Source organism: Bacillus rossius, chromosome 6 (assembly GCF_032445375.1).
Source record: "Bacillus rossius redtenbacheri isolate Brsri chromosome 6, Brsri_v3, whole genome shotgun sequence".
NCBI lineage: Eukaryota > Metazoa > Arthropoda > Insecta > Phasmatodea > Bacillidae > Bacillus > Bacillus rossius.
In genome coordinates this window covers 33712635-33834530 of record NC_086334.1, presented here as the reverse complement: position 1 = coordinate 33834530, position 121896 = coordinate 33712635, and the positions used below count along the sequence as shown (strand labels likewise).

At 38.3% G+C, this 121896-nt stretch overlaps 1 protein-coding gene across 1 annotated transcript; it reads right to left on the bottom strand.

Moving 5' to 3' along the window:
• Positions 1-3101: 3101 nt before the first annotated feature.
• On the bottom strand, positions 3102-67301 carry LOC134533423 (zwei Ig domain protein zig-8-like). Its single transcript, XM_063370945.1, has 7 exons — positions 67284-67301; positions 64747-64918; positions 60118-60293; positions 27001-27211; positions 9686-9813; positions 7149-7317; positions 3102-3202 (listed from the first exon to the last, which is right to left on the bottom strand). Exons 1-7 carry the CDS (start codon positions 67299-67301, stop codon positions 3102-3104), a joined length of 975 nt encoding a protein of 324 aa, XP_063227015.1.
• Positions 67302-121896: the final 54595 nt, after the last annotated feature.

Genomic DNA, 121896 nt, shown 5'->3' with positions numbered 1-121896 from the left:
TTATTTTTTTCCGAGCCATCTTCGCTTTTATCAGAACCGTTTCATTATACAGATGAACATTTCTGACTGCAAATGGAATGCTTCGATGGTCGACGTAGCTGCTCTGGCAACGAATTCTAGTGGCGAGTGCAGGAATGTAGTTGGAAACACAATTTTCATACATATTTATCGCGTTCGGCATTATTTAAAATAAATCTAAGTTAAATTTCGATTCGTGTCTGAGGCCTGAGTTTAGTATTATTAGTGTAATTGAAACATGAGAACATTTTAGTATGGTAGTTATTGAGGTAGATGTTATTCATCTCTGGAGAGTAGGCCTACTGAAAGACTCGCTCACATGTTTTTTTTTATTAATATTATGCTTAACTACTAATATACTAAAACTTAAGTTATTAATTTTGATAACTGTATTTTACATTCATAATATAGATGCTATTTGTAAAATATAACTTTTATGTAATATATATCTGCAATGAGAATGAACAAGTGTAAGTTTGATAACTATTCAGCGTTTATTTTTTTAACAAATTTAAAAGAAGTGTAGATGCAAAATATGGTATATTCTAAATTTATTCTAAATAGGGGCTTATGTTAAAAATTTTAAATTAAGATCCCTCACCAAGGTAAAAAATATACCCGAATACACGAAAATGGGTGTTATGAAACCAGCATACATAATCTACGTTATAAGCTTACGGATTTCTACTTTCGAAATTTCAACCCTAAATGGTTTTGTAATGTATGAAATCTTATATATACCTTACATTTTATATTGCCTATTTCTTTAATAAAAATGGGGCAATATTCACATTATTTTTCTTAAAACCGTTCACTATCAGCAATATCCTTAAGTTTGCGCTAGTAAAGCCGCGTTTAATTAGTTAGTATTCATACAAAGATAAGTGAAAGTTTCTGAATTTAGACCAAATCAATTTAAAAATAACAGGTTTTTCATTTTTTTTGTGTTATTATTTCGATTTAGGTATGAGTGATTATAACAATTGTTTATGTATTCACGTAAAGTAGTTTAATTTTGACATATTTTTCTTATATGTAGGCTACACGAGGCTGTTTATCAAATCCTGAAGTTACAGAAGTAACGAAATAAGCTTGAAAAAAGTTCTGTAATTGCATTTTATAACAAAACGTCATGATTCAAGTGCTCATCAACTATAATAGTTTTTTTTTTTAAATAAAAATTAAATATAATTCACATTCAGAAAATATAAGGGGGACGAAGGCTGAATTAAAAAAATCATAATAGTACCCATTCAAGCTTTATGACATGTTGCATAAGATATTCTTTTTAGATGTAATTCATGATCCTCAAATTAAAATTTTTTTTTCATAAAAACAATACTAATGTATTATATTTTCAAGTTTCTCAAGATATTAAATTATTGCTACTAAACCTTGAGAAAGTTGACTGGTCGGATGGTTGTAACAGTTTGTAATTGGCAAATTTACTTTTGCAGTTAGTATGGTAATTTTATAAGTGAGAAAAAATGGCTAAAATTAAAATATTTATATTAATCATCATACATATTTAAATGCAATACGGTTTAAATGCTTCTCGTTCACAAGTAATGCATAGCATACAATAAAATATTACGCACTCACGAAATAGAACAAAATATTTTCTACGAAAACAATTTTATTTATAACAGACTATATATTTTTTAATTTCAATCAGTTTGACAGTTCAAATATTAAAATTTCAAACAAAAAACCATAAAAAATGCTCTAAACAAATTTAAATATTTGCACTATGAGTATATATTCAATAAGAATTATTATTTTATAGTAGAGAATAACTAATGAAGACTAAATTAATCACTTCTTAAAAGCTCAATTGTTTGTAAAAAAAATTAAAATTTACAAAATCATTTAAATTACAAGTACTCTAAAAAACTCTTACACTGAAATTAAATTAATAATGTTACAAACTGGTAGCAATATTACAAATTGAATTTTACTATAATAACATGACAAAATAACACTATTTATTTTGTTTGAATAATACATATAGGCCAAAAGTTATTGTTGCATTGAGACAGCGGTGAAAATTGAAACTAAATACACTTGTAAATAAATATTTTTTTAAAAAACAATTAACACTATTAAAATTGTACTTGTCTTTTGGCTGCAGCTCCATAATTTGAAGACACAAAAACACTGCCAAACAACACTGAAAAATACGTCTTCCACGGAACAACACAGGAACGCCAGGTTCACGCCTCGCGCGTTTTCGTAACAGCATTAAATTTTTCAAACGTCCGTCTATAATATTGGTCTCTATTTTCTCACAAGTCCTGCAGGGATAGTATAAAAAATGTTATTGTTGAGTTGCGAGAATGTCCGAGCGCGCTGTCTCTCGAAGACGGCGCGTGGTGCTCGTGAGGCTCTTGAGGCTCGTGAGGCTCGTGAGGCTCTTGAGGCTCGCGAGGCTCGTGAGGCTCTTGAGGATCGTGAGGCTCGTGAGGCTCGTGAGGCTCGTGAGGCTCGCGAGGCTCGTGAGGCTCTTGAGGCTCGCGAGGCTCGTGAGGCTCTTGAGGCTCGTGAGGCTCGTGAGGCTCTTGAGGCTCGCGAGGCTCGTGAGGCTCTTGAGGATCGTGAGGCTCGTGAGGCTCGTGAGGCTCGTGAGGCTCGTGAGGCTCGTGAGGCTCGTGAGGCTCGTGAGGCTCGTGAGGCTCGTGAGGCTCGTGAGGCTCGTGAGGCTCGTGAGGCTCGTGAGGCTCGTGAGGCTCGTGGTGCTCGTGAGGCTCGTGAGGCTCGTGAGGCTCGTGAGGCTCGTGGTGCTCGTGGTGCTCGTGAGGCTCGTGAGGCTCGTGGTGCTCGTGGTGCTCGTGAGGCTCGTGAGGCTCGTGGTGCTCGTGAGGCTCGTGAGGCTCGTGGTGCTCGTGAGGCTCGTGAGGCTCGTGAGGCTCGTGAGGCTCGTGAGGCTCGTGAGGCTCGTGGTGCTCGTGAGGCTCGTGAGGCTCGTGAGGCTCGTGAGGCTCGTGAGGCTCGTGGTGCTCGTGAGGCTCGTGAGGCTCGTGAGGCTCGTGAGGCTCGTGAGGCTCGCGAGGCTCGGGCACTGCGAGGCACGGCCCGCGAGCCCTTCAGGTGCCCAGGACGGCGACGAGGACGCTGAACACGAACACCCCGACGGGGTGCTGCAGCCTCAGCTGCCCGCCGTGCTGCATGGCGGCCGGGTGCTCTCCTGAAGCAGTCGCCCCAGGCATCAAAGCACTATGCAGCGTGAGTCAGAATTCCATCAACACACACTTCGGCTGCAAGATTCTGGGTCTGGCGGCGCTCCACAAGGCAGGGAATGCGCCTTCGCAGTTGGAGCCGAACATCTTTGAAGTAAGAGCCGAACAAATTTGAAGTTAGAGCCGAACAAAATTAAAGTTAGAACCGAAAAAATTTGAAGAGCCGAACAACTTCGAAGTTAGAGCCGAACAAATTTGAAGTTAGAGCCGAACATCTTTGAAGTTAGAGCCGAACAACTTTGAAGTTAGAGCCGAACAACTTTGAAGTAAGAGCCGAACATATTTGAAGTTAGAGCCGAACAAATTTGAAGTTAGAGCCGAACATCTTTGTAGTTATAGCCGAACGACTTTGAAGTAGGAGCCGAACAACTATGAATTTGGTGCCGAATCACTTTTAAATTTAAGCCGAACAACATTTTTTCTTATTGCAAAGAACAGAGAAAGTATTCATTATCGAACACTAAGCGTCTGGACGTTGTTCAACTAAACAAAGTTCTACAATCCCCGCAAAATATCTCTCTGTCGTATTTCATTTAAATAATTCTGGGATGTATATTTTTATATTCCAAACATTTTCCCGACCCCAATAATTTCAAATAAATAATTTTCCACTGCTACAATTTTGCAGAGGTTAAAATTATGTGTTCATATAAACATTATCCAGACACTCGGTGTTCTATCTTAAATCCTTTCTTAATTATTATTACTAAAATAATATTTTCACCTTTAAATTTAAAGGTGCCTTGAGAAGCGCATTCGACCATATATTTTCAACTTATTTTTTTCATGATGAACTTGCAGCCAATGATAGTCGCTATAATTCTCACTATTCCCGTCCAATTAACGTCATGCAACTTGTCTCAAATTTGACAGTTCTCCAAAGTAGTACAACCGGTCATAAGCATCCTCCTGCCTCTGTTGTTATGCAAGCAGGGTTTCTGTAAAGCAACCTATCGTGGTTGTCAGTGTTTCTAAACAAATATCCTGTACTGCTTTGTAAGTGACCGATTGGAGATGGGTTACAACTGGTACTGCTTTTGAGAAAAGTCAAATTTAAAGACCGTTCACATGACACACACTAACATCCTAAATAAGAAAATTTTGAACTGTTGATTTAAAATGGGTAAAAATTTTCCGTGGAAAAAAATTTATTATTATATTTTTCCGCAAATGATTCAAGCGGCCCCATGCACGTACGTGTCTTGCTCGACAGCCAAGTTCACTGAGCTGGACTTGCGAGCGAGACTCGAGTATTTTTGATCACATACGATCAGAGTGCTTACTCTAAGTTTATCGTTTCGATAAAATATGACAGTTTCTTATTCTAAGTTTTTTTTTGTGACCTCATTCTCGATGTATAAAATCGATATAAACTATAGTTTCGTAACGAGAGGGTACAAGCTATTGAAAGTCCCACATGATGCCCAAGGAAATGGGAATTTCATGCTTTTTTTCTGCTTTCGCAAATATCGCTAAAACACTATCGAGGGAACTCGATGTTGAGATGACTCGATAGAAGTAACGATATAATTACATAGAACAAGCCCCCAGGGCCGGCGAACCCATTAGACGAGTAAGGCGACCCTCTAGGGCGGCAGGATATAAGGAGCGGCAAAAAGGGAGGAGGAAAAATCCAAATGTTAGTGAAAATACAGTTAAATACAAAATTTGCCTCTTCAACATTGATTTATGTAACGATTTATAATTATCATTTTATTTCATTTGTTATTTAGCCATCATTATTAAATTACTACATTACTAGTGCAGTAAGTATAAGTAATGGATAGATATGTGATAAAACTATATTATCACCTTTATTATTTAAAATTAAATTTAAATTCTTATCAATTGTTGAAATTTGAATTTCATATTTTCACAATCTTTGGGTACACAATATATTATAGATATACGTTTTTCAATTGATACCTAAGATAGCGTTTTTTATCGAATGTATTTGTATAAGTGTGACATTTTTGTCCTATCTACAGTGTCCGGTAATTTGAATTCGCAAAGGTGGTCACCTTAGTTATGGGAGGTGCGGCAAATGTGACTTTTATCTAGGGTGGCAGAACTGGTTGCGCCGACTCTGCACACGACACGAACATACTTCGATCTTCGCTCGTATATTTCAGTATTCTAAATGATTTTATCAAAGCAAGTTGCAGTTGCAGGGGTCGTCCTGTATGAATAAACGTAACAGAAAAGCATGGTATAAGACGTAGTTGCAACAAAGACGAAGTTTCACACATTTGAAATCCATTAACTCTATCAGAGATGATAGACTTGATGACTACAGAAAAATATTTTTAATTGACTGTCGAGAATATGCAGTATTTGCTAGACAACGTAATTCCTTTTATATTAATACAGTTCCTATTCTTCTCACGGGATAAAATATATATTTATGACACAAAGTGTTAGAACGTTATTGTTTTCCCATTCAGTATGAAATTCAAACATAGACTACAAGCCTTAATACAAAAAAAGAAGATAATCGAGTGTCATACTAAAGGTATTATCGGTTAAATATTTCAAACATACTTTGTTAAAATCAGTTAAAAACTTTTCTTTTTGTGTTAGTGTAAACAGTTCTAGACACAAAAAATTATATTAGAAAAAAAAATAATTACCTTAAAAACAGCGTAATTTTAAAATTTACTAAGCTAATATAAAATCTAAAGAGAAAGGTGACTCAAGACATGAATTTTTGATACCAAAACTACTATATGAAACGTTCCTTATGTTAGTAAAAACAAACAGACTGTTACACACTTTTCACAAACATCACGGTGTTTCTTATACCTATGGCTTGCAAGCTGAACATTTTCTACAACGTAAAAATGTAACGTAAACATTTTTTCTCTAATGCCGATTTTTTGTTTTATTTTTTTGTGACTAATTTTTTTTTTGTTTGTGTTTGATGCACGTCGGAGAAAATTTAGATATAATCGGTGGACTGCCATGTCATGCACGACCGATGTTTGGAACACGAACGGGACAGAAATTACGAAGGGTAAATGGAGAACCAACTCTTCATGTTCAAAATCCTTCTGATAATAACAAGGCATAAACTGCTGGCGCATGCAAACCTCACTGCAGTCTATAGTCCCTTCACCCCCCCCCCCCCCCCAACACACACACACACACACAAACACGATCAGTCCAGCTTCCAGTTTGAACTGCTCAATCCGAAATGGCATTTTGGACTGAAGTGAAACCCTCTGCACACACGATCAGTCCAGACGTTCATTTCGGAACGAGCAGTCTGAACTGACAGTTCGGGCTGAACTGAAGCTTTCCCCACACACGATCAGTCTTGTGGTTGCTGTTGCTGTTGGATGTATCGTTTCATCGTAGAATATGGAAGAAACTTTGGATGTTTCAGTTGCAGTTACACTTTCAGTTAGAAAAAAAAAAGATGTACATAGCAAGACTTGATGTAAGCTTCTGAACATACGCCTTTGCTAAGAAATGCCCGGTATGGACCCGGTATGCATATTTCTCTGAAGCTTAGCAATGGCGTATATCCAAAAGCTTGCTTCAAGTCATGCAATCCCATTGCGCAAATCTTTCAAAGATAATACATAGCAAGGCAACCGAAGATATCTGCTACGACACTCAGCTATTGGACTGATGGACTGATGGACTGGTTGTTCGGACTGGAGAGACCCTGTTCCCACGAACGGACAGTTCGAACTGAGGAGCTATCGAGCCCACGGTCCGATATGATGGTAAGCCGTCAGTTCGTCAGCCCATCAGTTCTGACTGAACAGTCCACACACACGGCAGTTACGAACGGACAGTCCGGACTGTGATCGTGCGTGGAGGCCTTGAAAGGTGTTTTTTTTTTTTTTTTCGGGGAAACCACCAGGGGGAGGGGTGAGAGGGGCTCACCGTTGAGGACGTGGACCACCACCGTCTTGGGGTTGGCGTTCGACGGGTTGCAGGAGTACTTGCCCGAGTCGGGCGCCACGGCCCTCTGGATCAGCAGGTAGCTGGTCGTCACGTCGCCCTTCTCCGTGATGACGCTGACCCCGCCGCGCGGCGAGTCGTAGTTGATCTCCTGCTCGCAGCACACACACACACGCGCGCGCCGGAGCGCCATCGCACCTCGCGTCGTGTCGTGTTCTCGCTCCAGACTCCAAATAACACTTCACAACGTAACCTTTGTTGATTGCCGACAGAAGGTTTCTATCTGTAAACCATTGAACTAGAATGGAAGGAAGGCAGCATGGAACGGGAAATTTGTAACAACGGTGCTGCCATCTGTGGCGGATGGCGCGAACCAAGTGTTCACAAAACCAACGGGAAACTTTATAGTATTAACTGTTCAATAAATATTTTAACAAGTCTGACAGTATTTTTAATAAAATTCCTTGTCGAAAATCAGGTCGATAGCATTGGATTAGAATTTTATTCAATTATTATTTTTTTTGGAGCCGTTTCAATTATACAGTTTAACGATTCGGTAGTCGACGCAGCTGCTCCGGTAGCGAATTCTAGTGGCGTGTGCGGAATCTACGTGTGATTCGCGTCCAGAAATGTCGTTTAAAACACAATTTGCGCATATTTCTCACGCTCGGCATAATTTTAAAAGAATTCAACGAGGCCTGAGTTCCGAATAATAAGTTTATTTGCAACATGAGAACGCATGAATTCGCTCATTACCGAGGTTGGGTGTTTCACATCTTTGGCGAGCACTAAAGACTCACTCACATTCTTTTTATATATGTAACAAGTCCTTGTTGAATGGTTTTATGAACTTAAAGGCAACTTTTAATGTCATTCCTAGCATTTACTGAAAGAATGAAATTGTGTTGTAAATAGATTTTGATTAACCGTTCCTTTGTTAAATTTGTCTTGAAAATCTTCACTGCAAGTGTGAAATTCATTAAGTTGTGGGCCATGGGGCTTTCAAATAAAGAAATACAAATTACTGAAAAAGTAAAACTCGATGCTATATTCAAACTTTCATAAAGGAAAGCAAAAATGAAAGCACTAGTCGCCGTGTAAAAAATCTCAGCCTGGCCAAGATTTTTCAAAGTCTCAGATATAAGAGCTTCAGCCATATCAAAAGCAGAGTCCTTAAAAAGTTAAAACTTAAGTAGCAAAGTAAGTGAGTTGCGTACGAAAATTGATAAAAGGGAAGCAGGCGTAAACCTTCCAAAGCAAATATGAGAGCTTATCATTGGTTTCGAAAAAAAGTAAATTTAATTTTTTTATTTTTTATTAAAACTGAACGTTAAAATACTTTAGACTAAAAAAATTAATACTGAAAATTCCCATCGTGTTTAATCAGGTAACTCATTCTAATAAGTCAATATTATGCCAACAACTAAAAGTAAATAACATTAAAAAAATTGTATAAAAATGCAAAATTAAAATCTTAAAACGTTAAAGAAAAAATGTCAACAACAAAAATAATCAGAAAATTTATAAAGTAAATATTTGGCATAAAATAACATAATAAAACAGAATTAAGATGCGGCGGCAAACTCCTCAAAATCAATAAAAAATTATTTTCTCAAAACATTAAAAAAAAGTAAGCTTGCAGGTTTTTTTTGGCGTCCAGTGTTATTGACAGTGAATTAATTTTATCAAGATATATAGCCCAATAAAAAAATCACTATTTTACAACTCCGTTGCACTGTTTTCGTAAACAAGGGACAATAAAGTTTCGCTGGTATTAATACAACATATAAAAACGGGAAATTATCCTTGCTAGCAATAATATTCCACTAAATGATTTAAAAACTATCATATAAAAAACTTATAATACTACCTTCAATTACATTTTAGTGTTTTTTACTAATGTTTTTGTTGAATTAAATATATAGCATTGAAATGACAAAAATGTTTGTTAAATGTCATAACAGCAAAATGTATATTATGCATAAGAGAGAAATACGATAGTACCGTCTATTAACGGCCCTAAATTTAAAATATTAATAAGCCACAGTTGCCTACAACCGATAAATATTGTGTTTGTCGGAATTACACTTGTTTAGCCTAGTTACAAAAATAAAAAAATAATTTTTACTTTATTTTATGTATTGTTTGGTACATATTTTTTATTATTTCTTTATATAAAGTTATATTTTTGTTTATGATATTGGTTATTTGAAATGTAGCACTGTTTCTATGCTCTGCTCATGACCCATGTACTTACGTTTTCATATGTGGACGAAGCTACACGTGACAAGAAGAAACTAAGATTTTTAAAAATATGTGTTGAAATCTATAAGCGATTTTTGATTCTTGTATGGTTTTAAGAGTTCATCATCTAAGAATAAAAAAAAAGTGCTAGAAATGGGGATGATAACTTCAGGAGATTAGTTTGTTGTTTCAATTCCACCATGGGAAAACTATGCGCTTTTCCATTTTAAAGTCTGTCTGCTTGACAGAAGTGAACAAACTGAGACCACCCCTACCTCCATGTTGTGTGTCCAGTAGATGGCTGACGGCGGTTCCGGACTGTGCTTCACGATACAAGTCAGGTTGATTGTACTTCCTTTGTTTATGTACATGTCTGGCTCTCCAACGATGATCGTTATTGGTTCTGTGAACAACACAATGTATTAGACCCTTTTTTTTATTTCAAGAACTTAATTTCATGACAACTGTAGTTTGAGAAGAAAAAAATAACATTAATTCTATTGCAGTACTTAAGAAGTTTCAAATACAAATTTTGACAATACTTTGAAGTAATCAGAACGTAATATTTCTAAAGTAAATAACATATTTTACAGTATTGAAACAACATAAATAGTGGTTCCTACATTACTCATTATATTTTGATCAGATTAGATAGGTATATTTTTACTAACACATTATATAACACGTGCACATTTAATTAAAAGTAGGCCTACTCATTGACTATATATATTTAAATATTGTATTCATAAAAGTAAAATTAGAAATAAATTAAGTTAACAGCAACATTTTAAAATCAAAATCCTAAAAAAAATTATAAAAAAATGTGTAAATATTTTTGGATTAATTTTACTGGCCTATTATACTTGATTTTTCTTTTATTAATACTTTAATTATATTTTAATACTGATTTTCTTATCTTAGTACATTAATTATATTTTAATAGCAATATCTTTGTTAGTTATATCATTTAGGAGTATTCTTTATTTTTTTACTGATCTTCAAATCAATGCTCTATTCTGCAACATACAACAACGCATTTATTTTCATATTTGCCATATTTTAAACAATTGTTGTCCTCGAAAGAGTTTTAGCGCAAATTTAACAATAAATCATCATCTTGTTAACAGATCAACTCTATCTGTTTTACCAACCCAAATAAAAGTAACTGTTCACGTAAGCATGATGTGTGAGAAGAACTTCAGTTCCGTTACCAAAGAGACCTCAAAAAGTTTCCTTGCGATAGTACAAACATTAGTACTCCATGACTAATGCACTTTAGGCTTGACCTCAAATGCTTTGTTGATGGTTTTTTTTCTAATTACATTATCTTTATAAGGAAATAATTAGTGGAGGAAACAGGAGAAGTAAATTTTTAAGCTGTTCGGAGAATATTTTCTATTGGATGACCATTACTCAATTAGTCAGGCAAATATTATAAAACGAGATTTTGCCTGACTGTTTACTACTCGCTACTCGATGCAATGAGCACAATCCAGACACCCAGCTGGGAGCAGCGTCTACGTGTTTACCAAAATCCTTATTAAAATTTAAACTACACAAAAGAAAAATACATGTAGCAATTAAATGTAGCAAACTTTTGCTTGAAAAAACTGAACTCGGTGCTTACATGATAAAACAACTGTGGAGATTGTCCTGGGTAAAAAAAAAAATAACGCCATGAAAATGCAATACCACAGTATGGTGTTTGAAGCCAAGCTACGATAGAACAAGTTCACGACGTGAGAACGTGCGTTATTGTGGCCAATAGTGACTTCAGATATTTTTTTGCTTAAATTCAAATTTAAAATATATTATCAAAATACTGGTTAATCGATTAATTCTTTCTTTTAAACCATTAAAGTCTTTCTATGCTAGCGTAAAGCCAACAAACGATTTAATAATATACATTTATCATGAATTTAGATCCTTATGGGAAATGTGATTACTGTTTTTTTATTGAGGTTTATGTTGATAATTATGAAACGTAAATTGTAATTCTTCCGTTCTACTAGTGTACGAAAAAAAAAAACTAAAGTTTTATTTCGCGAAAATATCGACTTTGTAATTTTGCTGGCTCTCAAATATCAAAATTAACTTATCATCCTCTAATGACTTCGCTGCCAATTATTCACTTGATAAAGATATTCCATTCCACTTATTACTCTGCTTATTCTCGTACTAAAACCACTACTATCACTTAAAAATCACACTATAATTTGTATTTATTTTCATGACGCTATTATGTCTTTCACTGTTACCACCATCACATACAATATTTTCCTTTGTTCCTCCATTTAAGTTTGTTATCATTGGCCAACTTCCATGAAGTCATACATTTCCCTTACTTTGTTTCTAACCAATAGTAATGTTATATATTTCTTTCAAACCTGGAGGAGGGTCATGTTTATACATAGAAAATTTAACGGTACAGCGTATAGATAGAATCTGTGGTTGTGATTGTAGTAGTAACCATGAAATCGCTGCTAATCAAACATATATCTTAATAAATAAAAACTACAAATGTTATACTCATATCCAAGCAAAGTGTCAGTATGTATACCGATACCTACGGCTGAACTGGACATTACCTTTAAAATTAATATTACTGCCCGTAATATACACACTCTGGTTGAAAGAAAGCAATGAAAAGTAATTCTATGTAACCGATAGTACGTTTGTTTTTCTAGCAATTCTTTGTACCAATTAAATAATGTTTTTGCATTATGTCTACGCATTGGTATTTATAGCAATATAAATGTTCATGGAGACGTTTGCAGCAATAACACTGTCTGTAAAAAGACTTTGGCTGGATGTCCAAAGTACGTTTCTATGAACAAGAACCAACCACAGTATATCGCGTAAGTGTATAGATAGTGCTACGCTTCACGGAATATTTTTTAATGGACTTGAAGATAAGCCGGCGAAGACATGCCTAATGCTACCACTGAAGACATTAGGGATTTCATTGCGCTTCTTGCAACTCTTCTTCCAGTCGTAAAAAAAATGCTTGTCCTCTAGATGATTCCTCTTTTTTCCTTTCAGCATAGGGAGGAATTTTCTAGTGTGCTTTTCTTAGCGTATGGCTCAAAGAAGTTTCTGCGAGTAGCATTCATATCTGAATCGAGGCAGCAGAATTAGGGTTCAACGTGGGGTGAAGATCAATGATCTGAGATTGACAGTTTAAACTTTCTAATTTTCATTAAAAATTAAAAATAATATTTCAAACAAATTAGCTATATTCTATTTCGAACATAACATTTTTATTTTCCCAAGGGAAAAAAAATTAATGTTTGAAGCTGAAGCAATTTGTTACGTGGCACAGTAGGGATAAATACAGTCTCGAAGATGGCATGACCAGTAAGATCAAGAAGGACAAAAATAAAACACCGATCCACCTACTCGATACTCGAAAATTCGAATCATGCATTGGGTCGTGTTCGAACCCACCACTCTTGCCTCAGGTGCGTGACGAGTTGGCGACTACGGCCACAAGCAAACACCACTTTCAGATTAAAATAAATAACCTGTGATTCAGTAATATGTGTGTTATTTCCCAGCAGCTGCAACCTTTTCACAGTAAAAGTGGAACCAAACAAGACCTAAAAAGCCACAAACTCAAGAAATTTTAAGGTACGAATATTTTATTGGAATGCGACAGAAATGATACCTTCATCCGGAAAACTTCTAGAGCAAGCTAATCCTGTATAAAAAAGTTAAAAAAAAATTATATACATACGTACAACTAATGGTTGACATTAATTCTCAAGGTTAACATACGCCTTCGAAGTTCAAGCTGAACCTTTTTTTCCCCAAGTGATCGAGTCGGTTTTTAAGACTGAAAACTGGGCGTCTGGGTAATCTTTAATTGAACATTTATTTCACCCAACGAAAAGCAAGTCGCTGACGAAAACGATTTTTCTGAAATATTTTTGGTTAAAATCTTATTATTCCAATACATTTTTGGCATGATTTTACACTTCAAAAAAATTATTTTACGGTGCTAGATGAAACGTGTTTACATTAACCAGTGTTCCACCTTAAAAAAATTTTCTATGAAATGAAATCACACTTTTTTTTCGCTCCAACTTTAATGCCTTTTACCGGTCTTGGGAAACATCTTAGACCATGAATCGAATTTATATTTTCAAATCCTATATATTTTTGCTTGATGTACCTGCAGACGAATCCTGGCCCATCCTGTTGAATCAAAATTATTTAGGAAATTAGCCTCTTGAATAGCGCGCAGAGTGCAGAGAGAGAGAGACAGACCAGCTCATTGCAGCGTGCCGTCAGAACCTTAGCGGCCGGGCGCGCGATTCCAATACGCTTTGCATCGCCGTTATTACTGGTTTTCATTCAGCTGCGTCACGGCGTCTGTGCGCCGGGGTACCTGGGCTGGCTTTGCGGAAGAGAGAGGCAGGGCTACAGACACTGAGCAGGAGCGAGAAAGGTGTGATGAAGAGAGGGCAACAGGAAAGAATTAGAGAGAGAGGGGTGGGGGGTGAAAGCAAGGGAATATGTGTAGCCAGAGCCCGGAGGGGGGGAAATGTTTGCGGAGATATGACAAAACGGTTGGGGCAGAAATTACATTTGTGCGGGTCGCGGAACATTTTGGATATATTCCTGGAGCACCAACTAGAAGCGGGGTTGAAGTTTTTATTTTATTTCATTTTTTTGGTTAGTTCTACACAGCTGCGAATAAAAATGATTGCGCTCTCGACATCGTGTACCAACCCAGGGCCCACACACATATATATATATATAATTTTTTTTAAATTTTTACCACGTTCGTGTTTTAATAATAATTTCGAGGTCGCAGAGGAGATGTCATCCCTCTCACCAAGCAACAGAAACAACGCTGAAACGCATCACATTATTTTAAACTAACCTACCCTGACAACGTTCGTCCACAGACAATTCTAGTTGATTTAAAAAAAAAAAAAAGCAAAACTTATTATCATTGTGTACGCAAAACACTACTTCTTACCTCCAAAATATATGCTTTTCACTAGGATAAACATAAACCTTTAATAATGCTCTTTTTATTTTCCATTTTTATAAACCTTCTTAGAATAATATTTTTTTAGATTAGACTATTCTGGCATAAAAAAGTATTCGATTAAATGTATTTAAAATATAATAAAATTATGTTTCTTTATGTTATAAGTATTTCGTAATATTAACTCACATTCAAAGATTTTTTAAATGACACTCAAGATGGCGGCCGTAGTAATGGTAAAAAACAACCATTCATTGATTTTTATTTAAACGCTTATTATCTCGCGTTCATGCATGTGTGATATGTTTATGTTTTTGTAAAGGTTAAAGTAATGTTAAACGTGTTACATATATAAAGTAATCGCAAAAATCGTTGCGTAATTCCCCCTCCCCCTCCACTGGAGTGTAGGTTTTCGCACGTCTAGGTTATGGTGACAAAAATTAAAATTTGGTTAGTGACATTAAAACTACTCTAAATTCGAGTCAATTTACTAAACCTCGAAAAATTGTGTTTAATTATTACGATAGTGAAGTAGCATGAGACGAGCGGTGACCGTAAGAATTGTGTTTGTGACAGTTTCGGGTTGGGTACATCGTAGGTTTACCACGGCGTAGCTGGGTTGAGCAATGATACCAACTTCGACCTGATTAATTTTTGTATCAAAAATATTTTTGCATAAACCAAAGATAATTTTACATTGATACAAATTTTCACCTTCAATTTTGCGAATAAAGCATGTTACAAATTATTCAGGGTTTTTCGTAAAATTATGAACATTGAGTTAACTGTTTATAGTGTGAAATGAATCTCGCCCTAACTTGCTTGGATGTTTGCAGTCAATCACTTTTATAGGACTGCTTGATGGGTCTCCTGCGAGATGTAGCGCATTGGGTCCGGATTCCTGGTAATGGAGCGACGGTCTGGTGTCTTCGTTGGTCTAGCTTGTCTAGGTGCTGCGTGCTAGGAGAATCCCACATTTAGACTAAGTGGTGAGTTTGGTGTGCTTGGCTCTCCCAGGCTGTGGTCGTGGTTCTTTAGACCCAGGTGCAGATCCTCGTGCGCGGTGGGGGCCGTGCAACATAACTCCAGCGCAACACACGAAGTTTCCCGCGTCTGTCGGCATGCCGGGCCCGTATTTGCGAGCAAGTCCCGCGCCGGGCGTCTTGGATTGCCTCGGCGGCGACTCGGTCTCGGGGCCGAGTGCGTGGCGGAAGTCGGGCGACTCGGTCTCGGGGCCGAGTGCGTGGTGGAAGTCGGGCGACTCGATCTCGGGGCCGAGTGCGTGGTGGAAGTCGGGCGACTCGGTCTCGGGGCCGAGTGCGTGGTGGAAGTCGGGCGACTCGATCTCGGGGCCGAGTGCGTGGTGGAAGTCGGGCGGCTCGGTCTCGGGGCCGAGTGCGTGGTGGAAGTCGGGCGACTCGGTCTCGGGGCCGAGTGCGTGGTGGAAGTCGGGCGACTCGGTCTCGGGGCCGAGTGCGTGGTGGAAGTCGGGCGACTCGATCTCGGGGCCGAGTGCGTGGTGGAAGTCGGGCGGCTCGGTCTCGCAGCTGAGTGCGTGGTGGGAGTCGGGCGACTCGGTCTCGGATCTGAGTGCGTGGCGGCAGTCGGGCGACTCGGTCTCGGAACTGAGTGCGTGGCGGCAGTCGGGCGACTCGATCTCGGGGTCGAGTGCGTGGCGGGAGTTGGGCGACTCGGTCTCGGGGCCGAGTGCGTGGCGGGAGTCGGGCGACTCGATCTCGGGGCCGAGTGCGTGGCGGGAGTCGGGCGACTCGGTCTCGGGGCCGAGTGCGTGGCGGGAGTCGGGCGACTCGGTCTCGGGGCCGAGTATGTGGCGGGAGTCGGGCGACTCGGTCTCGGGGCCGAGTGCGTGGCGGAAGTCGGGCGACTCGATCTCGGGGCCGAGTGCGTGGCGGGAGTCGGGCGACTCGGTCTCGGGGCCGAGTGTGTGGCGGGAGTCGGGCGACTCGGTCTCGGGGCCGAGTGCGTGGCGGAAGTCGGGCGACTCGATCTCGGGGCCGAGTGCGTGGCGGAAGTCGGGCGACTCGATCTCGGGGCCGAGTGCGTGGCGGGAGTCGGGCGACTCGGTCTCGGGGCCGAGTGCGTGGCGGGAGTCGGGCGACTCGGTCTCGGGGCCGAGTGCGTGGCGGCAGTCGGGCGACTCGGTCTCGGGGCCGAGTGCGTGGCGGGAGTCGGGCGACTCGGTCTCGGGGCCGAGTGCGTGGCGGGAGTCGGGCGACTCGGTCTCGGAACTGAGTGCGTGGCGGCAGTCGGGCGACTCGGTCTCGGGGCCGAGTGCGTGGCGGAAGTCGGGCGACTCGATCTCGGGGCCGAGTGCGTGGCGGGAGTCGGGCGACTCGGTCTCGGGGCCGAGTGCGTGGCGGGAGTCGGGCGACTCGATCTCGGGGCCGAGTGCGTGGCGGCAGTCGGGCGACACGGTCTCGGAAATGAGTGCGTGGCGGCAGTCGGGCGACTCGATCTCGGGGCCGAGTGCGTGGCGGCAGTCGGGCGACTCGATCTCGGGGCCGAGTGCGTGGCGGGAGTCGGGCGACTCGGTCTCGGATCTGAGTGCGTGGCGGCAGTCGGGCGACTCGGTCTCGGGGCCGAGTGCGTGGCGGAATTCCGGCGACTCGGTCTCGGGGCCGAGTGCGTGGTGGGAGTCGGGCGACTCGGTCTCGGATCTGAGTGCGTGGCGGCAGTCGGGCGACTCGGTCTCGGGGCCGAGTGCGTGGTGGGAGTCGGGCGACTCGGTCTCGGGGCCGAGTGCGTGGTGGGAGTCGGGCGACTCGGTCTCGGATCTGAGTGCATGGTGGAAGTCGGGCGACTCGGTCTCGGGGCCGAGTGCGTGGTGGGTTTCGGGCGACTCGGTCTCGGGGCCGAGTGCGTGGTGGGAGTCGGGCGACTCGGTCTCGGGGCCGAGTGCGTGATGGGAGTCGGGCGACTCGGTCTCGGATCTGAGTGCGTGGCGGCAGTCGGGCGACTCGGTCTCGGGGCCGAGTGCGTGGTGGGAGTCGGGCGACACGGTCTTGGGGCCGAGTGCGTGGAGGGAGTCGGGCGACTCGGTCTCGGGGCCGAGTGCGTGGTGGGAGTCGGGCGACTCGGTCTCGGGGCCGAGTGCGTGGTGGGAGTCGGGCGACTCGGTCTCGGGGCCGTGTGCGTGGCGGGAGTCGGGCGACTCGGTCTCGGGGCCGAGTGCGTGGCGGGAGTCGGGCGATTCGGTCTCGGGGCCGAGTGTGTGGCGGGAGTCGGGCGACTCGGTCTCGGGCCGAGTGCGTGGTGGGAGTCGGGCGACTCGGTCTCGGGGCCGAGTGCGTGGCGGGAGTCGGGCCACTTTGTCTCGGGGCCGAGTGCGTGGTGGGAGTCGGGCGACTCGATCTCGGGGCCGAGTGTGTGGCGGAAGTCAGGCGACTCGGTCTCGGGGCCGAGTGCGTGGTGGGAGTCGGGCGACTCGGTCTCGGGGCCGAGTGTGTGGTGGGAGTCGGGCGACTCGGTCTCGGATCTGAGAGCGTGGCGGCAGTCGGGCGACTCGGTCTCGGGCCGAGTGCGTGGTGGGAGTCGGGCGACTCGGTCTCGGATCTGAGAGCGTGGCGGCAGTCGGGCGACTCGGTCTCGGGCCGAGTGCGTGGTGGGAGTCGGGCGACTCGGTCTCGGGGCCGAGTGTGTGGTGGGAGTCGGGCGACTCGGTCTCGGATCTGAGAGCGTGGCGGCAGTCGGGCGACTCGGTCTCGGGCCGAGTGCGTGGTGGGAGTCGGGCGACTCGGTCTCGGATCTGAGAGCGTGGCGGCAGTCGGGCGACTCGGTCTCGGGCCGAGTGCGTGGTGGGAGTCGGGCGACTCGGTCTCGGATCTGAGAGCGTGGCGGGAGTCGGGCGACTCGGTCTCGGGCCGAGTGTGTGGTGGGAGTCGGGCGACTCGGTCTCGGATCTGAGAGCGTGGCGGGAGTCGGGCGACTCGGTCTCGGGCCGAGTGCGTGGTGGGAGTCGGGCGACTCGGTCTCGGATCAGAGTGCGTGGCGGCAGTCGGGCGACTCGGTCTTGGGGCCGAGTGCGTTGCGGGAGTTGGGCGACTCGGTCTCGCAGCTGAGTGCGTGGTGGGAGTCGGGCGACTCGGTCTCGGGGCCGAGTGCGTGGCGGGAGTCGGGCGACTCGGTCTCGCAGCTGAGTGCGTGGTGGGAGTCGGGCGACTCGGTCTCGGGGCCGAGTGCGTGGCGGGAGTCGGGCGACTCGGTCTCGGGGCCGAGTGCGTTGCGGGAGTTGGGCGACTCGGTCTCGCAGCTGAGTGCGTGGTGGGAGTCGGGCAACTCGGTCTCGGGGCCGAGTGCGTGGTGGGAGTCGGGCGACTCGGTCTCGGGGCCGAGTGCGTGGTGGGAGTCGGGCGACTCGGTCTCGGATCTGAGAGCGTGGCGGGAGTCGGGCGACTCGGTCTCGGGCCGAGTGCGTGGTGGGAGTCGGGCGACTCGGTCTCGGATCTGTGAGCGTGGCGGGAGTCGGGCGACTCGGTCTCGGGCCGAGTGTGTGGTGGGAGTCGGGCGACTCGGTCTCGGATCTGAGAGCGTGGCGGGAGTCGGGCGACTCGGTCTCGGGCCGAGTGCGTGGTGGGAGTCGGGCGACTCGGTCTCGGGGCCGAGTGCGTGGCGGGAGTCGGGCGACTCGGTCTCGGGGCCGAGTGCGTGGCGGAAGTCAGGCGACTCGGTCTCGGGGCCGAGTGCGTGGCGGAAGTCGGGCGACTCGGTCTCGGGGCCGAGTGCGTGGTGGGAGTCGGGCGACTCGGTCTGGGATCAGAGTGCGTGGCGGCAGTCGTGCGACTCGGTCTCGGGGCCGAGTGCGTGGCGGGAGTCGGGCGACTCGGTCTCGGGGCCGAGTGTGTGGTGGGAGTCGGGCGACTCGGTCTCGGGCCCGAGTGCGTGGCGGGAGTCGGGCGACTCGGTCTCGGGGCCGAGTGTGTGGTGGGAGTCGGGCGACTCGGTCTCGGGCCCGAGTGCGTGGTGGGAGTCGGGCGACTCGGTCTCGGGCCCGAGTGCGTGGCGGGAGTCGGGCGACTCGGTCTCGGGCCCGAGTGAGTGGCGGGAGTCGGGCGACTCGGTCTCGGGCCCGAGTGCGTGGCGGGAGTCGGGCGACTCGGTCTCGGGCCCGAGTGCGTGGCGGGAGTCGGGCGACTCGGTCTCGGGCCCGAGTGCGTGGCGGGAGTCGGGCGACTCGGTCTCGGGGCCTAGTGCGTGGCGGGAGTCGGGCGACTCGGTCTCGGGGCCGAGTGAGTGGCGGGAGTCGGGCGACTCGGTCTCGGGGCCGAGTGCGTGGCGGGAGTCGGGCGACTCGTCCATGGCTCGCCGAATCTCGGGACGAGGCTGATATTCATCCGGCAAATTTTGTGCAGGAGCGAAGGCGAAACACTTCCGCAACGAAGGCTCGAACGTCGCTATGTTCGCCGTGTCACTCATCCTGCACGCAAACAACCGGATAACCGGATAACCGGATAACCGAATGGCCTGCCGGGTGCCGTCGGGGACGGGGAATGAAAATATGTGCGTGTTGTTGCTGGCTCGAGCGACAGTCAACATCATCTGTTTACTCTAGGCGCTGCTCGACTGCGACCTAGCTTGAAATTGTTTCAATGTCCTCTCGGAGCGAGTAACGATTCTCAGCCAAAGTTGAACGGACTACAAAATAGGAAAATATGTTTAATATTTCTAGTATGTAAATCTGACAGTTTTTGATGCCTGAATTTTCGTTACTCAATCACTTCTTTATTTTGGAAAAGATGTAGTCCTTATGATGAATGAATTTGTTTCGATGCCATAGAGAAAGCAATATCCTTAGCCAAAGTTTAACTATGAAAAAGGCAAATAGTTTAAATCCCTCTCTCTCTCTCTCTATCTCTCTCTCTCACACACATATATATATTTAAATATATATAATGTTTGAATGTCTGAATGTTCATTACTAAACCATGTCTTTATTTTTGGATCAATTTTGATGGCTTTTGTAATATAAGTAGCTTACATAATTGTCTATAAATATCTATAAAATAGACAAATATTTTAAACAACATTATTGTTTTAATCTACGACTTTCTATGAAAGAATTTGAGTTAATCAACCACGTCCTTATTTTTTTTAAAAAATAGATGTATTTTGTAATAGAGGTAGCCCGTATAATATATGAAATAATGTATGGTACCTACTGTTCATCCTTAATTCCGTAGATTAAGTTAGTGTGGAAATATACATTTGCAGTTTACGGCACACTTTTCCTAGTCGTTGCACTTTAAGCAACGCTGTGAGCATTAACTTTATTTTTTTTATTGCTTCGCTTCTTTTCGTTACGCTCTTATGACGTCATCACCACGATCCACCCGACCGACTGTAGAGAAACTTCAGCAGAAGGAATGCGTTTGCTATGAATCTCGATTGCCGGGGCCCGTATTGGTCGAGAGGTGCTCGCCTACGTCACGTCGTACGTCTTAAGCCGGGCGCGCAGTTGAAAAAATAACAGTAACAGTAACGGTAGGTCGTGTGCACGAGATTTTACCGCCACGTTTTAGAACCTACTGATTCCTTAAAGAGCATGGGACGGTAGTGTGCATGGGAGACATGTTGTGCGCATAGGAAGGAAAAAATGAATATATTGACACGCGGTAAAATTTTACGTGAAGGGTTTATTGAACTTGGCTTTGCGCAAGTAGTGCTTTGTGAGTCCGCTGGAGTTTCTGACGCTTGCTTGCGACACTCGGGTGTTGTGTTTTTGTCTTCCTGGCGCGGTAGATTGCTAACGCTCTCTGTTTTCCTGGGACGGTGGCGTGTTTCGCCGCCCGAGGGCCTGGCCAGCTACGCGGGCGGTTGCGACATCGCGGCCTGGAATCTCCGGGAGCGTTGGCCGCCCTGGTCGTTTTCGCTGCGTTGTTGTTCTCGCGCAGGCGCGCGCGCCTCACGTGCTGGTGTTTGTGTCGCAATCTGGCGGAAGAAATGCGAGTCTGGCACTACCGGTGGAGAGGGGATAGCGTCGGTTGGCGGCATGGCGGTTGTGTTGTGAAATCGCGGCCGGGATTTTTTGCTTTCACCTGGAGTGTTCTCGACGTGATGACGATGTGAGGTGAAATTAATAAAGGTTGAGGTGTTTGATGACTGTCGGAGCCCCTCCCTGGCGGGTAGCTGCGTGCTGCCGTTCGGAGGTGTTGTAAGTAATGGCGAACTCGTAACTCTACTTCACCTAGGTTAAAGTATGTAGGCGTATTTCCAAACTGTGTTGGAAGGATGGCTTAACGTTTTTTGTTTCTTTTCAGGAGTGCAGGCAGTTTGTAATACAGTAATTTTAAATTTCTTTCGTTAATTTTAGCCTAAGGATGGGTCGAGGTGTGTTGAGATTAAGCATGTTATTTTAAAAATTAATACTCGTGCTAAGAAGAGGAAAAATTGTTTATTTATTTCACAGAATTCTTTATTTGTTTATTATGAACAGAGTAGCTTGACATTATTTACATTATTTATTTATTTATTGATTTATTTAAGTGTTGGTCTTAGTTTACCGGAAATAAACCTGAAAATATGTGGGATGAATAATACTTTATTTTTCAGTCAACACCCTACACCCCCTGTCCCAAGGAGGTTAGACATCCTTGTACCAGCTCTAATGCTACCTCCCCCCCCCCTCCCCCCGCCCACCCGCAATGTTTTTGAAATCTTAAGTTGTTATTTTATTATTTATTTATTTTGAGTGACATTTGACAGATCTTGACGGAGACCGAGGGCCTCCGTCACAATATTTTATTTCTGTTACGGGCGCATGGCGCAACAACCAACGAGAGTAGAGTGGGAAGCCATTTTGGCGGGACCAGAGAACTGTTCATATTTATCAATGATATTTGGGCAAGAAATTGTCGAGATATTACTAACCTCACGCGTGATTCCTGATTTAAAAATTAATTAATGCTATTACTTGTAAGTTACTGCAAAAATTGTAAATAAAAAAAGTCCCGGTTAAAATTGTCAACTATAAATGTTATAAAACCCTTTTTTATTTATGTGTTGAAAAAATGTGCTCACAAATTACTAGTCAGAAGGTATTAAATATAATTACTTACCATCACAGCCAACAGATCAGATACATCGCGAAATTTCATTGGCTGAAATCATGAGTAAGATTTCAATTGTAGCCGATTTCTTACAAGTCATTTGCGCAGTCGTGCTTGGGGCCTGCTGTGCATTCGCTTATTTTTTTCAATTATAAACCCAGCCTTAGCGGCGCGCTGGTGCGAGCGTATCCGTGGAAAGTCCCCTCCCTTCCTTCCGTCAGCGCACGTGATCAATTACGTCACACTCCTCGTCCGTCTCCCCAAAACGTTATTCTCTCCCCACTCCCTCTTCCAAGCGGCGCTACTCGAAAACATTTCCGAGCCGCAGACATGTTTCATTTTTCTCTGCTTCGCACCGCACGTTAACTTATTGCATGCACTGAAACACTTTATTTTTTTTTCTCCCCTCAAAGACGAATGGTGGCTGTTAGTAAACAGGAAATATTTGGGCCTTTTAAGCTTGCTGTTAGAACGAGCCGTCGCTTGAGGAGGCTACGTTGTAAAAAATTTTCACCTTATTTTCACAAACACCGGTTAGGAATCATCGAGGGATCAGAAGAACACTGGTTACATATTACCTAGTTATCTTCGTACTTTTACGGACACGTTCATAAATTTACGAGAAAACGTTTAGTCACTTTTAAATTAATCCTCAAGTATAATCTCAGTAATTTAAACAAAAATTTAAAAAACATGCTAAGTCTACAGCAAAAAACTTCTGTTCCTTCAAAGTGTTTTATCCTGAATACAAAACAAAACTGGAAAGTTGGAATCCATCGTAGAATCTCCGAAGATCCAGTTATTTGAAATAACGAAGAACTCTTTGTTTATTTCAGATTAACTCTTCGTTGGAAAGTAATGTATAACAGTGTAAATGTACTGAGTTAAATATGTACTTCAAACATGAACTCAGAAAATCAACACGCTGTATTAATTAAACTAAAAAATACTTTTGAGTCCACAGAAGAAGAAAAACACTCTCCTTTCTTTAACGAGTATTTTTATCCAGTTTCCAAAGGAAGACAGAACTCTGAAGTCGGATCCAATTAAGTGAAACACTGAAGAAACCTTCGTGTTTCTGAAAAACGTTCTTCGTTGATAAGACTGTATAATTCTAGTCATCAAAACCGAGTGAAGTACACAACAGAAGTGAATTATATTCGTTGAGCAATTTTTGCAATGGGTAACATTGATCTTATTTGATTTCACGGACATGTGCAAATCCTGTTTCAAAATGGTAGTCATCGAATAAGGGGAGTGCTCGCCCGTCATTGGTCGCGCCAGGAGAGGGTTCAAACACTTATAAAACCCTGATTTTCATTGTCTGCAATCAGTCTGATTGTGCCTGATGACGGGAGCATATTTCAGTTTTGTTCATAAAAAACCTACTATGTTCATCCGAGCTGTCGTGTTGTCCAGCTTATCTGTCGTTGAATTCTTCTGTGTGTGTTATGTGCTGTCCAAGGTTGTTATTTTTATGTATTACGGTTCTGTTTTCGATTGTGCTGTAATTTTGTTTTCCCGACAAAATTCCTTCCACAGGATTATCTGTGCTGCCTAGGCAACAAACAAAATTTCACATCTGCCGATATTGGCTTTCCTCGGAGTTTTTATGTATCTATCTTTGATGTCCATTCCTGAGGGGTTTTTCGATGACAACCAGTGGATTATGTCCGTGAAATCGGTTCGAACATTTGAAAACGTTGGACTGGCATTCGGGAAGAAACGTGTTTGTATTGCCGTTCATCGATTATTTATTTACATTTTCCAAGTTTTCCTTGGTACTCAATGGATTTTTTTTTTATTTCTGGGCCGTTAAATATTCCTGCTTTATTTTTTTCCTTACTCAAGTGAGGCATTTTTTCCCTTATAAACGCAAAACATGATCTGTTCTTATCAAGAGCCTTTACAAACTGCTTCATAATGCCCAGCTTGATATGCATTGGAGGAAAGATGATTTTCTATCGTTCAACTAAGGATTCGTTAATAACGTTTATTTCTCCAACGATCATGTCTTCTCTCTTAGGCCACTCTTGTCCAATCCAGTGGTGTAATTTGTCTTTGCTATCCCAGAGGCACAAAAAACAAGGATATTTGGTGTAACCACTTTGCTATTCGATGAGAAAGTTCACCATTTTTAAGTTCTCACAAATCACCCATTGATGTTCACGATGCCTTATATTCTCCAAGATCAAAACTATTGTGCTATATATTGATTTCATTGTCGTTGAGTGAGCAATTGGTATTGAACCACATTTGTTCCCATTGTGTAGAAGAACACATTTCAAGCTTCGCTTATATCAAAAAGTAGAGCTGATAGAAGAAAAAAAACTAATTTCATATTTAGATTCAGCACCCCAAATATAACTAAAATCAGTTTCAAAGTCCTAGGCACAGAAAAATATTTTTGTTTGTGGCTGTGTTATGTTTTTTATGAATTAAAAAGAAATATTCTTGAATGAAACATCAATTAAAATATTAAATTATGCACTAATTTTCCTAAAAATAATAATTACTATTATCTCAAAAAAACTTATTTCATGTATGCAAAAATATCCATGGCTAGGTGTTCTACAAAGTTACAATATCTTTCTGGTAGTATAACAAAATATTTCTTGGCTACTGTTTTCCAAAGAAATCTTTTGTAAAAGTACAGATTTCTTTTTATGTGTGTTTATCATTCAAGCACATGGAATTGTCAATAATTGGGTTCAAAAATGTAGGAAAGTTTAAACAAGTTTAAACATGGTGTTTATAATGAAGACTACATCGTGGCTTTATATGGACTTAAAACTTTTCAGGACACTTTGCTTCTGATATGGAAGACGGTAACGCAAGCAGAAAAGCAAGAAGTTGAAAGTTAGCCGATACTTGCGAAGCGTTTTTGCGGGTTAAAAGCGACGTTATTGAACATTTGGGTCTTGCGTTTCATGGTTTCTCACGCAGTTTATAAACAAGGCCTCTAGTTCCGAACGTGGATAGCACCAAAAAAAAAACAGCCACATGGAGTCTTAATATAGGTTATTTTCTTCGTTAAATTAAATGTTATACTCACTATTTTTTTTAGTGAATCCACAATATAATTATGGTTACTTACTAACAAAAGGTAACATATAAGTTTAATAAGTGTGATTTGGTTTTTTTACAAAACTAAAGACAACTTTATTAATCAAAGCTGTCATGAATTATGAACGTGAAATCGTCTAGCATACAGTTTTGTATCAACCGTTTGTGTGTAAATTGATGTAGCTTATAACCATTTATTTTTAAAATATAATAAAAAAAATAAAACATTGGTTATCCTAAAAAAAATCACTCACACTTGAGTTTTTCAGGGTTTTAGAAAAACCAAATTTTTATTGATTTGTTAATGATGTACTATAAATTAAGAGTTTTACGGCAAACACTTCATACGAAAGGTTAATTTAAAATTGTGAGCCAATCGATTTCTCTCAATTTTCGCATGTATTGAAATTCAAATATCCCTTTGTGGTCTTTAACAACATAAAACCAGCACTTATTAAGTTAATATAAATAAACTGGTCTATGAAATTATTTCTCATTTAGTAACGAAAATTGCGAAAATATAAAAGCTTAATAATTTTGGAAACTACTATTAACCGGGATTGTTAGAGAAGCGTGGGTGAAGAACCGTCTGTATCGACCGCACGACGTCGCCAAAACAAATGATCGCACTTTCTTTTTTCTCCCCTGACTCGTCGCGGCTCAAAACGCTGCTCGGTCACGATCAGGTCGGTTTTTAAAAGCAACACAAATCCCGCCGTGCTCGCCGGGTCGTATTAGTGGCCCTGGCGCGTGTCCCGCGCACGCCTGGCAAACTTTGTTCGCCGACATAATGTCCCTGCTTTATTCCCGCCGAGGTGGCACTCCGTCATTCGCGGCACGCGGCGGCCACTAGTCAGGTGACGCGCCGCGCGCTCGTGCGCGCTTGCTGCTTCTTCCATTTTTACACGCAATTCTCGTTGCAAAAGAAGGGAAAAAAAATTGCGATACCAGACAAAAGTATAATCATTAGTCATTTCAACACAGCCGTTTTGAACGATTTTATAAACTCTTGCCTGGCTTGTCGCAGTTAATTATGAATTAAAATTTCATCCACTAATTAGTCATGTTGTAATATATATGTATATATTTATATATATAATCAAATTTCAAACAAATCCAAAGATAGTAAGAATTATTAAATACTTAAAATTGAAATGAAAGTCAAAACACTTCAGTGTGTGTTATTTTAAGAAAATTGTCTCCTATCTCTCTCTCTCTCTCTCTCTCTCTCTCTCTCTCTCTCTCTCTCTCTCTCTTGCCGTTTAAACCGTTTTACAATTTCCAAAGAAGTTTCACTTGTATTACGTGTACTGAATTACTAGCGATCTTGTTTTTTAGAAGTCTATCACCGTTGACTGTTCTTTCACGAAGCCCAAATTTTTAGAAATAAAACCATTAGAAAAAAATTAAAACCTGGCCAGTAAAACTTTGAGAAGCAAACACGGAGGACGCGGGAACTCACCGACCACCGACAGGCGCATGGAGATGCCGACGGGAGGCGTGGTGCTGACCTGGCACTCGTAGGTGCCCGAGTCGCGCCGCTGCGGGTAGCGGATCTGCAGCGTCCAGTCCTCGGTCTGCGGCGAGTGGATGGTCTGGAAGCGCTGGTCGCTCGTGTACGTGTACCTGCCCACCGTCAGCAGGTGGATGTCGCGGTGCCGCACCCACGACACCTGCCGGCAGGGAGACACCGGTGGACACTCTGCTGGAACCAAACACACTACCAAACAAACACGCTACCAAACACTATACCAAACACTATACCAAACACTATACAAAACACTCTGCCAAACATACTACCAAACACGCTACCAAAGACACTACCGAATACTCTACCAAACATACTACCAAACACACTACCAAACACACTACTAAACACAATACCAAATACTCTACCAAACACACTATCATACACACTACTAAACACAATACCAAATACTCTACCAAACACACTATCATACACACTACCAAACACACTACCAAACACACTACCAAACACACTACCAAACACACTACCAAACACACTACCAAACACGCTACCAAACACGCTAACAAACACGCTACCAAACACACTACCAAACACGTTACTAAATACACTACCAAACTCTCCACCAAACCTATTACAAAACACTACTAAACACACTACCAAACACTACCAAACACACCACCAAACACGCTACCAAACACACAACCAAACGAAGAATGTGCCTTAAATAAACGCATGGTTCTTCGTAGCTCCAAATAATAACTGAGCGTTCGTATAAACCACACCTTATTTCGTCCAACCGAGTTCTATTTTTCTAATGTAAACTGGCCCATGGTTGAAAGAATAGTGAGTGTTTTTCTTTGTGTACCTTTCGTGTTTGAGATCTTTATTAATACGACAGGATGATTTTTGTAACTTCATTTATAAAGTTAGCAAACTCAGCATCCGCGTATCTACGAAGACACCCGTCAATTTGAGAATACCACATAGTAAATGAAAGTAGGTAACTTTGAACAGTGCTCGGAGAAAATATTTTTAATAGAGTTATCTGGTGAAAAGTTTAATGTGTCTCATGTAACTATGTAACTTGTTTCAAATTTAACAGTTCTAAAAATTAGTTCCTGCCGCTAGTACCTACCAATTTCTCAAGTGTCACTTGCAAAGCATCATCACGTGATGATTGTTTACGAAGAGTGACAATTAAATGGAGTTGCTTACAAACACTGTGCAAAACTGTTGGGAAAGTCCCCCCCCCCCCTCCACAACCCGCTTCGAATTTCCGTGGGTCCACCCCTGCGAATCCTACAGTTTTGCGACTCTGCCTGAGGTTGTAGAGTAATTAACTGTAAGAAATAATGTTTTCCTCGTGTAAAATCATCAGAAAATAAGTATTGACTTTGTAACCACCTCTTCGCCGCTTGGCTAATCGGGGGACAGCTTTACAAGGACAAGAAAGTGGTATACAAAAAGGGACTAGAAACAAGTAAGTTAAGTTAGTCTTAAATGTTTTACTCAGCAAGGCCAACAAGGGAACACAGGACCAACAATTATCATCAAAATTTAAATAATACTTTCTGTGTACTGGGTCCAACACAACAACAGCATTTATTTCCTCTGTTTGGTAAAATTAATTGAGGCGTAGGTGGGATATAGACATCTGGTTTCTCATACAATGGTTACAGGCATACGTACTCTACCACATCACACTAAACTCAGTTACAACTTAAATTTTGAGATTGATAATATTTTAAATAAAATTATCAATTTTGTTACATACTCGGAAACACCGCCTTAAATAAAGTAACATTATCAATAATATGCGATACAAAATTGTAACTAACTAAAAAAAAACTCTCCATCGTAGTCTTTCGTAACCAGTCACGAACTACTTTTTGTCTTCGAGATTGAAATCGCATCTGTGAAGTTTCGACATGCCTGTTCCAGCCATCAACAGCGGTTGAAAACTGAAGGCTAAGGTGTTCCTGCCATGACAATGAACAGCCACCATCCGAGATATAGCTACAACCCATTTCGCAAGACGCGTTTCAACAGGTAAGAATTACAGCTGACTTACTGTAACTGACTTACATGTCGGAATAGATTCGTTTAAGAATGCTTCTGTTTTAACTTTTTTGCGTGGCCCTGATTTTTGTGTAAAAAGGGTTTTATGAGAAATTCTTTAGCATTTGAAGTATTAGTTTAGACTATTAATAAAGCCATTTAATATTACAACATTTATATTTCGTCGAAGCTATGCCAAAAAGAGTATTTTTTATTTAATATTTTAATAATTTAATATAAATATTTGAAATAATATATCTATATTTATTTAATATACAGTTGAACGCAGTAGTTGGAAATATTTTTGTATAATTAGTTTATGTATTTTCGGTTACGCAGGTTGTGTGTTACACAGTGCTCATACTACGCAGAAAAATGCATTACGCTGTTCGTTATAAGAAAACTTGTAGTCAAACATTCATTGTGCACCTCACTGAACCTTTTTTGTAGGCTATTTATCTTACAGCCAATGTGACCATGCATACAAAGTTTATTTGTTTAGTTACATAAACCTAATAATTTCTTTTCTTCTTGTATATTTTGCGGATACAGCCCGATTTTTTTTTCAAGAATTTAGGATGCTAGCTTGTAATTAATTTAAAGATATGGGTCCAATTTGCTACCTACAGGTTGTACTACCAGCAGTAAATAGACTCGCTTTATCATAGCCCGGCGTAAATCTTACAAACGCTTTATTAAGCTTTCTATATAACTAAAAGTTACCATTTATTCCACCTCACCTCGCTCTGAAAAGGTTTAGGAATTTTTTTCCCACACCTCTTCATGAGCAGCGCAGGTTTTTCTAAGCCGTTATGCCTCTTTAATGGCTTCCCGTGCCTTTCATTATGACGCATTCCACTTCATGTAGTGGCCATTATCGCAACCACGGTTTTTCTCCGGCAACAACCATTATACATCAGTATATATACATATATATTAAGTATATTCAGTATGCTTGTGTGGCTTTAACTTAGGACTTAGCCGAAATTGTTACCAAATAGAATTTTGTCATGAAAATACAAAAATGGAAAGCAACCCACTCTTAAAAAACTGTTCACTTTAAATTTAACTAAAAACACCGGTTACAAATTATACAGGTATATTCGTTAAGTCACGGATATTTTCGTAAATTTACAGTACCTACTCAAGGTTACTTAATTTGAATGTGAACTTACAAGAATCATCTAGAAGTATTTACAAACAAAAATAAATAATGTGAAGTTTACAGTAAGAAATCACTTTTCTTCCCTTCACATGTGTATTATCCTTGTTTACAAGTAAATACCTAACACAGAATCCGGAGTGTGGCTTAGTTTGTACGAAGTCCACTACCTGTTATCACGAAGAAGCTTTCGTTCATTTTAAGAGCTGTCTCCGTTGGAAAGTCCGTAAATTTACTGGTTTCCAATAGGGTGCTAATACGGATGACCCTTCACTCGAAGGCGTACTGAAATAAACATAAACGAGCAAATTCATATGTTCTCGTGTTGCAAATACACTTAAAATACTAAACTCGGGCAAATTTTTAACGTTTAATTCTTTAAAATATCTTTAAAATAATGCCGAGCGTGATAAATATGTACGCATTGTATTTTCAACTTGACGTGAATCGCACGTAGTTTCCGTACCCACAGCTAGAATTCGCTGCCGGGGCAGCTACGTCGACAATTGAACCAACCGAAATTTTAAACTACATAATGAAACGACTCCAATAAAAGCTAAATAAAAGCTAAAAAAAAAAAAAAAAGATTTGGAAAATACCAAACCCCGGCTTTGGACCCGATTTTGGACAAGGAATGTTACAAAAAATACTGCCCATTTTGTTAAAAATTCACTATACAATTAACAACGTTAAGTTTCCCTTTGGCTTTGTGAACTTTGGTTCGCGCCATCCGCCACAGATGGCAGCACACCGTGGTTGTTACCCACTTCCGTTCTTCGACCACCGTGGCATTCACGAATTTACTCCCACCAAATGGCCGTTGCACCGTGGGCAGATAATAAGTTACACACACAATGCAGACGCGGCCACCTTCTGGGTAAATGTACCCACCCACACACGCATGCGCGCGCACACACGTCATTCGTAACCACTTCCGAAGTGGATTATTCGAGAGAAGTTAGGTATGACATCAGACTGCGCGTGATTTTTTTTTTTTGTTTTTCGCACGGCCAGAGAGCGCCGCGCCCTAACACAGCTCACCGGCTAAACTGTATGTGAGCACGCCACGTGTGAGGGGCGAGGGAGACTTCCTGGCTCGGTAGGTAACTTCCAGGGCTTGCTCGGCAGTTTCAACCACGCGGTGTCTGCGGCGGAGTGTTGGTGGAGGAGGGGGGAGGACTGCCGGCTCCAGCCGCGGCAGCGCAGTGTGCGGCCGTGCTCCGTCAAGGGGACTGGAGCCGGGGCGCAGTTGAACTGAGGTGCCGGCGCGCGATTCCTGTTTAACGACTGGGCGGAGGGCGAAACCGCTTAGTGCAGCAGCAGCAGCTCTTGTGCTTCGTCGCCGAGAGTTGCGAACCAAACTGTCGTCAGTGGAAATGCGCGGCCCACTTGACGTTCGGGCCGGATAATTAAACTTCATTCATCCACTTCAAGAATCAAAAGCAGAGCAAGCAAACGTTTAATTATATTTTTTCTGGGAAGGGGGGGGGGATTTTTAAATTTTTTGAGGACAAGTAGCAATAACTTTGAAATTCAATCCAATTTTTTTTACCAATCCACTTCATTATAGCAATATCACAGTCATAATTATTTTGTATTAATTTTCCCAACAATTTTTTTTAAAGAGAAGCGTGTTTTTTTAATTTTACATACGTTAGAGTAAGTAGGAGCAGCTTCATCAGGGCGTGAAAAAAAATAATATAGTGCAATGCTCCGAGGGCAGCGAAAATGTTAACGATCAAGAGTGGGGCAATCGATGGTGAAGATGCCGGGAGGGAGTGTTCAAAAGTGGGTGTTTTGGATGGCGTGTTATTCAGAGCTCACTTGCACATTTGCGCACTTTCACACTTTTGCGCTTGTACACTCGCAAATTTTGAGAACGCGCATACTTGTACACATTCTTATGCATTCTAATGCCTATGCTATGCTTTGCTGTGGTATAGCCGTGTGCTCGATGGAAAAGTATTTGAGCCTGTTTTTGATGAATTACCGTAAACGCTGATACATTTGAGTTTATTTTACTAACAGAAATCTTAACACTAATTTCTATATTTCTAACTTAAAAAATGACAAACTTTCATACAAATTTTCATTCCGTATGTTATTCACTTGGGTAGTGAATTATCATAAATCCTTTCTATATCCTCACCCACGTTGTATAAGTAACATCTCGTGTATGAGCTCTGCAGTTGCCACGAATTAACTTGCCCTTCTGATATTGGAAGTTGAGATATTACCATTACGTCTAATACACCCGACCCCTTTGCTTGAAACCCGCATTAAGGTACTGGCAGCTGTCTTAGGTGCGGACACAGAAACTTGCATCCGTATTACAAACTTGAGTTCATACATGGCAATGGCATGCATGCGGTTCCACACATGTCTACAGCAACCACCTGAAAAAAAGGAATTATTTGCAGACTAACGTTGCCATGGTTATGAGGCTGAGAAACAGCTTGCCTTTTTAAGTGGGTAGTAACTATCCTAAATTATTTGCATTTATGGTTTTTTTTTCTAAACTGATTATAATTGAATCATTGATATAACTATTGTTGACAATTAATAAATGGTTTTATCTTTTTAATCAATTTTATTTAATGATTTTGAGAACATGCAAACCAATATATATCTTAAACCAAGCACGAAATGAGAGTATGACGTCATGTAGGTACTATATCGGCTATACTATACAGATTTTAATAACCACTTTTATGTAGCTTTTGCATTAACAGTATTTATTAAGAGAATATAATTTATAAATAAATAAAAATTCTATTTTTCAAATACCATAAATATCCAAGGTTTTTACATAATTTAGAAAACACTTTTTTAAAATTAAGATTCGTGTTATAAATTAAAAGAGTTTTGCGTCAAAATCCACATACAAACGTTTATTTTAAAACTTTATGCCACACGATTGCATACTTATTGTTCATACTATGACTGAAATACTGCGTGGTATATAATTTTATATTAACCATCTAAACCATTAAATAACGACTTACTAAACACTCATAAACAATTATTTATTGTTAAACTATCTATTTTTATTAAATCATGAGCCAAAAAATAAACTTATAGGAGCATGACAGTTAAGGATACTACCTCAGTTACTGTCAGCACCGTGAGGATTAGGACATTCAGACAACTATAACGTTAGAGATTGTTGATAGATTGATTAATATTATTTTAAAATATATATTTTACGTAACAAATAAATGGTTTAGGCGATCTCGAGCCAGGAACTTCGTCGAAGCTAAACTTTGTCATAATGTTTCCCTCGGCAGAGCCAAGAAACATTTCCGACGCGGTGTTTTGGAAGGGGTTCCTGCGGAGGGGGTTGATCCCTGGCCCGGCTAAGTGCTCGCTCGCCAGACCCTGGCTCGTATTTCTGCCCGTCGCCATGGAAATTGGACTGCCATCCCTCTGGCACGAGCCAACCGGTGTCGGTGTTTCGTGGGTACGGGGAAGGGTGGAGGGGGGAGAGAGTACCTCCTTCGCAAGACGGATGGCATGGCTACCGACTCACGCGAGGAGTCTGGGGTGAGTTGCATTATCTCTCTCTCTCGCACGCACACACGCGCGCGCCCGCAGTCTCTCTCCGTCTACGGCGCGGACTCAGCTCCTTCAAGATCCTTATCTTTTTCGGACCAATTAAGGAAGAGTTACGAGGTGCAGGATTTAGCTGAGTAATTTATTCATGGCTGCCGCGCGGGGGCGCAGTGTAAACACGCCAGAAGCTCGGTGGGCGATGCCCTCGTATATGGTCCCTCCCCTTCACCCCCACACGCAACCGTTAACTGTCCGGCAAGCTCCTGGAAGCTGAGGCGAGGACCAGAGACTTCGCTAATCACAGTGCAGAGTTACAAGGCCCGTCTACAACAGTCCGAACCTCTGTGCGCTCCGTATCCTTATCCTGATTTGAACTACGTCACATTGCCGCGAGGGATACATACTGCCCTGTCCACAATTGCGATGTCCGAATACAGTGATTTGTAAAGTATCCACCAGAGCGCAGTGAATATAGAGCGCCGAGATGGTTATTATTATTATTTTTTACTCGTGCTTTGTAAATGAGAACGCAGCTAAGTTTCAAATATTCAGTCAACTTGTGAAAGATGTGGGGGTTCGATAATATGTATTTATTCTGTAAGGCAAAGTTAAATGCTAATAAATTAATTATAAGCGCACTGCAAAAATGAATTCGTGTGTTCGGCCTTTGGACGGTGCCGGTTACAAACGGACACCACTGATATTTTGTCTCGGTCTTCTTGGCTTCCTACCGCACAGTCCGTTATTAATCTGTTCACTTTTTTTTTAAAAAGGGGAACTGGAAACAAAAAATATCACGAGTGTTCTTCTTCTGTGCTACCAAAGGACGCAGATTGGGACAAAAAGTTAAAATTTACCAATGTATTCGGACCAGGGAGATTCGAACCACTGTGTCCACACCATCCATAACGTCAGAGGGTCACGTGGACCAGTCAGAAATCAGTGTCCTTCGAACACAATTTGAGACATTGAAATTGTACACGTGCCTATGAGAAAGCATGCCCGCAAGCTCTCGCTGCGATTGCGTTGGAATTTTAGGCAATCAGCGACATCGACGAGAACTAAAAACCATAATGATTCATTGTATGTGTGTTCATTCTCTCATGTAAATTATTTAATTTGATTGTCGTTGCTATAAACTGATAGCTTTACCTGTAACTATATCACTATAACACCCGTGTATGCAATGTTTCGTCTCAAATTTGGTCAACCTTTATTTACTAAAGATTATCTATTAGAGGTGAAAAGGTTCACATAACGTTTTATAGTTATGATGACTTGCGTCATCTGTAACAGCTCTAAAATAACTTTTAGTAAATATCGGTATCGGAAAATTGCGCCCGGAAAAAATATGACCGGGAAAATTGCTCACTCGCATAGAAAGTGAAATAGCTCAATCGTATGTGAAATGTAGTATTAGCTATCATATTCAATTTAGTAGCTGGATATGTCCTTTGTCAATAATATTTTTTCTTCTTCGTGTCTTTTTTTTACTTTTTTTACATTGCTAGTGACTTCCACAAATATGTCATTCTATATTTTTGGGCGTACTGTTTCTGTATGTGTGCAACACTTTGGCAATCTGCTTCTACAGAATTATGTACAGCTGATTCCTCTTTGATTCATCCAAGCAGAGAGTGGCCCTACCATGTTTGTAACGGGTGGATTCCGCTTCTTGCTTCAGTGCCTTCAGAAGAAAGAATGTGAGTTAAGGTGAACTTATTTTCTAAGCTTATTGTTCCACTCTCTTTTATAAATTGCTTTGTATCTCCACAGTGCCAGGCATCAAAAAGAACTTTGTTAGGTTCTCTCCTTGTGGCGCCGTGCTATGGATTGGAGCCATCTGTCTCCAGTGTCCTCACGGGGTATCACTGCCAAGGCTGCACATGCGTGTGTGAGGCCTTAGTTCTCTGTCATTATTGCAGTCCTACACCAATCCCAGGTCTAGAACCTTAAAATATAATAAAACTTTATTGAAATGGTAATTGCAAGTTTTTACGGTGCCGACCGGGAAGTTTTAAACAAGCGAATAAACGCAGGCGTCTTCGAAGTAGATCACGATTCTTCCTGGATTCCATTCCAGTAAACAATCATTCATTTATAAAAAAAAATAAGTTGTTCGTTCCCCTTTTTTTTGTTGTTGTTGGGTAGCAAAGCGAACTGAAATGAAGGGATGTTCATCTGGTCCTCTGTACTGCCAAGGTCTGCCTGTGTTGTGTACAGTTGGGTGAACTTCTTGCTAAACAATTTGAAAGTCCCGTGACTCTGAAGAATTTTTCTCTGCCTATAGAGCTAGAAAAAAAAACGAGTACTCTCTGTTCGACTCCTTCATCAACTGAAAGGAAAATTTTTCTATCATCTTTAGATAAAACAATATTCTTCATTGAAACCGGGTCGCGTTAATCGTGCTTACCGTCTTATTGGAAAATCACTTAACTAATAAGTTATGACAAGAAAAAAAAACTAAAAAATCACGGCGTTTATGACCGAAGTCTAAATGTAGATTTCCGTAATTGTGTTAAGTTTACTCTCCTGTGCAACTAAACCAGATTGTCACGTGTGTTGTTTTAAGTAAAATTGTACGTTAGTTAAGTTTATTGCAATATTTTCCTCTCGAAGAAAAATTGTAGTATTAGTGACGTAGCAGATACCTTTGAAAAATTTGAAGATCTAGTGTCACAATAGAAGCATACACTCTGAGATAATGAAAATTGGGTACGCAATTGTAGTTTGGATGCCAGCATGAAAAACATTTTAACAAATAACAAAAAAGTATTATGAAACCGGAAACAAAATTAGCCGATAACTGATTTTGCTTAGATATTTTTCCTATCGATTTCCGAATGGCTCACCCAATTTGTGAATAAATATTGCGATATCATTTTTATATAATTTACATGATGTTTAAAAAATGTTTAGTTAAACTTTAACTAATTTTAGCCTAGTAGTCTAGCCTACGTACAAATGAAATAGGTTTGTCCTTCACATTTCAGTAAAAAAAAAAAAAACATAATTTACGATTGCATAAAATTAATGCATTTACTCAAATGAAACATTATGTGTTTTTATTCAATTTTGCTAATAGGCGCTTTAAAAATTAATTGGTTGAGTTTGTCAGCTGTGGAAAAGTTACATTTATCTCACTTAAATAGCTGTCCATATAAATATCACAGATCAGGCGTTTTTTTTCTGTTTGGTCGAATGTAAATAATGTCTGTTTTTTCGGAATTTAAATGTAAAAATGAAATTTTTATAAAAAATATACGTAAAACTTCCTTTATCTCATTTTGTTTGGGTGTATGCCAGAATATAAAGATTTAACCCATGATTGGTAGTTTCATTAAAAGCATATGTTTTCACCTTAGTGCCATAATTGACAAAAATATTTCAAATAATTAAACAATTCATATAAAACATCTATGTGTAATTATATGAAGTTTGACCATTAAAAACCTGTAAATTTAGTACAAAATTCGTTTAAGTTAATGTGCTTCAACTTAAAAATATACATATTTTGAATACTATGCCTAAAGCTGTGCAATGTTTCACCAAAATATTATTATTGGTAGGTAACTTACAAGGAAAGGACGTGAACTCTGACGTACCTTTGCGAGAATAAAGCAATCTACCCTGTAAAAGAGAATACCTAACTCTCATTTGTTCTCAAAAAATAGTCGATCGAAAAAAAAACAGCTTATATCTACTGAGGAAGTCAGGAAGTGATAAGCATTTTTCTTATGGATATTTCCAACATCAAAAATAAAATTTGTTTGGTAAATCTTTGTTTAATATTTGAGAGTTAAATTCATTCAACTCTTTTTATTAGGCACCAACTGTTTAAAGTTAGCCTACGCCACATAGTACAACATAAATGATTTTTTTGAATATTTTATTTTAATTTCTGTTGTATTCTGAGAGTTGATTACACTTAATTAGTTTTAAAAAAACTGCCTTAACCAAGAAGATTGAAGTTGATTTTGTCGGGAGTGCCCGCAGAAACTACCCAAGACACGGGAGGAAATGATTCAGTCGGAGTGAGGGCTACTGGAATCTCCAGAGATAGGAGACGTAACAAACTTATCCGCTTTCAGCAACTGAAATGTAAGTTATTTTCGTGTTGAATTTCGGAAGGGTGCCAACTCTCGCGAAAGGAATGACGCTGAGGGAAATCACGGTTCAGCGAGAGACATTTTCTCGGGACCGCCGTATAGGGTGGCTGTAAAAGTGTGTCCGTCGACACACACACGAGTCTGTGAAATGTAACTTGTCTCGAATTCGACAGTTCTGAAATTCCTCAGCTGTCACTTGCGAAGCATCGCTCGATGTTTGCGTACGAACACCGCCAACTACATGAAGTTCCCTACAAACAATATTGACATAACAACAAGAGCAGAGGGATACGTAGATTCTGGGCACTATTTTTGAAATCTGTCAAATTTGAGACAAGTAAAGCGACAGAGACAATATTATGTCATCGGCGAGAATTTCTGAAAATTTTGTTTTCACTTTAATCAACAATAATTGTGTGTGTGCGCGCGCGCCTGTTAACGGAACATATTTCAATTCATGAAACGTCGCAACTGTTTTGTCTTGTCAATATTAATGTTTTAGTCTTGTCTGTGATGTCGTGTTGTCCAAATACTTGTTTAATTTAATTAAATTTAATCTATCTGTAAAAAAATTTGTTTGGTTACAATGATTCGATTGGAGTAGTTTCATCTAACTTTTAGTTGAATTTCAATGATTTTAAGCAGATTTAAAACATTTATAAATACAATCGTAAATATGAAGTATTGGTCAAAATTCAGCGGGAAAACTTCAGTTGCAATTTCCTCACAAAATTTTTTTTGAATAAGTAGTATTTCCCGAGGCTGGTATACGCTTTTGAAGTTGTAAAAAAATTTTAAATAAAACATTTTAGAAAAAAAGAGGATAAGTTATTTAAAACGTAACTCTATTCATCTAAAAAAAAAGCGTTTAATTGAAAAAAATTTCACACCTACCACGAAAATATTCGCTGTGTTAAATTTGATTTGTTTAAAATAATTTGGGGTAACAACATGTGAGCAAATGTATGGAAATATATATATTTGGCACCTGCAATCATTATAATGGAATAATTATACGATAGCAACAATTTCATTAAACATCAGACGTTAAATGCTACAACTTAAAAATACTTTCTCCATTATTTACAATACACCTGTTTTTCGTTCCCAACCTCAAAGCCGTCATTCTTAGTCACCCTGTGTATAGAGAGGCTTCGCACTGACACGGGTTCGATGACCCTCAGAATAGACTTGATTGTGCTGTTACTTTTTCTCGATCCTTAGGTAATTTGGTCTTTGTTCATTAGCATCGAGAGAAGAGATTGTAATGTTAATGTGCTGGCGATTTGTGCGTGTAGTTTTCTGTTACCTCGAGGCGTTTCCAGAAAAAAAAAACCATGCAAGTTTAACATGTCGTTTAAAAAATTTGTGAAATTTTTGGTTAGATATAAAATGTTTAATTTAACAATAAATATGGCTTCACTCTGATCAGCGTGTAAACAATCACATGAGGGTTTTCACGACGTAATAATGCCGGAAAGATATTGTGACGTTCTTCAAACTTTAACTCATGCACCATCGGAATATGATGGAAAGATTCTCCAAAGGCTATCTGAAAAAAAAAAGTCAAAAGCTTATTTTATTCTTATAATTTGGTAAGTGTTGCCTTTGAATATATATACTGTATAGAAGCCGCGAGTGGATAGGATTTACTCTACGTTTTTCAGAAGCGTATGATGAGCAGCTTGGAAACTTCACCGCTGCAGTGCGCTGCCGTAACGCCCTGTATTTCTTAGTTGTTATTTAAACGTTAGAGCGCAGCACTGTCACCCGCTGTCATTCCCCGCACCCCTCATCAATCATTCACTGCAGCTCAACGTCGTTCAACGGGAGGGGGAAGGGGTGTTTGAAGAGTTCGACACTTGTCCGCTAGGGACCACCACAAGTCGATGCCCTAGAGATGGTGGCGATTGCGGCGGTGAATTAACCAACTACCTCAAAACCGTATTAGAAATTTTAACCTGGGCTGGCGACTTCTATACAGTATATATATTCAAAGGTGTTGCTTCGTTAGCTATTTGTTGGTAAGCCGACACTGCAGTAAAATGTACATTGAAGTAGCGTATGCTTATTGAATTATATTTATTGTAAAAATTAATATCTGTGGGCTAGGTATTAAATATATGTTTTTTTTTTCCTCACAGAGCAGCGTACATGAGGAAAATTATTAATTTTTTGTATTGTTTTAAAGTTGATAGCATTGGCTTGTACAAATTATGTCTCTTGCTTATTCCTGAGAAATTACATTCAATTTCGAAGGTTATTTTTTTATGAACATTCTTTAGAAAACTATTTGTATTAATGGCCAACAATAAAAAATAAATAAAAGGGTTCCAAAGTTATTTTGGTTGGATTTAAAATACATGAATGATTATTTACTTACCATTGTCGTAGGTTTTTCTTATTGTTAGAACTGGCAACAAACCTCGTATTTCTGTCACACTTCTCAATAGATGATAGAATATGCGTTAAGTATTAACATTATATTGATTTCAAGTTTACTATACCAACAATATGCAAGTAAAACATTTTTCTTTTCAAAATTTTTATTATAATACAAATATATTACAAAAATAAACCCCCAAAGTTTAAAATTTTCTAATAAAAAAAATGCTGTGGGCATATAATAATATACGCTATTTAACTATTAACCAATAAATTATTACCGTAGTGTCACGTAATGGTACTAGTTTATTTGTTGCTCTGTAGCCTCTGTTGATATCATAGAATAGCGTATTAGGTAGTAGCTTGTGTAAGTTGTTTAGCGCAGTTTCCAAGGCTTTCTCTCAGCAAAATATAAAAACGTTATTATTTAGTGTTCTCTCTAAACTGCTATACACTTGGTGGAATTTTGGAGGTTGTTCGTTATCCGGCATTCTATTTTGTTGCTTCTCCTTCTTTACGCTTCATGATGAGATTTGCCCGTATTCGTTTTTTTTTCTTTTCAGTTTTGCAATTTTAAAAAAAGCGTAGGCTGAAAGGAACGAGTTTCGGGATCATTTTGTATGTGTATGAGTTACGCAGCCTATTTCCCACGAACAGCTTCCGGGAATTTCCAAGAGTAGTCGAGATTTGCTTACGCCTGCAATATTTAGACTTGCTACTGTTTTCATGGGTGCATTTAGCAACCAAACAAAAAAAAACTGTAGGTTCTGCTATCAAATAATAATCATAGAGTATAAACATTGGTAATGCATATTTTTTGGTATTAATATATTGTAAAAAGAAATTAAGCATATTACATTATTTATATAATCGGAATATTAAATTCCTTCTTTTATTAAAAGGTACAGAATGTTAACATTACTAACGGGTGGAAATCATATTTGAAAAAAAATATAGTCTGTCCTATTTTATATTGAATACACACAAACACTACTTCGATAAGCTGTTTGATAAAGAATACATCCTACATATTAGCAAAGTAAAAATATTTCAAATTTGAACACTCTTAAATGTTTATTTGGACATGCGAAATTGTTTATTGACTTTGTTTTTCATAGACCAAACCTCAATAATGGACCAAACAGATAAAAACGCAAACACAGAGAAAACAGACAAAAATCAGCCAATGTTAGAAGTGAAATGTATATATATATATTTCTATACCGCGCAGATAGTTCCGTGTAAGGTATTGGTCAGGAAAAAAAATGTCACAGCGTAGTGGACTGACAACTACGTGAATTTTGAAAAAAGAACAGAAAATCAAGACAAAAACTGACCTCGACTAACACGAAAACAAATACACGAACCCAACGATGATACTAAACAGATAATCTGGACAACAGAGAGACAGTCGAAACCAGAAATATTTGTAAAGAAGGAAAAAAAAAACATTTTTGAATCAATCTTCCCTACTGCGAGAACCATTCATGGAAAAAGTTCGTTATGGAATTCAAAAGAGTCCGCCCACAAATCCGGAGCACATGCGTCGCGCTTATCGTCGGATTGGTGTTCACGTCCGGAAACGAAGCCCTGCATTGTGTCCGTATCACGTCCGCATCAAAAGGGCACTTGAATGCCTTCATCCACCCTGCAGTTCGCAGAGCGCTTGTGTTTCGGGAAATCACTCATCGAGTTGGGAGAATGCTGCGCCGGGATTATCGAGGCACGTGTTCAGAAATGCTGGTCATCATTCCATTGTCACAGTACGGGGATTAACCCGTAACAGCTAGGAACAGCCAGCGAAGTTTCGAAATAATGCTTCTTTTAATGGACCGGGTTTACTGATTAGCTCGTGCGCTGAAACGAAAGCCTCTAAAGTAACTGCAATAATGATAGAAAAAAATAAATATGTGATCTTACTCGGTTATTAAGAAGTCTGTGTCCTTTTCGTTATGATATTTTGATTTGTATTCATATAGTAAGATCTCAAGTGAAATGTGTCGCAGTGTTAGAAATTAATATACGTTTACTAGACGTAATGAAATATATACAGCCAATAAAACTCGTTACCTCATATTTCAATTATAACTTACTGAGGTATTTTATTAAATTTATTGTCATATTTTAATTGAGTTATTTATTTATGTGAAGTCTATCCACGGCAAACCGTTTCACGCGGATTGGATGACCTGAAATGACTAATGGATTGCGTAAGTTAAGTTTTCACAATGAAATACTGCCAACTTATTTTTTTAATATTTTGATTTAATTTTCCTGTAATCTAAAAAACAAATGTATGTGTTGCAAAATTGCAGAGCCTTTTTGATTTATAAGTAAAGTTAATTTAAGAAAAATTATTTTTTATGATTTGTTTTCCTCGATCTCGCCTTAATGTTATGAAATTAGCAATGCACGGTTTCGTGCCCACTTATTAATGACACTCGTTTGCTGTTCCTCACAATGAAGAACAATAATGCTGTTATTATCACACTCAATATTTTCTGATATCACTTTGATGGCTGTTTCCATTGAAATGGAAACATTCTGGTTCCAGCTGAATCCCAAATTTTAATTCATTCATCATTGTTTCTTTCAAATGACTGCCATTTTTTTTTTGCTAGTGTCAATTTGAATCAATGTATCTAACAGTTGACGTCCAGCCATGGTCCGAGGTATTGACTGTTGTCTCCAGAATACATGGACTTGAATAATCGATTAGGTAAGCTAAGGAGCGGTCAGTTTGCATACGCTAGTAGAAAATGAGGTATGACCACTGCACAATCGTCGCTGCTATGGTGATTATAAAGCAGCCCTTTATTTCTTGTCCAAATTAAAAATTATAGCGGAAATTTTGGAATTAACATGTTACCCTAACCCCCCCTCCTCTACCTGCGCACCTTCACGCCTCTGGCTATTATCACCTATAGCGGGCTTACAGAGGCCGCCGCGAGGAGTGGCGTGAATAAGCGTCGCTTTTCTGGGTATTTCGGGCGTCAGGTCGACCCGGGATAACACGACAAGTCACAGCCGCTCTCGTCCCTTCGAGAAAGGACGCCACGGGTACATAAACAGCGACGCCGGCCTCCGCGAGAGTTCCGAGCGAAGAGAGAAGAGCGGAGCAGCGGAGAGAGTCTCCCCCCTCGGGGAGTGATACTGGCGATACCCGTGCGATCAGCGAGAGGTGAAGAGGGCAAGTGGCCCTTTCTGAGCGAACCGGACCTATCTGGAGGCGATACCAGCAAGTGAAGGCCTGGCGAGCCAGTCGGGTGCGACGAGCGATAGTTGGGGACTGTGCTGCGGCGCGGCGTGGGTGAGTGTGCGAAGGAAGCGGACAGAGGCGGACAGAAGAGCGAGCCACTGTCGAGCCAAGCTCCAGTGGAAGGTGTTAATGTTTCAATGACCAGTGTAAAACTGACTGTTGTGGACAGAATTCTTGAGTTCATTAATTAAATTTATAGTGTAGACATTAGTAATAAAAATAACACTTCTACTTGGTGGGCTATTCCTTAAGAACCCAGTTGTTTTCCCCACATAAATCGTAACAATATATTATTTGGTGCATTCTAAGATAAAATCACAAAAGACGACAAAATTAATTTATGGACGGAAACTTATTATTTTGTCCTCTCCTTCGATCCCCCCCCCCTCCCCCCAAAAAAAATTATTAATGTCTTTTGGAAAAACTGAAAAAGAAGTTACCATTGTGAGTTAACATATTATTTTCTAGATATGTAGATTTAGATATAAGTAGTATAAATTTATTGGTATCCTGTTGTAGAGGTATTTTCTTGTAAGGGATGTTCATTAAGTAAAAATATAACAAAATTATTATTATAATAAATTTTCTACCCTGAAGAGTGCTTAAAGTATACAAAAGTCTTAATTTAGGTGTACATGAGCGTATAAATAAAAATTGACTATGTATTTGTAAGTTGAAGATGACAACAGAACAGTTACTGGACAGAGACTTATTACGCTGTGCCAGGTATTCCAAACCTTTCTTTTCGTTCATGAATATTAGAGTAAGATTTTGTACAGACGACACTAATTTTTAGACAGTTGAAATTTCTGGGCCAATGCCAACAATGTGTATGTGTAAAATTATTTTCGTTAATTAATTTTTACAAAAGTAGAAACTCTTGGAGTATAATTTTTAAACAAACGTATGTACCATCGTTTCCATCAGCTGATTTTAATAATGATTATGGCAGATAGTAAATCAATAATGAACTGATGCGCAGAACATAATAATCGGTGCACTAAATGATGTATTTGAATCAAGAATTAAAATAAAAATTAATTAAAAAGTATTTGATGGACTAGCTAATATTTTAAGGGGGAGAGAAAGTAACTCACAGGTGCCATCTTGGTTCAACAGTTTATAGGCCACAACAATTATGTTTAACGAAAAATATGGCAAATTTCCTTTCTTTAAATAGTGTATTCTGAAAGTATTGTAACAGTTGTAGTCATTCTCAAAAATAAATTCAAAGGTAAATACCAATCATTTAACAGGGGTAAAATATGTGTATAATCTAGTCACTATGGGCTTAAGGCATTCTACCAAATTATGTACTATGATTAAACTATGTCAAACATTCTAAATTAAATTTTTTAAGTACCTTAAGTCTAAAATCTGTTAAAATCAATATAAAGTATTTCCCGTCTATGCCCCTTGTTTCAATAAATACTTGACATTTTTTTATTGACTTACACGTTTCATAATAGCCTTTGTTGCTTTATGAGCATGTGAAGACGCCAAACCAATATTTATTTCACTAACGATCGCATAGACTTACGAAAACCTACCTTGCCGGAAAAAAATACACCGTTTGCGAGAATTTTATTTTTTTAATAGACCTAACGTTTGTGTTTAAAAAAGAGAGTAAAAAAACAGTCAAGATAAATAAACAGTTGGAGTCAGAGAATTTTACGTTTTTTCTCGGAAGAGTGGACTGTTTCAGCAGTTGCATTCGATGGCGTAAAATTGGCGATAATTAAAGGCGACACTTACTTACTTTACGTTTATATTGCTCTTCAAGTTGTGATTTAGTAAGTTTACCAATCAATGTATTTATTTTTAATAGTGATTTTAAATAGTGTCGATTAAACACCACCTTTTTTTTAATCTAACGATGTAAAATAATCCCTTTCGGCACAGCCTACAGGCTTACGTAGATTTCGAAGTACCTTTCTCTTCTGAAAACGTTTTAGAAACTTTTAGAAACTTTTGAAACATTTTAAGAACTTAATGTGCATAATTACCTTTATGTTCTCCAATATTACAAAATGATCGATTAAACATTTTCTCATTCCACGCAGCGAAAATGATTTTTATTCTATGAATTCAGCACTGAATAGCTAAGAACCAATTTTATATTATGCATACTAAGGTGTTTATGCATTTTGACCTTCAAACACTATTTTTATCTCTTGCAGTAATACGTGGTCGTATAAACATTTGCTTTGGACCAAGGTTTAAAAAAATATGAATAATTTTTTAAATAAATTTAAGCAAGTTTTATAGTACGGATGTTTTAATTTTTATTTTTCAACCCCAGTTTTTAAGGTAATATCTCGTCTCATCAAAAATTGTATCAGCCAAAGGTTTCAAATAATGTTAAGTATTTTTTACAATAAATAATTATGGATTGGATAGCACACTTAATAAAACGTTATGCTTTTTATTTGTTTCTCAACTCTTATTTTTCCACCCCTTGCAGTAAATGTATGTCACATACAAATTTACTTTAAGAAAACGCTTAAGAAAATATTTAGAAAGATTAAAATAAATCTGAATGATTTGATAGTGTACATGATACAAAAAGTTTACTTTTTTTTTCAAGTCACTGGTTTTTTAACTCCTTACATTAATGGTTGGTATTATTGAATATGGTTTCAGATAAAAGTTTTAGATTTTTATAGATTTACATTTAATTTTATAGTTCTTTTTGTTAACCTAATAAAGGAATTATGATTTTTTTTTCTGTAACCTCTAATTATTTCAACCTTTGCTGAAATAATAGTATCAAAAATCGTTCCAGACTAAAGTTTTACATAATATGTACCAGATTTACAAACAATTTGACGAATATTATGGTGTTCTAAGGGAATTGTGATTTTTGTTTTTGTGTTTTTACCCCTATTTATTCCGCCCTTTGAGGAAATGGTTGGTTGTATCAAAAATTGTTTGGCGACAACGTTTAACATTGTTATAATAAGGTTTACAAAGAATAAGAATGGATTTTATAGTGTGCTTACTGAAATGTTATTTAATTTTTTTCTTTCCACATTGGTTTTTTTTCACATCTTGCAGTAATTGTTGGTAGTATAAAAAATATTTCTTACGAAAGTTGTAAATAATATTTTAAGATTTTTTCAATAAATAATAACGGATTTAATATTGTACATGGTACAGAAATCATGATTTTTTTTTAATTCTACCCCTGTTTTTTTTCAATCCCTCGCAGTATTGGTTCTTATTATCCAAAATTCTTTCAGAAAAAAATTATAATATTTATAAACAATTTTAACGGATTTGCTGGTGTACCTGCTAAGGGAGATATGCAATTTTTTCCTCCAACCTCTGATTTTTCACTCCTTGCAGTTATGGTTGATCGTATCAAAAATTATTTACATGAAATATTTTGGAATTACTCCTAAGAGTAATAATACGTTCAAACTGGTGTGATATTGTTCATATGTAGGCCTATAATATGCGATTTTTCGGTTTTTCGAAAAATCTCCCCCTTGGCTACCCCTTTGGTCCGAATTTTCCCATCAAAGAACTCGACCGAGATTTTCCATTACTATATTTGATGTATCAGTTTGGAAGTGATTGGTGAAAAATGTTATCGTGTCCATAAAAATGTGATATATTTATATGTATATGTACATATGTAAGCTTTTTAGTTGGTTTTGGAGTCTATGGGTAATAAAACAAAAAAGAATGTAAAATTTTTCCAGGAGTCACACCATAGTAACGGCTACAGTAGGTAGTCTTATTTTAAATCTAACTAAAATATGGCTAACTAGACAGAGCAGACGCTAGTTATTCCAAACTGCTGGCACTGTTGACGAGTGTTCCACAAACGAGATCACAGACTGTCTCATGGCGTCACCATGTTTTTTTTTTTTTTTTTAATCTACTGGGTAGTAACTTTGGTGCTACCAGCAGGGAATAAATTCTGTTCTGGGAATTCACACGAGCAGTGTGCAGTGTGTGTGTGTGTGTGTGTGTCTGTGTGCACTCCTTTCTCCCGCGCGATGTGCGAGTGTGGGAGAGGAGGTTTTCAGCGTTGTCAGAGGGTTGGGAGGGGGAGTGTAAAGATAGGGGCTGCCGGGCCGTCGCACAACCCTTCTGAGGAATTCATGAGCCACCGACCATCCCTCCGGGTGGAAGGGGGTGGAGGAGGGGGGCACAAAAGCGCACGCCGAAATTAGCGTCCCGCGTCAGGCCCCGGATTCCTTGCCCTCCCCTTCCACGTCTGTGCCAAGACCTCGGGGCGAATGCACCCGGGCGCCTGCAGATACGCCGCTGGGGAACGTCGCAAGGCTCCATCGAAACTCGTCTAATAAATATTGTAACTGTTTCCCCAGCGCCAATTTCTACGTCCCACCGCGCTACCTAATGATTTTCCAGAGTTAAGACACAGAATTGAAGAGGCTATCGCTTCCATTACACAGGACGTGTTAACCAAAGTGTGGGAAGAACTGTACTTTAGGTTGGATGTGTGCAGTGCAGCTAAAGATTAAAATATTATACATTTGTAAGGGGAAAAAAACCAGCTAATTTTACCTTCAATTTTATATATGATTTGTTGCAAATAGTCTCAATTAAACTGTTAAAATATATATCATTGAAACTGGGAAATTCTTTTACGGAAATTATTTGCGCAAAATTTGCGGTAGCGTGAAATATTTCGATGTACTTTTATACAAATTTTTAAGGTTGGCGATGGTTCCGGGGTGTGCAGAACCACGAACCAGGGTAGAAATTTCCCGGAAGTAGCAACACGGTAGCGATATGAAATCTTTCTTCGAAATGTACCTGTAAAAAGGGAGGGAGAGCAAATGGCCGCGAATGTGCCGGAAGAGTTGGGGGGGGGGGGGGAACAAGTTTCAGTAATTTGCGAGGGTTGGCGTTTTGCGGATCATGGGGGGGGGGGGGGGTTTGGTAAAGGAGGAAAAGGGGGTTGGGTTGTTGTCCTGGTAATCCACACAGCGCCCAGGTGAGTTGCGCGAGCGTGCGTGTTCGGGTCCATTGCAGCATCTGCCCTCCCCCCTCCCCTCCTCACACAAACCAAGCGGACCCAGGACTCCCTGGGTGGATTACTGCTACCCCCCTCCTCTCCTCCACCCCAATTACAGAGCACTCGTTACGCCCAACCCCTGTGTGGTACCCACCGCCTGTGTTATTTTGTGTTGGTCGGAAAGGGCAGGGGGGGGGGGGGAAAGAGACTCGACTACCTGCGCGGCTGCCGAATTTAAATATTCACCGCGGGGGCCCCCGATCCCTCGCCCGCTACGCAGCCGTGAATATTTATACATATTGGCCTCGATGCCTCAAGGGACAGTGCGTGGCGCAGCGCTGCCGGCCAGTTCGTTTCACTTGACCGGTTACCCACTCGCTCGCCTCGCCTGTCGGAACTGAACTTCAACATACAACACCGTCGTGAATTAATTTTTTTCACGAAATTTAAAATAAAAAAAATCATTAAACTAAATTATTAAAAATAAATATGGGTGCGTGCACTTACGTACGCGCGTTTGAAATTATACCTATTCGGCTTAATGAAAAAAACTAACTTTAATTTGGCATGCAAATAATTAATAGAATAAAATAAATAAAGGATTCCAGTGATATTATAAATACGGTAGGTAAAGTTAAACAAATTAAATTAAAAGTTTAAATAAATACTCAGAATTTAATATTCATATACACACGTGTATAAAATTATTTATATAATTTATTAAAACAATATATACATTTTAATTAATAATGAGTAGGCCTAACAATATAATGCTGAATGTTTATTCTAATTTATTAATGTTGATTATTTAATAAATAATTCAATAATAATTTATAAAGCAATTAAACTTTACTTGCGGTAACATAACGTAACTTATATAAATACACTTGACAATTTTATAAACACAATTTCTATTACTGATATTCACAAAGAATAAATGTTCTTAATGATATGGACCAATTTTCAACATAAATATTTTAAAGCACATATATAATTTTGATTTATATATAGCCTTTCTTTTCATCCTGAAACAATTTCGTGGCATGGTGTGCGCGCATCGCAAAAATACACTCTCATGTCCGAAAGTTGCAATGCTGTAGTTTTCATCAAAATCGTTTAAGCTGTTTTCAAGAAAAAAAATTACATGTACAGGATTTTTTTATGTTAAAAATATTTAGCTGCTTTTGACAAACATTTATGCGCTGAACTTTGTAATTGAAAAAAATAAGCACAATCCATCGATTTACAGGTTTTTTTGTATACTGTAACCGTGTTGCTAATAATGCCATAAATACCATTATGTACACCCACATTATGCTGCACAATTAGCAATGAATCTTAGTTAACGGCATATCGATATTTATTTTTTCGCAACATAGAATAGTATCTATATGGGAAAAGTAGCAACGTTTCATTGTGCTATAATTTTTTTACATCTCTTAACACGTTGTTACCGCTGCTCTCACTTACCTATTAAAATCTGATAGGTTTGCTATTTCACAGCCCATCTCTAATCATGACCATCATTATCAGTGCGGGAATCATGCGTCAACGTAACCGAGCACGAGCAGTCAGTTAACAGAAACTACAGCACCAGATGTTACGGTTGCTGCATCTGAGTCACGTGTGGCGAGATGCGATCGATATAATCACTCTGCTAATTGAAGGGCTTAATTACTCCAGCATTAACCTATTAGCAGCCGCGACTGATCAACCGACTATCCGCCGCACCGGCAGCTGCCAGTAAGTGCAGGACGTGGCGAGGGGAAATCACGCTGTAAGAAACAACAGCAAAATACCAAACTTGCAACGAACAATGCACCTGAAATAAACAAAGTTCGTTTCTTGGTACGACACTGTAAAAGGAACAGAAATATTCATGTCAAGCTACACATATTTGTACATTTGTACATTTACATGGAAAAAAAAAACCTGTATCACTGCAAAATAGATTTCGCTGTAATACTAGACTCGAATTCTTACCAGAGAATTTATGGTTTTTTTTTTCAGTGCCTCCAATAATTAATGTTATTCGTAAATCGTTCCCTTAATATCTTTCCACTATTAACTTTGCACATAATAAGCATAATGCAACAAAATAAAGTCAAATAGTTGAATATTCAATTGTCTTTTCCATGGTTTGAAAAATTATACTTAAGTGAAACATAAACTAACTTATAAAATTATGCGCCAGGTTTCTTAAGAAATACTCAGTACTATCTCGAAAAAAGTATTTAATACATGAAAAATAACCATAGCTGTACAAAGTTACAACATCTTTCTTGTAGTATTCCAATTTATTTCTTGGCAACTGGTTTCCAAAGAGTCTGTTGTAGAAGCACAGGAAACTTGGTCTTCGTAGAAAAAAAAAAGCCAATTCCAAATTATGAGTTCTGAGCTCTGTTGTGAACAGAGTAGACATGCACGTGGAAAGGAAGAAGATCGTGTTTGCTCTGGACTCGACAAGTATCTCAGAGCTACGTTAATCCTCTGATATAAGATGTGTGAGTAATTGCTACAAGTATGTGTGAATGTAAATTCAGTATCCGTTGATTTTCGAATATATTAGTAAATGACAAAGACAAATGGATAAAAGGTGACCAGTATCTACTATTTGTAGTTTTGCTTCGAAAAACTTTAACAGAGTGGTGATACGTCAAGATAGGTGAACTTATGTTACACTTCTACACTGTAAAACGTTTTTAGTAAATTTATCATGTTAACTAATGTATGTAATTTACAATGGGTAAAGTTATTTTCCATTAATTCACGGTATATATTTTAAGGGAAAAAAATTATTTATCATATTGTTATTGACAACATTTATTACTATTGTTATATGCCTTTTTTTGCATCAGTTACAAGAATAGACTGTTTCACAGGATTTAAAACACTCAAAAAATCTAGATTATGTGTGTGAACTACTAATGACTTTATATCTAGGTGCAATATTTTAAAATAATATCTCTATTCAAAAACATAAATATATATTAATCGTTTTAAATACTAAATTTGTTAATACTATAAATGAATGTTAAGTAAAATAAAATACTAATTCTTTCACAAAATACTTCATTTCCAATTATAAGTTTATTTAATTAATATATATTTTCATGAGCTATCAGAGAAAAGCAACAAGCCGTACATAAATATTAGAATAAACCCATCTTCAGTTAAATAATCCAACAATAGATTCACAAATCATTTGCTTTTATTTTTTTTAATGTAGCACAATCATAGGAATGAATTGTGAAAGCATGACGGATTCCAAAGTGTTCCGTGTTGAGGGATAGTGCAAAGAAGGGTAGGGCAAATAGCCGTGGCTTGCCAATTGCAGCTGCGTCATGGTATCCACCGACCGCCATTTGGAAGGTCACAAATTGAAGGAAGGTGAACGCAAAACGTGTTAAGTATTCTTAAGTTAAAAACGTATACCATATCGGACTTAGCTGGGGAAGAATCCGTAATGACCAAACAATAGTAATAAATGCGCCAGCAACCCTGAAAATGGATGGTGTGCAAATAATGAAATTTATAAATATGTAAATACAGTTTTAAAAAATTCGATTTTTTTCTATTTTTTTCTATGATATAATTTTTAAATTTTTTTATAGCCAAATTGATATTATGACAAGGGAAAATTATTATCTTTCCATCACATTTATACAGGTTCCAGTTTGTAGCGGCCAGAAAGAACCACTACTATCTCGCGCGGAAGAATACAACTATAACAATAATTTCACCAGCTGACAAATATTGACTTGAAAAGGTGTCCAAAGCTATATCCTATTGATATGCAAATAAATAAAATAATTTAAAAAAAATTTTTTTTTATAGGCCCATTTAATTTATTTGATTAGTTATTATAAATGTATTGACGGTATCCGTGATTTCATCCTGTGCTTTAATAAACGATTTTAGGTTAAACATTCAGAAATTCGAACTATGCACTACAGCTAGGCTGACCCTAAACCTTCTAAAGTTACGCACTGTACAGAGACGTCCTACTGGGCTGCTAACGGTCCAAGCCAGGGTGACTGGCCCGTCTTTCTTTTCTCCTAGCAAATATGAAAGCTGTATCTCAAGGCTATTCGTACATTAAATTTTAACATATTTTCTTCAAACACCATACAAATAAAAATCCTGATTCAAGAGATCCATGTACCAATGTATAAATGTCACAAATATCAAAATCCAAACAGATCACAAAATAACTCTGCCCAAAAGCCATGAAATCTGACTGCGGGGGCGGAGCTTACGTTTTAAAGAGAGAGTGTCCTAAAAGTGAACATTAAAGGTGCACAAGATTGTAAACAGTAATGACAATTCTAACTAGTAAACAATAAAAATGGCACAAGTTTCAGTGTTTATAATTTTCTATGAAGAGTCTAATTCTGTACTAAAAATTATTTAGTTTATACAGTTATCTACTCAAATAAGAGCATATATATAATATATACATGCGGGTGGAAACTAATTTTATAGTTTCTTTTCTAACCCTGCAATTAATATTTAAAAATAATAGCCTTAGCATGACGCGCGCGAAAGAATGTTCAGTAAAGTGTCAAGTTAAAAATTAAACAAAAAGAAATAATAACAGTTATCGTATTAACCACACTACACATTTAAATACACAAGATTTTGTGTTCTCCCAAATATCAGCTTCATGGTGACATGGCTTTTTCGTATAAATTACATCACAAAATTGTAGCATGAATTCTTTTTCCAGTCTTATGCCTAATTAAGGAAATGAATTATAAAATAAAAATCTTATGTGCCTCTTAAAAGCATACTATACTAAACTAAATATGTTCGTGCTCACTCGAATTGTTCAAGAAAGATATCAATAAAACATGACCGTTCTTGTAACTAGAGACACGATTACTTAATGGATTCATTACGTATAAAAGTAGACCTGGAGCACAAAGACATCTGCTTCACGCTTATGACTTGTCCACAAAGACTTCGACCCGGCCTTTACGACCCTGGGCCAATCATGAACAAGAAGAATAAGTAGTTACCCAATCGCGTGCGACTCGACAAAAGGATGTGATAATGTCACACAACAAAGAGCGTTCTAAAAAGGGCTTGATCACACAGAATGTTCGTAAATTGCGGGACAAAAATTTCATGGGTGGCAGAGAATATCAAAGCAAGCCATTTTTGCTGAGAAAAAAAAAGATCCCGGAAACGCAACCCTGCAAAGTCACAGGCACGAACAGAAGCGCGCAAATTTGAATTTAATTCGTATCAGAGCACTACTCCGTTGGCTGAGACGACGCGCGTGTTATTCACACGCACGAGCAAACAGCAGTCTGGTTAACAGCAGCCTTCTTGGTAAGAAACTCACTTTGTCTTTGGTTTAGTCCGTATGAATGTCTCTCTGTTGTGAAAGCGCCCTTGGATAAGAGGGCATGTTCCACTTTCCGGGTCATTATTTAATAGTATATTTACGTTTAACACAGTTCATAAAAAATGTACATATATACGTACGAGTGTTATTCGCAAAGAAAACTCCATTTGACCATTAAGAAAACAAACTCTTGAGAAAAGGTTTATAATGACATTTTTAGTTTACTACATATCTAATTTACTTTTTAACATATCGCCATCCAGTTCCAAACATTTTTTTCCGTGACGCTGCGCCAGTTTCTTTAACCCCTCTGCATAGAAGTTCACCGCCTGCGAACGGAATGGACGCCTTGGCCATATGCATTATGGACTGTGACCAGTGCCACTGGTCACGCAAATAAAACAACTGTTCACGTTAATTTTTAAGTTAAGTTTTATAATAATTTATTTTATGTATTTGGCAAGATTTCATTTAATGGTATTATTGTTCTTTGAGATTATCGGGTTGGCAACATGATCGTCGTACTAACGAGAACATTCTATAGACTCGGAGATTTTAATGTATAATTTTTTAGTAAAGTTTAAGTTATTTTTTTAATGGTACCTGTTTAAAGTATTATTTTATATTTACTTTTCCATGGGCAGCATATATATACATAGTGGAGCATGCCTAAAGAAGTGTGAGAAATGAAAGACTGGAACTATTTTCTTTGGCGCACGACAGTGGCGCGCTACGGCGGACAAGCAGCGGACAGGTGGAGAGAAGTCACTCTTGGCTCGGGCGGTCGCAAAGCAAGAGATCGCATTAAAAAAAAATGTCATGCAAAATATTAACGACATGACGTGTGTAAATCGGAGTGTGCTGTACGTTTAACCGGGTGTTTATCGTAAGGATGGTGATTACTGAAAAGTGTCGCTGTGAAACTTTTAAAGACGTAAATATGTTTTTCCGCAAAATGCACCACGCGGCGATTGCGAGTGGTGTGCAAATTTACACTGAATTTGTCAGCGGGCTGCAGTTTGTAAATTTTTGCACCAAGTTCCCGATACACAGCAAGCCAGGTGTTTCTACTGCTACGAGAAAATTCTGTGTAGCAGCCAGGCAGCTCGGTGCTTGGAACCTGCAGTGGTAAAATTGCGTGTCGCAGTTTTACGCCCATACGCATCACCGGCGCGCCGGCCAGCGATTTTCCATGTAAGTAACCAGCTGACGGAACTTTAGTGACGGCGATTTCAAGAAATAATATTACGTGGAGCACGTGGTTTAACGATCACCGGTCTGTCAGTACATTCGGAAACGTGATGTCCGCGCTGCAAACTTTTATATGCAAGTTACAATTTTTTAGCTGCGTTTAGATTTGTTTGCAAGGAATAGTAGGAAAAAAGTCATACATAACTATTGTAAATATATATTTTTTTATAAAAACTTAAAATCAAAATATCTACATGTATTTGGTAAAAGTAAAAAAAAAAGTTAGAATTTTTTTATATTTCTTTGTAATTTTAATACAGGCAGGTTGAGAACTTGAATACCCATGTTCGGGCGGTATTTTCTTTTGTATGCCGAAGCGAAAAAACCGTAAAAGCACCAATATATAATACCTTTAACATTTTTATTTGCGTCATTGCAGCTGTTACTATTGCTAGGTCCTTCTTAAACTTGCTGCTGCTGTTGTTTAAGGCTCACGATCTCAAAATATGGATAGCAGTCCAGATATTTGCGGAGTTGAGTTGAAAATATTTTGTAACGAATTTCTTTTACAATGTTTGAGCCTCCACGGAAATAATAAGACTACTCCTGGTAAGACGTGGGGACTGTCACTGTGTCATCCCAACGGGAGACAGTTACAGGATTTCAAATACGCAATGCGTGTGGCCTAAGTACAGGCGCATATTAACAAGTTCCGGAAAACGTTTAAACAATCTCCGTACTCGAGTCAAAAAATTGTGGCTATTGTATTTTTTTTTGTGACGAAGAGGGAGTCATTTTTGTTGATTTGCTACAACCTGAGTAAAAGATTACAACAAAATTTACAAAAATTACGATTATCAAATGGTTTAATTTCCAGGTAGCGAACTTACATGCAGCGTTGCGAAAATTGCTTGGAACGGAATGGCGATTATGTAAAAATGTGAAGTATAAATGTAGTAAACTAAAATTGTTAATAAAAACATTTTCTCGTGAGCTTATTATTTTTGATGACCAAACGGAACTTACTTTACGAATATCCCTCGCATATATACAGTGCATGCTTTTGTATAATTTGCTTGCGAGTTTGAATTTTTTTACATCTTTTTGAGTATGGATAAAGAGAACCAAATGGAACAAATAACTGAAAATTTTTGAATTTATAGGCAATGCCTGTGGCTTCTGGGTGGTATGGTTTTAAATTCTTCCATAAAGTTTTATTCAATTTTATTTAGCCTTTTAAAATCCACAGTGTTTGCAGGCCTGGACTTTCCTACGTCATACTATTACGCAAATATAAGATCTATCCAATAGGCACAATCATTGCAAATTCATAAAAACCTGTCTGAAACCAAAATGTAACAAAATGTGACTGTAAAATGTGTAAGGGTAGCCAAATTAATCTAAAATAATCCCGACCGGGTAGTTAAAATCTTTAGTTCAATTATTTAGTATAGTAAATTATTACTAAGTTTATTGTTAAGCCCTAAAAGACTGTCTTTTCTTTATCATTTAAACTAAAATATGTAAACTTAGCATAAAACTACTGTATATAATTTTCTCCCTGTGACTACCAGGAAAAAAAAACAGTAAGACTATAAAATAAAAGATGAAATCATTAAAACAACGCCCAATCCCTGTTAAGTAACAAATTTCAATGCATTTTAGCGGACGTTTGGCAGCCATCGATACATTTACTGCGCCAAATATCCTACAGATAGCAGCACTATATTTTGAACTAAATGGTGTAATTTTACTGTTCTCGATTACTTTTTAAAAGTAACAACCGTTTGTTTTTATGATCATTAAAGTGTACAAAATGTATTCAAGAATAGTTTTGCCATCATTAAGTCTCATTGGCACACCAAAACGCTTGTTAACGTCTCCCAATGATCTAAAAAAATTACTATAGAGTTAATGGTGAAAGATGCGGTTCAGCCATCTGGACGAAATCAACGAAAAAAAGTGAGCTCTGCGCATGCGCGAAATTTAGGCAACAGAACGGCAAAGGGTAGGGGACTGGCCGTGTCCCATCGTGCACTAGAGATGTGGTTAGGCAGCTGGTGTAGAATATTCAACAACTAAACCCCTTTTTTTTTTTTTTGTGTGTTGGAATACCTGCCCTAGTCTCTCGCTCGCCAAGGCCAGTTCCCCGCCGGTTCTTGCACGGGCGCTCGAGGCCGCGTCTGTGCGCGTCTGTGCGCGTCTGTGCGCGTCTGTGCGCGTCTGTGCGGGACTTCGCCGGGACAGGCGCGCGGCGTGGATTACCTCCAGGTTCCCCGAGGATTATTCCCGCGCGCCGTCGCGTCGCCTGCAAGGAGGACTCCGGGAGGAGAGACGGGCGAATGCGATGCCGCGAGCTGAGAAGGACAGGACGTCTTCCCAACGAATAATTCACCTGGAGTAGACGCAGAGTTCTCCGAAATTTCACGCAACTGATGAATCATCGGATAAACTGAGCCGTATTTAAACTTCCGAGTTCCCTTTTTTAAGGTGAACACATCCGCAGAAGGAATAAGAGTGTGTTTTGCACAGGAGTCTTGACAAGTTTTTCAATGTTCTGCTAGTACACCAAGATTATTTTCGTAGGTTCATGTTCGAAGTCAATAAACTTCTCACGCGAAAAATTACGAAGGTAACCGTAAATTGACGAAGATCCCTGGATAATTTTTAACCTGCGTTGTTAGTAAATTTGAGGTGAAAATTTGCAACAGTGTGCTTTTCACTCAACCCCCGAAATGTCCCGGAACATATCCGCAGTTCGCCGCTCCCTCTTGCAATTTTAAAAATGCGCCATTTTTTCCCGACATTTTACACAATTTTAACGATTTATAAGTGCGTTGAATGTTTCTGACCTAACCAATTTTTCATTTCAGTTACGATCACGTAGGTACACTTGCAAATACCACCCTATCTGAAAACAAAATTGAGAACGAATATTTGCAAGAATTTCACCAACGTAACAGACATAAACTAACCTAACTTTTACTTGTAAAAAATAAAAATTGTGTGTGCATTTATTGTATTTATTTGACATAAATAAATATATCATAAAGCCAACCTCAAATGGAAGAAATAGTGCATCTTTCATTATATATAAAGAGAAATAACAAAGGGATAAATATCACTGACGTCATGTATTTCTAGCATTTTTTTTTCTCGGTCTCTACATTATAAGTGATCCTGAGGAAAACTAGATTACAGAAATTGTGCTCGCGCGGTTTTACTGTTGTAGATATAGGCGCCAGCAGTTGGAGCCGCACCCTCGACGCGCCTGAAGAAACATGGCTTCAATAACGTCGAAAACCCGAAGGTGCACGGAAAGGGGGATTGTTTCGGGCGCGTGAACGGTGGGTTTCCCGAGAAGGCGACGAGCCCGCAGAGGGATCCGAGGACGCCAACCGTCCTTCGTTAGCGCCTCCTTGTGCCTCGCGGCAGCCTCGCGATGGTTGGTCCGCCGCTTCACGCACCCGGAATCAAATTACGAGCGGACCGAAGCTCCGGCGGTGACAGCGCTGCGTTCAGGATGCCGCGCCGCGCAGAAATGACGCCGGGGATTCGTTCCGTTTGTTCGCGCGACGATGCGGGAGGAGGGCTGAAGGCGCGGAGATGAAATTACGTCGGGGCGAAAAAAAAAGTTTTAAGTTTTTTTTTTGGCACGTTAACAGTTCCGGAAAGCGTCGAGCAAGACCGGGCGAGGAGTGGCGCTGTGGTAACACACCGACCTCGCACTCGGGAGGATCCCAGTTACATACATCACGACGACAGTTTTTTCATGTGTAACATCATAGCTCTCGGTAAACGGCGTTTGGTAGGCGTAATTTCGTGGATGGAATGGAAATCTATTGAATTGTTAGAAAAAATAAATAAATATGTTTTTTTTTTTACTGGTTATGCCATCCTAAACATGTATTGTAATATCAATGGTAACATTTTATAATTTGATTCTGATGTGTTTACCAATATTTTTTTACAACAGATTATAATTTTCAGAAATTTATTTTATAAACTTTGAAGTATTCTGATTGGCAGATCGAAAGTAAAAAAAAAATAGCTTTTATTTAATTCCGGTAATTTAATTTATGTAACTTTTCTCATCTTGCAAAATAATACAAACAAATAATCGTAGTATAATAAAATAAAACGAAATGTGTGCCTGTACCTTAGACACGTTAAAAGTTAAACTTCACTAACTAGTTGCAGTTCTACGTCAGCCAACCAACGGCATCAAAGATATTTAAATTTTTCTTTGGTTTTCTAAAGCATCACGAATGCGGCACTATCTTTTAAGAAAAATTTTCAAACTAAAAAATTGCAGTCCAGTGGCTATATATTAAAATCAATTTAACCTGAAACATTTTAAAACACATATTGTAACTCTAAGTATATGAGTAATTAATTTTTTTTTTTATTTGGACTACAGATATCATCAGTCTGTAAATACTTCCTACAAACTAGAAATTATTTTGAAAACACGCGTTTTAGCAGTTTTTCACTGTTCTGGAATGACAGGTGAAAAAACAGAACTACTCGTTCGCTGTCAGCACATCCTTGAGGGGTGTCTCGAGGGGGGGGGGCGTCCTTCAGGGGCGTAGGAACCAGGGGGGGGGGGCAGGGGGGACGTGTCCCCCTGAACTTTTTGGGTGAAGGGGACTGTTTCCCCCAACTTTCTAGACCGTGATATTTTTATTTTATAATATTAATTCTGCCCAACTTTATTTGTAATTTCTTCACTCTCAAATTTTATCTTAAGGAAACAATAATAATTTTAACATCGATGTATCCAATGGTTAGATACAAAAACTGCTTAAAATCGCGCTATTTTGCACTTTTAAAATCAAAATTTTCCGGTGGAGGACCCCCGGACCCCCCCCCCCCCCCCCCCCGTCTTAGTAAGAGGGGAATGGGTTTACATGACATCAAAATCATTATTTGTCCCCCCCCCCCAACTTTATGAACACAGCTACGCCAATGGGGGTCCTCGTGAGGACGTGTCGCTGCAGTCGGGGGAGTGAATCGACCCTCGCTCACCGTCCGGTTGCCGAGGTTGTGCACGCGGCAGTTGAGGCGGGCCGTCTTGCCGACGAGCGCCGTGGTGTTGCGCGAGGCGGCGGGGTCGAAGTGCGGCCCGCGCAGGCTGGACGCCGACACCCCGGGGTCGTCCTCCTCGGAGCTGGCCCCGCTGCCTTCCTCCGGCCAGGCGCGACCTGCGCCAGAGCGGTCCGTCCGTCAGCTCGCTCCAGTCCACGGAACAAGGCACAGCAAGGAGTGCGACTCTTACAGTGGGAACTGAAACCATGTTTCGCGCGACATGTGTCGCTATCTGTTGGGCGGGGCCCCATAACTACCAGCAAATAAAAAATCTGAATATAGGTTCTCATACAAATGTTTTTTTTTTTAATGGGGGTCCGCCCCGCCAAAAATTAGCTCTTTATCATAAAAAAAAAGAGAATACAAATAGAAAAACATGGAAGAAAACATCTGATACACTTACATTAAGGTATTTACAATTAAAAATACATACATTTTTGTCCCTTCCAAACGTTTTTTTTTTTTTTGGTTATATTAAGTTATCTTCTTGGCGGCGCAAAATCTAATTTAATCGATACGAAAATACTTATTTCTGTTTTGTAATAAACCGTCATGTAATAAATAAAGGAGTAGGAGGTGCAAAAATTCATTGTATTACACACCACAAAATTAGTGGCTACCTAAATAGAGTGAATTAAAACTGGTTTGTTTGCTTGATAATAGCTTGTACATTACTTCTCCTAATAAATTAATGTAGTTATGTCGGCAATATATTGTGAAAACTACTATCTGGCAGACGGGCCCATAACTACTTCAAAAAACTAGGTCTCAGTCTCGGCAATTAGAGTTTCTCCCCCATGGCTCCAGTCCACACTGCTCCACCAGACACACCCAGCGGCAACATTACATTATTACCCATTACAATCCCTTGGACATGAGCCACTGCAGTGCACATGCCAAAATTCCCGAAAACACCGCAAAATTTTTCCCATGGGAAACCTAAAGTGTTCGTCAATGTTGTCCATAGAATAATATGTTCGTCTCCCATCGTTGTGCTCGTATATTTGCTGCGTTGTCCAGGTTTTGTTGTCCGTTCTGAATTTACTGTTATTGTTTGAAACTGTCTCGTCGTCGTTAGCCCAGTGTGAAATTTTTTTTTTTTCCTTCCACGGTTTTCCTTGTGCTGTCTGATATTTTGTGTTTTGAATATGTTATTCTGTACTGTCGTCGTTGTGTTGTCCATATGTTTAACATAAGCTGATTTAGGCTTGTTTTAAGTGATATTAGTTGATCACATTGTTTAGTTCTTATTTTTGCATTTATGAATTTTTTCCCATGACAAACAAAGCAAAACTGCAGTAGCATGTGTCCAAGAAATTGTATTGCATTAATCGTTTAAAGAATGTAATAAATATCACATGAACAAACAAATTAAATATATACACGGGGTTCTTTCAAATATAAACAGTAATTGGGTTCATTCGACTGCAGTAGTGAGGTGAGCGGCGCAGTGGCGGGAGAGCGGGGAGGGGACAGGCAGCACACGGCCCTCACACTCACGTCCATGTCAGTGTCGCTGAGGCAGCACCAGCGTCAGTTGCACAGCGCGTTGTTATTAGTTTTCTCGCCAACGAAGGTGTGAAACCGAGTGAAATTCTGAAGAGACTCCAAGCACAGATGGGTGATGCTACTCTTGAGCGAAAACCCAAGTGTTAAATTGGAAGCAGAACTTTCGCGAAGTGGTCGTGGTAAAGTGGAAAAATTCAAAGCCGTAAACGGCATCCGGCGACCAGCCTCAATGAAGACAATATTCAGGCCGCGCGGGAGCTTGTGGAAGGTCCGCTGAAGGAGACGTCGGGAGAGGAAAGATTTGAAGACGACCCTGCGGTCGAACAGTACGTGCGCAATTGGCTACTGGGGCAGCCATCTTATTTTCTTCATGAATTGATCAAAAAGCCTCCTATCCGACGGAGAAGATGTATTTCTCTTGAAGGAAAAATATGTAAAAAAAAAGGCATTTTTAATATTGTATTTTAATAAATGAATCTTTATCAAAATACCTGTTTGTATTTAAATGACCCTCGTATTATATTATATAGTGTGAAACATGATTAAAAATTCCAAATGGGTGTTGTGGCGCAAGTCCACGACACTTTTTGGAGATCCCGTCTCATTTACCCTCTGGGAAAAACAAAAATTTACATAATACACCCTACCTGAATATTCATCGTTGTTTTAATTTCTTCTCCATTGAAATTTTATCATGAAAACAAGTAAAAGTATGGTTTTAACGTTGTGGAAGTTATTTTTTAGAGTCTAAAATTACAGCGCGTCTCCGAAATACTTGTATACCTATACGTTGCTACCTATACGTATCAGTAACGCTAGGACTCTTGCGTTATCATAAATTCAAATTTCAATTTAACTTTGTTTTTCACAGAGATGCAACAAAAAATTTGTGCTGAATTTCCAAAGCTGCAATGAAAGTTATTAACTTAAATATTGTTTAAAATGGTTTCCCATGGATCCCATGATGTCTCTCCTACAATTGAAATGTTGTAAATTACTCATAAAAGGTAAAGATTAGATTATATGACGTGTAACGTGTTGCAAATTTGAACATTCTGGAAAGTAGTACCAATGGTCAACGTCAGGAGCGCTAATCTGTAGGATTCACATACGGGGCCTGCGAAAATTTTGAACGTGGAGTTAACCGACATAAGTCATCTCTGGATAAGGTGCCTGTATGCTGTTCATATTTGGGTCTTTATACATGCAATGAACAGAAATCTTCAAATATATACTGAAAGTTTTCCATAAAACACAGCTTTGACGTTTACATTTATCAACCTCGTTTCACATTCACGATTTCTGCAAGCGCAAGGTGACCCCTTCAGTGAGAAGTTTCTTAACTCCGAGGGGGAGGGGAGCCTGTTCTCCCCTCCCCTCGAGATCTGAGCCCGTGGTCTAAGACGTAACATTCTGCCATTGTTGTTCTTCTGTCAACAGCGTTTGCTAAACAACTTGATGCGGTCGTCACAGCGTTTGTAACAAAACATCGTGTGTTGCTGTCAAGTGAAAGTTTGGGAAATTGGTACCCCTGGCACTAGTCTCGGTAACTGTAGAACTCTAGAGGAGCCGCGTAACAAGGATCCAGCGAAAGCAAGACCCAGCATCTGCACTGTTAAAAATTTTCACCGTAAAATTACGAGAAACTTCTTTCTTCTTAGGTGTAAATAGCGATTTAATATTTATATTTTCAATCAAACGATTCACGTAAAAATGAATGATATTTATAAAGTTAACTGTACAAATCAATGACGTTTTTCCACGCGAATAAATACATTGCAGATAATATAAATAAAATTGTAGCGTTAACCGTTAGCCGTTACGAAAATTGAGGAGCAGACAAACACAAGCAGCGTTACGAGAATTCCGTGGCATCACTGCTGCGACATTTCTACCTCTCCCCTGCCGTCTCCCCTTACGACCGTTACAACTAGCCGCCGATTCATCATATTGACATCCGGGGCAGTAAGCGTGGGCGAGGCCAGAAACCGAAGTTTCTACAACTCGCTAAGTGCATAGTAAATCAGGTGCACCCCACACTGGTGAAGAATCATTTGAATCGACGGCGGGGGTGCTTGTCTTGTGGGATAAGTTTGGCACACGGGCCTGTGTGTGCGCTGGTAGGTTGTGTAATGCTATAAAAGTTACGTGTACCTAATTCGGCGGGGGAGTGAAGCTCCCCACCAGTTAGATCGGCTAACTGGCGTGATGTATAGTGTCGTGTTGGTGTGCATTAGAGGCTTGACTGTGAGCAGTAATTTCAAGTGACCTAGTTAAACTCGGGTGTGGCGTGTAGTGTAATACAACTAGCATATGGCACGATACGCTTTGTACCTACCCCTTCCCTTTGTCGTCTTCTCATTCGGCCGCTAGCGCATGCGTTTGAGTGGCGTCTCCGCTTGACGCACTCTCCCCTTCTACCGGTTCCCCCGCTACGTCCCTTACTGTTGTTCCCCTCACGCGATCAGAATTTTTTCGAAAATTCTCGAAAATTTTATCCCCCATCAGCAAAGAAGTTTCATTTCAGAACAGAACTTCGGCAGTTGAAATACAGTTTTGCTTCTACGAACACGCAGTTATCTGAATCTGCGAAGAACTTTCGTTTGTTCGAGGTGAATTCTTCGTTGGGAAGTGTGGTGTGCAGTTGTGCACTGAGAGAAAGGTTTGTTTGCCACAACTAAATATTTGTTTATATATGGCGAAATATATATATATATATATTTTAATTTAAACAAATATTTTGTAGTAGGAAAGATTCTGCTTCACCCAACAAAATTATTTTGTCAACTCAATTGTATATTTGGTTGGGTGTAACAAATTATTTTTGTTTACTTAACGAGTTTGGTTAAACTAACAAAATATTTTGTTCCACCAAGTTGAATATATGTTTCGCAATATATAAACAAACATTTGTTTTGATTCAAACAAACCTTTTTCTCTGTGTGGTGTGTTTCTCTAACGATGCGCGCAAGAAGAGACGGAGGAAGAATCAGCGGCGGGGAAAGTGGTGGAGGGGAGAGGGCTGGGAGGGGACAAGAGCCCCCGGAGCGCTCGACGAACCACGGTCGGCGTCTACGCGCGCGGCCCGGGGGCCGGCGAGGGGACTCCGGGGGGGAGGAGGGGGGTCGTTCGATACTCCGGGCGGCTCCCGGAGCGACTCCGGCGTCCCGCGGGACACCCCGGAGCCGCGCCGGTCTGGACGGATCTCCCTGGCGCCTGGGCCGGTGGCTTCCTGGCTGGCCCAGTCACCTCCATCCGAGCTCCTCCACAGATTTCCACGGTTATTTCATTTACAAACCATCGTTTGTACTACCTGACAACACAAGTAATTTTTTTTTCAATGTATGTGTGGACTAAAAAGAAAACAAAACGTATAAAACTAGGATTATCTAAACAAGAATATGTACAGTAAGATACCAACTATATAATGTTCGCAGGCTTTCTTCACGACCATCGTCGGAAGTAGCTTGGCTTTCTGGGTTGTAGCCGTGTCCTTGGCGAATAATTTAATCGACGTTTCGGTCGACATTGCAGTCGCCATCATCAGTGAGCAATTACCTAGTAGTAAGTAACTGCTCCCTGATGATGGCGACTGAAATGTCGACCGAAGCGTCGGTGAATTATTCGTCAAGGACACGGCTACAACCCAGAAGCCAAGCTACTACCAGCTATATGAAGAAGTTACTAGTCAGTAAAAAAAAGGTTTTTGAAACTTTTAAGTTAGCATTATTCGATGTTATGATAAATAAGAACTGAATATTAAATATAAACCTATATATATTACTGCAGACTATTGGAAGATTGATGTAGCATGCATGAAAGAGGCTAGCACCAAGCTGACCTAACTCAACGTTAATTCAAGCTTTGAGGTTAGCATGAGCCAAAGATGCGAGCTTGTAACGGCAAGCTTGCAGCAAGCTGGCTGCTTGGATGCTAGTAGTATTGGTACAGGCTTGGTTAAATCTTGCAGACTTGTGATCAAGGGAGCCTCCAGGATACATTTAACTTTTCTGAGGGTAAAATGTTGTAGTGGATTGAACTTGGAGCGTAGTCAACTCAGACCGAGCTGGGAGTGAATAATCGGTGTTTCTAAGTTAAGTTTGCGAAGTATTTTTTTTTTTTTACAAAGTTTAACTTCGCGTGGAGGTTCGAGCTCTTAAAGCAGGGAAGCTAAGGGTTACGCTAGCTCGAGCATCAACTGCCTCTTCGCCTCTAAGTGCTAGGCACCGAACTAGCGTGCAGTTGTAAAGACTGCATATTGTTTTAAACAGTAATTTTGTTCATTTTTTTAACGTTTACTTTTGAAATTTGACCTCATTAAGGCAGATATCGAAAAACAAGAGAATTTTAAAGACCATAACATAGTATATATTGTCAGTTTTATTACAGTTGTAGTCATTTCCAAAAGTTAATTTAATTCACAGGGGAGACTATATGTAGCAGCCAATCACTATTAACTTCTGGAATTCCACTAAATTATTGACTGTTCTTTAAATAAGGCCATTTTTTACAATTAAGCAGTAGAATATTCTTATTGCCTACTCTGTTAAAATGTTTCACCTTAAATTTGTAAAAAGCGCTGGTTACAGGGATCTTCATAAGATTACGGTTATGTTCGTAAAACTACGGGTTCTAAGCTTACTAACTTTGAACTTAAATCCACAAGAATAAAATAGATTTATTAGAAAAAAAAACATTTATAACTTATTAAAACTACTGCAAATACTCGATTTGTTTACCCTGTTTATAGCGAAAAACTGAATTCGGAAGTTGAAATACGCGTAGTTTCTACAAATATTAGGTTATCTGAAATCAAAGAGAGCTCTTCGTTTGATTTAGGTATGATCTTTAAAATGCCTGAATTTATCCATCGACTGGAAAAATATAAAATCAATATTGCGGCAATAATTGAGACACACCTGCAACCGACAGATCGGCCTACTAGCCTTAATGATATACTTACTCTACAGGCGCGATAGGAATAACATGGGAGGATGCTTGACCATAGATGTGACCAAGAGTATTAAACACCAGGAATGCCAGCTCCCCCAGTTTCCTAACCTTGAAGAAATTGGCATAAACCTAGGACCAATAGTCAAGTAAAACTAATCTCAATGGGGGACGCACCACAACGCCGAAATGCCAAATTGACCACAACGCCGACAGCTAGAAAACTGCTGTGTACCACAACGCCGAATTACCACAACACCGAAATACACTAACGCCGAAAAATGTAATTGCAGGACTGCCACAAAGGTTAGGTTAGGTGAGACTAGGTTAGGTTAGACTAGGTTAAGTTAGGCTAGGTTAGGTTAGGCTAGGCTAGGTTAGGCTAGGTTAGGCTAGGCTAGGATAGGCTAGGTTAAGTTATGTTAGGTAATGTTAGGTTTGATTGTGGTATTTCGGCGTTAAGGTACATTTAAGAAACACACACAAATTCATTCAGTTGTTATTTCGGTGTTGTGGTACACATCAGTTTTCTAGCTGTCGGCGTTGTGGTCAATTTTGACATTCGGCATTATGGTATTTCGGCGTTGTGGAAACGACCCATCTCAATGCACGTCCCACCATCAGGCAGGTCCTTTGACGAGGCCGACCTGGACGCTCTGTATCATGACGGCACTTCTGTTCCGGCTGTATAAGACCTAAATGCCAAACATCTGCAGTGGATCTGCAGGCGCTCGACAGCAAATTGTAGGTTTTCTTGCTTTTTAAACACCAATTAAATAATAAAATTTGCCAGGTACATGCTTCCTCGGAGCCCACACTCGATGCCGGTAAATTAATGCTAGACATCCTTGACATTGCAATTAATAAGCGAGTTAACACGGGATTTCGAGGTGGTACGTGACACGTCATCAGACCACAGCCAACCGCCATTTTGGGTTATGATTTCACGGCAGACATTTTTGGTGTCGAATTTCTTCGAAATTTTCAAAAATTATCAAAAATCCTCAAAATTGCTCATTTTTAGGGGAAAATACCCCTTTTGAAGACTAATTTCCCTTTTTATTCCCCAAAAATACCAGAGGTTTAATTGTCCTCATTAGGCTTAAATTCACCATTTACAAGCCTCCAATAAGCCTATGGAGGGGAGCTTTGATCTTGGCTTGACCTCGTCCTCCATCGTATCCCTGTGATGATATCGTATAATACCAAGTTGAACTTTCATGTAAATGTGCTTTTTTTGTCGAATGTGCTCCCAAGTGTGCTTCCTTCTTTTTGAAAAATCGGGAAAAATTTTAAAATTCATAAATAATTTAATTAAATTATTTTTAATGTAACAGTACATTTCGTAATTTTGAAATTCATCCGATGCATTAAACCTCCGTAAATTTTTAAGCAATAAAATCGGGACAGATTCAAAAATGTATAAAAAAATTACTCAATTAAATTTTGATAGTAAAAATAAAACATTTACTGGGTTTTAACCCAGCGAGTTAATTCGATTAAAAATGTGATGGATCCTTCCTCCACGGAAACTACCGACAGACTGACCTACAACCATTAATTACAAGGAATATATTAAATCAGCCTTCTCGAACACACTGCAAACTGCTTTCCAGCCGAGCAACCATCCCTGTGACCGGCGATTCACTGCACACTTGTTTAGGGAATTGCGTGTTAAATTACATCAGGCAGTTGTTGCAGAACCATGCCCAACTCAAGCACCAGCAATTAAAAGGGTAATTAAACAAACAAAGCACAGAAAATCCCCAGGGAACGACAGCATTCAAGCTGTCGTTCTCAAACAAATTCCAGACGAAGCCCCGGAATACTTAGTTGCGTGTATCAGTGTAATGCTAACATTACACTGCTTCCAATCTCAATGTAAAGAAGCCAATGTCACACTTTTCTACAAACCAGGGGAAAAAACAAAAAAAAAACTACTGCAAAACTATAGGTCAATTAGCCTACTGAATACACTCTATAAAGTAGCCAAGTGTATACTACTACGACACTGACTGAACAGTCACGTACGAAAGAACAATATCCTGCCTGATGAGCAGTTTGGTTTACGCGTTGCTCACTCCACGGTACAACATCTCGTTTGCCTTACAGAGGAAGTAACAAGCGCGTTTAATGTGCAGGATTATGTTGTGGCTACATTCCTGGACGTATACAAAGCTTTTGACAGAGTCTTTCATGCAAGCTACCCTGACTGCCATGTAAAGCCAGTTACCTATTAGCTAGCTAATAGAACAATTAGAGTCACTTTAAAAGGCTCTAAATCAGACGTGCAGGAATGCCACGAGGCTGCATCCTAGGCCCTGTACTATTTAATATTTACGGAAGCGACATGTCTAAGCCAGAGCATCGTCCTTGTAAAGCTAGGCTGCTATGAGGACGACAATATTGTGCAGTATGTCACATAACCAACAATTAGCCACTGACCGCCTGCAGCTAGCGCTCAGAGCATTGCATAAGTGTTGCACGACATTGCGAATAAAGATAAACACTACAAAATCAGGGGCAGTGGTGTTTACTCGTAGAATTCTACCGCCAGTTGATCACAGGCCTCAAGTGACAGTGTTCGGAGAACACCACAAGGACGTTGCGAAATGCCTAGGTGTCCACGTGGATCGCAAACTACTGTGGCGGATACACGTAGGATCGAAGAGGAGAAAGACGCACAGCAGAACGTGCACACGCTATCGTCGGCAGTACAGAGCAGAACGGACTGCTGCTCTACGAAGCCCTCATCCGACCAGTAATTAAATATGCAGCCCCAGTGTGGGCTACTCCAGCCAAGCACCTCTTGAAACTGCGGCGAATACAAAACAGATACATCCGCATTGCCACAGACGCACCCAGATACTGCCCAGTAGCGGCACTACACACCGCGAAACGAACACAAACTACCTTGCATGATTTCTATGTCCGAACAGCAAAAAATATTTATGGCAAATGCGAAACACATATAAACCCACTTGTTTCCTCTCTCGGCAATTATGATCCCGACGAGGTACAGAATTATAAACATTCTAAACTGGTGCTTTCGCGCCGACCACCGTAGTGCTCTGTGGTTGGTTGAGCTGAGAACCCTCGACCAATCACAGTGCAGCAGCGGTTTTTATCCTAACCTAACTAAAAACCAAGTGTATTTGGGAGGGTTCCGGATTAAAGAGGGTCCTAAGTGTGTCTCAAATCGAAGCCTATACTCCTAATCATGCAGTGTTTTAGCCATTGAGGAGGGGTAGAATGCACCATGTGCTAGGACGGGATTGGTTCGGCCATGGCAGCGATTGGCGCCATAGCTAACTCCCCTCGCTCTTAGCTCTAGACTAAACTACTAGATAAGTTGGGCCCAGGTAAAACCTTCATAGACGCAGGGAAAACCCTGGGCTCTTACAAGCGGGATGTAAAATCCATGCATTAAGCAATCAGGTTGGCTACAGGAAATAGACGATTGGTTCGAGAAAAATAGTTATCAGATTAAAGATTTTCTACCATGCGGGGGTTTGGGCGCTTGGACATTATGTCCGCATTGGGTTTGGGGGGGCACTGGTTTTTTCTGGGACGGCATTCTGTCGTTTCCCGCCAGGCTGCCAGCCAACCTAACTTACATTAGCAAGGGAAAAAGTGGTTTGGCGATTACAAATGCGTAGCATTTGAGGCTAGGGCCTCGCTATGAAGAACTGTATAATTTCTCCGCCCACTAGCAACAGGTCAGACAGCAGCTCTGTCCCTTCCCGAGTGTGTCCCAATGCTTGCGGATTTATATTTGTATTGATTAACTCGCAGCCCCTGAAGCGTAGATGCTGGAGCTAGGGTTTCGCAATGACAATTTGGATAATTTCGTTAACTGCCGACAGCCTTTTACTGACGACAGGCGTCATGCCGTTATGTCCCTTTTGGAGTGAGATCCGATGCGCCAGATCACGATTAATCAACGTAATTAATTTAACACAATAATTTTTATATGCGCTCAGCACATACTCCTTTCCTAGCTCTAAGCACATGAGCCTACTGGCAGTTTGGAGGGCGACCAGCTCTGTCACCCGCCGCCAGGGGCGCACGCGCCATTGGTGACAATCCAGACGCGTACTAACACCAATGCGGGTTGAAAGGCCCAAGCTCCCGAACCCAGCATGGTTGACTAAACCTTCCTGGACCATTATTCTTGACCTGTACCGAACATGCCTGCTTAGAGCTCGCAATGTTTAACCCCGCGCGGAGGAGCCCAGGGTTTGCCCTGTGGCTGTGCAGGTTTCACATGGGCTCAACTTATCTAGTTATAGTCTAAAGTTGAAGATATGGGAGTTAGTCATGGCGCCAATTGCTGCCATGGCTGGCCAATCCCCTAACAGAGCACACGATGCATGCTTCACTTTCTGCATGGCTGAAACCCAGCATGACTAGGCGTAAAGGCTTCGGCCTGGGACGCACCTAGAGTCTTCCCTAACCCAGACCCCTCCCAAACAAATAAACTTAGTTTTTATTTAGGTTAGGGAAAAAAAATTGGCTGTTGGGGCAGGAATCAGTCGCAGGCAATTACAGGGAAATTATGATGAAAATCCAACTATGATGGTTGGTTCGGGCATCGTTTGGTTGGGAGCGGAACATATCTCACAAATAATATTAAGTGGTTTGACGCAGCCCAGCTCTCCGGAGTTTGGTCTGCAAGATAAGTTGTGTGGCTATGGAAGAATGGGGGAGGAAGATGGGGGATAGTTTCAATCTGGGGAAGCAGTGCTTCACCTCGACACCCGCCCCTCCCCCGCGGGACCCCCAGATGCCCCCAGGATCAATATCCTTGGCCTGCCGTGACAGACAGCTGTGTCAACTTTGCGCAGTCCCGGGGTCTGGCGAATGTGTGTCCTCGCGTCGTTCGTCACTGCTCTCAAAGGGGCTCGGTCTCACGCGACGTGTTGTAAATTCCGTTTGCTCGCCATTGCTTTCAACCGAGTGGTTTCCTTGTAAATCAGTTCTGAAGCTCTTTAGCAATCGTTGTTGGGACACGAATTTCTTTACCAATTGTTTATTTAAGGCTATTGACGTGAATAAGTTTTTTATAAATTGGGAATACCAGTCTGAAAAGTGGATTGTAACAAGATAGAATGGATTTTAAAACTTTAAATATGATATGTTTGGAAGCAAAGTGTTGTAAGTAACAAATTATGGATTTATGTTTAGTTGAATGTTAAAATGAAATTGTTTGCATTTAAAGGGATACATGTGTAGTCTAAGATTTATGCTGCCATATATACATACGGTAAGACTTTGCGCATGTGACGTTACAAAACTGTTTTTTTTTTTTTTTTAATTTACAGGCCACTACGATTAATAGCCAATTTTCTCGAACGTTCGAGTCAAGGCATTTTGTAAAGAAAATAGTTATTTTTTTAAACGCTTTATGACATGGGTATGAGACAAAATAATCAAGAAGAGTGACAAGAAACTGACAATGTCGAGGCATATGACGAATACATACACTAAGAATGGCAAGAAACAGCGATTAGAAGCAATAATAGCTTGTGACGATTAAAACTTGTGCCTAAAGTACCAGACTCTGCAGGAAGGGAAAGAAAGCTAAGATGGCGGATGACACCCGGCCTAGTTTATAACTTCGCATAGACACGATGCGTTCACGTTAAAAACTTGCGGCCGTGTCCCTTCAAAGCCCTACTCTAAATATTTTTGAGATATAACTGATCACGCAAATAATCATAATAATGAAATCTTTGTGTGATTTTTTTTTTGCCGCTATCAGATGATATGTAGCAAATACCATGATTGGAATATGGCTTTCTAGATATTTTCTCACGCACTTAAAACAATTGTTGTAAAAAAACCTAGTTACACTCCACGCCACCAGGTTAGCTGAAACCACTTGTCTCGCGTATTTATTATCAGTTTCCCATATTGTCCCCATTTCAATATTTGCATCAAGTAAATATATTTTAAAATAATTTGAAGCGAAACCAAAAAAGAAGTAAAAGGAAAGATCCCTCAGATATAAGTAACCTATAAAAAATGAAATGATAAACATTCCATGTGATGACGAGCATTCGAATTCCACTGAGCTACCGGTCAGCAACAGCGAACTAACACACGTTTCAGTTACCTTCTTTCTTAACGATTTTTAATCTCCTGATTCAGATTATGACTGTGTTTTCGTGGTGCTCTCGAAAAAAAAAATCGGGTCCATAATTATTTTTTTTTGCGTGAAAACTTCTCTCGTGGACCATCAGGTCTTCATAATTCGAGTTGATATCAGCCATCTTAGCCTCTGTACCGGGCGACGCAATCGGTGGCCCTGCAACAGCGCCCAACGCTTCAAGCCTGCAGAATTTTTCATGAACCACGCAAGCGAAACTGGAGGTGAAAACGGAACGCGCAAGTCGGCGCGTGGATGATGTGTGGTTGGTGCGGCGAGTTAAACGACCAGCGCAGCGGGGAAAAAAAAAAATATATATATATAAAGGAAGGGTTAAACACGAGGATTAACGCAAGCGTTGCACGGGCTTGAACCTTTTGTGCACTTCTGCGTGGGTTACCTGAAATGTTCATTTTAATTTTGGTAGGAGTTTATCGTGCTGACTGCGATCTTCCACACCACATACCAACATACTTTATTTTACACTTTCAAAAAAAAAACTGAAAAATGGTTGCCAAGATATTTTATAACGTCAACTTCAAGTAAATACAGGAGTATGGCATTTTAAATTTATGTTAATGCTTTTTTACAACAAGGTTTTTTTCTTTGGAAGTTTAAGAATCACATTACTACAAAAGATTTTTGGGTGAATACTGAAGCGAAACCTTGTTGAAGAATCACAGGAAAATGTTTAAAAAAAATTTACCAAAATCTGACTTGTATCCATGCAATAAATTACCAAGAAAACTGTGATTATATAATTTTTTATAAAGCTACAACATTATTTCTATCCCGCGCAGATGTTTTATAATTTGCATAATGTTTCTTTATAAAGTCACATGAAATTTTTTTGGTATTAAAATTATATTAATAAAAAAAATTTAATTAGCAGAATATCAGTATATACATATGGAGTAAAAAAGGAAATTTTAAGCGATTTTACATAATTAAGTATTTTTGTGTATTTATGTAGTCTAAAAATGCATATGTATTGCGTTATAATTTACGATAAATACGTTCCAGAATTATATATTCAAAATAGTCGTACTTCAACAGTGGTTATAATAAGAATTTTTACTGCATCATTTCGGGGCGATGCTTAATATTCTATGATAAATTGTGTTAGAAAAGTATTAATTAATATTTCAATTAGTTTTGTTGGGTAAATCGTAAGAGATCATTACTTTGTGTTAGCCTGGTGCTTGTTCGTTTTTTAATTACATTACCTACTTGTGGGCTATAAACTTGGTGTAATTGTACATTTATTTCGTAATTACATTAATTGTAATGTTCAAAATGGGCCAGATTATTTGTGCATGTTTTGGTGTATATCTATTTACGTGTCGTAAAAGTTATTGTGTGTACGTACGAATTACCATATTTCCACTGATTTTAATAATATATTTGTAAATATGTATGATTATCTCCCCGGAATTTTGTTTTAGAAAATATTGCATTTGTTATAAAGCAATTATAGTATAATCGCCTATGTTAGTTTATACAACAGTGAGGTGCAAACACAGATACATTAATTTTGTCAATTATTTTACAAGTGATTATGAGATTTTGGTTTTTCACAAAATTTTAGGGAAGTATCACTTTAACTTAAATTTTCCGAAACTGTTTATAGAGTTGCTAGCAAACTGCCAGAAAATTTTGTCAAATAATTATGTCATGAAAATTTAATTCGCGTATTTTTCCACCATCATTTTTGGGATATACGGGTTTTAAAAAATGCTAACAAATCAAATCAATGGAATAAAATGATAACATTAAAAAATGTAAAGTTAATTTTCCTAAAATACATTTTTATTTATATCGAATGTTAAATATATTTTATTTTATTGCGTACTGAATTATTGAATTAGTGAGTAAAATGAATGGCACAACTTGTTCAATTTAGCAAAATTATTATTGCAAAACACAAGCTTTATAACTCACTGAATTTCAATACATTTCCAAACGTACGAAGTGCAATTTAAGTAAGACATAACTTTTTTCCAAGAGAGAGAGATACTAAAAAAAACTTAACTCATCTGTGTATTTAGACTAGTAATTACGGTCAGGCTTGTAATTATTGTCTTTTCAACTTTTTGTGGTACTTCAATCGACAGCTGGTCCCACAAAGCACATAATCACAGGACGATAGCTGGCAGCTGTGAGCGCCCTTAATTTCTTTCGCCGTTCCTTGGCTGGCACCTGGTGTTTGAAATGGCGGCAGACCTCCCTGGGCGTCGGACGAGGGCTCTTTCAGAGGCGCCATAGAATAAACACTGCAGTTGGGGGGAGGAGGAATAAAAAAAAAATAATTTACTATTGCTTTCGACGCATTTGTAATATTTGGATGTAGGAATGCGAAATTATTTCAAATCATGTGTCTTTAGCCCTGAGTTTGACACAATGATACAAGATTTTATTTAATTTTTTTTTTTTTGCGAGAAATGGTTTTCATTACTAAATTCCATATGAGTATTGAACGAACGTAGTGCCTTATATTACTAAACAGAGAGAAAAATGTACATCATGAACATAGTGTCCAGACGGTGTCCAGATGGTGTCCTTTACTTCTGAAGTAAAGGACGGCGTCTGGATTTTCTGATGAAATAGAATTGATACAATTTCCTTGATGTACATTTTTCACTATTTTATATGTTACTAGGCATCAATTAAATTCGTGGCAGAAAATGCCAAGACATGCAATTTTTTTAAAAAAAAAAAAAAAGAAAATATCTCCAGAAACACAGCCCTGCAAATTAACAGGAGCGAACAGTAGCATAAAAAATTTGAATTTCGCGCGCATCCACTGGCTAAGAGGACGCGTGATCGCAGCGCCGTAACACAGGAAACAGCTTCCAGCAGTCTGATGTGCATCGTCCTTAGTAGCATGAAAACACTAATCTCGGAGAGACGCTGGTTAAGTCGTATGCAGTTCTTCCTGTTCGAAACAACGTCTATTCCGAAAGAGTCCTTGCGAAATTCAAATTCGCGCGCTATTGCTGGCTGCTGTATCTTTGCAGGGTTGCGTTTTCATACATATGTTTAATTACAAAAATTGTTTCAATTGGCATTCCCTGCCACATATTAAATTAATGGTTTAATATCCCTCAATTCCCGAAAATTTTACTTATATTTATATTTATTTATACATATATATATACAGTTTAACCAAACTTTAATTTATCCTGTAATAATGGATATATTATTATTCATCATCGCCACTAAGAATTTCCACAAGTAATTTACTCACAGAAAAATAAATATTATGTGTATCATTTGACAGTGTTGAAAATTATTTAAATCTTTTTATCTTATTTTTATCTAAATTACAAATGTATACACAATCCTAAATTTAAGTTCATAAATCATATTTTTAAATTAAGGCAAAATTAATATTGAAATATAGTGTTATTATATGTATCAAGACAACACTCTAATGTGTTTCCCAGTTTCGGGTGTTTTATTCTCACATATGAACATAGTATTTCATTCCACATAACTTATTTACATGGCTGCTGGTATCGGGATTGCTACGTAATAATGAATATTTTTTGAAAGACTGCGCTTAATTAAATATTCAAATTTATTTGTTCATACACAGATTAAGTGTAAAATAATTTATCGTTAAATTACGACTTTAAATATTTTGTAAAATGCCTCTCTTTTTTCATCTTGTACTGAATTTTTTGTAATATTCTGATATTTTTTGTTGACTATTATCAGAATAAGATTAGTCCTATAGCGTAGTTTACTTAAACTTTTGGAGAGATTATTTTAAGTGAAGACAACACTATTAATTTATCACTTTTGTGTGGGTTTATATTTTAGTTTCATTTTGGTTTAAACATTTTCAGTTGTAAAAATTCTTCTATAATTTAAAGAACTAAACAGGAAAAAAAAGTATAAAATAAACCTTCAGAAAACTGGTATTATAAACCTTTATAATGAAAATAAAATATTTATTGGCTAATAATTTTATGTGTGAGTATAAGTTTCATTAAATATTTGCAAATGCAAAATTCAAATAATTTTTTTAAACACCAGAAATATAATTATTTTCCAAAATTAAAACATACTAATACTTACAAAAAATATATACACAGTTAGGTAAACAAAAAATAAATTTCAAAAACGCATATGAAGAAGACAGTTTGGTATATTAAATAGTTTTAAAACTAAAACATATTTTGTCAAAGGAACAAAATACTTATTAATAGGTTATAGTTTATAATAATTAATAATGACAAAGTTTTTAACTGTAATTAAATAATTAATTTAAGTAAAATCTGTTTTACCATGAATAAAGGGAGTTTTTGGTCATGAATATATTTGAAGATACTCTTTATGCTAAAATTTAGCATATTAATAACAAGTAAGTATTTCAAAATCTTAAAATTTCCTAAATTATTTCTAGGGATTTTTCCCTTAGTTGTTCGGAATACTTAGTTCAGATGGAATCTGTAAATCATACTGTTACAGTTCTTACGACTGAGACGTATTAAAAAATTTAATAGATCAAAATTATGTAATAAGATCAAATAACTGATTGATTATTCATGTCGGTTTTAATATACATTTGTTTATAATTTAAAAATATTCTGCATTGTTACACATAAACGTTTTCATACTGAATTATAAAAGCAATTATTTTTATGGTCAGAAAGGTTTAGTTTAGTATAATTGTTAATTATTTCAAGACATCCCCTTCTCAAATTTTTTAAATATAAACTGTCCTTTATAATTATTTTTTACTGCACTTGAGAATGATAAACTATTGTTTTAAACATTGGAGACGTAGCGAAAAAAAAAAAAAAAAAAAAAAACAGGAATTCAATCAAGCGCTGGGTAGCGGAGTAATGAAACGCATAGCCCACATAAGCCAGACGTCATCAATCATAAAATCAATTTCTGCCTGAGGAATTATACCCGCTGACATGACCAGATTAGCCGTCACCGCCATTCACAGAGATCCCCCAGTGAACTAGGTGAAAATATCCAATCGACTGTGTTTAATCAAGGAGAAACAGTTTTCACGCGTAACATCGAAACTTCATGGAAGGGATTATCGTATGGCTCGTATTCTGCAATAAAAAAAGAGGCAATTACACCAAAAAAACATCATTCTGACAAACCCTTCAGGTGGATTCGAAAAAAAAAGCGTATTTTTTTTATTTCCCCCCATTATCGCAAACATACAAACATTTTATTGGACTGCAATATTTCTGTGCTTACGTTTATAATTTTTTACCCCCTTTTTTATACAACCTATAGTTTCAATGCACATTATGAACGCGATGAAATATATTATGATTTTGATATTCAATCAACGTTTTACAGTCATCTAACATTACTGGAATTTATTTTATAGCTATATTATTTAATGTTTCTGATACTTTGCATTTTGTAAGGAAAATTTATTTTGTATTTCCAAATATTCACTATAAAATTTCCTTGCAAAATACAAAATATCGGGCACATTAAAAATATAAATTATCATTATATTATCAAGTTGGGTCGTACACTTTTGTGCTCTATGGCATATATTTGGCATAAGAGCACAAAGAAACAATGACAAGGCGAATGGTAGAAATCATGAATTGAAAAGAGAACTTAAATTACCAATTAAATACACGCTGCAAAATAAGAAAGAGAGACGCTATAGCGCATGATCTTACCCCCGTTGCGGGGGCGATGTCTTGCATGGTCGTTAGCGACCAAATATTGGAAACTGGCGCAGGAACTACCCAACTATACTACTTTGGAAACATCTGGATCTCTCATACAATTATTCACCACTGGTATAACGAAGAGGAGAATGCGTTTCCTTCACAGTGGCGTATAATAGGTTTATAGATATTTATATTTCCCTCTTCAGGAATAAGGTCGGTGTCACATAATGCTGTTAAGCCAGAAGCGTTTGACAATATTTTTAGGCAAATTTTCTAGCTTTGATTAATGTACTTAGTACACTATTGAGAGATCTTAATTTTGCACGCTAAGAGAAAAAAAAGTATGCGCGAGTCTTTTAGTGCTCGCCAAAAATGTGTAACATCTAACATCGGTAACGAGAAAATTAATGTGTTCACATGTTGAAAATACACTTAAAATACGAAATTCGGACACAAAATTAAACGTAGAATTCTTAAAACTAATGCCTAGCATCATACATATGTACGCATTGTGTTTTAGACTACATTTCTTGACGCTATTCACGCGTAGTTTCCACACCCGCCGCTAGAATTCGCTGCCGGAGCAGCTACGTCAACTATTAAATCATTGCATTACCAAATTTTAAACTATATAATGAATCCGATAAAAAAAAATATTGAAAAAACTTCTAAAACACGGCTTTGGACCTGATTTTCGACAAGAAATTTTATTCAAATACCGCTCATCTTGTTAAAAATCCTTAAAAAGTTAATACTACAAAGTTTCCTTGTGGCTTCGAGATATATATATATTTTTGCGCCATCCGCCACAGATGGTAGCTTCGTTTTTACACATTTCCGTTTCATTCACGGAATCACTCCCACCAAATGTCGTACACCGTCTAAGATGTTACACGTATATAAAAAAAAAGTCTAAATATTTTTCAGCAAAAATAAAAATAATTGGTTGTCTGTAAAGTCGGTTTGCGGACGATAGCTTAACGTGATGTCATAACAAAACATTGATGAAATGATTGCATACTTTTATGAATAAAATTGAATCATTTTTATTGAATTATCACTATTTTGTATGGTTAAAAAGAAGGAGTGTAATGAAATCTACAATTTAATTGATAAATTTACTTTCATTTGCACTCATTAATTCAAATATGTTTCTTACTTTAACGAAGAGATTTATTTTAACTATAACTTTTATACATGTTTGCTATTTAACTTCTTCCAATCTGTGTTATTCTGTTAAGGATAGGACGGTGATAGGAAAAGTAGGAAAGGAATGGGAGTGTTTCAAGTTTAATGTGCCTCGAAAAAGTCAAATCGATGGTTGTTCCAATCGAATGGGAGAGAGATAGATGCGGCGCAAGCGTACAATGAGCGTAACGGGGCACAGCGTAACGGGACAATGTGCGTAACGGGACACTTTTCCGTGCGTGCAGCCAGCAGTCATCGATTTATTAGACGTTGTCATGTCAAAAACTGCAAAAGATTTAGCCGCAGCCGCCGAAACGTGGCGAGACACCAGCCCAACGCTGCAAGGCGGTCAGATTGCGACAGCCACCGCCGGACGCAGATGAACCCGTGGCGCAGGAGGAACGGGGAGCAGGGAGCGACGCGGGAAGATGTGCGACAAATCAAGCGCGCGGGAGGGGGGGAGGGCTCTATCATGATCGGGAACGAAATTTCCCCCAAGAGTTTATTTACGGGCGGGATCGCGCGCGCCGCCGGCGGCGGACGGGAGAGTTACAGCCCGCCCACTCGGCGGCGCTGCATTCGCAGGTCCTTCCTCCTCGTGCTGTCGCTGGGCGAGGTCAATACGCCGAACTCTATCGCAGGTCATAACATACATGACACGGTGCAGAATAAGCACTAGGGAAACTCCCCGAAGACACTGTCGCAAATGGTTCACACTGCTTCAATAATGATGAGGAAGAAGAAGAAGACTGATAGATAAGCTGAAACGACAACAGAACAACAATTCACTTCTGACTGAAGACCGAATACATGAGATGTAGATGGAGGTAATAACATGGGAAGAAGGATGGTGCTTCCACGAGAACGAATTTAGAGGAAAAACTCGAAGTTACGCTGGAAATACAAATCGTTAAGAAGAAGATTTAATGACCAACGACCGAAGACCAAAGATGGAGCATAAGAAGGGAAGAAATAAGAATTGCCTAATGTGAAAAAAATACAATATAATTACTAGAAGATACACAGTTTACGTAGTGTCAAGAGCGATGCTAAGACGAAGAATAAGGAAACGCAGATAATGATGAGTTTGTGGTTAAATTATGAACAATGTCAGCAGAAAAATAAATATCACATAGCTATTGGATGAACGACAAATGTCAAGAATGCTAATACACGTACGACTATAGTCTGCCTCGGAGAATCTAATAAAAGTCTGCAAGTCAGCCGATCGAATAATACGCGTTCGGACATCTTGGGATTGGTTTTTGAAGTTAAACGTCTTTGGACGCAATGGGAGTAGAATTTCCAAGCCGAAATTTAATGCAACGCTCTCGTGAAACAAGGTTGTGAAACTTTTTTCCGTAACCTAACTTAAAAACTAAGTGTTTACAGGAGAGGTCTAGATAAGTAGGACTCTAAATGCGTCTCCGGCCAAAGCCTATACGCCTAATCATGCAGGTTTTAGCCATGCAGGAGGTACAGCATGCATCGTGTGTTAGGCGGGGATTGGTCAGCTATGGCAGCGATTGGCGCCATGACTAACTCCCCTCACTGACTATTATAGACTAAAACTAGATAAGTTTGGCCCAGGTAAAACCTGCATATACATAGGGAAAACCCTGGGCTCTTTCATTCGGGGTGCAAAAATCACACATTATGCGTGCAGGTTGGTTACGGGAAACAGAAGGATGGATCGTGGCCGTGTGGTTAGCATGGATGACTTCCAATCTGAAACGTTTTTGACCCTCAAAGGACGGAGCATAGGTTGCGGACGGTGCAGAGAACTCGTCGGGTCTCGTTCCCTTGGGCGGGCTCCACATGGCGGCGTGTGGCTCAGGTTGAACCCCGCCATGCTGCAGGGATAGGCGGGTCGCGGCGGTAGGGACCCGCCAGCGCCTGACGCCACTCCGACTTGCTGGCATCTAGTTAGGGAGGATTTTGGCAGAGGGCAACACAGCGGGGTGTGAGCTTATTGTGCACCGTGTCATGGGCCATATTAGCAATGAAATTGTGTTCTTTCAAGTAAGTATTATTTTAATTACTTGTGTAAATCAGTATTGTTAAACAGTGTTGTTTGAGTATGGTTTTAGATGTGTAACTAATTATTTTGTTGTACAATGTTTTTCACGCTTTAGATTAATAGGGTAATAATTATTTGTCACAAATTATTATTTGGAATTGCTAATTCACACACCGTAGTATAATACACGAGCGTGCAAATATGTTGATTTTAACTAAGAATGTGTTAGTTTAAAAAAGTTTATACAAATCCTGTGCGTGGAATATTGTTTTTATTTTCACGGTGTGGCAATATGGTTATAATGTAAAGAATTACCGTGAGGTGGGTCAATGCTGTCTATTTGACACGTTGCGGAGCGGTGGACATGTTGTCATTGTTCATTCATTCGACGGCAGAACATTATCAATGCGTGTGAATCCATGCGGTATGTCTATGTTGCCCACTGGCAGAATCGGTTGCACTATAAATCAATGATAAGGTGATGTTTGCAAAACTACAAAATCAGTCTAGAATAATGCTCGATCACATCTATCTACACATCCATCTATCTATATATCTATCTATCACACATCTATCTACACATAAATTTAAATTAAATCAAAACTAATTTATTATAATCAATCCTAGTTGGATATTTACCAAACAATGTTTTTGGTGTTAGTATTTCGATTAATTGAAATAATTTTTGACAATGTTGAATTATCTTGATAGCTGCCATGTTCACGTATTGAGACGTGTGCCCGTGTGAATTTATTGCAAATGAAACTGAGGTTATTGTTTTCAACACTCATATTTTTCGGCCATTCAGTTTTTATTTTTATTTTTGAAACAAAAAAAAACCTTTTGTATAGTTTTTTTAACTGTTCCGTATTGAAAAAAAAAATAATCTTGAACATCTATGGTTAACATTCCCAGCAACGAAAGACCACAAAAAAAATCAAGGTTGCCAACATTTACTTTCGAAACGTTAACGACTTTTAAGATTGTTAGGTTTCCTGTGAATACCGCTCAGTTCACTGATTTGCAAATGAAATAAGAGCATTGGTTATGGAACTGAGTTGTGACTCCAGTCTTCCTATCTCTGTGGTGCAAATGCAACTCTCCAGCGCCGCGGTACAGTCGAGCCGGCCTCGGGTCTCTCTGACGTCACGCGATATTAGCGCTACACGGCGACGGCTTCCAGAAGCAATGGTCCGCACAAGTGTCAGTTTTGCACTCAGCTCTGCAGCTAGCCACACTCACGTACATACTCGACGTCGTTTATAATTACAGGCCTGAACTAAGCTAATGAAATTCTTTTAAAATGAAAACAGACTCATAAAAACATTTAATTAAAACCAATTAAACAACAAAAGATAAAAAAAAATAAGTTTAAAAAGTTAAAAAATCAAACTATTAAGCAAATTATTATGTAATTTGATTATAAAAAATTTTAAACATAAAAATTTCGATTTAAAAGGTTGCCAGTGTGCACGGGCATCAATATACATATATACATTTTTTTCTAGTTCAAGTCTGACTTGCACAGTCGAGACTGGAAGCCTAAAAAAAAAGTATCATTCTATTTGATAAACATGCAGAATATTTTCTTAGACTTTTCTTATCTCACTGTAAAAGAGGCTGTTACGTAAACCAAAACATAACACTTCACCTTAAAACAATTGTATTAACATTTTCTGGGATAATTATGTCATGAATTCGGTTTCACAAAACATTTAAAAATAATAAGTAAAGCATTACAAAAATTTCAATTTTTTAAAACTAAAATACATAGAACGTCTAAAAAAATTGAACGATGTCACATAGTTATTAAATAATTTAGCTCAGAGATTTCATAAGGCTCTGTCTCACCCGTCATGTTTATTTACTTATTTTCGTCGTTACCTTTTTAAGGGCTATTTCTAAACTTTTAACTCGATACCTCTCTTAAATTTATTGTTCTGTCACTAATATTTTCAACAGATAATCACTTATTGTAATATCATGGGCGTAAAATGTTGCGCAAATGATGTAGACACCATTATTGGTTACAACACACGTAATATGTCTAGGTACATTATTTTTTTACTAAATTTTTTTAATATTTTTAAAAAGAACAATTGATATGAATTAATGTAGCAATTTTTTAGATGGTATTTATCAAAAAGAAACTAGAATAAAACAATGTTTTTCCTAATGTTTTCCGCACTAAATGAAGTGTTTTTGACAAAATAATAATTTCACAGGTACTTAACAGGAAATTTCACCGTAAAGAAGCGTTTTAAAACATTTATCTTTACGTATAATTTGTGGTAAATGGTTGGTATTATCTCTCAGCTTAAACGATGAGTGTTTTATAAGTATGTTTTGAGGAGCGCAAAGTGCATATATAGGGCGATATCTCGTTAGAAGCTTTGTCTTACATTATTCGGTGACGTATCATTACCAACGCTTCAACAGTTCTCGAAGTTACACTCTAAAGTGCACGAGGTGGGTTTCGCTAGAGTGTACACAAAGTAACTCGTGTCATGTTACTCCACCAGAACACAAACACTTTAAGGATCAAATACCACTAGCTGATGAATCTATATTTCGCTACAGAGTGCTTTAGCTCTGCTCGTTATATATGAAGGACGTGATATGTAATTTTAGTACTACTCTCTCACCTGCGATGAACATATTTACCTATGTTAGCTACCTAAGCCTTTTGTATATAGATATACAATGATAGTGTATTGGATTTTATAGTTAGCCTATGTAGTTAGGCCTAAGTCCATATTTTTGTTGAAAATGTGTATCTATTTTTAACGTCTATATAATATTTAATTTATAAGTTGACCAAAAAAAATTTTTGCTCTTAGATGTTAATGGGATTTTCCCCATTGAAACCAGTTAAAAGTGCGATTTTTAAGCGTACTACTACTAAATTTCAGCTCTCCATTCTTGTGGTTGTGATGTTTTCGTGATCAGTCAGTGCGATGTGTTTGGTTTTTGTATATATTGACTACTAAAAGAAAGTGAAATTAATTTTTAATAATATTTCGAAAACTTTTCTTTATATTGTACCATAGTAAATTAAGATTTATAAATGTAGCATGAAGTGTAAAAATTGAGTTAAATAGGGACAATACTATTTACCAAGAGCGTATTTAATGGGTGGCAAAACAGGTATGCCTCCCAACTAAAATTATTAAGATATAATACAAATTAATTTCACAGAAACCCAATTTTAAAAAAAAAATCGTACTGGAAAAATGATATCCACTTGAATATTAAAAATTTTTATGAATAAAGAAATAGGCAAAAATGGATTAAACTGCTCAACAGTAAATTTTAACTCAAGATACAAAAATGAGAACGTAATTTAATTTAGAAGATTTCTATCATGCCAAGGAGGAAATAGAATAACGATTGTATTTCGTTCTTTTGAACCGTAACACCAAATTTTATATTTCAAGAGAGGCGTTTCTAAGGAAGAATAAGCCAGTTTGTATAACATTTCATTCTGGAATCGTCCAGAATGCCTATTTATGCTCATTATTCCCAATTGGTATTATTAATCTCACAAAACCTTAGCGCAGAACTGAACATTGAGTATGTGCTTAATAATGATGTTAGTAATTGTTTTTCCTAACCTCGGAAAAATTATTAATACCTTAAACTTCAAAGCAGGGGAAAAAATACAGTTAACAATCTTTTAAATAGGATTCTTATCTTTCCAACTAAAACTATAAAAAAATGTATGTATTCATAATATGTTAAAAGATTGTAAATTTAATTTTTAGTAACAAAATAAAATTTACTTTTCAATGCAATTATTTTAAATACTAGTCTAAACAATACAATTTGCTTCTCACTGGAAATCAAAAAATATTTTTAAAAAGAGAAAGTTTTATTTAAGTAATCACTATAAAACATCGAAATGTAAATTAATGTCAGTACTGAATAATTTAATCGTACCTGGACTTCGAATTCAAATTTATTTAACTAATACCATGTTGATATGATGGGAAAAAATAATTAAACAAAGGCTGGATTAAGGTCAGAATATCATGTTCGCATGCGATGTGAATATATAAGGTATAACAATAGCATATTTCTAAGGCATGGGTGCTCCACGTACCGGCGCATCATGACTATTTCTAATGTCTGTAACGGATTGATCAGCGTTAGGTCAGGAATGCAGGAAATTTTTTCGTTTGTCTACGGTTTTCATTATAAATGTTGGTAAATGTTACGCAACAGTTTTTGAAATGAAACTTCTTTGCTGAGGGGGCTTGAATTATTGAGCGTTACGGAAATTCCGATCGCATGAGGGAATGAGTTAGGTACATGGTGGGGGAACTAATAGAGGAGGAGAGTGCATCAGCGGTGACACCACTCCAACGCTTGCAGTAGCGGTCGAAGGACAAGGCGAGATAGGCACGTAGCATAGCACGCTATATGCTAGTTGTAACGGCCGGAAGGGGAGACGGCAGGAGAGAGGTAGAAATGTCGCAGCAGAGATGCTACGGAATTCTCGTCACTCTGCTTATGTTTGTCTAGTCCTCAGTTTTTGTAACGGCAAACGATTGGTGCTGCCATATTTCTTTTATTTAATTTAAAGTATCTACAACGTATTTATTCGTTTGGAAAGGAGTTACTGATTTGTGCAATTAACTTTATAAGTATTATTCATTTTTATGTGACTAGTGTGATTGAAAATGTAAAAAAAAAAGACGCATAGACATAAGAGATTAGCTTTATAAGTGTAATTTATTTATGATATGTGAACTGTGATTTGAAATGTAAAAAGGATTTATAGACTTGTGAGGTAGACTTTATTAGTGGAATTTATGTTGAATTGAAGTTTTTTTTTGTTCCTTCATTTCATTCATCTAGAGAACGTGATTTAACATCATGCCTAAAATTAATAAAAAGGCAGAAGAAGAAAAGAGGTATTATCAAAGGCAACGTGGAAATTAACCGCTTAAAGAGGCGCCAAAATGTGCTGCGAAAGTACAGGGCGCGGAAAAAGGAATTATTTTTTCATTTGAGATCATACGCGTATCCTTACTACTCGAAATTATTATATCTTGTTCAGTGAAAAAAACTTATTATTTATCTATATCTACATCTAATAAAAAAAAGAAGTTTCACTTCTGTAACGGGTGGACATCACGCACTTTTTTCTATTTAAGCATAACGTGTGTCTATTTGAAATCGTGTAGCTCTCTACCAATGAAATAGTTTTTATTTAATCGGTCCCTTATTTTTGAGCACATCACACAATCAAACAAATTAAAACTCTATAGATATGAGAATTGGTGTCCTAGAAGTGTCAACAATCTGTGAAGGCGTCACAGGATATGAACTTCTACAGGAGTAGGGTGTGCCGCCTGGAACTTTGCGGGTATGCAATGCGGCAATCAGGCCGGATATGCTGGTAGCTTGCGTTACCCGATTGATAAAGGGGGAGGGTGCCTGCCCGTAGCGTTAGTCCATCTGGAATTATGTAGCTTTATAACTGCAAAATAATTATTGAAATCGGTATAGTAGGCAACGAGTTTACTTCTTACAAACAAACTCACGCCATCTCTGGACAATATTTGTATGGATTTGAGGACTGAAGTCCTAGAAGTGTCATCACGCTGCAAAGGCGTCACAATTAAGGCTCGGTGTAAGAACATTGCCTGCATTTTAGTGGAGGGGAAAAAAGACAAGTTTTCACAACACATAAAAAAAAATTCTCCACTCCACTTCTTCCAGTAACTGGAGATGAAAATAGATAATAGATAGATAACATATTTTAGATGTCATGATGCTCTCTCACGAACGAAAGAGAAGGAATTCTTCGCTATATCTCAATGAGTTACTCGCATTTATGTTTAATCTCCGTGCGGTATTTGTCATACAATTATTTACTAAAACATATAGTCGAATGTAGCCTTGCAGCTTGGCTATAAATATGGTATTTTTGCCTGGCTACAAACGCTTTGTTGCTTCGCTACAAATGTAGCATTGTAGTCCAGATACAAATATAACCTTGTAGCCTAGCTACAAATAAAGTCTTGTATTCTAGTTAAAATATATCCTTGTAGCCTAGCTACAAATATAGCCTCTTGAGTAAGCTACAAATGTAGCCTTGTAGACAGCCTGCAAAATTAGACTACAATGTACAAGACCAACATACGTTATCATTACAATGTACACGTACTTCAGATAATATTTTCTCGGTGTGCTTCTAGTTATTTTTGAATGATCAATTTTCCATGGGAATTTTTTATATATCTGACACTTTTTCAGTTTTTTCGTGAATTCCTGTTAACAATTCAGCACGTTTTTAATATTTTAATCAAATGGCACTCAGACAAAAATATCCGTTGATCAGTCGATAATTATGCTAAGTAAAATGAGGAACACTATCATACAAAATGATTTCCCTTCCTTTTGACGTTAAGCGAAGCCCTACTTTTGCGACCGTGAGAGAGCATCGCACATCTCACATAAAATTACTTTTTTAAAACACAACGCATTAGGAATGTTTGATACTAGTATTATAAAACAAGGTTATTTATGTTAGGTGGATTTTTGGCGTGAGCCTTGCTACGCCCATTAATTTGGTATTAATTTTAAGAATTCATTATTATTATGCTACCGTAGATTTAATTAATTGTTTTTATAACTTATTTTATATTATTTAAGTGGTAAATTGGTAAATTTTACTCAAGCCGTGAAACGTTGTAAATGATTTTAAAACGACACTATAATGGCTTAGAAACTGTGAGACTATAATATCTTTAAGTTTTCAGATTTCAGTTTTATTTCACATCTGTCAAAGTTTTTAATGATAATATTATTTTTTTTGTTTCCTAGTGTGAGCGTAGAAACGTTGTTAGTATTTATTTACACCGGAAACAATACCAAGTGTGTCGTTTACCTCCGCGCGCCCCTAGCGTGGCATTGGAAGGGTAAGGGGGAGGGGGGTGCTGTGAGACCTTGGCTCGGACGGTCACGAGCAAAAATGTTTCGGAAGTACGGCCAAATATCCAACGGGGTGTGGCGAGTGTTACTTACGCCTGAATAATGAAGCATAAGTTGGAGCTTTTTGAAGAGTGTCGTAGAGGTTCTACGTTTGGAATTCTGCATCTTTTTTTTTTTCACCGCACCCGATGCAAATTTATTGGAGCTTCATTGCTGTCAGAAGGAAGTAGACTGCAATCAACGTGATTTTGTAAAGGCGTGGTCATGGTATCGTAAGCCATTCTTTTGCACGAATGCGCGTACCCGTACCCAAGTCGACGCATCAAAATGCGTATAAGTCTCGGCCCATCCCTGCTTTGCGACTTGAAACGGCCGTTACAAAACTATTTGAGAAGTTCGTGGCTGTTGTAAGCTTTTATTTTGGAATTTGCTTAAGATTTAAACTTTGCTTTAAAGAAGCCTTGCATACGGGAAAATTAATTATGCGCCGCGGACTATTTACCCTGAAATTAGTCACGAGTTTTCTGACATTATTTTAGTGAATTGTATAAGAAAACGTCTACAATTTAAATTTTATGAAGAAAGTGAACTTTATGATTAGTTTCTACGCCACACACGTTTTTAGAATAAACTGAAGAAAGAAAGAATTACTTTTTTTGTAATCAACCACTATTGCATATAAATAATACTTATAGATGTCACCAAACCAATGATATTTTTCGTAGTATTTTAGAACGCTAGCAAGGCTGCCCGACACAAGATGGCATTGTAATCGCCTCGTCAGGCTGGTAGCGCGCCGTTGTGTGATTAGCACGTGAATTACCTCAAAATATTGCTCTTTCTCTGTCTCAACAACATGCGAGTAGAAAAATGAAATGAAATAGTCTTTTTATGGCAAGGAGAATAATATTTATTATTTCACAATAATTTATCGTGATTTGATGAAATATTTTATGAAGGATAGTACCTAATTGATAGAGTATTTTCTCTTAAATATTGAAAAAAAAATTAGTAGTATGGAAAAATATCAACAAGGAGTCTCGTAACATTAACCAATCACTTTTAACAGGGAATGAGTTAATTTTGGATAAACCAAAATTAAAGGAAGGTAATTATTTGTTTTATTATGTATCTAATATCTCACAGCAATTAATGTATTATGAATTTTTTTTTAAAGTCTGTAGATTATTTCAATAATTTAATTTATTTTATTGTTGGATTTAAAAATATTTTGTCGTATTCGGAAGTCTTTATTATCAATTTTTTTCATAGATTTAAGTATTTAATATTACCATTTATTTATAATTAACCCTATTAAAACTGACGTGACCCATTTAAGAATGGTAAAGTTTCTGTTTTAACTGTTTTTTCCAGGTTTGTGTTTGTGTTGTTTATCAAGTAATCATTGGCTATGAAAAATTTTCTCTAAGTATTAAGTATTTTTTTTATATTTGGTTTACTAAAAATCTTATTTACTGTAAGAAACTTTATTTATATTCTACATTATGTAAATATATACTATGGTATTTTGTTAATTTCTATATTTTCGCGTATTTAAAGTATAAAATGTGGAAAAAAACAGTGAATTCATTTACAAAATATTTTCAATTTACATTTTTAAAAGTGTTTCTTGCAAATTCTTGTATCAGTACCTATGTTAAATATTTTTTAAAAAAATGGGTGCGAATGAGAAGTTATACTTCTTTGGCATCATTAAAAAATAGTTTTTAATTGCATGCAAATAATTAATTACAATAAAATAATAAAAGGGCTGGAAAAAGATAGTCAACACAGTCAATAAAGTTCAGTTTAAATTTGAAAAGTAAAATAAATAAAATTTAGAGAATAATAAATATATGACATAATTTGTACTAAATATTATAAGATTCTAAATTTTAAATATTTATTATTGATTATTTAATATTTTAAAAGAAAATAAATAAATTTAATAATAAATTCAAAAATTTAATATAGGTAGTTGATTCATTTTTAATTTTTTTTATTATTTTCTTAAATTAATATTTACTTTTCATTTTTATCAAAAAGTTTTCATTAAATTTGTTCATTAATTTTTATAAATATTTATTGTTTATTCAATTTAATAATAAATATTAAAAATTAATATTTTAATTTTATATTCGATTTTAATTTGTATAACAATTTTTTTAATAAATGTTTTATTAAATTTATATCTTTATTTTGTAAATATTAAATAACCAATAATAAATATTTAACATTAATAATATTTAGTATTAATTACATTCAATAATAATATTTTAATTTATATCAATAAATAATTCATACGGATATTTAACCTCAATTATATCGGAGTACTTGAAAAAGTATAAAGGCACATTTTTTTTTACTAATATTTACGAATAGTAAATAATATTAATCAAAATATTCAATTTAAATCACTAATGAATATAATTTATTAGCACATATATAATTCGCACTTGTATGAAACTAAAACACGTTTTGTGAATGTACAAACTAGAAACATGTGGATAAATATTATAAATATGAAAACAGTGATCAGAGGCGACGAGCGTGCCAACATGCGCGACTAATAGAGGTTCTATTTCTATTTTGTTGGTAGATTTTTTCGAGACTTAATGAGTGGTTTAGCGGGCAGCTGCAACCTGTTAATTTTTAGTTACAGTGATGCGCGCGCATCTCTAAATTTCACTCTCATCAATTTTTCATAACGCGCCTCAAGAAGTAGGCCTTTAACTTCAAAAATTGGAAAGCAGCTAACCTCTTGTGACAGCTATATCCTATCATAGTGTTAATAAGGTACTTATGATTAAATTCATGTTATATCATGTGTGTCAAGTTACTTATGTCTGTGTAACAATTTTTTTTCGCCTTCTCCAACATATTCAGTATTCTAACAGCTGGGCGATATCCTCGTCCTAATTGGCTACACATGGTGCTCGGTGAACAAACACTGTATTCAGGAATCATATGATTTTCCAAAATTCTGAGCTCCTACCGTGTTCTTTATCGCAATGAGTGAGCTATGCTCAATTTTAGCTGGCACCATTGCATTATTTGCATTCCACTTTTTGTGCGGGTCCTTTTCTGAGTTTGATTAATAGTAGCGGGGCATTTGCAAATTTAACTGCTGTATTTCATACATTAATTCCGGTGTGAGTGTTCATCAGTAATATTTAAGTATAACCTACGATTTTCTTAACATATTAATCATGCATCAGGTAGATAAAGGTAATATTTTTCTTAAAAAAAAAAAAAACAGAAAAACCATTACATGTAATATAAGCATAGTTTTACAGACCCTTGGTCATTCTGGCGGTAAAAATAATTTGTATAGTTAAATTACGACATTATCTATGGCAGGCCAACGCCAGGTCAAAGCCTTTCTACAACTGGTTGGCCAGAAATGAGAGGCGACCATCCACTCTATATGTTTTGGGGGAAGTTTTCTCTTCCCTGTTAATCCTCAGAAGATTGCACTCAGGTAGTCTCCACGGGGGGTTCGCGGGTCGGAGTGTAGGTGAGTAGCTGTCCAGCCCCAGAAAACAGTTCCTGGTAGAAGTTTAGGGCAGAGGAATTATTTTTTATGAGTTGTGAAAACTCTTCCTTCCACCATATTCTGGCAAGACCGAGTCCTGAGAACTCTTGCAGGCACAATTATTTACGACTGGGATGTGCCGCCTGAAACATCGCGCCTATGCAACGCGCTTAGCACTCCGGATATGCTGGTAGCCTGCATACCCCGGGGGTGTAGGGGAAATCCCCCCCTCAATTAGGAAGTATAAACTTCACAAGGAGTAAATATACATAAACAGAGCGAGTTCGGAATACTGCGCATCGGGATGGATTACTGTTTATTTTTTATACCATAAAGAAATGGAGATTTGGCTTTAAAGTCTTGTTGAATGCAATCTTAAACATACTCTTAAATTTTCAAAATTTCACTCCGAAAAAAAAATTCTTTATGTTTGATTTAACATAATTTTTCTCAAATAATAAATTTAATTTGTTTTTTATAAATAAAAAATGGGCACGTGTATTTATGTACGCGCGTTAGAAGTTGTACTTAGTTGGCGTGGTAAAAAAAATAACTTTAATGTTGCGTACAAGTAGTTAATATAAATAAAATAATAAAAGGACTGCAGTGTTGCAGTATAAATTCAATAAACTTAATTTTTTTAAATAAATACTCAGTATTCAATATTAACATAAACCCATTAATAAAAGTATTTATTTAATTCAGTAAAATAATCGAGATGTATTTCAATTTATAATGAAAATCAATAAATCAGCTGATTTAATTCATTAATTTTAATTATTTACTAAAAAATAATTTATAATGATATATATATATACATGTGGAACATATCCTCGCAAACGCTCCCATGAAAACGGCCAGGAGACTACTAACCTTCCTAAAACACTCCCTGTCAGCGACAATGAAAGCTTACAAGCAACCTTAAATCATTATACATACGGTAACATAACGTCACATATAGAAATATACTTTTAAAAGTTTCGAAACTCAATTTGTATCACTAATATTAACAATAAATAATTGTAGACGAATATTTCATATCAATCACCTAAGTAAAAGATTTAAAATCACATATATGATTTTTATTTTTTTGTTTTTTGGCATGCTGTCAATTTCTGTTACATGCTGCGTGCGCACGTAAAAATTCATTCTCATCATTTTTTTTCATAATGCGCCTAAATAAGTAATACTTCAAAAATACTGGTTATGGTACACAACCGGATATTTGGCTATTCGTATGTACCAACTTTTAATTTCAAAAAATAATAATAAATATTTTTCACTCACTGATTAAAGCAATGTTCAATGGAGCGTATAATCGGATTAAAAATATAGGCTAGGTGAAATACTGCGTTGGAGAGGGGAGGGGGTAAATAAACATCGTGTGCTCTAGCGTAAGGACGTATCAAAATGTGCGACCCTTTTATTTTATTTTTTCCTTTAAGGAGTAGCCCTCCATCTGTTGATTGCACGGGAAAGCGTATGGTAAAGAAGAGGGATATCTTTGGCAAGTCCTGCATCTTTGCCCCTCGCCAATCCCAGGTCTTGGCTACGCGGCTTTGATGTCGAAGGGTCTCTTGAGTCGGGTAGAGAAAGCGACGTGGTAATGTGATTGAACCGTAAACCGAAAGAGGACCAGGTGCTTCAAGAAAGGAGTTGGGGGTGCCTCCAGGCTACGGGAAGGACCCAAGACATTTTCCTCCCCCCCTTTCCAAGACCCAACCTTTTTTTTCTAACCGGATTCCAAACGAAAAAAAAAAATACTTTTTACGGCTTCGTCTCAGTCCGTCGTCTCTATGCAGCTGTTCGAGAAGAAACGTTTGCCGGCTGGCGATATCCGTGGCCCCCTCTTTCTTAACCCTCTGACTGGGCTTCTTCGCCGATGGCTTCATTTTCGGACGATCCGCCACGCGTTGTCTGAAACGTCACTCGCCTGAGACCTGCCTCACGACTCCCTCGTAATGCCTGGAAGAAGGGGGAGGAGGGGGCAACATTTCAACGGACTTTTCCGACCAAGAATACATCTCGAGAAGACGAGTAAAAAAAGCTGTTCGCAGTCCCAGATTAACTGGACTTCCGCCGAAGCTAAGCCTGGCGCCGACTTCAGAGCGGTCGGGATAAAACATGGGGTGTGTTTGCTGTCGACTTAACAAATGGTTTGTTTACGCAGGGTGGGTCTGGATTCGACCAACAAACTATATCTACAGGTTCATCACGGATAAAATACGAGTGTGTACTTATGTACACACGAAGGAATGTACACTTACATGGCATTCATAAATTTTCTATCCTGACACATTTTAAAACAAATATTATAACAAAAAGTATATGTTTTTGTTCAAACGACTGAAATCAGTCTTTAAATACTTCCTACAGTCAAACCTTTACCTTATTGGGCTGATTCATCATTTAAGATTCAACGGTAAAATTTTCATCACAAAATTCTTTTATTTTTCAGTTTGTTGTGTCTCTACAGTGTGATGAACGCTACACTAGGTCTACATTTAAATGTTAACAAAGGGTTGTCAAAATTGTAAAGCCAGGATCCTAACGTAGTTTTTAAGTTCTCGTTCATTCTCATGACTACAAATCCAAACAAAAATAATTAAATGATAGTTGTACAATTATAAAAATTTATTTTAAAATAAATGCGTGGCTTAAATTCTGCTATGTTCACGATAGCAATATATACGGATGAGTCATGCGCGTCCACCTTTTTTTTTTTTTTTTTGAGATTTCTGAGACTTTCACCGTGTTGACACGTTTCCGTTCCGATTGACTTCAGTTCCATTCACGAAATTACTGCTGCAAAATGCCGTCCACCGAGAGCTAAGATGTTACAAATAAGAAAAGTTATTAAAAAACCGGCATGCGAACTATGGTCTAGGTCTAGAGTGATTCCTAAAGCTGGTACATGCTTATCAAGACGGGGCTGAACAACATGTGTACTACAAATAATGGAGAAAGTATTTAACATTGGAAACTAAGAGTGTATAATGTTTAGTTTAACAAAGTTTTATGGCCACCGCAAAACTTGTCGCTGTCGTATTATGATTTCATTCTTAATTTAAATTAATTGGTGAAAAAAGTTCCTGTTAGATTGTTAAAAATTACATTGGAAACTGATAGAATTTAGATAGATGATTTAGGATTTTTTTTCCAGTAAAATAAGTTCTTGTTTTCTCCAAGAATATCGTTCAAAGTGAAATTGCAAGAAAAGTATTTGTTTTGTTGGCCCAATATTCATAAAAAAATTAGTTCAATTTCTTTACATCTTCAGCTTTCTATTCATACTATTTTACTTATTTGCTTACAATATTTATGGTAATTTTTATTTAAGAAGAAACTCGATAGCTGCCACATATACAAACGTTCATTTAGAATTCCAATATTTTGAGATAAATATTAGTATGGTCTGGATTCATGCAAGTTATTTTGTGTGGGTTACAGGTAAATAAGCGCTTTCAATTCTCGTTTTATAACTGCACCAATGATTTAAAACCGGTTCCAATCTGGACGCTAATGATAAATTGCTACTATTTTTAATATTTTAAAATACAATCCACGTCCGAAGTACCCGCCTAGTGTTGTTTCTGTTATTTTTTTCCCCCATTTGCATAGGAGTTCATTTACACACCGTGGCGTTTGCATACATGTTCTAGTGATTTACGTATTACGATTTAGTGCAAATAACAAAGAAGGTTTTTTTTCAATTCAAACCATTTAAATATTTGCCTGAGAAATAGACGAAACTCGGTATTTTCTGCGAATTTTCTGTATCTAGCTAATGTCGTCAATTACGAAATAAACATTGATTCTTCACCAGAATATTAACATTTTTATTTAACATAAAAATAAATCACCGTTTCAGCCATTTGGAGGAAAGAGCTCCTTTAGTAGAATGAGAAATACTTTACTGGACCAGAATTAATGGATATAAATTTCAGGGGAAAATAGCTATATTTTATGGCCTAAGGTCTCATCGTCAGCAAAGTCAATCAGAGACTATAACACATAATAACTCTTACTAATGATATTCAGGGACGAATAGGTTGCTTATAGTAAGTAAATATAATAACAACACATGCAAAAATGATGATTGCTTCCACATAATTAAAAAAAATTAAATCTGCGTTAGATACACTCATATAAAACGTCATACTGTTTACGCCATCACTAAATTTTAGCTAATTGCTAAGTGAATATTATTATTTTTTGCACCTGATGCTATTTATTTATACATTTTAATTCAAAATTGCTTTGACGTTAGTGGATATGCACGTGCTTTGTGTACGAGGTAAACATTATAAATGAAACCAACTGGCATAGCAGCGCCCAGAGCCCGCGGAATTGTTTTTGCGCTGTTTCAGAACAATTACGAAATGCTCTGGTTATTACATCGTTTTGGTCAAAATTAACAATAATTTTACGGTTATTTTTTATTATTACTTCATATTTAATTAACATTTCAAACGCATTTATATCTGTGTCGCGCTAAACGAGAAACCGTTTGCAGCCGCGTGCAAGTAATTTGTAAGCGTAAATGTTTGCACGGAATTAAAATCACGGACACGGCCAACGATATTTATAGTATTTTACCGTTTGGATTAAATAATTTGATTCAGTAATTTTTTAATGGCCATTAACATTTCGTTGACAGCGAGATCATTGGTGACCGAACATTCTACATTAGACGTGACATTTTTTTTAGTTTTAAGACTTTATTTAGTTGGTTTCTGCATTACCTTTGTTTAAAACTGGACTGTATGGACATACCTGTACGTCCAACTTACTCAGTTGTTAGTTCTAGTGAGACAAAGGGCTTTGTTCTGTCCTTTCAACGCCATACTGAGGAAGGCAACGGGAATCACCGCCACCATAATCACTAACCATTGTAATAAATTCGAAGTTGACTTCGACAGAAAAAATCTATTCGTGGACTTTGAGACTTTGCCAACGGTGTTACAAGCAGACCTTCTTCACAGCGGTATTGTAAGCCACATCCAGCCATGTCTGTGTGATTCTGCGGTGGTTGTGTATTGCTTTTCGGGGTACGGAGGTGATAGGAAAACGTATCGCCCAGTCGTTGACCTAGGGAGGATAATTTCCTCGATTGAAAAATCTTCAACCCGGCCGGGAATTGAACCCAGTGTCTTGGTCTCCGTTGCTACAGAGTTTCTGGTGGTCGGACTTAAAACTATGGCATTTTAATAAGTGACACGTGTACTTTAAATATATTTTATAGAGAGTATATCTGTAGTGTATACCCGCGGCATGTTCCCTTATTTTAGTCGGTGAGATATACTCATGAGATAGTTCACGCCCAAGAACAGGGCGGCTGATAAGGAGCTATACCACGCAGGCACAAGGAACTCGACTTCCAAAAGACACGAGTTCAACTCTCGGATCGTCCGTCTTGATTTTTCATTTTTTCCCCGTGGTTCCCACGAAATCACTCCAGTAATATTATGATGGGATGGTCCTTCACTGTACGTCACGGCTAGTCAAGCATTTTTTTCGCGATAAGATTTCGAGACTGGCTGCGTGGTAAAACATGTTTGACGGTTATATTTGTATAAAACGTTTCTGACCATTACTCATTCACCACACACGCGTAATCAATCAATGCTTACATGCTTTTATTTTTAATTTACGTGTTTGAGATCATAATTTAAAGTTTCTTATATAAGGAAATTAAAATTAACAAATAATGCTATTGCCATTGCACAATTCTAACCATCTTCTAAAAAATAGTCACAAATTTCAAGAACGTTGCGCCCGCAAATATTTGTCGCGGCTGACGTCCGGATCTGCCGAGCTTGATTGTCTGTGGACATTACGAGGAGGTTTATTTTTAAGTAAATACCGTTTTAAAAAAGAACAAAAGCAAGTATAATTTTCTTGCAAATTTTATTTCACAAGAAAGCCTTTACTAATTTCCATACCATTCCATAGGTCATTATGTTTTTTCTATGCACTTCACTGATGTGACGGTGAATTTCAGCCGCTTTCACGCCTTTAGCACCAAGGAAACGAATCACTGCGAGTATGTCACGCCTCGGTGGGATTCTCAATTGGCGGAGGCATTTTATGACACTCACAAGCAAACGTGCACGCACTCGGTCCAGTGGCTGGCCGACAGACGTAGACACGCAGCCCGCACGCGCGGAATGCCGACCGCAGCGCGGCAGCGGCCGAATTACAAAACAGTTCTTACTTTGAAAAAAAACACCCCTCGTGTTACGCCGCGTCTGTTGCGCTGCGGCGGTGCCCACCCACACTTTCAGAAATTACAATAAATTTACGGACTTTTTTAAATGAAGGTGTTACCTCAGATAAACGAAGGGTTATTTCGTAATTTCGAATAACTGAATCTTCTTAGAAACTATCTCGTATTTCATCTTCCGTGGAACAAAACAAGAGTATTTTTTTTTGGCTGTATAATTAATCTTTTTTTTAATGTTTTGTTGATATACCAAGACATTTTTTTTAATTAATCTTCTAAATGAGTGGACTCGAGTGTGTCCGTAAATTTTAAAAACAAAAAAAAATATTGACTTGATGTAAGCTTTTGGACATACGCCATTGCTTAATCCTAAAGATTTCAATTGCATTTATCAGTCCATCACGAATCTTGTCCAAAAGAAGTCTCTACAGTGCAAAGAGAAGCAAAAAGATAAATTAGCCAAACTGACGAGTATGGTGAATAACAAAAACACATCCCACAACACAGAACATTAACACTGTCGTTAATTCATCTTCAAGAGAGCTGTCCAATAGCGAGGAAAATGTTCCACAAAAAGGCCTCAATTTCAGCATTGCCCCGTGACACATTCCTGCACTCGAAAATAAAGCTTAGCAATGGCGTACGTCCAAAAGCTTACGTCAAGTCATGCACTCCCATTGCACAAATCTTTCGAAGATGATAATAAAAAAAAATTTGTAAATTTTTCGAAGATCCCGGGATGATTTGTAATCGGCGTTCCTCGTGAGTTGGAGGTGAAGATTGTGAACAGTGCAGACGAGCGGCGGGGGAGCCGCCGAGGTTCGAGCGGCGAGTCACTGCGACTGCCGGCGGGGGTGATTGTCCCCGCGACTTGTGCTCCTAGGAGAGGGGAGGGGAGGCAGTTGCTCCTCGCGGCTCCCGCGGATGTTTTATTCAGGCCATAATCCTCCGCAGCCGTCGCCGGAGCTGCCGGGTCGTAAAGTTGCAGCGGGAACAGAGAGAGAGAGAGAGAGAGAGAGAGTTGTCGGCAGTCTAAGTGCTCCCGACACGCCGCTCTTCGTTTGTTCCGTCGTGACGTCACGGCTTGGTCTAGCGCTCAAGAGTTCGGTTTGTTCCCGTTTCCTCGTCATTGCTGTTGATAAAGGTATTTATACTGATAACTATGTTGCATTCACACACGTTCTTTGAATGGTTTTTTTGCAATGGGGAAGCTAGATTAATTTTTTTTTTGGGTCATATGCAATTTGTTGGTTACACCGTATCTCATGAAAAGAACCTCAATAATGGACAAATAATATTATGAATAAACAAAAACTATTAACATGAAAACACACAGAAAGCAAGCCAAAATTAGTCAATGTAAAAAAAAAAATCTGAAAAATATAGACAGCGCAGAAAATTCCGTCTGAGGAACTGGTGGTAAAAACGTTATTCCCAAGACAGTTGCAACAAGAAGTGTCGCGTCGTTGTTAGCCCTACTGTGTACGTCTCTGCGGTTATAACTATTTTTAACTTACTCCATTCTCGAAATTTTCTTTGCTGTCTATGTTTTAAAAATTTTTGACATTGGCTGATTTTGTTTGCTTTCTGTTTGAATGTTCATCTTTTTTGTATATTTATTTTTTGTCCTTTGTTGAGGACATAGAGTGAAATCAGCAATGGTGTGTGTCCAAAAAAAACATCTTAAATCTATCTTGCATTTGTTATTGTGTGACGAATTTACACACCAGATATTAATAACGGTCACGCAAGAGAATACTTGCGTGACGAATAACCGCTATTATATTAGACGAAACCTTTAATACGAAATAACTGTCTTGGTGAATTTACAAGAGAAACAGACATATTACATATTAATAACAATAAAATTAAATAAATAGCATAGCCTGTGAAACTGAACCTTGAATAGGAACAAATCCCACCATCTTTTTTTTTCTTAGTTCCTATTTAAATGTTCCTTGCTAATTCTTGTCTCAAAAAAGAGAAATCTAATACTCACTGAACCAGATTCGGGCACCAAAAAAATACTTTTTTTTAACTTTCTGTACTAAACGATTTGTTATGTTAAGGGTGTTACATAAATAAAGCTCTCGCTAAAATTTGTTACTAAACTGATAAAAAGAAGTGGCTGTAAATGAAACCGAACAAATAAATTGGCAAATTTTTGCACACTTACAGAACAAGTATGCCCAAAGAACTCACCAAGTGCTTGAAGAGTCTGGCCTGCATTCGAACAATGAATTGAATGAGATATCAACTGCTGTTACTAGCTACGCACATACAAGTGTAAAAAAAAGGTTTTACCAATCAATAAAAACATAAGAATGTTACTGTCGGACATCCACTGCTTATAAGCTGAGAATAAATGACTTAATATTTTTACAAATATTGGAATTATCAAACGGCAGTCATAATAAATGTAAGTATAATAAAGAAGTTCAATAAAAAATAATAGATAAATATGAATAATACCGACAATGTACGTATCATCATAACACTTTATAAGATAAGCCGTAGTTTTCTCGATACCACCGAGTGCTGTTTATCTTCTCGTATGGGGCACAGTTACCCCACATTTTATTCCAAGTCGCAATTTTCTTGATATCAGTGAATCGTAGGCATCTCCACAACAAAGCACATATAAAATCTTTCTTCACTTTTTTTTACTTTCTAGTATTCATGAATAGGCTTCAGCAGGCCGATATTAGAAATAGCAAAGGATGGGTCCTGTGGTTTAGCAAAACAAAACATTTAATAATAAATCGGTAATATGAACTGCGACTAAAATTGAAAACTAAATATGGTTGGATTATTTATCACTTGCCCTTTAATAAATATTCTTGGGAGCCATGCTTAAGTTTCTTTAATATCATTCAACCACACGCCTCAATAACATGTCAAAAACCACCACATTGTTTGAAATATAATAAAAAAAAGTTACTTTTACTCTAAAACACATTCTCATGTCTGTAAACGGAAAAAATTAGTTTAATCTTGTGCTAATTTCCAATTTCCAATTTTTATAATACGCCAGGTCGCGTTAGTACCTTTTTTTACGGCATGACGCCAATGCGATTGTATACCAAAATGTGAACAGTTTACTGGCAGTTATTTTCTTCCATGGTGGATTTTAAAAGTGTTCAATTAAGTCCGAACGGAGTCTACACGGAATTCGGACGAATTTTTTTTTAATACTGTTGATTTTCACACGGTTACACACATTGCTTAAGACGACTCGCCGCTCAGATATGTGAGCAGTGCCTTGTTGCGTCGGGATCGAACCCGCACGAGCGCCAGCGACCACAAGGGCCGCAGAGGACCCTCAGGATGGACGGTGTTTTTTTGGAAACTTGCCAAGGGTTTTTTTTTTTGCGTGATTAATTTCCCCCTTTCCCCTTAGCCCGGGGCTGCCCGAGAGGGCTCGATATGCACGAGCTGGCAAACACCGCTGGAACGCGGCGTGTGAAGAGTCCGGCAGGGGGGGATGGGGGGGGGGGGGGAAGGGAGGTTAGGTCCCGCAGAGAGAGAGCCTCCCCTGCGAATATGCGAATAACCGCACTCGCAAGTTGCTGGTCTCGGGCGAGTCCCGTGCACAATATCCGCAAGGAGGTTTTGCTCCCAGCGGTCCTGGTGAGCGTCCCTTGTGGTTCTCGAGAGCCAAACCAACATCCTCCTCCCCCCTATTCCCCCCCCCCCCCCACACACACACACACACCGCCGACGGAGTCGCGGAACAATAAGCGAGAGGGGCTTAAAAGCGCCCGACCCTGGAGTCTGGTGGTTTCTGGAGCCCTTGCAAGCGAGAGAACGTGATTCTACCGTCGCTCCGTGCGACTTTTTCCCCCAGAGCGCAAATTGTGGATGCGGGCACTACCAGGGCTCTCTTGAGCTCGACGGCGATCGCAGAGCAAAGTTACACAGAATGCGTCTGAACGCGACAGACAAACTTTCAGCTGAGCGTTCATCGCAAAAAAAAAAAAAATAAAGTTCTAACCGTACTTCGACTTACGATCTGAAATACTTACTACAACCTATGAAGCAGGCGCTGAGCTACTGATTTATTATTAAAAAAAATAGATAATCAATTTTTTTTTTAGGGAACGCTAAACACCCAACGAAAGTATCCCTTTATCTTATAACTCTTAACGCTAATATTTGTGAGATATTGTTGTTTCAAATTTTATAACAAAATCACTGCAACGCATTGTACGCGTAAAATACAACCATTAACACAACAACCATTAATTACGCTTGAGCTACTTCAAAATGAGAGCCACTGATTGTAAAATGAGCGACGCACGTATAAAATTATTTTGAAGAAAACTTTTAACTTATATAAAAGTTATTTCGGGCACGTTGATCAATAATCTGCCTTTAAAGCCACATTGTTCCTCCACGTCACAAAAAAATAATTTCAAAGAAACATTTTAATGAAAACGAAAGGTTTTGGGGTGTTTGTAGTACTCTGATGAATTAAACGGGATCCAAACGCTTATAGCCAGTTGCACCATTAGAGTTCAAGCGTGAACTCGAGTCATAAACCGATTTGATCGTGGTTCGACCACATTTCTGTTGCACCTTTGTGGTTTGTGCGCTAACAAAGATTATTAGGAACTTCGAAATGAACTTCGAAACCTGCCGTTTGATGAACCTACGAATTCTTGATACTTTATTTTAATGTTTTAATATTTTATTTCGCCATGATTAGTTTCCATAATTATTAAATAGAAGGTTTTTCTTTTTTTTTACTAAAACCTATTCATATTCCCGACATCTTCGTTTTGTTGTATCTTTTAAATACCAGTATATATTTTCAGTCGTTTAAAAAAAATTCAAAGACGAGGCAGCGACTGTATGTGCTGCTATCTTGTGGTAATCGCATCAACTATTTGCTCGCCGTGTCATAATCGACTGTAGCGACTTCATATCGTCCCAGCCCACCTATATAAATGCGCCCAGCATTTCTTCGACACTGCTACTGCCGGTTGTAGCAGATCGTAAATGTATGAATTGTATTGTAGTTCACGTGAGTGATATTGCGCAACGTTTAAAGTAGATATCCTTATTTCATTATTGGACTAAGATCATTGGATCGCGGATCGAAGAGCTGAATGATGCAACTGGCCATTAGTCTTTCATCGTAAATAATCAATCTAATATTTGCAATAAAGCAGTTATTGAGCTCCAGATTTAAAATAATTTGACAACCCTTAGACGAGTCTTACACATCAACACTTACATATGTCTCAACTTTTCTTTTATTCACGTAAAGAATGATTAACCTGCAGCCCAAATTTGTTGTCGAATTAAAACTCGTCTTGTGATGGGAACTTGGGTTAAGGTTTCTTTACAAAACCCGAATTAATTAACATAACAACAGACAGACAGGACACGAACGCAATGCCTACGAAGACCACAATTAGCCATAGGTCCAAAACTTTGGGGATGTATTTTCTTATCTGTTCACTTTTTACACCGCTTAATCTGCGTTTGTGTTTTCTTGGTAGCAATCATTTTAATAATTGTTTTTTGTAGGCTTTTATTCTTGCAACAATATTGTTTTTTATCTTTGCATTTTGTATTTTATGATGCCTGATTATGATTCTTACTAAAATGCATCATGTTCTGTTTTCTTTCATAATTGTGTTCCTGTCTTTCCAACATATGTTTGTATGCTGGTTTCACAGGTGTTTCCTCAGTTTAAAATATAGAGCAAATAAATTCACTAGATTTTTATAGCATTGTTAAACTGTGGTCGCTTAATGTTTTGATTTTGATGCCTTCCCCACTTTTACTATGTAACACAGACTGAATTTTTAGTTGCGCAAAAGTTTACTTTGAGCAGCACTTAAAACTTTGTTAGTAGGTACCTCTCTGTCCACATGATAAAGCAGCAGTAAAACTTTTCAATAAATCTAAAGCACAACTTTTTTCTGCTTTTATTCTGTGGTTACATTTTTGTGTAACAGAACATTAACAGTATTTCACTCTAATGTAAAAGTTGAAATATTTTAAATAATCAAACAGAGAGTAATTAAGTGTTAATTTCTCCCTACATAAAAAACATTTCTTTGAAATTTAGAGATTTTTTAAAAAGAATTTTATGGTTGCTACTAATGTAGATGACCGAATTTAGTAAGCGATTTCTAACGTGTGAACAATCCCTAGTCATTTTTCTAATGCGTTATGTACAATGCTTGAATTCTCATGAGGTTACTTTAACTGACCATAAGCCTTCAGCAAAACGTTTCTATTAGTTTCAGCTTCTTATTTGGTGAATTTTGTTTTAATAAAATATCTAATTGTCCAGGCTGTGTGACACAAAATAATTATGTTGGAGGAAAATCAAATCTCTGGTCAAAGAATATTGTGAGTGTTTTTATTATTTTACTTTGCTTAGCAATGCTTCCGCTTATACGTTGGTAGATGAACTTCGATGGAGCTTTAAGCAAGCATGTTTTAGTCGTCATTGATCACATTTTAAAATACCACACACATCCATGCACGTGATTCAGACACAGAATCCTTCACCCCAAAATTAGCGCTCAGCCAACTACCCTTTGGAGGTCACTCAAAATAAAACCTTAAAATGTACAATAAATATAGGAGAGAATTTTATGTCACCTTATTAAAATATATAAATGTAAGAAATAAAAGTAGTGTACTTGAGCTTTAAAAAAATTAACATTTCAAATTCCTGGGAATAAGCTGTTTGCGTAATACACATAGGCCCTAAAATGACTCTTCTAACTCAAATACACCTGTAAAAAAAGCCATATTTCTTGAAAAATAATTATTTATTTCATTTATATATCAGCATTTAAACGTAATAGTATTGTCACATAAATGTGGGAGTTACGTAAACAAATAAAGAATCTTTTTAAAAAATGAATTTCCAGTCTTAGGATAAATAAACTACCAATTTGCAAGGCCTTTTTACAGTCGATCTAACGACCTCTTGCATTCACAGTATGTGACTTTTACGCGTGTGTTGTACACTCTGACGCCACAAAACTGAACTCTCGATAAATTCTTCTGAGCCGGCAACATGACCCAATTCCTAATTGGCGCCATGTCGAGTTGCGCTGTTGATTCACACGCGCCACAATACAAACAACAACAACTTCGTGTAACTGTACACTAGGGAGTCTCACAGAACTTTAGAGCACGCGGCATCCCGGACGAAACACGGAACTAATCTCAACCTTCGTGGAAAGTTTGTTCGGAACATTAAAGAGCAAAACGAGATTCCAGAAGTTTTATTTCCAGCCAAACTTCTGACCTCTGGTAACTACCCAGTTTTGTTCTTGGTAGCACATTTCTTCTTAAAAAATCCCGAACATACGTTGCAGAATTTTTCATAAGTGTTTCATTTCTAAGTTTTTTCTCCAGACTATGCTTTATTGCAAAACATTTGTTTTGTGCGGATATTTATTACTGCGTACGACTTGTTAGCTCGGTGGAGCCTACCTCCCGTAGCAGCCAGATGCATACCGGCTTCCGGTGTGAAGGGTTCTGGGTTCGGGTCCCGGAAAAGGCATGGGTGTAAATATGATATGTCTGAACTTCATCACAAATATGTCACAGGTCATATAATATGTAATGTGGCAATTATTTCGTCATCAATAAGTTTAAAATGAGGAAGATTTGCTCATTGGTAATGAAATTTTATCAACGAACTAGGCATTAGAAAAAAAAAGTTTATTTTAGAAAAAGTGAGTTAGAACTTTTTCACCTTTAGACAATTTACTTCCTTGGTTTTGGACTGGATGTTGTCTCTTGACATACATACTGACGAAAGGCAGTGGCGAGACATATTATAATCATATCGCCTAATCTGTCCTGTTCACGCTATGGCCATATCCTCGTGTGATGGCTGGGATTGTAATCCAGCCTTCAGGTTGACCACCCAATATTTATCATTATCATCATCATCATAATTTATTTATCTGTTAACTTCCTTCCTTCAAGAAAATTAAGCAATTAATTGTTTTTTATTGACACTGCAGAAAAATGTTTGAAATGCTTCGCGATTTTGTACCATGTCACATAAAAATAGCAGTACGTCTTAAATTGACTAAAACTATAAAATAAAACATGGTTTGTACCCATATATAGTGCCTGAGGAAAAATCAACATACCGAAAGTCTATTTAAATTAAAGAACTAAAAAATTTATAAAATGAAATTGTCGGCTAAGTTACAATTATTTAGGTTAAATTTTTAACTCGGGTATGAATAAACTTTGCCAGATTTAATATGGTTCCCACATTTTTGTCGATAGCGAGCGGGGAGAGTAAGCCTAAAAAAAAGAAACATATCTGTAAAAAAATCTTTCATTTTGGGAGAACAGAGACTGGTGTGGCCGCCTGCCACATCCAGAAAACGCCACTGAAGTATTTGCTGAAAGGAGTGAGTTAGTCGCGGCCTGAGTGCGAATCTGAAGGGTAAAGCACACACGGAAGCCTGCAAGGAGAAAAGCTCTCCCATAGAACAAGGACGCAATAGGACTATCAACGAAAGGATTTTATTAGAGATTGCAGAAGACGTGAGACGCCTTGCAGAACTCGTGATACTACAGAACATAACAAAAATTTAAAGTTATGTACTAAGGTAAGTTTTGACTTCTTATTAAGTGTCTATGACATTAGGTAGCAGTATCAGATCTCGAATTATTTAATAACTCGCATATACTTGTTACTTTTTTTTGTAAATTTTCAATTTATATATTTTGTACGAAAAAAATAAATAAAAATTACTTGAACTCAAAGATTATTAATTTAATTTTTTACAGTGACCTAATAAATTTTAAATGGACTGTAATGATGTTTCATGCTGTTACATAATTTCACCATTTTAAGTAATACTCTAACATAAAATGCTGCAAGCTTAAATGCAGAGCTTGAATTCCGCTTTGTTTAAAATATTATCTTACAAATGTTACATATAACCGAACTGCTTAAGAAGGCCTATTTGAGAAAGTTAAATATTATACATACAGTTTTATGTGCTGTGTATTTTAGTTATTTAATAATTATGACTGTACTATATTTACTGTGTGCGTGCCTGGCTGGTAAAGAAAAGATTCCGGGGATTTTTCAAACCTTCTCCCTGGGTTCAGTACCGGGTGTTTGTGATGTACCTTTCACCTTCATCCCGCGGACGGCAATGGCAAACCACCGCACAATCATCCTGCCGTGTAAACCACAGGGAAGTCACGGGTGTCATGGCCGCGGTGTTGCAAGTGCTCACGGTACCAAGTGATACGCCAAAACAACTCATCATCATCATATTTACTGCACTGGAGTAGATAAATATTATTTCCAAGTGCTTTCATTTGGCACATGCGTCTCTTAACTGAAATCATGATGAACTAAGATTACGAGAACATAAGTTAGGACACGCAATAACACATTGGTGTTGGTGAATGTCAGGTTCAACAAACTTGAATATACAGTAAACTATAAGCCCCAGTAACAAAAAAAATTATTATACTTTGGGTTAATTATACACTAAAATGATACAATAATACACCAAAATAAAAAGTAATAAAAAACATTAAGAACATAATTAACCTAGAAAATACCTTTAAATACTGGTTAGGCTTTAGGAAGGACTTATATTTTTTTCCCTCTGAACGATGCAAGTGTAATATTAGCTTTCCTAATAGGTCTTTCCAAATATTATATGTCATCATGTTTGAAAGATTGTTGGTGAATTTATGTGTGAAAATCGGATGCCTGAAACGAATTCTTATATATTGTAAGATAAGTATTTCAAAATATAAATCATAGAATAAAATTGTCAAGGACCAAGGTGAGGGTGAGCCTGATCCCTCAGTGCAGGCCCCATGTCACGACAACTTTCAGGCAAACAAACGAACGCTTCGAGGAGTGCTGCTGTCTCTGGTAGCCTGTATAATCCAGCCCCCGCTGCGCGACCTACCGCACAAAGGGCGAGTTATTAAGTGCATTGTTTCCTGAGCTGCTCGCTCCTCGCTCTCGTAAACTTCATCCTGGTCCTTTTCATCCGTCTCCGTTCCTTCTTTTGTCCCTCGTGCACGCATAGCTACGCTCCATTTCCCCTCTCCCCTCCCCCAAAATTCACTGCTGTGAGAATTTCTCCCGAGGACTGGACGCTTGGCTATATAACCCCTGGCAGCTTATTCCTTGTACAACATTCCCTCACCCTACCTATTTCACCCCTTTATTTTCTCTGGAATCCACCGCAATTCCCATCGAATTTAATAAAAAAAAATTAAGGAAGGAAGAAGTTTCGTGAGGCCAGATCCTTTTCGATATGTCTGCAATCCTTTCGATGATGGCTCCTCGGTTAGCCACTAGCCTACAACCCCCCCCCCCTCCCCCCCCACCCATTTTTCGGGCGTCTTGTTTCTACATCTCACGTCCTAGTAGGAAGTAGCAAGGGTTTTTTTTTTCGGAAGGAAGTATTCCCGTACTTGTTTTGCAATGGATTTCTCGTGGAACTTAAAATTTCTTTCTTTCATGTCTCCATTTTTCCGTTGCTCCTAACCTTAGTGGAAGGCAGCCACTTAAAAGGGATAGTAACCTGAATTATTTTATTCTATCATTTTGTATTTTAATTAAATTGTTTTAATAATATAAACCATAAACTTAGTTTTTAAATAGTTTATCACTTCTGTAAGTGTTTATTTAATGGTTCTGATAACAATTAAGGCCAGTTTATGACCAAAGCGCCTGTAATCGTTAATATGTATCCTTTGTCGCAAAGTACTTTATTTTTAGAATATTATTTATAAATGAAAATTGTTTTCACGGAATCCTGTAATCTCAGGTTTGCAGACTTTATTGAAAGCCAAGTTTTGATTATTTATGGATTATTTCCTAAAAATTAAGAAAACTAAAAAAAAGCTACATACGAACGATTAATTACAAAGTGTATAAGAAACATGATTTTTTAATATAATTTTAGTTCATATTAGGGTTGAAAAATATATTGACCTGTAAATTAAAAAAAAAACATTAAAATAACACTTAAATAAATGAAATATTTTATACAGATAATTGTTGTATCATGATAGTAATGCTTAATCAGGAACAAAAAAAGTGAAAATATAGAGGAAAAATAAATTACAATACTATCCCCTTAACAAGGCATGGCAAATAACTAATTTTTTTTTTATAAAAGAGAGTTAGGTTATTGTAAAAATGTAAACATGTGGTAATGTAGAAGTTCCTTGAATCTCACTGTATACCCAGGACTTGACAAATTCACTAGAATAATCAGGAAGGAAGGCAATTCTCTTATTGCGAGAACACATAAAAAATAATTACCAAAGAAATGAAACGTGAAAAATTATACGTGGGGCTCCAGAACGTATTGTGTGAATTTAAAAAAAAAATCATATTTGAGTTTTCTATGCCAAATAATAGTGTAAAAATATGTAGCTCACTCAAAAGCTACAAAAAAGTGTAATCACATCACTGTGTTACCTTGGCCTTTGTTTTTGGAAACATGAAAAAATTCCTAGACGACCCCGCCAAGAGAACACGCGGAAATTTACATTGTTTTGAGACCTGAAATCTGTTCCTAACTTTAGACATACTGCAAGATCGATAAAGGTACACACTCGAACGTTTCGACTGAGTTTTTTTTTTTTTTTTTGCATGTACGAAAGTATCTGCCAGTTTTTACTACGCATAATGACTAGCAACATTATGATAAACATATTTTATCTCAGAAGCAATCTCATGAAATGTTAAAATGTGTAAGACTTTCTTTCAGGCCCATAATTCGTATTTTTCTGTGGTTGTCTTTTTTTTAATATCGCACGCGCTTAGAAACATCTGAATGTTCCTTCTGGTTTTTCCATTTTCTTTTATGAGCTAGAATACAACATTTTTGTTGCTTTTTATGAGACGTTTAATAATAAGTAGGAAAACCATTAGCTTATGGCATGCTAGTCAGTGACCTTTATAAATATTAACCAATTCGAAGTATATAAAAATTTTAATAACTGCTGGAAATTTGGGTTTATATAAAGTGATTTTGGGATATTTATAAAAATTCATAAACATTCTATGAAAACTTAAAAAAAATCCATGGAAATACCTAATATTTGTGCAAATTGGTATTTCTGCTTGCGATTTGAGAAGATAAAAGTTTTCTCGCTTTGGACGTGTTCAATTTATGTGCATTTAGGACGTCAGTGGCGCGTGCCAAGACCATTTTCATCGTAGCTTATTGAGTAGTATGTCCGCATTCGTGAAACTTCCGATTCATTTTTTTTTTCCCGCAATATCAGGAGAACACGGGTATCAAAAATTCAAAAAATTAAAGTAAAGAGCTCTGCGGTACGGTGAGTGGGAACGTCGCAACGTTCATTTGGACCCAAATGTGGGTTGCAACAACTTTTTTTTTTATGAATTCGTTAAATACAAAGCTTGTGCTAGAGGCGAATTGTAGTCGAACTTCCCGAATCATTCCGCGCGTTTTGAATATTCATCGCTCGGAGAGGGCGCGATGTTTTCTTGACTGAAGGCAGGGGAGGTTTCGGGCCCGTGATAAATCAAGTCGAACCCGAGCGCGGTATGTCCGGAACACGAAAGAGCTGAAATCCTTCGGCCCTGATGTCCCCCCCCCCAACCCTCCCCCAGGGGAAGGGTCTCTTTTTTTTTTATGTCGCCAGCGGCAGTCCGCGCACGTTGTCCCCGGAAGAAATCCCGGTCGAGTAGCTTCATGACCGGAATGCAGTCCGGCGTTCCACGCCGTGACACGTGACACAGCCGTCACTGCGGCGACCTCCCGCGCTAGGGGTCGCGACACGGAGAGACGGGGCGGAGGACACACGATGCGACACAAAATAAAACATATTGTGAGCACGTTTTTTTTTTATTACACGAACGACCAACAAATGTAAACAATTATATCTGTACCTCGGGGGGCATGAACTCCTATGTCCACTTTTGGGCAAAATGCACTTTTGAACCGTAAACTTGACCACCGTTTTCAAGGTGGTTTTTTTTTTCTGTATTGGTATACAACACTTAATATCGGCGATATGTCAAATATTCACATATTTCGGGTAGAAAATAGTTTATGATATAATCGAGGCACTTTTTTTTAAAAAAAAAATTCTTTAAACTGCTGTTTTGATGAAAAATTATGGTTTTTGTGACATAGTGTCTTGTGCCTCCGAGGTACAGATATATAAATCGTTTCCTGCCATTACATGACGCACCAATAATGCGACAGCCATCAATGTTTACATCTTTTCGACTCAATATTTTGAAGAAAAAAATGTATGTTTACTTTAAAATTAACATTCACTTGGGATAAAAAACACTACGACTGAAAACATTAAAAATATTTTACAGATAATTTAGTAAACAAAGACACAAATAATAACATAATTACCTACGCACAAGTGTGAACATCTGTTGTAACCTAAATTCTGACGATAATCGCATTCCATCACCACCGAGGACCTAAAATATACGTGGTGGGGGAACCGGTAGAGGAGGAGAGTGCGTCAGCGGCGACGCCACTCCAACGCATGATCTAGCGGTTGAATGAGAAGATGGTTACGTGGGGGGGGGGGGGGGGGAGAGAGAGAGAGAGAGAGAGAGAGAGAGAGAGAGAGAGAGAGAGAGAGGTACGTAGCGTAGCACGCTATATGTTGCAGCAGTGATGCTACGGAATTTCGTAACGCTGCTTGCGTTTGTCTACCTCTCAGTTTTAGTAACGGCTAACGATTGAAGCTACCATATTTCATTTATTTAATTTAAAATATCTGCAAATACTATTTTTTTTTTCATTTGATATCATACCCGCATCCTTACTATTTTCAATAAAAAAAATAATAATATTATATCTCTATCAATACCTAAAAAGCAGAAAGTTTCACATCTGTCGCAGGTGGAAATCCACGTACACTTTTTTTTTTCGGGGGTTGGTGGGAGGTGAGGCGGGATCGGCTGTGCTGGGAATCATTTCAGGAAAAGCCAGACTTTGTTTGTTTCAGCTGGGAAGCGAATTAGAGAGGGAGAGAGAGAGGTGTGGGTTTACATCACGTGCGCGCGCTCCAAACGGGCGATGCATTTCACGCGCTGCTTCATTCGCCGCACGTAGCGGGGGCGCTGGTTCGCGACGCCGCGGCGTCCGTCCGGACTCCCTCCGGCGCCCGCGCCGCGGCTCCGGCGTCGACCGCGGACACGCGCCGGCGTCGACGGCGTGAGATCCGACCGGGCGCCGCGTTGAATACCAAACAGCGCTCTCTCCTCTCCGCAGACAGCCCTGGACTAGCGGGATCTATTTATCTTCGCGCATCGCCAAGCACAAGAAAGAATATCCCTCTCTCGCCCTTTTTGTTTTCTCTCGAACGAAAATCCAAGACGCGTGTTAATCAGCGAGTGAAAATATTCCAGGCCCAAGTATAAATACGACGATAGGCTATATTCCATAGTCCTAGGCTGAGAATCCTGGTAGAGAAACAGATGGGATCTGAATAATTACTAGGGATCGGAAAAATTCGCGGGTTCAATGACCTCTAGGATGAACTTTATAGTTCTACGTACACTCAATCAAATGTCGCCCTCTCATTGACTGTTGTCTTGTGAAGGTGTCCCAATGTAGCGGCCTGTGATTCGACACAGCTTCAGGTTGAGTGTTTCTCACTGGCCCAGAGTCATCCAGGTGAGTTGTGAGCCAATAGCAGAGGCAGCACTGAGGTATAACTATGAGAATTTTAGGCTGTCGTGAAATGAAACCATGAATTTTTCCGGTCGTTAATAATTACTTCCACCAGGAGAATTTGCGAATTGGTAAAACACCTTAAAGTATATTTCTTAGAAAGACTACCTGTCGTAGAAGTTACAGTTTATATATACTCACATTTTTATGGTAATTTGTTTTTCCACAAATCACTTCCAAACTGATACATAAAATATGGCATTGGAAATTCTCGGTCGAGTTCGTTAATGGGCAAAATAAAACACAATTGGGGAAGGGTTTTGTAAAACCGAGAAAAAATATATACTTATAACTCCCATAAAATGTCGAATATCACGTCGTTTAAACGTGTAGGAGTAATATCTACCAATAACATTTGAATAAATAATATTTTGGCACGACGAACTAAAACTATAAGGGGTTAAAAAAGACAAGATTTGGAGAACAAAACAAAATTAATAACTTCCTTTATATGCAAACCATCGAATCCTTTTGATTGTCTGTTGATATAATAATTTTTATCTAAAACTTTTGTCGAGAGCAATTTTTGATAAGAAGAACCATTGCAGCGAGGAACTGAAAAAAAAACAGGATAGAATTTAAAATAAAAACATTCATAATATTCATTCCATATATAATATTAAATCCGTCCTTATGTATTGTAAAACCATACATATTATCTACAACTTTCGTGCAAAATCATTTTTATACGCCCTACCATTACTGCAAGGGGTCAAATAAAAGGGGTTGAAGGACAATAATGCACCATCACATCTAGTCATATTGTTTTTAAATCTTATAATTTGTTTCTGAAACAGTTGTCAGAAACAACTTTTGATAAAACAAACCTTTCCTGCAAGGGGTTGAAATAATCAGGGTTATAAATAAAAAAAATCATAATTCCCGTAACATATGTGGTATTAAATCATTTCTTATTTATTTAAATTTAAAATATTATCCACAACTTTCGTACGAAATAATACTTTATACGACAAACCATCATTGCAAGAGGTGAAATAAACCAGGGGACGGAATTAAAAAATAAAATAAAATAAAACTTCCCTACTATGTAAACTATCAAATCACTTCTTATTTATTTTAAACTTTCTAAGTATTTTCTAAAAAGTTTCTCTTAAGTAAATTTTTATGAAACCAACCATTGCTGCAAGGGTTGGAAATAACAAGGGTTGGAAGTGAAAAAAATTGTAGAAGTTTCAGTAGGTATACTATCAAATCCGTTATAATTTATTGTAAAAATTCGAAACATTATCTAAAATCTTTATCTGAAACCATTTTTTTGATAAAACGAACTATTACCGTAAAAACAGGGGTTTAGTAAAAAATTTCAAATTCGTGCTAATTTATTTTAAACCGTCTTAATATTATCTTAAGCTATAGTATCCAGCAATTTTTTTGTGCGAACACATATTAGTTTAAGAGATGAAAAATGGTGTTTAAACGTAGGCTATGTCGAAAGGGAATGTTTAAAATTGGATATATTTTTAAATTACCTACATTTACATGACTTATTGTAAATGTGTTTGTATTGTATCAATTTAGTTACAATTTTCACCTGAATATAAATGACACAGGCCAAAACATTATTTGAAGGATTATGATTTGATTTTATCTGACCAATTATATTCGATTTATTCACTGTATAAAATTTTATCAAATTAATTAAAACATTAGCTGACATTGTTTTGCAGCTTACTGACCTCAAAGTAATGACGTTTTATTTGTACGAGCCATTCGTGATCCAGAAGTTTTTTTTTAAGTTAAACACTTTCAAAAAATAAGTTGGCATGTCTACGTGTAAACTTATATCAAAGCTGGAATCGGTTGAGTCTATCGCTGTTGTAATTGGTTTTGGATATGTATGCATTGAGAAAATCAATTAAAGTATATATTTAACAATAAATGCCATTAAAATTTATTATTATTTTAGTGAATATGTTAAATTTTCATTTGAATATTTTCCTAAAAATAGTAACAAATACGCACATGTACGAAATTGACAAAGAATGCATATATGTATTTGCTACTGATATAATGGGACTGGGAGCGCCTGTTTCGATAGGTTGATGCTCCCCACCCCCTTTACGCCTTTTTTGCCAAAATGACATACTCGCCGCGACGCAAATTATTCAAGGTCGTATAAGTGAGATTACTACATATTAAAATACACAACACCGCATTCGAGTCTTAGAGGATATTATTTTAGAAGTTATTATGGCGATATAAATAGAATATATGCTTACTGTACACGTTACCGTTACGGTACAAATTTTTATCCTACACTGTAAACGTTTTTTTGTAAATGGAACATTAATTTTCGTATAAAGTTACAAATATTTGTACATTTCTACATTTATATGAAAGCAACTATATCGTAGTAATACTGGTTCGGGTTATTATCCAGGAATTTATGCCTGTTTTGTCTCAGAACCTCCAATAGCTTTCCAGTATTAACTGCGCACATTAACAACTTGAAGTCCAATTATTGAATATTCGGTTATAATTTCCATGAGGTGAAAAAATTATGGTTGGATGATATACATCAATTACATTATAAAATCGTGCTCCAATTTTCGTAAGAAATATATTCAGTAATATCTCGAAAAACGTATTCATATATGCAAAAATAACAATAGCCCTGTGTTGTACAAAGTTACAATATGTTTCTTGTAGTATTACAAAATATTTCTTGAAAACTGGTTTCCAAAGGAATTTTTAATAAAAGTACAGAAAAATATTTTTTTCTGTGTGATACCCGAATGTTTCGGTCTTATTTTAAACAAGTTTAGTGTCAAAAAAAATTGTTTTCCAAATGCCACGAGGTTATAAACATAACGTAAACATTACTTTCCGAGAGCTCAAAGCATAATGTTGACGTTTATGATGAGTAGGTCCTTCCGAGGAGCTAAAAAGTTACGAAAGGCGCTGTTTGGGTACACGCCGTAGATTTTACGTGAAAACGTCGGGGTAAATTCATAACAACCGTTTCGTATCAATATTTAATTTAATTATTATCCGCAAAAAACACGCATGCGCCTACACTGGTGCGGTGACGTCACGGGCAGCACAAATACTGCGCGACCAACACGTACGGACATGGTCCACCCGTTGTGTGCTCAACCATTGTTGACACATTCATTGGTTTTTTGTTGTCCTTTATAGACGGTGCCGTAGCTCTCGCATTTGCTCGGCACTGAACCTTTTTTTTTTTTTTTTTTTTTTTACTGTTTAGATTCCTTTCGACGCGAGCTTTCCTCTGACTGGCATTTTCTATATGATTCCGAGCGTATTTACGAGTAATATGAAACATCATATTTAATTTTTTTGTAACTTTAATTTAATACCGATTTTCACTTATATTCCGCCGAATATTTTTATTGTCTCACTTTGGGTACTAGCAGTGCTTCGCAAGCACAATGACACCCAAATCCATGTCTTAGCTAAACGTGTTCCTGCGCTACACCAATTTATAATTTACAAAAAATGTAATTCGTAATAATCACGCGCATGCGCCTACATTGGTGCGATGACGTCACAGGTGAATCAAACACCGCGTGACGAACGCGAAAATACGTGATCCATACGTTGTTGGGCTCATCCGTTGTTGACGCATTGTTAGTCTCGTATAGTTGGCGATTCAATTCTGAGGGCATTTTTTCACGCAAGAAAGTTCGACGTACTACATATCACTATAACGAGCGAAAAGACGGAAAGTGGCATAATCCAGCATCGTTCCAGGAAACATGCGAACGCGCTTTAGGAGCAAGGCTGAGGTTAGAAGTCTCTAGAAGGAAGAGTGTTTATTTCCGCTCGAACGGAAAGCCGTTCGACAGGCCCGCGCGGACAAGAGAAAATGGTCCTTCTTCACAGCCGCTCGGGTTTTAGGGTCTGCAGCCCCGGCCGCGTGCCATGGAAGGTCTTATTTTTTTTCCTAACCTAAATTAAAAACTTAGTGTATTTTGGAGGGGTCTGGGTTAGGGAGGGAGACTAAGTGAGTCTCAGGCCGAAGCCCATACGCTCTAATCATGCAGGGTTTAAGCCATGCGGGAGAGGGAGCATGCATCATGTGCTAGGAGGGGGATTGGCCAACCATGGCAGCGATTGGCGCCATGACTAACTCCCCTCACTGACTAGTCTAAACTATAAACTATATAAGTTGGACCCAGGTAAAACCTGCACAGACACAGGGTAAAACCCTGGGCACTTACAGGCGGGATGCAAAACTGCATGCATTATTGGCAAGCAGGTTGATTACAGGAAACCGAAGGATGGTTCCGGAAGAAGAGTTGGACAGAGTAGAAAAGAATCTACCATGCGGGGGGGGTTTGGGGGGCTTGCACATTGCTGTGCGCATTGGTTTGGGGTGGCACTGGTTTTTTTTCGGGGGCGACTTTAGTCGTTTCCCGCCGGGCTGCCAGCCAGCCCGATGGACGGTCTTCGCGTAGCACTCGGGGTGGTCGCTCGAGCGTCGATCACACCGGGCGAGCTCACCGACTGCTGCTGTGCGCGCGGGCTTTACGGCACCGGCCCGGCGAGTTGGCGAGCTTCGCCTTGAATCATTATCCAAGTGTCGTCTCTCGGCCGGAAACACCACCGACCAATTCCTCGCTTCCCGGGTCAAGGCCGAATCAGGTGGGAACGAACTGTTGCCGTAAAAATAGGGGTTTTAAAAAATATATATTTTTAAAACCATTCTTAATATACATTTATTCGGTATTTATATGTAAACATTTGAATATTAACTTAACCCACTGTCCAAAATAAATATTTTATATGACCACGTATTAGTGAAAGGAATGAAAAATAGTGTTCGTAGGTCAAAAATAATTGCATAACTACCTTAGTAAGCATAATGTAGAGGCACTGAGTTAAAAACATTCAATATATTTTCGCTGCATGGAATATGAGGAAATGTTAAATCGATTTTTTTTTTAATATTGGCGAAAATATAGGATGTTATGTAAATTAAGTTCTTGAAATGTTCCAGGAGTTTATAGAAGTTTCCAAAACATTTCCAAAATAAATACTAGGTACTTCGAAATCTACCTACGCCTGTAGGCTTTGCAGAAAGGGATTTTTTTCTTTACCTCTTAGCTGTACCTAGTCTCGAAATTCTACTGCGAAAAAAAAATCATGCCTTGCGGATCATTATATACCTGTAATTAGATAATAACTTGAATCATTTCGAAATATTAAAGACCACAAATTATATTTTTAAAAAAATAGTGGTTTAAGTCAAGATTTTTCTTCGAAATCAGGGGGTCAGGGAGCGACATGAGTTGATAATGGAGAGTCAACGGAATCGATTGTTGTGGAAAGAGGTGAGGCGGGGACAGGTCATCAGTAGCTCACGGCAACGTCCGCCACATTTCCTCATATCGCCCGGGGGATCGTCTACCACCGGGGTGGTATGGTATGAGGAGGAGGGGTGGCGGCTGTGTTTAACGACGTGTTAGTGACGTGGCCTGCCCCCCCCCCCCCCACAAACAACAAGACCGCCCTACCCCGGGGCGCGGAGCGAGTATACAGGCCGACGCGTGGTTCGTTTGTTTATGGCCTAGCCGCCGGGAAGTGGGAAGGGGGAGGGAACAAACCAGCATCGCGCGCGGAACAACAACACACGCCTCGTCGAGCGGGGAAACCCATCCGGGCCGCGAGAGCGTACATCAGCCCGAAACAGGCGAAACAGGGGCGGCTTTGTAGTCCCACTCTCTCGTGCACGCTACAGGGCAAAAAATTAAAAAAAAAAAAAACTTACACTAACTTCTTTTAAATGACACATCGCTGACGTACGAATTATTCGATAAATAAAATGGAGGGAAAATTTGCAACACTGCTGTACCATTAAATTAATTATTTCCGCTCCTTTTTTTTTTCCCCTTCAAAATAAAATACACTGAAATCACAGATTATTAAGGGGGCAGGAATTTTTCGTGAAAAGTTTTTTTTTAACACTCATTAGACCGCAATATGGCAGCGGTTTCTTTCTCGTAATTAGCGGCCATCTGTGAGAGAAGACGTTGCTTAGTTTGACCGAGTTATTCGGGACGTGCACTGGAACACTGTGATCGGTGTTCTAACATGGAACCTGGAGATAACGGTACGATCCTTGGCCGATGTCTAGTAAAATGTCTTATTAAGAATAAAAATAATTCACTCCTCATTTGGGTGAACCAAAATGTTTTTTTTCTAATTATTAATTCAATGCTAAAAATATTTATTTGTTTACCAATATGAATGAATTATGTTTATTTCGTGGCAAAATTTAAATTTTTTTAAGAGATTGCGTGTGTTCATCATGACACCAAGCGATCCAGTTTCTACGCAGCTTCAGTTTAAAAGGTAGGTTTTTTTTACATATCTGCACGAAGACAAAGTTGCTGTCCACAACACGAGAGATGATATCAAGGAAAGAACCAACCAATTGGCAGAGATAATTAGAGATTCTGGCTGGAAAGCACAAAATCCCACGGGTTTGACACACGTCCGGGTTGGAGGTTTTAAAACATTATTTTGGACATACATCATTGCTATTTTGAACTTTATGTCATAGAGAAAACCTGAAGAACGGTCAAAGAAAGATGACTACACAAACACACAGGAAGCATGCCAAAAACAGCCGATTTTAAATGTAAAGACAGCAATACAATCCTGTGGAAGGAATAAGAACAAAATCACATCACAGACGAACCCAATGGTGTGACAACTACGAAGCAGTTGCAATAAAAAACCACTAACAAACACAGCGACAGACAGAAGAACACAACGATGATACTGAAAAAAGATCATCCAAACACCACACCGACAATACAGCGCTGTACATGCGAACCCAGCGAGTGAATACAAAAGGTATTCTGACAACACAACAAAGATGGCACAGATGAACACAGTAGGGTTCCCAAGACAGAAATAGTTGCGACGTTTCGGGAACCTGAGATCTATTCCCGTCTTCAGGCACAAACTTGCTGTTATTTTCGTTCCCGGTTTAGGACCGCAGTGCGAAACGCAGTGGCAACCATCGCACAAGCATCTCCCCGTGGCGAACCAGCACCCAGACTTATCAGCTCACAATTATTTCCACATGGTCTTTAGAAAAAAAAAAAAAGGTCGGTTGGACTCTGGCTGTTGTGTTACTAAACACTATGCCATGCTGATGAGATGAGCTGAAACAACGCATAGAACTCATAAAACTTTGCAGAACAGAACCGAGCTAAGGCATTTAAGTAATACGATAATTTTCCTCCGAGGCACACCTTTACCAGTGAGCGATGTACTTCATTAAAGCCCGAGTCACGTGGGACGAGTTTACGAGCTATTCGTCGGCGAAAGATAATTCGAGCGCTTGTGAAAGAAATAAACAGATGAAGCCCCATTAAAAAGTACTTAATTGCTCACAAGTGGATATATTTTTATTCCGAACTTATATTTCAGTTGTTCGTTTAGTTTTTTCCTTAATTTTTTTAATATCTTAAATTTTGCATCCAAATCGTTTTTCGAGACTTCCTTGATCATGGAAAGCGAGTTAACAGCTAAAAGTAGACCACTCTTCGACTTAACTCGCTGACAAGTGATCACATTGAACGCGTTTTGCGGCAGCGAGAAAAAAACTTGATGAGTTTTTGTTGAGGGTACGGGGGGGGGGGGGGGGGGGGGTTGTAGGAGAAGGATAGGGAGGGACCCTCTTCCCAATCCCCCCCCCCCCCCCCCCCCCCGCAAAACGCAATTAGTCTCTGCTCCAACCCACCGTTTCACCCCATGTCTGTCTCCGGTGACATCGATCAGGGCTCCTACTCTCGTCCTTCAGCGAAACTCACTGTTTCCTTGTACCACCTGAAATATTTACACTGTCCCATCAGTACATACACATTTCAGTACTCGATATTACCAAAAGACATATCAAAAACTATACTTAATATATCCAATCTACTTAATAAAATCTAACACCGACTGAACGACAGACAACGCAAAATTAAACCGATGGTTCTAGAAGCATGAAATTTTGCATGGAGTTCCCTATATAACGTAGATGAGCACTAAATTCATCGTCCAAGTGGTTTAAATAGGGGATGAAAAATTGTATGAAAGTTACTCACTTTCGAAGTTAGAAATATGGAAATTGGTGGTTCTGGCTTCTGTTTATAATTAAAAGTCAGTTGTATTATCTTTTTTTTGTAAATAATTAGAAATGAGGAATAAATACTTTTATATCGGCTCACGGCTAGTTGATAGTAAAATGCTTCTCTGCAAATTACTTAACTCTACCATTCTGAAGAAAACAATATATATATTGCTTACAGCTTAATTTGAATTCATATATTATTATGTATGATCATACTTAAGACTATTGATATTACGATTTTTGATTGTCCTTACAATTAATGCAAATATTCTGGTGTCCTTTTATTTAAATAATGTAGGCCTAAGTGAAAATCAGATAATTATTATAAACTGTAAAGGAATAATTTAATTACACGCCTATTTTAAGATATTAACATACTTCTTAGTTGAAAAAATTTACTGAAACAGTATTGTAACTGACATAACTGTCGCCGAGTTTCAAGGTTTCAAAAACTCTTATTCAATTACCTAGGTTTCACTCCTCTTTATATTTTCTAGTGATGGGTCAAATCCCAGTTATTTTTGAAGTCGAATCTCGAATCTCTAATATCGAATTTGAATCCCATAGAGTACCACGAATATACCCCTCGAATCGAATCTATGTGTTAATTCTCAAAAATAAAATAATGTACAATAAATGAAATATAGATATGTATAAAACCATGGTGTTGAAAACTTCTACCCT

Excerpts from the sequence above, each read along its gene's own strand:
- LOC134533423 (XM_063370945.1), bottom strand. Across the intron at positions 27,212-60,117 it reads ACAACCTCGGCAACCGGACG|GTGTCGTGGGTGCGGCACCG; the intron begins GTGAGCGAGGGT and ends CCCTGCCGGCAG. Across the intron at positions 3,203-7,148 it reads GGTGGTCCACGTCCTCAACG|GAGAGCACCCGGCCGCCATG; the intron begins GTGAGCCCCTCT and ends CGACTGCTTCAG.